This window comes from Poecilia mexicana, unplaced genomic scaffold (assembly GCF_051168715.1).
Source record: "Poecilia mexicana isolate PSO_F unplaced genomic scaffold, ASM5116871v1 scaffold_18, whole genome shotgun sequence".
Taxonomy (NCBI): domain Eukaryota; kingdom Metazoa; phylum Chordata; class Actinopteri; order Cyprinodontiformes; family Poeciliidae; genus Poecilia; species Poecilia mexicana.
This window is the reverse complement of record NW_028263387.1, coordinates 10,947,522-11,085,211: the sequence shown is the minus strand read 5'-3', so window position 1 is coordinate 11,085,211 and position 137,690 is coordinate 10,947,522. Positions and strand designations below refer to the sequence as shown.

Below are 137,690 nucleotides of genomic sequence, written 5' to 3'. Positions count from 1 at the left end.
TCTGAAATATGTCCGGTCTTTCAGGCAAACAGGTTAATTTTCTTGGGTCTACAACTTTCGGTTCTCAGGATCTGTTCTCGTTTTTCGACCGTAAGTAAATCTCTTTCTCATTATATATAAATGTATGCATCATGTTTAATAACAATGTCTGTTTGTTTAGATGGATTCTCTGAGGACATGTCTGTCCTCAAGCATGAGAAACCTGCAGGATACATCTGATTTGGTATCGGACTATAGATAAGTGCTGCATCATGATCTTTAACAGGACATGAGAAAAAACTTAGAGCATGGCAGACAGGGGTGACCTCTGACATCACAGCCTGTGATGTCCTCAACTATACGAAGTCCTAGATAGAACTGATCTTTGGTCCTACAGCCTCTGATGTCGTAAAGTATGCGAAATCCCTAGAATATGTGAGACATTCCTTCTGACAATAGCTTACACTGCATTATTTGGTGTTAGACAACAGACTTATAGCTAGTTAAGAGGGGCTGACCTCTGACCCTGCAACCGTTGATGACTGTCTCAGGCAATTGTTCTGAAGGAAAACAACAGTTTAACTGTTTTACTGCAATATTTATGTGTAACACCTGCTAGTGTGATATATTTCAGTAAAAGTTCCTCATCTGTAACTGTATTTCTTAAGGATATGTGTCAGGTAGTAAACAGGTCTATGTGAGGCTATTCAAATTTTACTTTTAGCTTTTCTACAGTTAAAGTGAAAGACAAACTAACATCGATCCCTTTCCAGAATTTGTCCTCACATCATTGTGAATGCTACTTTGCTTCAGTCTTTTTCCTGTTGTTGAATCAACACTAATCTTCTCAGTGCTTCTTGGTTTCTCCAAAATAGTAAAGGTTGGTTTAAGTACATTTGAAACTCATAGATTTTTTTTTCTTCAACAATCGCTAGTGTGTTGCATTTCAGTAAAAGTTCCTCATCTGTAAATTTTATTTTTTGAGAACATGTGACAGCGACTAAACAGGCCCAGGTGAGGCTACTGCTCATATTTATTTTTCAGTTTTCCCCAAAGTTTAAAGTTTTTTTTTTTACACTGCACAACCACACTCGAAGAGTTGCTCCAACATGGTAAATTGTTTTGTTACCTTTAAAATTATCTACAGCTTTTGTCTCTGACTTATACGTTGTTTGCTTTTATTGGCCCTAATGATTATTTTACTCCACGCGTTATCTTACATGCTTAAGTGCTCTAACAAAATATAGTTCACCTGTAGTTGTTAAGGTTCCATTACTAAAAAATTATAAATGATCAATGTGAACCATCAGTCTTAAAATATTTAGTACGATTTCTATTTATTTAGATTTGATGTTTTGATGTGAGCACTTGGATTTCTATCGATTTATTGAATGATGCTCTATGTAAATATTTATCAAACTGAATGGTCATTCAGGATTTATATAGTTTTTTGCTTTCCTTTCAATGTTTGTTGCACAAATTCAAATATATGCAGGCTAGGCTATCGACCAACAATTCAATCAGTGAATCTTTCCTTTTTTTTCTCAAGTAGCCCTTCTCACAGAGACTTACTCACATCTTCTGACACCTGGCCCAGCTTATAATAACATTAGCCAAGTTTGCTGTTGGTACACTTACCTAAAGAATAAAACATCCTCGCTACACAGCCAAGCTCCAAGAGTTGGTCACAATGTGGTAAATTGTTTTGTTACCTTTAAAATTATCTACAACTTTATTTTTTCCTTGGTCCTAATGATGCTACCTGTTCATTATTGTTCACTAACAGACAGTACACCTCTTGTAACTGATAAGTGTATAAATGTGAAGCATCAGTATGCGTTCAGGAAGATCACATCAGTCAGATTTCGTAAAATATCATGAAACTCCAAGGAATCAAAATTATAGTTCACAGAAGGTAATCTATCCCTTTTAGGGAGCTTTGACTGTGAAAAGAATGAATGAAATATACTATGAAAAAATTCAATTTGCAGAATCCTGATTATAAAACTTCAATTGTGAACTGAATGATCAGATTGTATCTAGACACAAAAGAATCAACTGTTAATTAGTAACAATACTATGGAAATGACCACCAAGATCTGAACAAACAAGAAACTTGACTACCTCAAGAGATTTCACTCGTTGGAGAATGAACCGTCTGCCTTTCTTTAGTCGACTAAATTTAATCTTACCAAATTTTTGCCGTAGAGCAAACAGGTACTGAGTTTTGAAGCGTGGATCAGATGGCTCCAGCCGTCTGCTAAAGCTCCGGCCTTCCTCACTGTAAAATAAAATATTCTGCTTAATTAAAGAGTTCAAGTGAACATCACTTCATTCTCAACAACTTGTTGTTTGTTCTCATCTTAAACAAGCGGCAGGAACTTTTGGATTTAAAAAAGAAAAAAAAAGATGCTTTATAAGTTAATCCATTTAAGTTGAGTCTGCAACAACTAGAATAAAATACAAAGTGAACTATTTGAAAGTAGTGAGGATTTTGGGTGGTAAATGTTTAACATTTTAACATTCACAGACATTACTGCATTTCTACTCAAGCAAACCAAAAGGTTTGGAACAGAACCACTATGTCAAGTAACGACATGCAGTAAACACATGCTGCTGATGCTGCTGCTGCTGCTGCAGCTGCTGCTGCTGGCAGAAAGTAAAATAAATTTTGCATTGAATAATATTTTGGATGAGTTTAAGAATATCATTTGCCAAAATCACACAATGTAATTACACTTGTCTTTTACATGTTGCAGTAATTGAATCTTTTGGGGCAATTGGTTTGCATAAATTTAAGTAACTACAACCTATTTTCCTGCTCCACATACTTGGCTAGCAATTTTCCAGTTAGCTTCCCAGTCTGAACTTCTGGACAACGTCTCGATTCAGTCAAATCTTCTATCCTGTGTCTCCTGTACTTTGATATTCTACTACATCCACTCTGTGAATGCTTTGCTTGCTGGTCTTCTTCATGCTTTGAATGCAGCATCAGCTTTCTCTTACTTTAACCCGCCCAACATGCAGCTGATTGGCTTGTTAGCCTTTCCATTCCCTCCCAGTGAGGCGGTGCTTCACAAAGCAAACTGTTTGTCAAACTGTCGATCTCCCTCAGAAGATGAGAAGACACGGTGACTGAGTTTTAGACACTAGTAGCCAGCAGCTCATGCAGCTTTTTACTAAACGGCAGTCCTAAAAGTATATATCTTTAAATTATGAATAAATATGTACAATTTCATAATTATTCAATCCAGCGGTTATAGAAGTTTGGTAATATTGTTGTTTCTTAATGTCAGTGTTTCTGCTACTGGAGTGAGACAGTAAGAAGATAAGGAATAGGGTTAAACGAGGATTTAGAAATAAAACTACAAAGATGATAGTTGTATTTACTGGGAGAAAGACTATGACTAGTTATCAGGACAGAATGAGACCCATAAAACTGTTGGGTCCATATGATCCAAGGAGCGAACCGGTCATCTGCTCCAACAATTTATTACCCTTTAGGAACTATGTTTCGACACAAGGAGCAGGAACATCACAACATCCTTATATCAAACATTTTTCGTCCTTATATCAGTGATTTAAAATCATTTCTAATTTCTGATACCATACGGCAGGCTGCAAAGTTGTGCATGAATGTAAAAGTCAGTTATTTTCTTCACCGATAGAAAAGTGTAATGTGTTTATTATGAGTAGGATTAACCGAGCTGAAGGAAAACAAAGGAGAAATAAATATTCAACGATACAGAACCGAATCAGCAAATATGAACTTATGAAACTATTGAAAACCTTCAAGACACATGAATTTCTTTATTTGACTGTTATCTCTAAACTATGTTACTTTTTATGTTGAACACCAGACATCTCACCTCTTTCCCACAGTTTTTCGTTTAGTTCTACAACTGCAGTGGATTTTATAGTCAGTGTTAAAAGCAGCACAGAGTCTGAACCGATGGAGGAAATTTACGTCAACATGGAACCTGTTGGACAAACTGCATCTAAACACACAGGTAAGAATAAAGTTACAGATAAATCTAATATGTATTTAATTACATTTTGGTAAAGTTCAGGTTTTCGTTAAGGTTCGAACGGCTCCAAAGAGAGGCTCTGCCTCTGTGTGGCTTTGGGAATCCTGAATGTTTTACTTTTGGCTGAACTCATCGCCATCAGTGTACGCAGTGAGTCTTCTTCAAGATGAGTAAATTTTAATACAGTAAATTTTATGTTTCTGTGATAAAAATGTCATTGGCTCTTCTGAAATCAAACTGACCAAATAACAAGGGTTTGAAAAGTATAAAGCTTGGTGACTCAAAGTGTTGCAGAGAGGTGAATCTGTGTTACGTGAGTTTGATTCTTTTTGAGCAATGGATGCATTTGCAGCCATTTAGGTTAGCATGTCTTTAATATCTCCTCTTTTTCCACTATTTACCCAACAATTTATTGTTCAGTGTTACCTCAGTTTAAATTCTACAGCCATAACCAAAATCATAAAACTATTTTATAAGTCTTAAGTGAAAATACGATGCGACTTCTATTTTTGCAAACATGCTTGTTGATTTTTTTTCCAGCTCATGACATGACAGCAGATTTTTCTGACATTAGTAACTTTCTGACTGAGCAGAACAGCGACAGCAAGTTTCCCTCCACGAACGAAAACTTCACTGAAACGACTCCACGAGATGAAGAGACTTCAAGGTTTGTCAAAACTTTAAAAAAATTTGGATCTCATTAAAATGTCTAAAACCTTTTCCCCTCTGAATTGTAGAGTATAGCTAATAACTTTCCTTTTGTGGCTAAATGAATATAATGTAAATGAACAACTTTTATTTTAATTTATTAAGTACTGTATAATTTGTGTGTTCTAAAAACAATGGAAAATAAATAAAACTTTTTTTTTTCTTACAGAACGGACAAACATCAGTTGTTCCTCTTAATTCAGGGGCTGCAGAAGAAAAAAGGAGCAGATCCAGTAGAGATTTATGATTAGGATTTGTGTTCGGTGTGATATTATTTACCAACAATCATGTAGCTTATTAGTATGGTGTTACATAAAACCTAAAGATAAAATGTACACTTGTTGTGACTTATAAAGCAACAATTTTACCGGTTGTACTCTTTCTTGTTAAAAACTCTGACTTGATAAACAAACGTTGGAGGATGGTTGGTTGTGGGGAGAATCGGTTCAGCATGAGGCTTTCTGATTGTGTCTTAATGTGACTTTTACTACGAGACTTTATGGAACTCCATTGGTGCCCAGTAATAAAGAAACAAAGAAAGAAGGTAGCATACGTACATGTTGGTTTCCCTGAAAATATGGATAAAATCAGTCATTACAGGGTAAAAGTAATTTGAAGAGGGGGACACATATAAACAAGTCAAGTCAATAACATGATGCAATCCACATTTTTAACTCGGATAACTTTTTTTTTTACTGTCTTAAATAATACATTTAAATTGCTGCACTGTTAAGTAGAATGGAAATGACTTTTTTGTAAATTGTCTTAAGATTACCTATTGTAAATTAGTGTTATATAAATCAAATTAATTGTATTATGAAAGGTTTTAATTTGCCCAACGGACTGGACTGAAGAAAAATGATGAGCAATGTTTTATAGGATGATGAAAGCAAAAATTTGTATTTTTTTTGGTAACATCAAAAGTTCATTTTTGAGGTCAAACTAAAAATATGTACATTTCTTTCCAATACATTTTTCCACATACCATGGCCTGGTGTCTGAGCAGATGAAGGTCATCCCTATTGTCAGAAACCGTGATGTTAAGTTTGACTTACGAACCAGTTTTCAAAAACACTAGTCATAATATCCTGTTCGGCATAATTCACAGTACACAAAGTCTAAACAGTCTAAAAACAAGCGTAAGAATCACCATAAAGTCATGACCTAAAAAAGCTTGTGAAAACATTCTTGCTCCTGAATCTGGCTCAGGAAAATAAAGCTAGAGGAGCAAACTCTTCCTCAATTTAAATTTACATTTTAATAAATAAAACAATGTATACATAACCATTGTATTTCATTTGCCTGGTGTTCTTTGTTGGATCATTTTTGTAGCTTGATGTACTAGTACTAGTAATATCATGTAGTGCGATCATCATGTAGCAACATCAAAGTTTGCAATAAGTTTTGCATTAAATCAATGGCGGGAAACTGAGTTGTCATTATGGTACTTTTATTTGAAGAACTTTTATTCCTTAGATAATAGTGCTGCAGGAGGAGGTTCTATATTTAGAACCTTGTAAATATATAATGTATTTACCCCCATATTCCACCCTCATTTGTTTATTTTACATCAATGGGATGTTAAATGGGCCACAGCCGATTCTGAGGGGTAGACACGAGACAAACAATTATTTCCAATATAGAAGAAGATTTAAGGATATATGTCACAGTTATGTATCCACAGTTGTTCCTACAAACCGGGGTATTGATATCCTATTGACACCATTTTGTAAGCAGTGAGACTTCATGTCTTCCAGACTCTGTCTCAGGCTGTCATATGTGGGTTTCTGGATGGCTTTTTTCTTTGTGATCTGAGACACATAATAGGAAAGATACAGTTACCAGATTGAATAATGAACCAACTCTGGTCCTATGCAGTATAATTAACCATGGTATGTTTACCAGATAGTAGATGAAACGTTGATCATGTGCCAGTACAGCACACTGCCCTGGCAGCTTCTCTGTTAGGACATACATAATAAAATTTTTTTTAAATAAAATTAAAAAAAAAGGATATGATTTAGTACCTACTGTTGAAATCAGACATTTCAACGAAGTGCATAAACATGAAACACTTTTTTCCCAAACAAAGACTTGAGTAACTAGTCTGACTCACTCTGATCCTTTAACTCTGAGACTCGGCCAAACTTCTTCTTGAACATCACCGCTATGCCTGCTCCCATGCGACAGTCTTCACTGATGCAGTGGGCCAAGGATTCATCCCTCGGGCAGGAGAACAAATCTCCAGTGATATACTTCAATGTCCAGCTGGTTGATTGGTAGAGTTTCTCAGTTTTGCACATGTTGATACTCTCTTCAAGCAGGACTTGGTGAAAACTATAACAATAAAGTACCGAGTTCGTAACAGCGCTTACTAAAGCCTTGGGTAACTCCTCTCCATCTACCCCAACACTTGGCTGTGTCACTCTGTACCTTAAAGCACCACCCACTTTAGCTGATTTTTTATATATAGAACCTCCTCCTGCAGCACTATTATCTAAGGAATAAAAGTTCTTCAAATAAAAGTACCATAATGACAACTCAGTTTCCCGCCATTGATTTAATGCAAAACTTATTGCAAACTTTGATGTTGCTACATGATGATCGCACTACATGATATTACTAGTACTAGTACATCAAGCTACAAAAATGATCCAACAAAGAACACCAGGCAAATGAAATACAATGGTTATGTATACATTGTTTTATTTATTAAAATGTAAATTTAAATTGAGGAAGAGTTTGCTCCTCTAGCTTTATTTTCCTGAGCCAGATTCAGGAGCAAGAATGTTTTCACAAGCTTTTTTAGGTCATGACTTTATGGTGATTCTTACGCTTGTTTTTAGACTGTTTAGACTTTGTGTACTGTGAATTATGCCGAACAGGATATTATGACTAGTGTTTTTGAAAACTGGTTCGTAAGTCAAACTTAACATCACGGTTTCTGACAATAGGGATGACCTTCATCTGCTCAGACACCAGGCCATGGTATGTGGAAAAATGTATTGGAAAGAAATGTACATATTTTTAGTTTGACCTCAAAAATGAACTTTTGATGTTACCAAAAAAAATACAAATTTTTGCTTTCATCATCCTATAAAACATTGCTCATCATTTTTCTTCAGTCCAGTCCGTTGGGCAAATTAAAACCTTTCATAATACAATTAATTTGATTTATATAACACTAATTTACAATAGGTAATCTTAAGACAATTTACAAAAAAGTCATTTCCATTCTACTTAACAGTGCAGCAATTTAAATGTATTATTTAAGACAGTAAAAAAAAAAGTTATCCGAGTTAAAAATGTGGATTGCATCATGTTATTGACTTGACTTGTTTATATGTGTCCCCCTCTTCAAATTACTTTTACCCTGTAATGACTGATTTTATCCATATTTTCAGGGAAACCAACATGTACGTATGCTACCTTCTTTCTTTGTTTCTTTATTACTGGGCACCAATGGAGTTCCATAAAGTCTCGTAGTAAAAGTCACATTAAGACACAATCAGAAAGCCTCATGCTGAACCGATTCTCCCCACAACCAACCATCCTCCAACGTTTGTTTATCAAGTCAGAGTTTTTAACAAGAAAGAGTACAACCGGTAAAATTGTTGCTTTATAAGTCACAACAAGTGTACATTTTATCTTTAGGTTTTATGTAACACCATACTAATAAGCTACATGATTGTTGGTAAATAATATCACACCGAACACAAATCCTAATCATAAATCTCTACTGGATCTGCTCCTTTTTTCTTCTGCAGCCCCTGAATTAAGAGGAACAACTGATGTTTGTCCGTTCTGTAAGAAAAAAAAAAGTTTTATTTATTTTCCATTGTTTTTAGAACACACAAATTATACAGTACTTAATAAATTAAAATAAAAGTTGTTCATTTACATTATATTCATTTAGCCACAAAAGGAAAGTTATTAGCTATACTCTACAATTCAGAGGGGAAAAGGTTTTAGACATTTTAATGAGATCCAAATTTTTTTAAAGTTTTGACAAACCTTGAAGTCTCTTCATCTCGTGGAGTCGTTTCAGTGAAGTTTTCGTTCGTGGAGGGAAACTTGCTGTCGCTGTTCTGCTCAGTCAGAAAGTTACTAATGTCAGAAAAATCTGCTGTCATGTCATGAGCTGGAAAAAAAATCAACAAGCATGTTTGCAAAAATAGAAGTCGCATCGTATTTTCACTTAAGACTTATAAAATAGTTTTATGATTTTGGTTATGGCTGTAGAATTTAAACTGAGGTAACACTGAACAATAAATTGTTGGGTAAATAGTGGAAAACGAGGAGATATTAAAGACATGCTAACCTAAATGGCTGCAAATGCATCCATTGCTCAAAAAGAATCAAACTCACGTAACACAGATTCACCTCTCTGCAACACTTTGAGTCACCAAGCTTTATACTTTTCAAACCCTTGTTATTTGGTCAGTTTGATTTCAGAAGAGCCAATGACATTTTTATCACAGAAACATAAAATTTACTGTATTAAAATTTACTCATCTTGAAGAAGACTCACTGCGTACACTGATGGCGATGAGTTCAGCCAAAAGTAAAACATTCAGGATTCCCAAAGCCACACAGAGGCAGAGCCTCTCTTTGGAGCCGTTCGAACCTTAACGAAAACCTGAACTTTACCAAAATGTAATTAAATACATATTAGATTTATCTGTAACTTTATTCTTACCTGTGTGTTTAGATGCAGTTTGTCCAACAGGTTCCATGTTGACGTAAATTTCCTCCATCGGTTCAGACTCTGTGCTGCTTTTAACACTGACTATAAAATCCACTGCAGTTGTAGAACTAAACGAAAAACTGTGGGAAAGAGGTGAGATGTCTGGTGTTCAACATAAAAAGTAACATAGTTTAGAGATAACAGTCAAATAAAGAAATTCATGTGTCTTGAAGGTTTTCAATAGTTTCATAAGTTCATATTTGCTGATTCGGTTCTGTATCGTTGAATATTTATTTCTCCTTTGTTTTCCTTCAGCTCGGTTAATCCTACTCATAATAAACACATTACACTTTTCTATCGGTGAAGAAAATAACTGACTTTTACATTCATGCACAACTTTGCAGCCTGCCGTATGGTATCAGAAATTAGAAATGATTTTAAATCACTGATATAAGGACGAAAAATGTTTGATATAAGGATGTTGTGATGTTCCTGCTCCTTGTGTCGAAACATAGTTCCTAAAGGGTAATAAATTGTTGGAGCAGATGACCGGTTCGCTCCTTGGATCATATGGACCCAACAGTTTTATGGGTCTCATTCTGTCCTGATAACTAGTCATAGTCTTTCTCCCAGTAAATACAACTATCATCTTTGTAGTTTTATTTCTAAATCCTCGTTTAACCCTATTCCTTATCTTCTTACTGTCTCACTCCAGTAGCAGAAACACTGACATTAAGAAACAACAATATTACCAAACTTCTATAACCGCTGGATTGAATAATTATGAAATTGTACATATTTATTCATAATTTAAAGATATATACTTTTAGGACTGCCGTTTAGTAAAAAGCTGCATGAGCTGCTGGCTACTAGTGTCTAAAACTCAGTCACCGTGTCTTCTCATCTTCTGAGGGAGATCGACAGTTTGACAAACAGTTTGCTTTGTGAAGCACCGCCTCACTGGGAGGGAATGGAAAGGCTAACAAGCCAATCAGCTGCATGTTGGGCGGGTTAAAGTAAGAGAAAGCTGATGCTGCATTCAAAGCATGAAGAAGACCAGCAAGCAAAGCATTCACAGAGTGGATGTAGTAGAATATCAAAGTACAGGAGACACAGGATAGAAGATTTGACTGAATCGAGACGTTGTCCAGAAGTTCAGACTGGGAAGCTAACTGGAAAATTGCTAGCCAAGTATGTGGAGCAGGAAAATAGGTTGTAGTTACTTAAATTTATGCAAACCAATTGCCCCAAAAGATTCAATTACTGCAACATGTAAAAGACAAGTGTAATTACATTGTGTGATTTTGGCAAATGATATTCTTAAACTCATCCAAAATATTATTCAATGCAAAATTTATTTTACTTTCTGCCAGCAGCAGCAGCTGCAGCAGCAGCAGCAGCATCAGCAGCATGTGTTTACTGCATGTCGTTACTTGACATAGTGGTTCTGTTCCAAACCTTTTGGTTTGCTTGAGTAGAAATGCAGTAATGTCTGTGAATGTTAAAATGTTAAACATTTACCACCCAAAATCCTCACTACTTTCAAATAGTTCACTTTGTATTTTATTCTAGTTGTTGCAGACTCAACTTAAATGGATTAACTTATAAAGCATCTTTTTTTTTCTTTTTTAAATCCAAAAGTTCCTGCCGCTTGTTTAAGATGAGAACAAACAACAAGTTGTTGAGAATGAAGTGATGTTCACTTGAACTCTTTAATTAAGCAGAATATTTTATTTTACAGTGAGGAAGGCCGGAGCTTTAGCAGACGGCTGGAGCCATCTGATCCACGCTTCAAAACTCAGTACCTGTTTGCTCTACGGCAAAAATTTGGTAAGATTAAATTTAGTCGACTAAAGAAAGGCAGACGGTTCATTCTCCAACGAGTGAAATCTCTTGAGGTAGTCAAGTTTCTTGTTTGTTCAGATCTTGGTGGTCATTTCCATAGTATTGTTACTAATTAACAGTTGATTCTTTTGTGTCTAGATACAATCTGATCATTCAGTTCACAATTGAAGTTTTATAATCAGGATTCTGCAAATTGAATTTTTTCATAGTATATTTCATTCATTCTTTTCACAGTCAAAGCTCCCTAAAAGGGATAGATTACCTTCTGTGAACTATAATTTTGATTCCTTGGAGTTTCATGATATTTTACGAAATCTGACTGATGTGATCTTCCTGAACGCATACTGATGCTTCACATTTATACACTTATCAGTTACAAGAGGTGTACTGTCTGTTAGTGAACAATAATGAACAGGTAGCATCATTAGGACCAAGGAAAAAATAAAGTTGTAGATAATTTTAAAGGTAACAAAACAATTTACCACATTGTGACCAACTCTTGGAGCTTGGCTGTGTAGCGAGGATGTTTTATTCTTTAGGTAAGTGTACCAACAGCAAACTTGGCTAATGTTATTATAAGCTGGGCCAGGTGTCAGAAGATGTGAGTAAGTCTCTGTGAGAAGGGCTACTTGAGAAAAAAAAGGAAAGATTCACTGATTGAATTGTTGGTCGATAGCCTAGCCTGCATATATTTGAATTTGTGCAACAAACATTGAAAGGAAAGCAAAAAACTATATAAATCCTGAATGACCATTCAGTTTGATAAATATTTACATAGAGCATCATTCAATAAATCGATAGAAATCCAAGTGCTCACATCAAAACATCAAATCTAAATAAATAGAAATCGTACTAAATATTTTAAGACTGATGGTTCACATTGATCATTTATAATTTTTTAGTAATGGAACCTTAACAACTACAGGTGAACTATATTTTGTTAGAGCACTTAAGCATGTAAGATAACGCGTGGAGTAAAATAATCATTAGGGCCAATAAAAGCAAACAACGTATAAGTCAGAGACAAAAGCTGTAGATAATTTTAAAGGTAACAAAACAATTTACCATGTTGGAGCAACTCTTCGAGTGTGGTTGTGCAGTGTAAAAAAAAAAACTTTAAACTTTGGGGAAAACTGAAAAATAAATATGAGCAGTAGCCTCACCTGGGCCTGTTTAGTCGCTGTCACATGTTCTCAAAAAATAAAATTTACAGATGAGGAACTTTTACTGAAATGCAACACACTAGCGATTGTTGAAGAAAAAAAAATCTATGAGTTTCAAATGTACTTAAACCAACCTTTACTATTTTGGAGAAACCAAGAAGCACTGAGAAGATTAGTGTTGATTCAACAACAGGAAAAAGACTGAAGCAAAGTAGCATTCACAATGATGTGAGGACAAATTCTGGAAAGGGATCGATGTTAGTTTGTCTTTCACTTTAACTGTAGAAAAGCTAAAAGTAAAATTTGAATAGCCTCACATAGACCTGTTTACTACCTGACACATATCCTTAAGAAATACAGTTACAGATGAGGAACTTTTACTGAAATATATCACACTAGCAGGTGTTACACATAAATATTGCAGTAAAACAGTTAAACTGTTGTTTTCCTTCAGAACAATTGCCTGAGACAGTCATCAACGGTTGCAGGGTCAGAGGTCAGCCCCTCTTAACTAGCTATAAGTCTGTTGTCTAACACCAAATAATGCAGTGTAAGCTATTGTCAGAAGGAATGTCTCACATATTCTAGGGATTTCGCATACTTTACGACATCAGAGGCTGTAGGACCAAAGATCAGTTCTATCTAGGACTTCGTATAGTTGAGGACATCACAGGCTGTGATGTCAGAGGTCACCCCTGTCTGCCATGCTCTAAGTTTTTTCTCATGTCCTGTTAAAGATCATGATGCAGCACTTATCTATAGTCCGATACCAAATCAGATGTATCCTGCAGGTTTCTCATGCTTGAGGACAGACATGTCCTCAGAGAATCCATCTAAACAAACAGACATTGTTATTAAACATGATGCATACATTTATATATAATGAGAAAGAGATTTACTTACGGTCGAAAAACGAGAACAGATCCTGAGAACCGAAAGTTGTAGACCCAAGAAAATTAACCTGTTTGCCTGAAAGACCGGACATATTTCAGAATAATGCTGGTTTAAAGATGAAGCAAAATTAAAAGTTTACAACTCCTGTTGTACCGGAGATGGGAGAAGTTCTGTGAAGTTGCGATCTTTCCAAGATGATGCTTCCCATTAAGCAGTTGTCCTTTTAAAGACGATCATGCAGCACTGGATCTATTGTTTCTCCTTCTGAAGGATCGTGTGACGTATTCTGTGCCGTACATCATAGGCTGCGGGGGTCAGAGGTCAACCCTGTCTGCCCTGCTCTAAGTTTTCTCTCACGCGCTGTTAAGAGTTTGATGCAGCATTTATTATATTGTCCAACACCAAATAATGCACCGTAAGCTTTTGACATCATCCTGAGGTATTGTTTGGAGGAATGTTTGATGTATTCTATGGATTACTCTATTCTATGGTGGACATCGTAGGCTGTGGGTCAGAGGTCAGCCATGTCTGCCATGCTCTAAGTTTTCTCTCATGCGCTGTTAATAGTTTAGCTTTTGACATCATCCTGAGGAATTGTTTGGAGGAATGTTTGATGTATTCTTTGGATTACTCTATTCCGTGGCAGACATCATAGGCTGCGGGTCAGAGGTCAACCCTGTCTGCCCTGCTCTAAGTGTTCTCTCACGCGCTGTTAAGAGTTTGATGCAGCATTTATTATATTGTCCAAAATAATGCACCGTAAGCTTTTGACATCATCCTGAGGTATTGTTTGGAGGAATGTTTGATGTATTCTAAGGATTTCTCATGCTTGAGGACAGACATGCATGCGCACACACGCAGCAATAAGACTCTCCTCGGTCCCCCCTCCTCCTTTAGGACAGATACACACGCAGGCACACGCAGCAGTAAGACTTTCTCCCTGGCCCCTTCCTCTCTGTCAGCCTGTGTCTCTCTTTTGGAACAAGAGTTAAAGGCACTTAATTCCAGCACTTTGTATCAAGAAGACAATCTGTTTAAAACCAGAGGTAGTTACAAAATTCCTAATCTAATTCAACATTGCTTAGAATATATTTATTAATTCAATATTCACTTTTATTTATTTATTTTTATATTTATTTATTTATTTATTTATTTTTTTATTTTTTTTTTGGGGGGGGGGGGTCACAAGGTCACATAGTTCCCATGGGGGGGGGGGGGGGGGTCAAGAGGTCACATAGTTCCCATGGGGGGAGGGGGGTTTGATATCAATTAATTAAGGCCATCAATCAATCATCCGATTAAAATTTGACAGAAGGGTGTCCATATATCTCTCTCACAAGTCTGAGATCCAGGCGGTGGTTCGCTGTGACGGAGGCCTGGACCTGATCGTTTCTGCTCCACTCTGATCCACTCAAACCGGACATCTGCCTCTACTGCATACATTTCCTTCTGTTTCTTGAAAAGATAATGCGTCATTATAATACATAAGTGAAGTATGGTCATGAAGATTATAATAATTATCAAAATCTTCCACCAGGTTGAAGTGTTTTGATGTTTCTCTGTTAAACCCGTTTAGAAAGCTGCTGTCTAAAACCACATCTGTTGTTCAATCTGAAAAAGACACGAGCAATTTAGAGACAAGAAGATCACAGATAAAGATAATATATCTCTATTTGTGAAAAATGTAAAAAAATAAATTATCTGTAAAATGGAAACAAAAATGAATACGCCCAGTCATTCTTATACATTATTGTTGTTTTTCACCCTAAAGCCCTAAACCCTAAAATCTCATAAAGAGAAGTCTGATCTCCACATTCCCGTAACAAACAACCATTTGTCCCCTTATTTTTATTTATTCGTAATCATCTGTCATTATTAAATTATTTCTTATTGTTCTTGGTTATGTGTGTATGTGCGTGTTTGTAAAGCTGTTTGAAATAAATTATTTAATCGTAATGATATTTGGTCGAAAATGTGAATAATTACTGAGGTTTGTTTTTCACACGTGTTTATTGTAGATAAAACTTTAATCAATTCAATGGAAAATAAAAAGTGATGAGACATGGAAACTGTAAATTAATTTGAATGCTTTTGCGCTTGCTTTTGTCTGCATATGCTTGATGCTAAAAAAATAAATGAAGTACCAAATATTACGATCTTTGCCAGAATATTCATTCTTCTTCATAAACTGTAGATTATTCATGCCAGTTAGTTTTTATGAAGTAAGGCACGATCAATAAAAGTTATTACCTAATATTTACCCTTTTTATGGTCGTGATTTTTCGCTGTTGTTCATTAAATGTCATCCATCCATCCATCCATCCATCCATCCATCCATCCATCCACCTGCTCTTCTTTCCATGTGGGCGTATCTTCAGCTATCAGCTGCAAAGCGAAAGTCACGTGACTCGTAAAGAATAACTGGACTCGAAATCGAAAGAGTTTCCTTCTATTAGACCAAATACAATATAAAGTTGATTGTTTTCTGCATCGCAGGAGAAGTAAAAAAAATCTTCCATGATGAACTCTAAAACGAAGCGCTACAACCTGAGCGACTCTACAATCCGACTTGTGGAAGAAGAGGATCAGTTTGACTGTGAGTGGCTCGTTTCGTTTCATCAGCGCTGTAGCTGTAAAAGTTTTCACTGAATTTGTAATCTTGTTTACAGTATGCATCGTTTGTATTTAAATATGCCGGAGGATCTCATTGGATGTTTCTGCAGTTCTGTGTGAAGGTTTTGATTCCCCGAGAGCCCGGATGTCCTGCGGACATGTGGTGACCCCGATGTCTCTCACAAAGTGGTGCCAGCAATTGCTCAAACAGGTGGGATATGAGGGTGACCTCACATTCAACCCGGAAAAAAAAAAAAAAAAAAAAAAAAATATATATATATATATATATATATATATATATATATATATATATATATATATATATATATATATATATATATATATATATCAAAGGACAGTTGTAAGATAGCTTTTGATACAGATGAAAAGTAATAAGGTGTTTTCTTGTGGTGTTTATTTTTTTAGATTATTTCCGCAACAGAATGATGCAGACAGCTATTTTTCAGATCTAGTTTGCTGGTCATTAAATGCTTTTTTAATCCAATTTTTAACAAATATTAAATTCTTAAAATGTATCTATCCTCTCTTTTGTTTTTTTCAACATTTTGTTTCCTTTATTTGAGTTGTAGATACCCGACTTCCAATATACAGAAACAGAGAATAACCAAAAACAAAACCTGCGCAAATCTTTTAATTATAATACTCTGATATATATTTAGGACTGTAGTTCTAATAAAATTCATAATTTTTGCTTTTGTTATGAAGGTAAAATTTGAAATATTTTACTCTGATGTGTAAATCAGTCAAAATCTGTTGTTTAGTTTATTTATCTACAACAGATTCACTGTTAAAAAAATGAAAGCTAACTTTCCAAAAACAAGTTATCATTTGTGAAATTTAAAGCACCGTGTCATTTATTATCACAGTATTTTCTGTGTTGACATAAAACATTTTAACAGTGTGTTTTGATGGTGTAACATTGGCAGAATATTGACAACTGGTTAGAAGGAAGTGAGGAACCTTCCTATCAGATTGTTAAACATATAAATGTCTTTTTTATTTTTAATCCTGATTATTTTTGTGATTGTTTAAATAAAGGGAAAATCCAGGTTTGTGTGCGGTCAGTCTGGCTGTAATGCTGAGTGGCCTTATCAGGAGGTTTGTAAAATGGCCCTGCTGACCCCTGAAGAAATGAAGAACTTTGAGACGACGATGGCCCTGAATGCTGCTGCCAGAGATCCTAACACAAAGTTTGTAAGTATCTTATTAATGACGTAATGATAACTGCACACAGGCTTGAGTCTGACTCAAGTCCCTCTGTCCCCTCTCTCTCCTCCCAAACACACATACAATGTCAATCACCTGACAGTGTCCAGGCTGCATGACTCCTGTGACCAGAGGCAGCAGCTCAAACCTCTATGTCTGCTGCCAAGTGTGTTCAGCAAAGACCGGACGCAGCTTTGGGTTCTGCTGGCAGTGTCTGAGGGAGTGGAAAGGTCCACAGCCTCGATCCGACCGCTGTGAAAACGACGACTGCCACAATTCTGCCCTGAAGACGCTGAGAGAGTGTCCAGAAGTTAAAATTAACACTGTGAAGGGACTCAAAGGCTGTCCGTCGGTCCGTGCCTGTCCCACCTGTGGCTCACTGATCCAGCACACTGGGAAAGGATGCAAAAACATTACATGTCCAAGATGTAAGATATCGTTTTGTTTTGGCTGCCTAAAGACGGTTAATGAATGCAGGACCACAGGAAACCACAATGTTTATGGAGTGTGCTCCACTGACATTGTTCCCAGACAGACGTCTATACCTGTGTGGCAGAGGAAATGATGTGAATTATGTAAACCACCACTGCTTTTTGATTACCTGCTTCTTCTTTGCTACTCATTTATGATCCTTCAAATCCAACAACAATTATGACAATTCCAACAATATTTGTACTCTACTCATTATAAACTAGCTACCAGATAAATGTTTTGATGATCATTATTATAGTAATGAGACTTTCAGTTTCCCTTGAACATGTTCAACACCCATCGATGTGTTAAAGATTTTCACATCATTATATAACTATCTTGTGTTATTTCATAGTATATGCATCATGCAATTCTGTGATATTAGAATACTTTTTTTGCTCTCCATAATGTAACCTTTGTCATTTTGATCTCATTTTGTAGGTGAGGTTGTGGAAACTAAATATCAGACGTTGCTGAACAAATAAAAATGCTGCTGTTGTTCTGGTTATATAAAGATCCACACAAAATGAAATAGTAGTCAGTTTGAAAAATACAAAGTGAAGGTTTAAAATTAAGTTTCTTTAAACTTTTTAAATGTACATAGGACTACAAAAAGGTGTTTTAATAGAGAAATATTATGGTCATGTTATTACACTATATTATAGGGACGAAGTCTGAGTCGGCAGTCACTGACAGCCTCTGCAAAGATGTTCAGGCACAAAACATATTTGTAAAAGAGTCTGGTTGCTCACAGAGTGCTGTATTCTAGTATTTAATGGAAAGTTTAGTGGACAGAAAAAGTGTGCGAGGGAAAGAAGCACAACCAACACACCTTCAGGTCTGTCTTACAAGGGCTAAAGAGAAAGACGGCCACAATGTTACTGAGTGACCTAACGTCCTCTTTTCACATGAAAGAGGATTTCATTTAGGAAACCAGGGTTCCACAGTAAAGAAGCAGACTAAAGAGGCCGAGTGTCTTGATGCCAAGTGGGAAGTTTCCACTGTGATCTGCTGGTGTTTGTTCTCTAGTTCAAATTCAGTGCAGTCCTCTACCAGGAAATTTTAGAGGACTCTCGGCTGATGAACTTTAAGGAAATGCTGATTATTTAATTTCCCAAAAGGACTTGACACCTGCCCTCACTGTAACACCCACTGGCTTTAATTACAATCTCTCTGTTCTGGCCTAAACCTGGTAGAGAAATTATGGTAGTCAAGAAACAACGTCACCAGATCCAACAACTTCAAAGGATGCCGCTATCAAAGCAACCTATCGGTCTGATAAATTGTAACAGTAACTGTGATCTCAAAAATAATTGTCTTTAGACACAAATTAATCCTACCTTATTTAATTACAAGTGATTATAGAGGCTTCTTTTCAAGGTAGACAGTGGCATTTTATTTTTTAGGTTTTATTGGCTTAAGTGACTTTTATTTAATAGTGCACTGACAGGAAAGTGGGTAATGAGAGAAGGGGAAGACATGAGGCAAAGATCACCAGGCTGGGAATCAAACCTGTGACTGCCACGTCGAGGACTAAGGCCTCCATATGTGGGTTTTGTTTAACCCCTGCACCACCACAGCACACCCATTCCTATTATATTTTGAGAAGCTTGTTTAAAATCATTTATGCCAAACCAGACAAAAAAGTCCCAGAAGCAGCCACATAACTGGATGGTGCTGCTCCACATTGAAATAATAGCACCAAACTGTTGCCTTAGATTTGTTAATCTCCAATTGTACCATCTTCAAAGGACCCGGTAATGGTGGAAACCGTTGAAGTACAATACATTTTGTACTTTAAGATCCCCTGTGAGATTATTTTAGTTTTGTGAAAGATTGTTCAGATCTGTCAATGTTTGATTTTGGAGAACCTGTGCACAGCCTCAGCTTCCTGTTTGTAGCTGAATCTCTGTGTGGCCTTCTGCTCCTGTAGCCCACCTGGTTCAACATCTAACGCGCATTCAGACAGTTTCTGCAGGAATTTGCAAAGAGATGCTGTTGACTTTACTTTACTCAATCTAACTCCAGTCGGTGCATTCTCTTCTGACAATGTGTCATTTTATCCACACAACCTCTGTTTTCTTTTATTTGGACCATTCTCTCTAAACAGAGAGGAAAGTGTGCGTGACAACCTCAGTAGTTTCTGAAAAACTCATTCCAGTCAGTCTGTCTTTAAGAAGTCATGTCCAAGATCACTTAGATAAACTCTTCCTCATTGTGATGCTGACTTTGAGCTTCATCATTTCACCTTCGCTGCACCCAAATGACTTTGAGTTGCTGCAGCATTATTGATTGATTGATTGGCTCTTCTATTGTCTACAGTCATAATCAATAAACTACAGTATGGTTTGAGATAACAACCTGAATTGGTCTGATGCAACACTCTGACTTTAAATGTCATGTTTTATTAGCTGTAAGTGGAAAATTAAATAACAGTAATAATGACTTTCAAACAGACTTCTGTCATTACTTTATCTGATCTGTGGTAAAGTTCCTGAAATAAATTGACTTTTCTGTAGTATTGTAATTTATTGAATTGGTTTGTATGTTAAGACATGATTGTTAAAATAAACTCTCACCATCTACAACAACTCTTTAAAGAACTTTGAAATAAAATGAGTAACGACAATGTCTAATTTCCTTTTGGGACTAATAAAATATTTTTGATTTGACCTGATTTGAGCTGATGTAAAAAAGTGGTAAATGAGTGGCCTGTGTTCCATATGTCAAATTTTAGACTTTAGCAACAAACTCTCCAAAGACTTGTACTAAACCTACCGGTTAGAATGGTATTTCTTTCAGTAGGAAGCTGATAGAAAATAAAAATCATGAGCCAAATATTTATTAGGTGCTTTCCAGATCGTCACTCAGTTTTTGTTTCATTTTCTTTGTTTGTTGGAAAACTGAAGTTTGCCATTTGGCATTCCTTTGTGCCATGAAAAAGCAACAGGAACTTTTTTTGTTTGTTTGTTTTTTTTGGTTTCATATTTTCCTGTTGGCCTCAGTGTCAGATCTCTTTTAGTCATGATGGTATTTACCATCAGTCTCTGTAATTCCTGTTCTAAAGTGCATTTTAGTTTCAGCTTTTGCAGCTGCGTTTATTTAGATTCTAATTCTATTGAATTTATTTGATACAATATTTTTATAGAAAAGGACAGCAAATGTTTATCCCAGTTTGGTGGATGTCAGTATTATTTTTACGGATTTGCACTTTGCAATTTGTTAAATAAAAAATGTGTCTGTTCACTAATTGTTCTGAAAAAGTGGCATCCCCCAAACTTGCAGCTGTCAGAGCTGATTTAATAGAATTGATACAGCATTGCTATCTGTGAGCATTCATGACTTGTTTATCAGCTGAATGAAATGCTGTAGTTGCAAAGTGAAAGAGAAAGCTGCTGTTTTCTGACTCTCTCTCTCTCTGCGGTCATGGGAGTGCCTCTTACTGTTTGTTCATTTCAACGGTGGCTCAGCAGCAGAAATCGTTTCTGTGACGGCAAAGTGAAGAAGAGCCGTATCAGTCGTTAGTGATTCAGCATGAAGGAAGGTAAGGCCTCCATGCTGAGCTGCTAATAATTATTTGTTTAAATGTCTTTTATTAATGTTGTTCCATAACAAATCGTCCCACAGACATGAAGTACCATGGGTTGAGAAACCAAGGAGCAACATGTTACCTGAACAGCATTCTGCAGGCTCTGTTCATGACCAGAGAGTTCAGAAAGGCTGTTAAAAGGTTAGTGAGTAAATCATGCAGCACGTTTTGTGTAGGAAGAAATATTTGGAGGGTTTTTTGTTTTTCTATATATATTCTGTATCTCTGACAATATCCTATAAACAGTTGCTCAAAACACCATAAAGACGACATCAATGTTCGGCTCAATACTTTGTTTGAGAGTTTAAAGGAAAAAACATCAGAAACCACAGAAGTTACAAAGACACTGAGAATTGAAAAAGGTACGTAATCAGATGCATTTATCCACTGTTGACTTGTTTCTGAATAAAGGAAGATGTTGTTAATGCTTTATCTTCAACATAAGTATTGACAAGCTTTAGAAGAAACATGGATGAACATGAAATGTGAGTTAAAGCATTAAATGTAAACATAAAAATACATCATTTTATGTATCATTCTTTCTTCATTCTTCCAGTGTATGAACAGCAGGATGCTGGTCAGTACCTGGAGAAGATTTTATCTGATGTCAGTGATGAAGCGTCAAAGGTAAATTATTCATGAAATCACTTTGGGATCGGTATGGAGAGGGAGCTACAAAGTGTGAATGAAAAATAAAAGCTGTTAGATTTTAAATCAAATTGTATTTTCAGATATTCAAAGGAGAGCTGATTCACAGGACTGTTTGTGATCAATGTGGCTCACATACTGATGACGAAGTGCCATTTTACTTTCTTTCTCTCCCACTGATGGATTCTAGTAATGGAAGCTTCAGTGTGGTAAGAAACAACCTGCAGAATGGAAACCATTTTATGTGCCAGACAAAACTCATAAAAGTAATCTGGATTAGTCAATGATTTATGATTATTACTTAGTAGAAACTGTGTTGGTAAACACAAAGTACCTGGTGAAGGTTTGTGCAGTAACACAAAGTGTGTTTCCAGGAGGACGGGATTCAGGAGTTTTTAAAGGATGTAGAGTTTTATGGAGAAGACCAGATGTACTGTGATGAGTGTAAATACAAATGTGACACTACTGTTGTAAGTAAAGGGAAACTTGTTTTACAAAAGATTGCATTTATGTGCAGTAAACATTCTTGGTTCATTTATGGAAAACAGACAATTTGACAACATTATGAAATATTTTAACAATGCATCAATCTGTACATATTTAAATATGCATTATAAAAGGACACACCGCCATCTTTTTCTTACCGACTAATCAGAATAAATATTAACTAAAGTATGTGCATTAGCTAAACACCCTAATAAGAGAGACTTTTTAGAGATTTCTATAATTTCATTCAAGTTCTGAAGTTCACACACATTTTATAAGTAGTTAGTAGCATTGTCTTTAAAACTTCATGACCTGAGTCAAATGTCTTGGCTCCATAAACTCTCACTACAGCAAAGCTAAAGTTTTGGTCCATTTTTCCTGTCACAACTGTTTTAACTGCTTCATGTTTGTTGACAGCCTTGTTCAGGAGTTTGTCATGAACTCTCCAAAACACTTTATTGTTCTCAGTTCCTTCTCTAACTAAATTGGCAGTATAATTATGGTCGTTGTCCAGTTGGATGACCAATGTGTACCCATGCTTTAACTTCCTGGTTGATGTCTTTAGATGTTGCTTCAATATTTCCAGTTCATGTTCTTTTCTTATTCCATCTATTTTGCAAAGTGCACCACTTCCTCCTGCAACAAAACGCTTTGCAAAAGTGGAAAAAAAATCATAGTAAATCAATAAATTGTTGGTCCAGCTAACATAAAACAGAAAAGATTTAGTTTGTTCAGAAGTTTGTGAAAAATGTTGTGCATATATCGTTACTGTAAATATCAGCTTTTAACCATATTGATAATGTTGTGTTTCATATAGAAATATAAACTAAAGCTTCATCCAGAGATTTTGATTTTGCTGCTGAAGAGGTTTGAATACAACTATCACCGCATGTCGTACAGTAAAGACAGCCGTGCTGTGGATGTTTGTTACACCATCGACTTACCTGAGGTATATTTCAGTATATTGTGATTATTGTCCATTTTCTTTCCACTTTCCAGATTAATGTGTGTTTTGTTGATCAGAACCAGACATATGAACTGTACGCCTTGGTGGAGCACTTTGGGTCTCTGACAGGTGGGCATTACACAGCAACAATCAAACCTGAGGATGAAGACAGATGGTACGAGTTCAACGACTCCAGTGTGACACTGGTGAGATGATTATGCCATAGCAGGGCTTTTAAAGATGTTTTTAGGTTTAATATTCCACTTTGTAATAATAACACAATGCTAGTTTGATATTGTTTTGTTTATAACAGCTTAGTGACCACTGGATCCAGAGAAAGTTTGAGAAGTAAGTGCCGTCCAGTTTTGTTCATTTTCACTGTTTATCATAAACTAACTTCACATTCTTTTTATACCAGATCTCGAAGTGCCCACCTCCTCTTTTACAGGAAGAAAAGTAAGAAGAAATCAGACTTTTTAATCATTTATGCTGGGTCCATTTTGCCAATACTTTCTAATGTAAATTTCAGGAATTGGTTCACAAGATGAAGAACAAAATGGAGAAAGACGGGCTGAAGAAGAAGGACAGGCTGTAGAAGAGAGATGGGCTCAAGAAGAAAGGCGGGCTATAGCAGAAATATGGGCTGAAGAAGAAAGAAAGGCTGAAGAAGAGAGAAAGACTGAGGAAGAGAGATGGGCTGAAGAAGAAAGATGGGCTGAAGAAGAAAGAAAGGCTGTAGAAGAGAGATGGGCTGAAGAAGAAAGAAAGGCTGAAGAAGAGAGAAAGGATGAAGAAGAGAGAAAGGATGAAGAAGAGAGAAAGACTGAAGAAGAGAGAAAGGAAGAAGAAAGAAAGGCTGAAGAAGAGAGATGGGCTGAAGAAGAAAGAAAGGATGAAGAAGAAAGAGAGGCTGAAGAAGAGAGAAAGACTGAAGAAGAGAGAAAGGATGAAGAAGAGAGAAAGGCTGAAGAAGAAAGAAAGGATGAAGAAGAAAGAGAGGCTGAAGAAGAAAGAAAGGATGAAGAAGAAAGAAAGGATGAAGAAGAAAGAGAGGCTGAAGAAGAGAGAAAGGCTGAAGAAGAAAGAAAGGATGAAGAAGAAAGAGAGGCTGAAGAAGAGAGAAAGACTGAAGAAGAGAGAAAGGATGAAGAAGAAAGAAAGGATGAAGAAGAAAGAGAGGCTGAAGAAGAAAGAGAGGCTGAAGAAGAGAGAAAGGATGAAGAAAGAAAGGCTGAAGAAGAGAGAAAGGCTGAAGAAGAGAGAAAGGAAGAAGAAGAAAGAAAGGCTGAAGAAGAGAGAAAGGGTGAAGAAGAAAGAGAGGCTGAAGAAGAGAGAAAGGATGAAGAAGAAAGAGAGGCTGAAGAAGAGAGAAAGGCTGAAGAAGAGAGAAAGACTGAAGAAGAGAGAAAGACTGAAGAAGAGAGAAAGACTGAAGAAGAGAGAAAGGATGAAGAAGAAAGAAAGGGTGAGGAAGAGAGAAAGGCTGAAGAAGAGAGAAAGACTGAAGAAGAGAGAAAGGCTGAAGAAGAGAGAAAGGGTGAAGAAGAGAGAAAGACTGAAGAAGAGAGAAAGACTGAAGAAGAGAGAAAGGGTGAAGAAGAGAGAAAGACTGAAGAAGAGAGAAAGACTGAAGAAGAGAGAAAGACTGAAGAAGAGAGAAAGGGTGAGGAAGAGAGAAAGGCTGAAGAAGAGAGAAAGACTGAAGAAGAGAGAAAGACTGAAGAAGAGAGAAAGGGTGAAGAAGAGAGAAAGACTGAAGAAGAGAGAAAGACTGAAGAAGAGAGAAAGGGTGAGGAAGAGAGAAAGGCTGAAGAAGAGAGAAAGACTGAAGAAGAGAGAAAGACTGAAGAAGAGAGAAAGGGTGAAGAAGAGAGAAAGACTGAAGAAGAGAGAAAGGGTGAAGAAGAGAGAAAGGCTGAAGAAGAGAGAAAGACTGAAGAAGAAAGAGAGGCTGAAGAAGAGAGAAAGACTGAAGAAGAGAGAAAGGATGAAGAAGAAAGAAAGGGTGAGGAAGAGAGAAAGGCTGAAGAAGAGAGAAAGGCTGAAGAAGGAAGAAAAGCTGAAGAAGAGAGAAAGGGTGAAGAAGAGAGAAAGACTGAAGAAGAGAGAAAGGCTGAAGAAGAGAGAAAGGATGAAGAAGAAAGAAAGGGTGAGGAAGAGAGAAAGGCTGAAGAAGAGAGAAAGGCTGAAGAAGGAAGAAAAGCTGAAGAAGAGAGAAAGGGTGAAGAAGAGAGAAAGACTGAAGAAGAAAGAGAGGCTGAAGAAGAGAGAAAGGATGAAGAAGAAAGAAAGGGTGAGGAAGAGAGAAAGGCTGAAGAAGAGAGAAAGGCTGAAGAAGAGAGAAAGGCTGAAGAAGGAAGAAAAGCTGAAGAAGAGAGAAAGGGTGAAGAAGAGAGAAAGGATGAAGAAGAAAGAAAGGGTGAGGAAGAGAGAAAGGCTGAAGAAGAGAGAAAGGCTGAAGAAGGAAGAAAAGCTGAAGAAGAGAGAAAGGGTGAAGAAGAGAGAAAGGCTGAAGAAGAGAGAAAGGCTGAAGAAGAAAGAGAGGCTGAAGAAGAGAGAAAGACTGAAGAAGAGAGAAAGGATGAAGAAGAAAGAAAGGGTGAGGAAGAGAGAAAGGCTGAAGAAGAGAGAAAGGCTGAAGAAGAGAGAAAGGCTGAAGAAGAGAGAAAGGCTGAAGAAGGAAGAAAAGCTGAAGAAGAGAGAAAGGGTGAAGAAGAGAGAAAGACTGAAGAAGAGAGAAAGGCTGAAGAAGAGAGAAAGGATGAAGAAGAAAGAAAGGGTGAGGAAGAGAGAAAGGCTGAAGAAGAGAGAAAGGCTGAAGAAGGAAGAAAAGCTGAAGAAGAGAGAAAGGGTGAAGAAGAGAGAAAGGCTGAAGAAGAGAGAAAGGCTGAAGAAGAGAGAAAGGCTGAAGAAGAGAGAAAGGCTGAAGAAGAGAGAAAGGCTGAAGAAGAGAGAAAGGCTGAAGAAGAGAGAAAGGCTGAAGAAGAGAGAAAGGCTGAAGAAGGAAGAAAAGCTGAAGAAGAGAGAAAGGGTGAAGAAGAGAGAAAGACTGAAGAAGAGAGAAAGGCTGAAGAAGAGAGAAAGGATGAAGAAGAAAGAAAGGGTGAGGAAGAGAGAAAGGCTGAAGAAGAGAGAAAGGCTGAAGAAGGAAGAAAAGCTGAAGAAGAGAGAAAGGGTGAAGAAGAGAGAAAGGCTGAAGAAGAGAGAAAGGCTGAAGAAGAAAGAGAGGCTGAAGAAGAGAGAAAGACTGAAGAAGAGAGAAAGGATGAAGAAGAAAGAAAGGGTGAGGAAGAGAGAAAGGCTGAAGAAGAGAGAAAGGCTGAAGAAGGAAGAAAAGCTGAAGAAGAGAGAAAGGGTGAAGAAGAGAGAAAGACTGAAGAAGAGAGAAAGGCTGAAGAAGAAAGAAAGGATGAAGAAGAAAGAGAGGCTGAAGAAGAGAGAAAGACTGAAGAAGAGAGAAAGGATGAAGAAGAGAGAAAGGATGAAGAAGAGAGAAAGACTGAAGAAGAGAGAAAGGATGAAGAAGAAAGAGAGGATGAAGAAGAAAGAGAGGCTGAAGAAGAGAGAAAGACTGAAGAAGAGAGAAAGGATGAAGAAGAGAGAAAGGATGAAGAAGAGAGAGAGGCTGAAGAAGCGAGAAAGGCTGAAGAAGAAAGAAAGGATGAAGAAGAAAGAGAGGCTGAAGAAGAGAGAAAGGCTGAAGAAGGAAGAAAAGCTGAAGAAGAGAGAAAGGCTGAAGAAGAGAGAAAGGCTGAAGAAGAAAGGTTGTGCCCTGGTCCTCTTGTTCAAGAGGACCAGAGCACTGAGAGTACCGGTTGTAATCTGTGGTCACGTGTTCGATCGTGTTTCACTCGCCATGACCAAGTTAAAAAACGGGATACTTCTGTGGTTTAAAAAAATGTACAGTAAAATTATCTCCACAGCCATTCCTCTGCCCCCAAAATTTTCAAAAATACTTTCCGCATCGACCTTTCTCCATCACAAAGGTATCAGATTTCACCCATGCTCTACACAAAACAGAAAGTCGGCCATCTTAGATTGAATTTTATCTGTCTCTTTGTTGATGTTTACATGTTTTGTTGTTGTACTTTTTTTTTTTTTACCAAAAAAAGTAAAAAATAAAAAAAACAGAAAAGAAAAGAAAAAATGAAATAAAATCCGGAGAAGGGGAGACGACCACTAGCATAAGTATAACCGAGATAAAGAACAGTGTATTGCCAGGTGAAGCATTGATTTAAATACTTTACATGCAGCCTAGAGATTAGTTTTTTTTGCGTATTCCAGGTATTTATTTCAAACTCCTCATTTAAGGCATTAATGACCTTAATTCACCTGTCAGATTCCCTCTTTGGTTTAATGTTGATCAGTTTGTTTTCTTTCACTAAGAGTCTGTCCCTCTGTCTCCATCCATCCACTAGGCGGCGCTGTTCATTGTAGCAAGGGAATAGCAGTTTAAAGATTAATTTTCAGAATGGACAGGAAATGTTTGTAATGTAAGTCTGAACCATGGTTAACATGTATTTTTGTATTATTATGGAGTTTATAAGGTGATCAAACAGCTGAGACGTTTTGCTTAATAATAGAAACGCTCAATTGAAGCAGCACTTCTTCTTATTCTGCAGCATCTGTAAAAAACCTGTCAAAACTGTTTGATGTTCAAGATTGTAATTATATTGAATTAACTTATTTGAACGTCTGTGATGTTTTATTAATGCATTATAACAGTGTTTGTTGTCTAAGAACATATCGCCTGTGTACAATACATTCCTTAAATGGTAGTTGTTTTAGTCACTAGTTTTTCAGTTCAGTTCAGTTCATTTATTTGTGTTCAGGTTTTCAGTTTAGTATAAATAAATAGTGTTTTTATTAGTATGCATTACTGTTGGCTGGATGGAAATTGTTAAGGTTTCCTACATAAATACATGTTATTAACACCACAGAACAACGTCTGCTGGGTTTGAAGTTATAAAACCTGTAGATGTGAAAGAACAGGAGTCATAAACCGGCACTGACAGAAAAACGTCATGGCCGCAGTGACTCATTTTCCTGTTTACTCCACTAATAAAGAATCCAAGTGAATCCAAGAACAAGGAGGTGACTTAATGAATCATGACTCAATAATTTCTTCTGTTGTTCACAATCAACTCTGAGATAATAAACTTAATTGTTAGAATTGTTTCTGAGGTATTTCACTCACTATAAATGATGCTACGGTTTGACTCAGATCTGTAAAGCCACTGCAGGAACCAGAATCTGGTCAGAAACTTCTCTAGTCCATGTTGAGTTGCTGCCATCAGAAAACACGGCAGCGATGCATCAAAAACAGAACCAACAAACTGCATCTTTTAACCTCTAAATGTTAAAATGCTGATTTAATGGTTTTATCTGTGTAATAATTTTCACTGCAAAAAGTAAAAATAAAAAAAAGAGAAAAACTCAAAACTTGCCTGGATAAACCACTTCAACGTCAACACAAAGTGGCAGAATAATCAGACCTATTCCAACACAAGAACTGGAGCTGAGAGAAGATCCTGTAATATCAACACTTTCTGCTCTTAATCTAGAAATTGGTCAGAATTTGACATCTGTAGTTTTCGCTTGAGGTTCCTCTTGAGGTTTGCAGCAAATTGTCTTACATTATGTGATGTATTTAATTGTTTTCATTGTTTAAAATGTATAGAGGGCAAAGAGCAGTTTTAAAATCCCACATTTTACCTATTAATTTAAAACCAGAGACGCAAAAAGGGGGTATGCAGCGTATGCAACGCATAGGGGCGCAGCACCAGAGGGGGCGCCAAAACCCTGTCTGGAGGGGGCTACGCGCCGATTATGTTTTCCCATACAGTTCAGCGCCCTTCACGCTCCTTCACCTCTCGCACATAAAGAGGTAAATGTAGCGAGTTTTACACTCCACGCAGCTTCGCCTCGGGGGGGGCTGAGCGTCGGACTTTCACCCTGAAGTTCCTTCCGTCGGGGGGGGCCGATTTATGTTTTCGCATCCACCTGAATAATGTGCAGTTGCGCCACTGTTTAAAACACAAGTTTGTTGAAGCTGCTCCACAGTTGTTCTCTCTGTTTGACTCACTGAAAATAACAGGAAACAGACAATATCTCTGCTGATCATACAGAGAGTTGTGATAATATTCAATACATTCAGAATGTGGCAGAATATTTTATTTATTGTTACGTCCATCAATAAGTGGGGTAACATTAAAGGACACAAGGATTTTCTGATTTAATGAAAATTGAATTTATTAAATTATACTAAAGAAATAAAACCTGAAAAAGAAACACCTGAAATGAGAAACCAAGACAGATTAATGCAAAACCTATAGCTAACCAGAAATAAGTAAACGCAAAACAAACCTAACTGCAGCCGTAACATTGTTTAAAACAGTTTAACTGAGAAGGAGGAGCGACGTGATTCCAGTTAATGTTTGAAACGAAGCATTTTTGTTTGCGTTTTAATCATCAGGCATAAGACATTCTTTACTTCTCCGAGTTTCTCCCTTCTTGTCTCCCAGCCCGTCGTCAGTAAAACCCGGTTCAGGTCCTGCTCCACCGTCTAAAACAGTGGTGTCCAAAGTGGGTCCTCGAGTGCTGGCATCCTGCGTGTTTTAGTTTTCTCCCTGGTTTAATGCACCTGGATCAAATGATGACTTGTTAGAAGCTAATGAAGAACATTGACTTGCTGAGAAGGTTGTTACTACCACCAGGGAGAGAACTAACACATGTACGATGCCGGCCCTCGAGGACCGACTTTGGACACCCATGCTCTAAACTTAAAACCATCTGTATGTAGGACTTGTGTGTGATTCTATAGTCGCAGCCTTCTGGATCAGGTACTTTCCAACAGTTAAAAGTTTACTTTTGTTTTCTCACTAGCACATGTATTGTCGAAGAGAAGACTCCATGCACATATCCAGCATCATGTCCAATATGACACATGCAGTCCAGTTTTATGTGGAGCTGAACTTCACCTTGATGGTTTCCTGTCAAAATAATCATTTTTATTTAGGCACTTCCTTTTTTTTTTTTTTTCAACTATAATCAGTTAAAATAGCCCAAAATTGATCAAAATATGACCAATTCAAGACACACTAAGTATACTGATATTTAATGTTAAAAAGCTAAGAAAGATGCATTGCAAGTGCAGTGTACACTGAAATTATCCAGCAACTTTAGTACTGTGCTGTATCTTAATTTACTTTAATACAGTTTTCTTCTGAACCTTCATATTAACAAATTTTATGGTTTAATATGAGAAACAATACAAAAGAAAACATTTCAAACAGGACTGTGAACTCTTCACTCATCAAATTCATCTTTCAGGATGTTGTGCTGTGCGAAGTGTATGTAAATGATGCTTGATATCAAGAATATAATCCAAGTTAATGATATCGTTCTCTAAATATTACAAATTTCAGGGCCAGTATAAATTTAAGTGCCCAGCTCTGAAGGACGGCACCCTGCACAAGTGTGACGCTCTGTGGTCGTATCAAGAGGTCCGCCGCCTGGCCGTCCTGACCACTGAAGAAATGCAGCATTTTGAAGAGAACATGGCCCGTCTGGCTGCTACAGAGTACTGCGATTTTAAAACCGTAAGCATCATGCTAACTCAAGACAAATTCATGAAACATTGTTCTGCAATGTGGTAACTTCTTTCCTTTTGTTTTCTCTTCTTTTTCGCCCTGCAGTGTCCTGGCTGCAGCTCCTACATTGAGAGAGAGGACCTGACTAACCTCTGCGTTCAGTGCTTAGTTTGCACAGCAGATAAGAATGCAGAGGTCCAGTTCTGCTGGCAGTGCTTGAAGCCATGGAAAGGTCCGGCTCCACGCTCTGATCGCTGTGACAACAACGGATGTATCAACCATGACCTGCAGCTGCTCAGGACCTGCAAGACCACATCCTTCCCTGAGGTGGATGGGGTCGAGAACTGTCCCTCCATCAGGGCCTGTCCCACCTGCGGACATAAGGTGGAGCACGACAAGACGGGCTGCAAGAACATCATCTGTCCTCGCTGCCAGGTGGAGTTCTGCTTCGTGTGTCTGAAGCTGACTCCTGAGTGTCTGAAGACCAGCTCCTACTTCATCCCCTGCAGTGATGGTGTGGCTCCCAGACAGACAGCCATACCTGTGTGGCACAGAAACTAAAAGTTGTTGTTTCTTGACAAAGTTAATTTTGTAACATTAAAAATGTTCCAGGTCTTCTTGTTTCTGTTCATCATCTTTAAGAGCAATCCACATATGGAGGCCTTAGTCCTCAACGTGGCTGTCGCAGGTTCGATTCCTGGTCTGGTGACCTTTGCTGCATGTCTTCCCCCTTCTTCATTACCCACTTTCCTGTCAATTCACAATCAAACTAGAATCTATAAAAAAAAATCATCAACTGTGAATCCTCTTTATTCTATTTAGCAACCTTTTTATTCTCATGTTATATTTTACTTAAGAATAATTTCTTCTTTGACCTCCAATTAACTTATTAAATGTCATTTTGTACTAAAAATGTTTGTGTAATGATTTGAGTTTTTCTGTGTGTTTAATCGCACTTCATGACAGTTTGTCTCTGTCTCAAAGTAGGGCGTCCACCTTAAATGGAGATTCATTCTTTTTAGCTACTTAATGCGTAATTTGCTTTTCTAAAATCATTTTGTTAAAATGTTTTGGAAAATTATAATCTGTTATATTTGAAACTGGAAGTTAAGAGGATTTTCATTGTTTTAAAGTCAATTGTAAATACACAGAAATGTAAAACAGTGAAATTTGGCAGATAAAACACCATCTTTCCCAGCTGCATACTTTATTTATACCAATTAAGGAAGGAGTCCAAAAGCTTTCCTTAAAAATTCACTAAGCGATGATTAGCTGCTAAATACTATTAGCCCACTAGGTGGCGCACTGACTCACGATGCTGAATTACTGTAAACACTGTAATTCTAAGAAGAGAAGCAATGTTTTTGGTCTCAACATCATTCACATCATGTGAAAGTACAATTAGTTTTCAGAAATTGTTTACAGGCTCTGTATGCAGTAATACTGCCCATTTGGGTTAATTGTTTTGTGTGCTGACAGATGAGGAATATGCATTCATTTGTATTCATCAACCTGATTTAATAATAAAAAAGTACAAAGTAATTTATTTGGATTAAACCATTAATGATCGTGTCTGATGACTTGGAGGCTCCTTCCAAAAGGTCAATATTGTATCTTAATGCACATTGTAGATGTTGGAGAGTGAAAGTGAAAGTTACATCACAGAACCTTTTACCAGGTTTATAATAAACCAGATCGGCTCTCTGAGAGGTTGGGCCTGGTGAATCTGGAAAGTACCTGGAAGTTTTTTCAAGTCATTTACGGCCAAATGATCTTGACAAAGACTTTAACAATGTATCTATTTAAACTGGAGAACATTTGGGGAAAACTCACTTTACTGCCAAGTGATCTTGACAAAGACCTTATCAATGTATTTATATAAACAGGGGGGGGCATTTAGGAGAAAACACTATTTATGAGGAAAGATGAAATTCATTTCATTTTAATTATTCCAGATCGTATTTCCTGAAATATTGACAGGATTATATAAAGGAATCTTATTATCTCATTAGCTGCCCCAAACCTGAATTAAATGTTTTAAAAGATTTACTTAATATTTTATGTTATCACCTCTCATAGAAAGAAATGTTGTCCTTTTCTACCAGAAAGGACATGATTTTGGCAGCATGTTCCAAAGTATCAACACACACTAATAAAACTGATGATACTCTCATGCTTTTACATGATAAAATATTTACATTCTTGTGTAAATTTAGATTCAAGATATGTGACCTTTCACAAACTTTCTACACCTTCTTCATTTATTTAGAGTTTTATTTGATGTTGTGAAATGTGTTATCTTGTAAAAAGTGGGTAACTGCATATTCCAAATAAAAATAATAAAAAAATGGATCAAAGTCAGGCAGGCAAAATGCAACATTTTGCAATCACTGATTATATCATTATCAGAAAATATAAAGTTATAAACCAGGTAATTATAAATTACCATGTTGGATCTGGTCAGAACCACTAACTTTTGTTGCATTTTAAGCCACGCCTTTAACAAAAATGAAAGCAAAAGTCATCATGTATAAAAAAAGCTCGTCAGTCACTTAAGTGACATTACAGCTTTAATTCCGGAGTAGAGTTTGCCTTCATCGAAAGAGGAAAACATGGTGTGCGAGGTCATCGTCTGTTTTGAACAGAACAGGAAAATACCGTTCGGTGTGTGTCAACAAGAAAAGGATCTGGCTATCACTCCTGTGCAGCGTCTGAAGGACCAAATACAGGAGCGACGCCCTGAGATAGGTAAAGACACCTGCTGAGAAATTATCCTTTCAAATTTATTGAGACATGCAGATGAAATGACGAGATTTAATTTAAAAAGTCGATTTACATTTTTTTAAATCCATAATTATCACTTGTGAGACATGTAGATGCTATTTGTTCTAAACCATTTAAAACAATAGGGGTTTGTCTGATGGGATCACTGGCTGTATGAGTAACTGGAGCTGTTATTACGTTATATATGAGCGATTTTATTTATCTCAGGTTTCATAGGGCATTTTAATAGGAAACAAAATCCACTCTTGTTTGTTTTGGACATTGTTTTACTGTGTCTTTCGGTTTTGTTTTGCGCAAAGGTCTGTCTTTAAAATGATTTATTTCATTTAAAATTTTCACTAATGATTCCTTGCAGAAAAGGCCAAGATGGGTCTGATCTACAAAGCCCAAACCATGGAAGAAACCCGCCCGTTGGCTGATTACGGGATCAAGCACAAGTCTGAGGTCCACGCGGTGATGCGCTGTGACGGAGGCCTGGAGCTGATCGTCCTCGACTCTGCTCCACTCTGATCCACTCAACTCAAAACTGGACATATGCTTTTGTTTTCTATATAACCTCAAAAACGTCATAAATTCAAATATGATCTAAGCAAATTTGATCTAAGCTCTCCCGCAGCAACCATCTGTCCCTTTGTTTTTATTTATTTATAATCATTTGTAATGATTGAATTCTTTGTTATTGTTCTTGGTTATGTGTGTTTGTTTTTATCTGCCCAACTGAATCCTTGTTCTCTTGTTTTTCAAAAGCTGTTTGAAATAAAATATTTTATCATACTGATATTTGATCTGATATAATTCTCTTATTCCCTTAAGTCAATAATTGCTGAGATTTTGTAATTTTTTTTCACTCCTATTTATTGAAGGTATGCCAATTTAATCAATTAATCAATTGTCAATTAATTTGACAACATAAATACTGACACATGCAAAATAAAAAGTGATGAGAGGATATGAAAATAACTGTAAATTGCTCTTAAGTTGAATAATTGCTGTTTGCACTTTTAGTTTGTCTGCATGTTTGATGGTAAAAAAATGAAATAAAGTACCAAATATTTCGATCTGTGTGTGAATTTAGTTTCTTTGTTTGCCTGTCATTCTGCTGCTGTTGCACAGAAATATCCCTATTATAGGACAGTAAAGGATATTTTTTATTCTGTACTAATTGTAGTCAGATTATTCATTCTTCTTAATAATCTGTAAATTATTCACACCAGTTAGTTTTTATTAAGTTAAGGTGCGAACAATGAAAACTAGAACCTAACCTTTATTCTTTATATGGTCGTGATTTTTCACCGTCGTTCATTAAGCATCCATCCATCCATCCATCCATCCATCCATCCATCCACCTGCTCTTCTTTCCATGTGGGCGTATCTTCAGCGATCAGCTGCAAACGAAAGTCGCAGAACTCGTAAAGAATAACCGGGGTTGAAATCGAAAGAGTTTTCTTCTATTAGACCAAATACAATTTAAAGCTGACTGTGTTCTGCATCGCAGCAGAAATCAAGATACCTTTCAAGATGAACTCTAAAACGAAGCGCTACAACCTGAGCGACTCTACAATCCGACTTGTGGAAGAAGAGGATCAGTTTGACTGTGAGTGGCTCGTTTCGTTTCATCAGCGCTTTAATTATATGTTTTAGTTTTCTCTGTATTTGTATTTAAAGCATGCAAACTTGGTATTTAAACATACCGGAGGATCTCATGTGTTTCTGCAGTTCTGTGTGAAGGTTTTGATTCCCCGAGAGCCCGGATGTCCTGCGGACATGTGGTGACCCCGATGTCTCTCACGAAGTGGTGCGAACAACTGCTCAAACAGGTGGGATATGATTCAAATATAATCTTATTCAAAATAGAAAATAGAACAAAAAAGAGAATTGCAAAATAGTTTTGTGGAAGTACTCTTATTCTGATTCAGGTGAAAAGTAATGAGGTGATCGGTTTCATGTGGTGTTTATTTTTCCAGCTATAGTTTTATGGTCATTAAAAGCTGTTTTTAAAAAATAAAACAACAACAACAAAAAAACGCTGTTTTCCACAAATATTAAAATCCTGAACAAAATTTATCTATTTTCTTTTTGTTCTATTTCTTTTATTTGAGTTGTAGATACCTGACTTCAAATGTTCAGAAACAGAGACTCATCAAAAACAAAACCTGTGCAAATCCTTTAACTCTTTTAACCACACTATACTCACTTGTTTAAGAGTAAGTCTGTAATTTCAATGGAATGCATTTTTGCTTTTAAATGTAAAATATAAAATATTTTATTCCATTTCTTTTACTCTTAATTTTTAAACTAAAAGAATGTTTGTTGTTTTTGCTGCTTTTAGTTGATTTACCTTCAACAGATTCACTGTATATTTTTAAAACTAACTTATCAAAAACAAGTTGTCAACTGTGAAATTTTGAGTTAGATATATTTCTGTGTTGACATAGCTCATTTTTAACAGTGTATAATGTTGGCAGAATATTGGTTAAAAGGAAGTGAGGAACCTTCCTATCAGATTGTTAAACGTGTCTATTTTTTTTATCTTTAATCCTGATCATTTCTGTGATTATTTAAATAAAGGGAAAATCCAGGTTTGTGTGCGGTCAGTCTGGCTGTGATGCTGAGTGGTCTTATCAAGAGGTTTGTAAAATGGCCCTGCTGACCCCTGAAGAAAGGAAGAACTTTGAGACGACGATGGCCCTGAATGCTGCTGCCAAAGATCCTAACACAAAGTTTGTAAGTATCTTATTAATGACATAATGATAACTGCACACAGGCTTGAGTCTGACTCAAATCCCTCTGTTCCCCGTCTCTCATCACACTCCTGACAGTGTCCAGGCTGCATGACTCCTGTGACCAGAGGGAGCAGCTCAGACCTCTATGTCTGCTGCCATGTGTGCTCAGCAAAGACCGGACGCAGCTTTGGGTTCTGCTGGCAGTGTCTGAGGGAGTGGAAAGGTCAACAGCCTCGATCCGACCGCTGTGAAAACGACGACTGCCACAATTCTGCCCTGAAGACGCTGAGAGAGTGTCCAGAAGTTCAAATTCAGCTAACGGGAGGAGTCAAAGGGTGTCCGTCAGTCCGTGCCTGTCCCACCTGTGGCTCACTGATCCAGCACACTGGGATAGGATGCACAGAAGTTTCATGTCCCCGATGTAAGATGTCGTTTTGTTTTGGCTGCCTAAAGACTGGTAGCTGTTTTGGACTTTGCCCCGGTGGCATTGCTCCTAGGCAGACGTCTATTCCTGTGTGGGATGGACGTCTGTTCCACATGGGAATAGACAACTATTCCTGTGTCTATAGTAATAGAAAGAGGAATGCCTGTGTGCTATGTTAAGAGATGTCTATTTTATTCTATGTCCATGATGTGATGTATTCATGACGATGTGATACATGAGCTCCTACTGTTTGCTATTTACATGCTTGTTCTTGCAATCCAACTTTTGCAACAATTTGAACAATCTTTGTACTCTGCTTATCACAAAGTAGTTTCCAAATAAATCTTGTCATGTTGTGAAATGTATGATTATGAAACTACAATAGATTAAACACCTATTAAAGAATGTCCACAAGAATACGTAGCTTTTTGTGCTGTTTGATGCCTTTATTATTGTATTTGCATCAAGTAATCCTTTCATATTGTGTGAGAGTTTGAATAATTAGACAGTGTTTAAAGAACCAGAACACATAATGTATCCAGGACATCAGCCACAAATGTTGTTTCTCTTGTGACCTTTGAACCAAAGAAAACTTCAGACATGTCTTACATGGGTGAAGGGGAAAGACAACTGGAATATTATTCAGTGGCTTAATGTCTTGTTTTCACATGAAGCAAATTTTGCATTTCATTTGAAAATCAAAGTGCCCGAGTGAGGAACTCGACAAGTTTCTTGACCTAAACCTGATAGAGATTTTATTGTAGTCGAGAAAAAACGTCACTAGATACAACAATTTAAAAGATCAGAATACCGCTGTAAAAAACAACAACTTGATAATCAGTTTGATAAATTGTGACAATCAATATATTTAACATTAATTGTCCTTGGTACAGTTGTTATAAGTTACACCAAACCAGTCAAAAAGGTTCTAGAAACAGCCACATCACTGAGCAGGGAAAGAGATTTTAACAAGGTGGAGTGAGATTATATTTTCTTTACTCAGATTAATTAAACTAATCAGTGAATAAGCACTGACTCCACCATCTCCCCTACACCTGCTTTTCTTCTTTCTACTGGCAATAGCTAATGATGTGGAAGAAAACATAATCATCACCCAACATTTAGTTTGAACCACTGAAGAAGACATGATGCCTCCATGCTTTTAATATTATTCATGTCAAACTGACTCTTCTGATGTGAAGGTCACTTGAAGAAACAGGAAACATTCTTCAGATCTGTCAATGTTTAATTTTTGAGAACCAAAACTGAAAACTGTAGTCAAAACTTCCTGGTTGTAGCAAAACCTCAATGCGGTTTTCTGTTGCTGTAGCTCATCTGCTTCAACATCTAGTGCATTCTGAGACAATGTTCTACACAAATGTTATGTGAGCTACTGTTTCCTTTTTTAAATCTGAAACCAGTCTATGCACTCTCTCCTGACATCATTGAGGCTTTTTTATCCACAGCTGCTGTTCTCTTATTTGAACTCATTTTCTCTAAACACAGAGGAAACTGTGCATGAAAACCTCAGTAGTTTCTGAAAAACTCTTTCCAGTCATTCTGGCATCAAGAAGCCATGATCCAAGGAATAATAACTTAAAATAACTCTTCCTCATTCTGATGCCCACTTTGAACTTTATCAGTTCACCTTAAATGCACCCAAGTCACTGTTTCATAGAAAACTGCTGCTGCCACAATACTGATTGACTCTTCAGTAGGAAAATAACAGAAACTAAACATCATGTGCCAAGTATTTTAGGTACTTTCCAGCTCCTCATTCAGTTTTTGTTTCATTTTGTTTGTTGAAAACCTGAAGCCAACATTGTTTTCATTAGTGACACCTGGATTCCCCTAAGCTCACATTTTGATCTTTCTGTTATGGTACCCCAAGCATAAGTAAAACTTTTGCATCTCATTCTTTTTCTTTCTGTTGCCCTCACTGTTACAGAGGACAGGGGTTGTAAATGTCTTTGGTATTTAAAATCTCTTATTGGTCTGTGTCATTGCAGTTTAAAGTGCATTTTAGTTTGGATTTTCGCAGCTACATTTATGACGATTCCTGTCAGATTGTTTTTGAAATAATATTGTAAAGGGAAAGAAAAGACAGCAGTTGTTTATCCCAGTTGTATTAAGAACAGATTTTGACCATTTCTTTATGTAAGAAAAAATTGTCTGGGCATTGGTCCCTCTGAAATCCCAACATCACCCAAAACTTGCAGCTGTCAGAACTGATTTCAGAGAATTGATATAAACTGAATTCTAACTTGTGAACAATCATAGCTTTATGCAGTGTTATCAGCTGAATGAAATGTTCTAGTAGTTGCAAAGTGAAAGAGAAAGCTGCTGTTTTCTGACTCCCTCTCTCTGCAGTCATGGGAGTGCCTCTTACTGTCTGTTTATTTCAGCGGTGGCTCAGCAACATAAATCGTTTCTACGACAGTGCTGTGAAGAAGAGCCGTATCAGTGGAATCGTTAGTGATTCAGGATGAACCGAGGTAAGGGCTAAATCCTGAGTTTCCAATAATTACATAATTGAGCTTCTTCTGTTATTATTGTAAGATGTTCTGTAACAAAACGTCCCACAGATATTAAGTACCATGGGTTGAGAAACCAAGGAGCAACAGATTCTCTGAACAGCATTCTGCAGGCTCTGTTCATGACCAGAGAGTTCAGAGAGGCTCTAGAAAGGTTAGTGTATTTAATTTATTAACCTTTGTTTTCCAAAGAGAAATAATATTTAGATTAAAAACTTCATTGGCAGCAGTACAGAGAAGTTACAGAACATTCACAGCCAAAATAGGAAAAGTTAATGTCATAAAGAAAATAATTAAAACATTCTTCAGTTAAAACATTTACAGACAGACGATTCCTTCCCAAGATCAGTAAGAAGAATCTTAAAACCATTAAGAGACAACAGCACCTTTGGGTTCATGTATTTCTGCAACCAGTTCCAAGTTGGAGCAGAAAACTGAAAATATTTATTTCCAAGTTCAGTTTGGAGTTTAGGTACTGAAAGTAAAGTATGCTTCAGTGGACCTTCTATTTCATATAGTGGCAATAAATATGATGGAAGAAGTCATAGTATGCTCTGTAGCAATAACTGAAAGATCCTTACTTACAGATAAATCAAATGTTTGTTGTAAGAAATGTTTGATGTTTTGTTCAATATAACATCTGAATCTCTGACAATTTCCCGTTAACAGATGTCCAAAAGAAAAAGGAGACATTAGTGTTGAACTTAATGCGTTGGTTGAAGATTTAAAAAGAAACACTGCAGAAAGCACAAAAGTTACAGAGAAGCTGGAAATTAAAAAAGGTATAAATTTAACAACATTTTTTTAATTATAAAGTGGGGACTTTCCTTTGCAATTGGGATGTCAAGATGGCAGCTTCAGCATAAATCTTGACAGGTTGTAGACCAGGCATGTCCAAAGTCCAGCCCGGGGGCCAAATGCGGCCCGTGGTCAAATTTCATCCGGCCCGCAGACTCTGTCATAAAATCAATAACGTCTGGCCCGCACGTAGAATTAATACATTGGGCAGCAGTAACGTTACCTGCATTAAGGCGTAGCTTACACACTAAATGCTGTTCCTCATTTACCCACTAGAGGGCAGGAGCCCGTGTGACTCAGACCATTTGCAGCTGGAGCTCATTGCGCTGCAGAGTGACGCAGAGAGCCGCGGTCGGCACCAACAGCTTTCTCTCGCGAACTTTTACCGACAGGTTTCGAGAGATTCGAGCATTTGGAAAGAAAATGCTAATCTTGTTTGGGTCGACGTATTTGTGTGAGAAGACACACAAATACGTCGTATGTGTCTTCTCGGTTATGAACTTGAATAAGAGCCGTGTGAGGACACGTCTAACGGACTCTCACGAGATATCTTGTGCATCAATACCCAGCCCCGACTCCAGACGAGTTTAACAGGGGAGACAACGACTTATTTTGGGGGGGAGGGAGGGGGCAAAATGAATCTACGTAGCTTAACATGGACAACATCAGTAGCCTACAGGCTACTTGTTAACAAGCTTTAGTATTGATATTAGCTAGTCATCTTTTAGCTAACATTACCTGCATCCAACAGCTTTACTCAACTCAGTCGGTTAGTTTGGAGGGAAAAACTGAAAAGTTCTTTGCGTTTTGCTGGTTTGCTGCCGTGATTCTAACACAAACCTACGTAGCTCCGCCCAGCAGCAGCAGGTCTCCTTCACAGGTGGAAACCCAGCGCAGCGTCTCAGCGTTCATGTTGCGTGTGAAGGCGGCTCCGAAAAACAGGTTGCGACTTGTTAACAGATTAAACTGTTTTAACTTCTGAAAAAGGTGACAGAGGACACGGATATGGGAAGTACGGAAGCTCCTATTGTATCAAATTTATAGAAAAATAACAAACTGTTGGCCATTCTAAGGTAAAAACAATAAACAGCTTCCAGTCCAGGAGGGAGGGGCGGGGGGAGAGGGGGGGCAAGGCTGACTCTGGGCGGGCAATGTCCCCCAATGCCCGCCCATGCCACCGGGCCTGCCAGGACCACTGCCTTTGAGCCAGACCTGGCCTATGTGCTGCAGTCCAGATCTGAGTATCTCCCATCACTTTAATGCAGACAAGTCATTTGTCATTTACAATAAGTCTCAGAATAAATTTTGTTTTTTAAAGATCAAAATCAGTCAAAAATTCAGACAAGTTTTGAGTTTTCACTCCAGAATAATGAACTTTTAAAAATATAACATTTGTAGTTATATGTCATATTTCAAATGAGCCCTGGTCTTGTTGATATGACTATTACTTGCTCATTTCTCTGTTATTGTATTTAAAAATTCTGTAAATATTGAACTGCCATGGTGAGATATTTTTTTATGTTTCAAATGTAATTTGCACTCAAGAGTACAATTACTTCTGTTTAACCATTAGAAAAAAGTTAGTGTTAAAAAAGTGAAGTTAAGTAAATATTCAATTACATATTATATGCATGTTTCAAATGAACCAAAAGACATGCTTAAGATCGCTGAAATTAAAATAAAAAAGCAAATGTAAGACAGAATGGCTTGCTGAAATTTGTTTAAATATATTGCTGTTCTATGTAAAGGACATCCGCCAAAGTCGGCCCCCCTACATCTCTAATACACCAAATCTGGGCCCCATTGCAAAACGTTTGGACAGACGAAACATGTATGAACAATTCTATTAAATATAGACAATATAAAAACACATAATATATGTATCATTCTTTCTTCATTCTTCTAGTGTCTGAACAGCAGGATGCTGGTCAGTACCTGGAGAAGATTTTATCTGATGTCAGTGATGAAGCGTCAGAGGTAAATTATTCATGAAATTATTTTGGGATCGTAAGGAGAGGGAGCTACAGAGTGTGAATGAAAAATAAAATCTGTTAGATTTTAAATAAAATTTTATTTTCAGATATTCAAAGGAGAGCTGATTCACAGGACTGTTTGTGATCAATGTGGCTCACATACTAAAGACGTTGTGACATTTTTCTTTCTTCCTCTCCCACTGATGGATTCTAGTAATGGAAACTACAGTGTGGTAAGAAACAACCTGCAAAATGGAAACCATTTTATGTGCCAGACAAAACTCATAAAAGTAATCTGGAATAGTCAATGATTTACTTATTACTTAGTAGAAAGAAACCATGTTGGTAGAATAGTGGAAAGTACCTGGTGAAGGTTTGTGCAAGTAACACAAAGTGTGTTTCCAGGAGGACGGGATTCAGGCATTTTTAAAGGATGTAGAGTTTTGTGGAGAAGACCAGATGTACTGTGATGACTGTGACAACAAACGTGACACTACTGTTGTAAGTAAAGGGAAACTTGTTTTCCTTAATATTGTATTTACGTGCAGTAAACATGCTTGGTTCATTTATGGAAAACAGATAATTTGACAACATTGTGAAATATTTTAAGAATGTATCAATCTGTAAATATTTAAATACACATTATAAAAGGACACACTGCCATCTTTTTCTTACCGACTAATCAAACTAAACTTTCCCTGTTGTTGTTTTAGGTCAATAAGGACTAAAAAAGTATTTGTATTAGCGAAACACCCAAATAAGAGAGACTTTTTAGAGATTTCTATAATTTCATTCAAGTTCTGAAGTTTACATACATTTTATTAGTAGCATTGTCTTTAAAACTTCATGACCTGAGTCAAATGTCTTGGCTCCATAAACTCTCACTACAGCAAAGCTAAAGTTTTGGTCTATTTTTCCTGTCACAACTGTTTTAACTGCTTCATGTTTGTTGACAGCCTTGTTCAGGAGTTTGTCATGAACTCTCCAAAACTCTTTATTGTTCTCAGTTCCTTCTCTAACTAAATTGGCAGTATAATTATGGTCGTTGTCCAGTTGGATGACCAATGTGTACCCATGCTTTAACTTCCTGGTTGATGTCTTTAGATGTTGCTTCAATATTTCCACTTCATGTTCTTTTCTTATTCCATCTATTTTGCAAAGTGCACCACTTCCTCCTGCAACAAAACGCTTTGCAAAAGTGGAAAAAATCATAGTAAATCAATAAATTGGTGGTCCTAGCTAACATAAAACAGAAAATATTTAGTTTATTCAGAAGCTTTAATATAAATATCAGCTTTTAATTGTTTTAATGTTGTGTTTCATATAGAAATATAAACTAAAGCTTCATCCAGAGATTTTGATTTTGCTGCTGAAGAGGTTTGAATACAACTATCACCGCATGTCGTACAGTAAAGACAGCCGTGCTGTGGATGTTTGTTACACCATCGACTTACCTGAGGTATATTTCAGTATATTGTGATTATTGTCCATTTTCTTTCCACTTTCCAGATTAATGTGTGTTTTGTTGATCAGAACCAGACATATGAACTGTACGCTTTGGTGGAGCACTTTGGGTCTCTGACAGGTGGGCATTACACAGCAACAATCAAACCTGAGGATGAAGACAGATGGTACGAGTTCAATGACTCCAGTGTGACACTGGTGAGATGATTATGCCATAGCAGGGCTTTTAAAGATGTTTTTAGGTTTAATATTTCATTTTGTCATAATAACACAATGTAAGTTTGATATGTAGTTATTTTGTTTATAACAGCTTGGTGACCACAGGATCCAGAGAAAGTTTGAGAAGTAAGTGCCGTCCAGTTTTGTTCATTTTCACTGTTTATCATAAACTAACTTCACATTCTTTTTATACCAGATCTCGAAGTGCCCACCTCCTCTTTTACAGGAAGAAAAGTAAGAAGAAATCAGACTTTTTAATCATTTATGCTGGGTCCATTTTGCCAATACTTTCTAATGTAAATTTCAGGAATTGGTTCACAAGATGAAGAACAAAATGGAGAAAGACGGGCTGAAGAAGAAGGACAGGCTGTAGAAGAGAGATGGGCTCAAGAAGAAAGGCGGGCTATAGCAGAAATATGGGCTGAAGAAGAGAGATGGGCTATAGCAGAAATATGGGCTGAAGAAGAAAGAAAGGCTGAAGAAGAGAGATGGGCTGAAGAAGAGAGATGGGCTGAAGAAGAGAGATGGGCTGAAGAAGAGAGATGGGCTGAAGAAGAAAGATGGGCTGAAGAAGAAAGGAAGGCTGAAAAAGAAAGAAAGGCTGAAGAAGAAAGAAATGCTGTAGAAGAGAGATGGGCTGAAGAAGTGAGATGGGCTGAAGCAGAGAGATGGGCTGAAGAAGAAAGAAAGGCTGTAGAAGAGTGACGGGCTGAAGAAGAGAGACGGGCTGAAGAAGAGAGACGGGCTGAAGAAGAGAGATGAGCTGAAGAAGAGAGATGAGCTGAAGAAGAAAGATGAGCTGAAGAAGAGAGATGGGCTGAAGAAGAGAGATAAGCTGAAGAAGAAAGATGGGCTGAAGAAGAGAGATGGGCTGAAGAATAAAGATGGGCTGAAGAAGAGAGATGGGCTGAAGAATACTGGGTCCATTTTGACAATACTTTCTAATGTGAATTTCAGGTATTGGTTCAGAAGATGAAGAACAGAATGAAGAAAGAAAGGCTGAAGAAGAAGGACAGACAAACCTGAGAGATGATGACCTGGATGTAAACCACAGTCTGATTATTAACCAGAGCACTGAGAGGACTGGTTGTAATCTGTGGTCCCATTTGCAATCGTCTTTCAAATGCCATCACCAAGCTGAAGAACAGGATATTTTCATGGTTTAAAAAAATGTACAGTAAAATTATCTCCACAGCCATTCCTCTGCCCCCAAAATTTTCAAAAATACTTTCTGCATCGACCTTTCTCCATCACAAAGGTATCAGATTTCACCCATGCTCTACACAAAACAGAAAGTCGGCCATCTTAGATTGAATTTTATCTCTGTCTCTTTGTTGATGTTTACATGTTTTGTTGTTGTTGTTGAACTTAATTCACCTGTCAGATTCCCTCTTTGGTTTAATGTTGATCAGTCTGTTTTCTTTCACTAAGAGTCTGTCACTCTGTCTCATCCATCCACTAGGCGGCGCTGTTTATTGTAGCAAGGTAATAGTTGAAGGATACATTTTCAGAATGGACGGGAAATGTTTGTAATGCAAGTCTGAACCATGGATTATGGAGTTTAAAGGTGATCAAACAGCTGAGTGGTTTTGCTTAATAATTTAAGCACTGAATATAAACAGCACTTCTTATCTTATCTTTTATTTGTGTTTAGGTTTTCAGTTTAATATAAATGATAACCTACATAAATACATGTTATTAACACCACAGAACAACGTCTGCTGGGTTTGAAGTTAAAAAAACCTGTAGATGTGAAAGAACAGGAGTCATAAATCAGCACTGACAGAAAAACTTCAGCTAATAGTTACATTTAACTATTGAAGTTAAACGAAAATAATCACAAAAGGAAGGTGATAATTTGACTCACTTTATGTAATCCCTATTGGTCTAATTCAGTGGTGCCCAAAGTGGGTCCTGGAGAGCTGGCATCCTGCATGTTTTAATTCTCTCCCTGGTGGTAGTAACAACCTTTTCAGCAAGTCAATGTTCTTCTTAGGGCTCTAATGAGCCATTACTAGATCCAGGTGCGTTAAACCAGAGAGAGAACTAAAACATGCAGGATGTCGGCCCTGGTCTAATTCAACAAAAAGGTCTTTAATTTACTGACAGCGGCAGAAACCCTCAGTATTACTGACCACTGGGAGGCGCTATTGTTCTTTGTGTCTGAAAATCTTCATGGCCGCAGTGACTCATTTTCCTGTTTACTCCAGTAATAAAGAATGTCAGTGAATCCAAGAGGAGGTGAATTAATGAACCATGACTCAATACTCCGTGTATTATTTCTTCTGTTGTTCACAATCTACTCTGAGATAATAAACTTAATTGTTAGAATTGTTTCTGAGGTATTTCACTCACTATAAATGATGCTACAGTTTGACTCAGACATGTAGAGCCGCTGCAGGAACCAGACTATGTTGAATTACTATCAACGCTGTAATTCCGAGAAGAGACGGCATGTTTTTGGTCTCAACATCATTCACATGTGAAATTAGTGTTTAGAAATGTTTTACAGGTTCTGTATGTAATAAAGCTGTTTAATGTTATAGAGTTACTCTGTTTATTTGTGCTGACAGATGAGAAATATTTATTAATCTGCATTCATCAATCAAACTGGTTTAATAAACAGAAAAGTACAGAATTATTTACTTGGACTAAACCATTAATTATCATGTCTGATGGCTTAAAGGCTCCTTCCAAAAGGGCGATCTTGTATCTTAATGCACATTGGAAATGTTGCAGAGTGAAAATGAAAGTTTCATCACAAATCCTTCTATCTGGTTTATAATAAACCAGATTGGCACTCTGCCAGGTTAGGCCTGGTGAATCTGGAAAGTACCTGGAAGTTCTTTCAGGTCATTTACTGCCAACTGATCTTGACAAAGACCTTAACAATGTATCTATTTGAACTGGGGAACATTTATGGAAAACCCTATATATGAGGAAAGATAAAATTAGTTTTACTTTAATTATTCCTGGTCTTATTTCCTGAAATGTTGACAGGATTATCTGGAGGAATATGCTGCCTGCCTCTAAAAACCCCAGGCCTGAATTAAATAACGTTTTAAAGAATTTACTTAATATTTGTTCCTACGATTTTGGCAGCATATTCCAGTATATCAATACACACTGACTGATGATACTTTCGTACTTTTATGTAATAAATATTATTTATATTCTTGGGTAAATTTAGGTCCAGATTTATTCAATTACATATGTGACCCTTGACATGACTTTTGTAACGTTGTCTATTTATTTAGGGTTTTATTTGACATTATGAGATTAATTTTATCTTGTAATAAGTAAATACTGTTAGCCCACTGGGTGGCACTATGTTGAATTACTATAAACGCTGTAATTCCGAGAATGTATTATTATTATTATTATTATTATTATTATTATTATTATTATTATTATTATTATTATTATTATTATTATTATTATAAACTGATAAAGGCAGGCACAGTTCATATCCATAACATCCAACATTTTGTAATCACTGATTACGTCGACTTTAGAAAATATAAGCTTATCCACCCAACCAAAGACTTATATAATTTTAATCATACTCTGCTCAGATCCATCCATTTTTTTCTTTCATTTTTAAACCACGCCTTTAACAGAAATGAAAGCAAATAGGTTCCTCTCTAATAAGTATAAATCCCTCGCTGCTCCTCAGTCACTTCACATTACAGCTTTAATCCCAGAGCAGAGTTTAAAGGCATCAAAAGAAGAAGCCATGGCTTGCCAGGTCCAGGTCATCGTCTGTTTTGAACAGAACTTTAAAAAGCCGATCGACGTGTGTAAACAAGAAGAGGAGCTTAAGTACATTCCTGTAAAGTTTCTGATGGACATAATACAGCAGCTACGCCGTGACATAGGTAAATGCACCTGCTGAGTAATTTCAAATGCACTGAGACATAGAGCAGATGAAAAGATGAAATGTAGTTTAAAAAGCCGATTTTCAGTTTTAAAATCCATAATTGCCATGTATGTGAGACTTTACATGCGCGGCTATTTGTTCTAAACCGTTTTAAACAATTTAAGATATTGTGTGCAATTTGTCTGATGGGATCATGAGGACTGTATAAGTAACTTGAGATATGAATTCATCATATATAAAGGATTTTATTTATTTTAGGTTTCATGGGGCATTTTCTTCATAAACAAAATCCACTCTTGTTTGTTTTGGACGTCGTCTTACTGTGTCTTTCAGTTTTGTTTTGTGCAAAGGTCGGTCTTTAAGATGATTTATTTCATTTTAAATTTTCAGCTGTTGCAGCAATGATGATGGCTCTGATCTACAAAGGCAAAACCCTGCAAGAGACCCAAACGTTGGCTGAGTGCGGGATCAAGCACAAGTCTGAGATCCACGCGGTGATGCGCTGTGACGGAGGAGTGGACCTGATCGTCCACGACCCTGCTCCACTCTGATCCACTCAACTCAAAACTGAACATTTGCTTTTACTACATAAATGTCCTCCTGTTTGTTGGAAAGATAGTGCATCATTGTAATGTCTTAGTGAAGTATGATCACGAAGCTTATAATAATTGTGAAAGATGTAAAAATGATCTCTATGTAAAGTGAAAACAAAAACGAAATCGCCCAGTCATTCTCGTGTATTGTTGTTGGTTTTCACCCCAAAGACATTAGTAAAAAAAAAAAAAAAAACTCAAAAATCTCATGAATGAAAATTTGATCTCAGCATTCCCATGTTTTTATTTATTTATAGCTATTTGTCAATATTGATTATTGTTCTTGGTTATGTATGGTTTTCGCTGTCCCACTGAATAATTGTTCTCGTTTTAAAAATAAAACCTGTTTGAAATAAATGAATGATATTTGATCGAATAGTTATCTCTCATAATTGCTGAGTTTTTGTGATTTTTTTCCCCTCACACGTTTAAGTAAACCTTTAATCAATTCAGTTTCTTTGAAAACATAAATTCTGTGAGACATGCAAAATAACTGTAAATTAATTTGAATAATTGCTGATTGCACTTTTAATTTGTATGCATGTTTGATGCTAAAAATAAAGTACTAAATATTTAGATCTGTGTGTGAATTTAGTTCCATTGTTTGCCTGTCAGTTTACTGCTGTTACACAGAAATATCCCTATTATAGGACAGTAAAGAATATTTTTTTATTCTGTACTAATTGTAGTCAGATTATTCATTCTTCTTAATAAACTGTAAATTATTCACACCCGCTAGTTTTTATTAAATTAAGGCGTCAACAATAAAAACTATAATATTTATTCTTTATATGGTCGAGATTTTTCACTGTCGTTCATTCAGTTCCATCCATCCATCCATCCATCTATCCATCCATCCATCCATCCATCCATCCATCCATCCATCCATCCATCCATCCATCCATACCCGGCTCCATAAGAGTTTAACGGGGGACAAACGTTACAGTACGGTAAAACTACTCTTATAAGAGCGCCATGAGCGCAACATGAGCGTCGTACCGTTCATGTTGCGTTTAAAGGCGGCACGGAAAAGCAGGTTTCGACCTGTTGACAACGGATTAAACAGTTTTGACAGCTGAAAAAAGTGACAGAAGGCACAGATATGGTGAGTGCGGAAGCCCCTACTGTATCGAATTGACATAGGAATAACAGAGAGTTGGCCACTTTATTTTTCAATGTATTTGTGATGTTTAAAGGCAAAAACAACAAACAGCTTCCATTCCAGAAGGGGCACAGCTGACTCTGTGGGTGGGTAATGCCCCCCAATGCCCGCCCACGCCACCGGCCTGCGCCCCCCATGCATCTGCTCTTCTTTCCATGTGGGCGTATCTTCAGCGATCAGCTGTAAAGTGAAAGTCACAGAACTCGTAAAGAATAACCGGGGCCGAAATCGAAAGAGTTTCCTTCTATTAGACCTAAAATAATATAAAGTTGATTATTTTCTGCATCGCAGCAGAAATCAAGAGACCTTTCAAGATGAACGACAGAACTAAGCGCTACAACCTGAGCGACTCTACAATCCGATTCACGGCTGAAGAGGATCAGTTTGACTGTGAGTGGCTCGTTTCAGTTCATCAGCTCTGTAGCTACAAGTTTTCAATGTATTTGTGATGTGTAGTGTGTATTTAAAAATACCGGAGGATATCATTGGATGTTTCTGCAGTTCTGTGTGAAGGTTTTGATTCCTTAAGAGCCCGGATGTCCTGCGGACATGTGGTGACCCCGATGTCTCTCACAAAGTGGTGCGAACAACTGCTCAAACAGGTGGGATATGACAGTGACCTCACATTCAGCCCGAAAATACAACAAAAAAGAGAATTGTAAGCTAGTTTCGTGGAACTATTTTTATTCTGATTAAGATGAAAAGTGATGATGTGATCGGGTCCGTGTTGTTTATTTTCAACATGTATTTACCGCTACAGAACCTTCCTATCAGATTGTTAAACATATAAGTGTCTTTTTTATCTTTAATCCTGATTATTTCTGTGATTATTTAAATAAAGGGAGAAGCCAGGTTTGTGTGCGGTCAGTCTGGCTGTGATGCTGAATGGTCTTATCAGGAGGTTTGTAAAATGGCCCTGCTGACCCCTGAAGAAATGAAGAACTTTGAGACGACGATGGCCCTGAATGCTGCTGCCAGAGATCCTAACACAAAGTTTGTAAGTATCTTATTAATGACGTAATGATAACTGCACACAGGCTTGAGTCTGACTCAAGTCCCTCTGTCCCCCCCCCCCCTCTCATCACACTCCTGACAGTGTCCAGGCTGCATGACTCCTGTGACCAGAGGGAGCAGCTCAAACCTCTATGTCTGCTGCCATGTGTGCTCAGCAAAGACCGGACGCAGCTTTGGGTTCTGCTGGCAGTGTCTGAGGGAGTGGAAAGGTCAACAGCCTCGATCCGACCGCTGTGAAAACGACGACTGCCACAATTCTGCCCTGAAGACGCTGAGAGAGTGTCCAGAAGTCCAAATTGAGCTAGCGGGAGGAGTCATAGGGTGTCCATCGGTCCGTGCCTGTCCCACCTGCGGCTCGCTGATCCAGCACACTGGGATAGGATGCACAGAAGTTTCATGTCCCCGATGTAAGATGTCGTTTTGTTTTGGCTGCCTAAAGAATGCTAATGAATGTATAATAGATGACTTTGATATTTGCCTCAGTGGTATTGCCCCCAGACAGACGTCTATTCCTGTGTGGGATGGACGTATATTCCACACAGGAATCTACTCTATTCTATGTCCATAATGTGATGTATTCATGATGATACATTACATTATGTGATGTATCACATCATGGTAGTTCATGATGTGATACATGAGTTATCACTGTTTTTTTTTTATTATTTACCTGCTTGTTCTTGCTAGTCAAATCTTTAAAATCCAACTTTTGCAACAAATTGAACAATCTTTGTACTCTGCTTCAAAGTAGCTTCCAAATAAATGTTGTTATGTTGTGACATTTATTATGAAACTACACAGCTGAAACACCCATTACAGCAGTGGTCCCCAAAGAGTGGGGCGCGCCCCCTTGGGGATCATTGTGCCATTGCAGGGGGCACGGGGAGCAGTCTGGATGAATGAAAAAAAGAAAACAGTTACACAAAAGTGTTTAACTGTAAACATGGTTTGTAGTTTGTTTTGTTGCAACCTGAAGTGTGAAATAAACTTCAGTGTAGATTTATGTCTGGTTGAATAATATGTGTGCCCAGTTGATTTTTTTTTTCTTTTTTGGGGGGGATTTTATTGTGAACCAGAGGGAGGCCCAGAAGAAAATCTTTGGGAACCACTGGATTAAAGGATGTCCACACAAATATGTAGCTTTTATGCTGTTAATGCCTCTATTATTGTATTTGCATCAAGTAATCCTATCACATTGAATGACTCTTTTTATTTTTCATTAACCACTCTTTGTCATTTGATTGCATTTTTGTGATAGTGCAAACCGAAAATCAGGAATTGCTGAACAAATAAAAATGTTGCTATTGTTTTTGTTAAATAAAGAGTGAAACTTAATCCGAATCATTCAGTTTGAATAATTAGACGATGTTTAAAGAACCAGAACACAAAATGTATCCAGAAAATGGGCCACAACACTGTTGTGTTCCTTGTGACTTCTGAACAAAAAGAAAGTAGACGATTGGAATATTATTCAGTGGCTTAAGTCTTGTTCTCACATGAAGCAAATTTAGCATTTCATTTGGAAATCAAGGTACATGAGTGAGGAAGTCGTCAAGTTTCTTGACGTGAATTGTGACGTTTCCACAGTCAGTGATAGTGACCTGCTGGTGTTTGTTATCTGTGTTATATCAAGTTCAAATTCAGTTCAGTCTTCTACCAGGAAAACTCAGAGGACTCTCTGCTGATAAACTTTATGGAGATGCTGATTATTTAATTTCCCAGCAGGACCTGGCACCTTCCCCCACTGTCAAAATAAAACCTGCTGGTTTTAATTACTGTAGTATAACTGTTCTGGAGAGGTTATGTAACTGACCTGACCTAAACCTGATAGTGAATTTATTGTAGTCGAGAAAAAAACGTCACCAGATCCAACAATTTAAAAGATCAGAATGCCGCTATAAAAAACTTGGTAATCAGTTTGATAAATTGTGACAATCAATGAGTTCAAAAATTACACCAAACCAGTCAAACAAGCCCCAGAAACAACCACATCACTGAGCAGGGAAAAAGATTTTAACAAGGTGGAGTGAGAATATATTTTATTTACATTACGCAGATTAATTAAAGTAATCAGATTAATAAGCACTGACTCAATAGTCTCTCCTAAACCTACTTTCCTTCATTCTACTGGCAATAGAATTAGCTACATCGCCCAACATTTAGTTTGAACCACTGAAAAAGACAAAGATGCCTCCATGTTTTTAATATTATTTATGTCAAACTCTGACTCTTCTGATGTGAAGGTCACTTGAGGAAACAGGTAACATTCTTCAGATCTGTCAGTGTTTAATTTTGGAGAACCAAAACTGTAAACTGTGGTCAAACCTTCCTGATTGTAACAAAACCTTCCATGTGATTTTTTGCTGCTGTAGCTCATCTGCTTCAACATCTAGTCCATTCTGAGACGATGTTCTGCACAAATTTGACATGAGCTACTGCTTCCTTTTTAAAATCTAAAACCAGTCTGTGCACTTTCTTCTAACATCATTGAGGTATTTTTATCCACAGCTGCTGTTCTCTTATTTGAACTCATTCTCTCTAAACAGAGGAAAGTGTGCGTGAAAACCTCAATAGTTTTTGAAATACTCGTTCCAGTCAGTCTGGAATCAAGAAGCCATGATCTAAGGTCGCTTAAAATAACTCTTCCTTATTCTGATGCCGACTTTCAACTTTATCAGTTCACCTTAAATGCACCCAGGTCACTGTTTCATACAGAGCTGCTGCCATGTTATTGAATGACTCTTCAGTAGGTAAATAACAGAAACTAAACGTCATGAGTCACGTATTTTAGGTACTTTCCAGCTCTTCACTCAGTTTTTGTTTCATTTTTGTTGTTTGTTGAAAGTCTGAACCCAACATTGTTTTCTTTAGTGACACCTAAATTTCCCTGAACTCGCATTTTGACCTTTCTCCCTGTCATGGGACACCAAGCATAAGTAAAACATTTGTATCTCGTTCTTTTTCTTTCTGTTGTCCTCACTGTTAGAGAGGACAGGGTTGTAAATCTCTTAGCATTTGAAATCTCTATCAATGTGTTTCATTGCAGTTTAGTGCATTTTAGATTTGTGAAAGAGATATTATTGAATATGATATTCTTGACAGACTCTTCTTGAAACACTAATGTAAAAAAAAGAAGAGAAAAGAAAGAACAATAGATGTTTATCTCTGTTTTGTTAACAACATGCATCCATCCATCCATTTTCTTTACACCCTTGTCCCTCAGTGGGTCAGGAGGGTTGCTGGTGCTTATCTCCAGCTAACGTTCCAGGCGAGAGGTGGGGTTCACCCTGGACAGGTCGCCAGTCTGTCGCAGTTTGTTAACAACAGATTTTGACAATTTCTTTATGGAAGAAAAAATTGTCTGGTCACTAGTCCCCCTGAAATCCCAACATCCCCAAAACTTGCAGCTGTCATAACTGATTTAAGAGAATTGATATTAGATTAATTTTAAATTGTGAACATTCATAACTTTATGCAGTGTTATCAGCTGAATGAAAAGTTCTAGTAGTTGCAAAGTGAAAGAGAAAGCTGCTGTTTTCTGACTCCCTCTCTCTGTGGTCATGGGAGTGCCTCTTACTGTCTGTTTATTTCAGCGGTGGCTCAGTGAAGAAGAGCCGTATCAGTCGTTAGTGATTCAGGATGAAGGAAGGTAAGGCCTCCATGCTGAGCTGCCAATATTTATTTGTTTGAATGTCTTTTATTAATGTTGTTCCATAACAAATCGTCCCACAGACATGAAGTACCATGGGTTGAGAAACCAAGGAGCAACATGTTACCTGAACAGCATTCTGCAGGCTCTGTTCATGACCAGAGAGTTCAGAGAGGCTGTAGAAAGGTTAGTGAGTAAATCAAAAAGCATTTTTTGTGTTGGAAGAAATATTCAGTGTTTTTTTTTTTTTTTTGTTTGTTTTCAATATGTATAGTTTGTATCTCTGACAATATCCTCTAAACAGTTGTTCCAAAAACCATGATGACGACATCAATGTTCGACTCCATACTTTGAGAGTTTAAAGGAAAAAACATCAGAAACCACAGAAGTTACAAAGACACTAAGAATTGAAAAAGGTACGTAATCAGATGCATTTATCAACTGTTAGCTTGTTTCTGAATAAAAGACGACACTTTCATAATGGGGATGTGTGAATGCATTAGCTTCAACTTAAATCTTGACAAGCGTTAGAAGAAACATGGATGAACATGAAATGTGAGCTTAAGCATTAAATGTAAACATAAAAATACATCATTTTATGTATCATTCTTTTTTCATTCTTCCAGTGTATGAACAGCAGGATGCTGGTCAGTACCTGGAGAAGATTTTATCTGATGTCAGTGATGAAGCGTCAAAGGTAAATTATTCATGAAATCACTTTGGGATCGTAAGGAGAGAAAATAAAAGTAAAAGCTGTTAGATTTTAAATCAAATTGTATTTTCAGATATTCAAAGGAGAGCTGATTCACAGGACTGTTTGTGATCAATGTGGCTCACATACTGATGACGAAGTGCCATTTTTCTTTCTTTCTCTCCCACTGATGGATTCTAGTAATGGAAGCTTCAGTGTGGTAAGAAACAACCTGCAAAATGGAAACCATTTTATGTGTCAGACAAAACTCTGCTTATTAAAGTCATCTTGAATATAGTCAATGATTTTTAATTTTTACTTAGTTTCTACTAAGTAAAAATTAGTGTTGGTACAATGCTGGAAAGTACCTGGTGAAGGTTTGTGCAAGTAACACAAAGTGTGTTTCCAGGAGGACGGGATTCAGGAGTTTTTGAAGGATGTAGAGTTTTGTGGAGAAGACCAGATGTACTGTGATAAGTGTAAATACAAATGTGACACTACTGTTGTAAGTAAAATGAAACCTATTTTGTTTAAGTGTGTGATTAAACAACAACAAAAAACTGCCAAACCTTTGAAATTATTTTGAAATGTATAAAAAATGCACTGATTAGCTATTAGCTAAACACCCAAATAATGAAAGAGAAGATAAAATATTTGTCAAGTTCTGAAGTTTAAATATATTTTTACTAGAGTTTGCTAGCATAGCCTTTAAGATGTCATGACCTGTGTCAAATGTTTTGGATCCACAAGATTCTCATAATTTATTGACTTTTTGACCCTTTCCTCTTGAAAGAACTGTTCTTTTGAATCAGTTTTTTTTACAGGCTGCCTTGCTCAAGGATTTGTGATGACCCCTCAAAAACACTGACTTTGTTATTCCTAATTAATTGGACAGGATAATTAGCCATCAGTTCTGTAAAGTGCAACAATAAGTACTGTAAATAAATATTGGTGATCCCTGCAGACCTGGAACAGGAAAGGCTTATTTTGAGTTAATGTCAGCCAGTAAAAAGGTTGTGTGTCTTTATATACGGTTAATGTAAATATAAGTTTTTAACTGTGTTAATAACTCTGTGTTTCATGCAGAAATATAAACTAAGGCATCATCCGAAGATTTTGATTTTGCTGCTGAAGAGGTTTGAATACAACTATCACCGCATGTCGTACAGTAAAGACAGCCGTACTGTGGATGTTTGTTACACCATCAACTTACCTGAGGTATATTCAGATTATTGTGATTATTGTCCATTTTCTTTCCAGTTTCCAGATTAATGTGTGTTTTGTTGATCAGAACCAGACATATGAACTGTACGCCTTGGTGGAGCACGTTGGGTCTCTGACAGGTGGGCATTACACAGCAACAATCAAACCTGAGGTTGAAGACAGATGGTACGAGTTCAATGACTCCAGTGTGACACTGGTGAGATGATTATCCTACAACCATGGATGGTTTTGACATTAACAATCATCACATTATTGTTATAGCGCAGTGCAAGTTTGATATTGTTCCTTTTCATAACAGGTTGGTAACCAGACATCCCAGGAAAAGTTTGAGAGGTAAATAAAAGTCCTTTGTTTTGTTTTTATGTTTGTATTTACCGTCTATCATAACAGAAATTTATGTTCTTTATTTACCAGATCCCGAAGCGCCCATCTTTTGTTTTACAGGAAGAGAAGTGAGATGAAAACACACTTTACAATAATTTACATTTTGTTCAATTCGTCTTAAATTTCTAATATAAATTTCAGATACTAAAGAGGAAGATGAAGGAACAAAGGTAGAAGAAGACCAGAGAATACTGATTGACGATGACAAGAGTGAAAACGACAATACGGGGAAAATTACTTCAGACTGTGATAAAAATCACAATTGTTTTTATTCTTCTTTGTTAGCTATGTTACTTTTTGTATTTGCAGTTCTCTCCATGAAGGCCCTTGTCTTTGGTTTATTCTTTCTTTCAGTGTTTGCCTTCTTATTTTGGAAGAAGGCTAACTTTGGAAATTTATTTAGAAAGACAAAAGGTTGTCTTTTGTTTCTGATCAACAAGATTTCCCTCTTATTATTCAGAATTTGGGGCGCTGCCAGGAATCTTGGGCACCCTGAGAAAAAATCAAGTTGGGCCCCCACACCCCCGCAGCTGGTGTAACAATTTCTTGAGTCTATCTGATTCGTAAAAAGTGTCACAATTTTAAAGGCTTGCAACTGCTTTGCTTTCTTTGGTTCAGTACTGATAACTTGCACAGTGTTTACTGCTCATGAATTTCACATGAAACATTCCGCATACAGTATGCAAGTACGTTGCTTAATTTCTTCTATTAGTTTTAGATTTCTGAAATGTCTCTCCCCACGAGCAACGTGCAAAATATACATGAAGCAATCCAGACTTCTCAAAAAATTCTATGTAGTTGCATTTTATTCAAGCTGCAGTACATAACTTTAATAAAAAATATGTTTTCTCCATATTAGTTAATGTTGTCACCATGTTGTGTCAGTTTATGAGACAGATAATCTGTGAAAACAATCAATCTCCTCCATCTTCTTCCTGAACTACTATTACTGGCTAAAGTACTGCACCCCAAGTGAAAAATTAGTGTACTATGTTAAATTTTAACATACTTAAGCATACTTTTAGTAGGACTAATCATGAGTATATTTCAAGTGTTGTTAGAATCAGTATACTTAAAGTGTGACTTTTTTGAAATACTAATTTGGTGCCTAGTGTATTTAAGTAGTATTTAAGTAGTACGTAAGCACTATTTAAAGTGTACTAAGCATACTTCAACATACTTTTTGGGACAAACTTAAGAAGTACTTAGTGTACTTTAAGTGTACTGTTTTAAATGTACTAACAACATGTTTGATTAGTATATTTGGAGTGTACTATTTTAGTGATTGAATTAGATTTAACATATACTTAGAATGTATTTAAGTATATTGTAAATACATATTTAATATATTAGTAGTGTGATTATTACAGTATGCTGCAATTACACTTTTGGTTTGTTATAATTGCTAATGAAGTAACTTTTTAGTTACTTAATGCCTTTAATTATTCTGCTTTGCCACTTTCTACATTAATGCTTCATACACACATCAGGTACCAGAACACAGACGGATCAATTACAACACATTTTACAGGTGAAACTAATTACATTGTGCTTTCAATATATTACCATTTTGGTAACACTTTATTTGATAGGGTGTGCATAAGACTGACATGATACTGTCATAAACACACCTGTCATCCAACTTTTAAAGCAAATCATCATTAAAATTGTCATTATTTACTGAATGACACTTCATTACACTGTTGGTATGTTCCTAGCAGGTGTTATGTCATGTTTATGACAGTATCATGTCAGTCTTATGCACACCCCATCAAATAAAGTCTTACCCACATTTTTTCAAGACCCAATATACTATAACAAAATTGTACAAATTGTCAATACATTAAAAGTTTACTGACAACATGATTATGAAAATCAGCACAATAAAACAATAGGTACACTTTAGAGGAAATGTGAAAAATGTTTCCACCAAGGACAGAGTATTGTTTTAATTCAATGTCACAGTATTCCAGTATTACTGCAGACAAACTGACATTTCTCCTTCCTAAGAACAGTGAGGATCAACGACAGGACATTCCCATTCACTGCACCACTGCACCGTTGAAAAACCTACAAAAAAGAACAATAGAGCAATTAAACAGAGAAAGCATTTGTATTTTAAAGAGTACAGAAAAATGGCAAATTAAAAAAATAATACTTACAATTTAAAGATGTTGTAGATTTGCTGTGTATGTGACATCATCAGAACTATCAAGGCTTTCTCTACTCTTAAGGTGATATTATGCGAGTAAAAATGGCGAATTTGAACAGCGTTCAAGAATTCAAGGCTTTTCTTCTTTTTATGGCATTTTTCAAAAAAGACGAAAGTTCACCATTTGGTCTGGAGTGTGAACTGGAACTAATGCCGTTTGCTTATAGATCTTACATCATATATCTGAAAATGGATTGAGTACTTTGATAAACAACATTACATCATGATTATCATGTTTTTATTCTTTGCAATTTTAACAAAAATAGTAAAAGATTATTAAGGTAAACATTTTAGGTGCTTAAAAAGTATGCCTAAAATTTACATGAAAAGTACTTTAAAGGTGCCTAAAAGACATACTTCTGCATGTATTAATTAGTTTTATTTTGTAATTAGGTTGCTGCGTGTTGCAGACTTCTGTGCAGGTCCCTCTTGAATATGAGATCTGGATCTGAACGGGGTTCACCTGGTTAAATAAAGAAAGTTTAAAAAAGGCATACTTTACTAGCCTAAAATGTACACTGAGATGTAATTTAAAACATAGTGAAATTAATAATTTAAAGTAGTGTTAAGTCCATTTTTAAAAATTCTATTTGGAGCATATATTTTACACAAAATATCTTTGACAGATATTTTAAATATCTTTTAAATGTACTTGAGCAAGTGTATATTTACACTTGGGCAAATACATATTTTGTTCACTTAAAGTATACTTTTATTTAATAAACTTATTAAAAGTGTATTTTGGAACAATTATAATTAAGTATGTTTAAAGTTCTAATTTAGAAATTGGTACAAGTATACTTTTAGTATACTTCATATATATTTATAGTACACTTAATACTTACTATACTTAAAGTGTGCTTTCACAAATGTAAGTATATTTGAAATAGCCTATACTAAAGTATACTTTTTTTTCACTTGGGCACTGACAGCGGCAGAAACCCTCAGTTTTACTGACCACTAGGGAGCGCTGTTGTTCTTTGTGTCTGAAAATCTTCATGGCCGCAGTGACTCATTTTCCTGTTTACTCAAGTAATAAAGAATGTCAGTGAATCCAAGAGGAGGTGAATTAATGAATCATGACTCAATACTCCGTATATTATTTCTTCTGTTGTTCACAATCTACTCTGAGATAATAAACTTAATTGTTAGGATTGTTTCTGATGCATTTCACTCACTAGAAATGATGCTACAGTTTGACTCAGACGTGTAGAGCTACTGCAGGAACCAGACTCTGGTCAGAAACTTCTCATAGTTTATAGAAGAACATGTTGAGTTTCTGCTATCAGAAAACACAAACGCATCAAAAACAGAACCAACAAACTGCTACTCATTTTTTCACCTTGAAATGTTAAAATGTGTATTTAATGTTTTTATCTGTGTAATAATTTTCACTACAAAAAGTAAATTAAAAATTAAAAAATGAAAGAGAAAGAGACTCAAAACTTGCCTGGATAAACCGCTTTAATGTCAACACATAGTGGCAGAATAATCAGACCTATTCCAACACAAGAACTGGAGCTGAGAGAAGATCCTGTAATATCAACACTTTCTGCTCTTAATCTAGAATTTAGTCAGAATTTGACATCTGTAGTTTTCACTTGCGATTCCTCTTGAGGTTTGCAGCAAAATGTCTTACATTATGTGATGCATTTCATTGTTTTCATTGTTTAAATTGTATAGAGGGCAAAGAGCAGTTTTAAAATCCCACATTTTACCTATTAATTTAAAACACAAGTTTGTTGAAGCTGCTCCACAGTTGTTCTCTCTGTTTGACTCACTGAAAATAACAGGAAACAGACAATATCTCTGCTGATCATACAGAGAGTTGTGATAATATTCAACACATTCAGAATGTGGCAGAATATTTTACTTATTCTTATGTCCATCAATAAGTGGGGTAACATTAAAGGACACAAGGATTTTCTGATTTAATGAAAATTGAATTTATTAAATGATACTAAAGAAATAAAACCTGAAAAAGGAAAACCTGAAATGAGAAACCAAAACAGATTAATGCAAAACCCATAGCTAACCAGAAATAAGTAAACGCAAAACAAACCTAACAAACCCCAACCATAAGACACAAACCAAACCAAATGAGGTTCTGAAGAGGGAGAGGGAAAAGCCTCCTGTCTGCTGCATGCATGGCAGCTTTTAAAGCAGCAGAACACCAATCAGGGCAAAACATAACACGTGCAGCAGGCCCGTCTCCAGACCTCTACAAGGAAAAAGGGCAGAGACCCACTGCAGCCGTAACATTGTTTTAAACAGTTTAACTGAGAAGGAGGAGCGAATTGATTCCAGTTAATGTTTGAAACGAAGTATTTTTGTTTGAGTTTTAAACATCAGGCATAAGACATTCTTTACTTCTCCGAGTTTCTCCCTCCTTGTCTCCCAGCCCGTCGTCAGTAAAACCCGGTTCAGGTCCTCCTCCACCGTCTAAACTTAAAACCATCTGAATGTAGGACTTGTGTGTGATTCCATAGTCAATCAGCCTCCTTATGTCGTCATTCAGTCTGTTGCTCCCAAAGATCAGTCGCAGGTCCTTTTTTGCACGTTCTGCAAATATGCAGATACAGAATCATAATTCAATAAATAAAAACAGACCAAAAACATATTTTTAAACTGCAGAACTATTTTAGTCTAAACAGGATGATATAAATATATTATTCTGACTTAAACTTGTTCTCACCATAAACCAAAACAAACTCCACTGGAGAGATTTCAAAAGGATCTCGTTTTGCATTTTGTTTTATTAAAACGGTTATTCCTGATTTTTTAACAATTATGTTTTACATAAAACAGAGAAAGGTGAAGTAAATGATTGCTGCACTCAGCGAATTTACCTGAGAACCAAGACAACTTCTCAAATATCTTTTCTTTCAGCTGATCCACTGTTATTTCCTTCATTTCCTGCTCTGTGTCGCAGAGGTCAATCGTGGTTTTCTCTCCATCTATCCCACTGACCACAACCTGGTAGATCATTTTCAGATATTTAAAGATCTCCAGCAGCTGGTGAAGTCAGACCAAAAGAAGGAAAAACTCCTTGGCATTGGTGTTTTGTTTTGTTTGCACGTTTCAGCAACCTGAATGAGAAAACATAATTACAAAAAAAAAAAGTTTATAATATTTTCTTCATATGATAGCAAAAATAAAGGGTGAAGGATGCATACTTTACTAATACATGTTTTAAAGGATGTTAAACTTTTCTGTAAGAGATGCTAAATATCGCTGACCAGCACATGTGGTTTGTCTTGACTAACTGTTTTTTATATGTAATCATGATTACATTAAAGACTCTTAAACAAAAGACAAATGGCACAAAAACTGAAGCAGAAAGGAGAGGAGAGGAAATCTATTAACCTACCCTCAGCTGTTACATTAAGTACAGTTTAAGGGTGTTTCCAGGACATATTTAATTGACGCTCTCTAGGCTTATGTTGCTATTCGAGTGAAGTAAAATGTCTGAATACTTTCTCTTTCTGTTTTGGTTACGCCCAGCCAGCTGCTGCATTCAAGACGTGTTGAAAATATCACTTTCAAAAGGTTAAATGTGGATTGGTTGGGAGGTTTAATTCCTTTTAAATCTTTCTATCAAACTTTTAAAAGAAGATAATTAAAATGCTGTATAAGAAGTTATTCTTCGACTGTACTCAGTAAAGAAAGATAGATAAACTTATTCTGGCAAAAGGAATCAATGCAACCTTTTTTTCTTAATAGTTTGTTGGCACAAAGTACATTTTGTTATTGGTTAATAGTATAAAATAACTCTGAGGTTTTCTCACCTCTTGGCAAAAAAAACACACAAATTAAGGTCATTAGGATGATATTTGAACTGATTAATGTGATTTCAGATTCACAAAGACTCATCATTCATTTCTACTGATGTTTTTATTTCTTGTGACGTCTAGAAAACATGATTGATCGTGTCTTTGAAACTTCATTTTAAGGACTCTGTCACTTTAAGGTGTGTCAACCTTTGGATCATGAAATTTGCACCAATAGTTACACATGATAGTTTGAGACTTGTTTTGCCATCACTCCAGAGGAACCAGAGATGAAAATACTAACTTCAACTGAAAATAGTAACTTCAGTTAACATATTTAACTTTGTTAATATATTAAAATTAAATAGAAAAAATCTCACAGCAAGATAATAACTTTACTTATTTTCTGTAATTCTCATCGGTCTCATTCAACAATGGTCCAAAAAAGGTCTTTACAACTACAGAAACCCTTCGTTTTTCTGACCACTGGGAGGCGCTGTTGTTCTTTATGTCTAAAACTCTTCATGTCATCAGTGACTCGTTTTCCTGTTTAATCCAGTAATACAGAATGTCAGTGAATCCAAGAACAAGGAGGTGAATTAATGAACCATGTCTGAACACTCAGCACCTCTATGATTTATTCTATTGTTCAGAATCTAGTTTGAGATGATAAATGTAATTGTTAGATTTATTTCTGACTTATTTCACTCTCTATATTATGAATATAAATCAATCAATCAAGTTTATTTGTATAGCACATTTCAACAACAAGGCGGTTCAAAGTGTTTTACAATATAAAAACAACAATGCAAAGTCAAAGAAGACAAAGCCGATTATGAACTTGTTATTGCACTTATTTTATTATTTTACCTGTGTAATAATTTTTATTGTGAAAATATAAAGAAAACAAACAAGAGACTCAAAACACATCTGGATAAACCGCTTCAATATCAACAAAAAGTGGCAGAATAATCAGACCCATTCGAACAAATCAAAGTGATAAGTCAGTCACGTTGTGCGATACAAATTTTATTTATATCACACATTTCAGCAACAAGGCAATTCAAAGTGCTCTACATAAAAAAAAATCAACAACTTAAACATTACATTTTTCAATGTATTGAGAAATGATAATTATTACATAATGATTGTTATGTAATCAAGTATCTAATCAAATATCCCCCAATTAAAATGAATTGGGGGAATGGCAGTAGCCTCACTGCTTTATTGTTTTTATGAATTAAAAGGTTTTACGCCATCATTTTTCATCATTTGCTGCAGATTATGGATTTGGTCTTAAAAGTTTATCTTTTGAGAAAATAAGCCTTATTGATGTTATTGTGTCTCAATGTCATTCAGGACTGAAGTTAAAACAAGATCCTGTCGATTATTCTAATCTCAAGGCTTTGATTCTGCTCTTAATCTAGACTTTGGTCAGAATTTGAAACATTTTCACTTGAGTTTCCTCTTGAGGTTCATTACAAATGATCTTACACTGTGTTTAATAAAATATTTATTGTTTAAATTGTATAGAGAACAAAGATCAGTTTTAAAATCCCACATTTAGTTTATTAATACAAAACACAAGCTTGTTAAAGTTGCTCCACAATTGTTTTATCTGTTAAAATAACCATAATCAAATAATATTTCGCTGATCTTACAGACAGTTTTGATAAAATACTGCACATACAGAATGTGTCAGGAAGTGAGAAATATTTTACTTACTTAAAAGAGTTTAAATGACAATGAAGAGGGATGTGATTCCAGTTAATGCTTGAAATATTTCAATATGTGAAATGAAGCACTTTGGACACCCAAAAATGTATTTTGAGTTTTAAAGATTAAGCATAAGCTGTTCTTTACTTCTACGAGTTACACCCTCCTTATCTCCCATCCCATCACCTGTAGGACCCGGTTCAGGCTCATCTCCACAGTAAAGCGGTACATTCATGTGTATCCTGGACATGTGCTTGACTCCATAGTCAACCAGCCTCTTTGTGTCGTTTTCCAATCTCTTGTTCCCAAAGATCAATTCTACGTCCTCTTTTGCATATCCTGCAAACATACAGAACCAGAATCATAATTAATTACATACAAACACACAAAAAATATATTTATAAACAGCAGAACGTTTCTAGTCTGAACAGGAGCATCAGGGGTCTGTGATGCTGCTGTCCTGGTAGCTTTATAATTTGTTTGTGATTTCTCATTATGTTGAGCTCCATCTGTTGCTTAATTATACAACATTTTGTGTTTTTTTTAAGTCAAATCAATACTTTAAAAAAAAACAAAAAACTATCAGACATCCTTAAAATAAATTTCTCTAATCTATAACAGTGAAAAACAGGAACTCTGCAGTAAACAGGAATGAATGTTATTGGTAAAGTCAACAACATTTACTGACTGTTCAATAATGAAGCAGAATTAAATCCAGCAGTTTTTAAAATGAAAGTTAATGTCACTGAAACAGTGAAGGTAACAGTTAGAATAATAGAAATTATTAGCTACTTAGCTACTTATTTAGCTACTTCACCAGATTTGATTCTTACCATTTATTGACACACATTATATAATTATATAATTTTGTTCTTCTGACTTGAACTTTGTTTTTGTCCTAAGCCTAAACAAACTCCACAGCAGAGAATTCAACAGGATCTGTGTCCCATTTTATCCATAAATGTATATTTTGGTAAATGTCTGTTCCTCATTTTTTAACAGGTTTTAGGATTTTTCTTCTGAAATGGAGACAGATGAAGTAAATGAGTTTACTTGGGATTCCAGGGATCTTCTTTATCTTGTCCTTCAGCTCTCCCACCGTTATTCTCTGCATTGCCTCTTCATTGTCACAGAGGTCAATCATGAACTTCTGTCCATCTGGTCCTGTGACCTCAACCTTGTAGATCATCTCAGATGTTTGCAGATCTCCAGCAGCAGCTTCAGACAGAAAGAAGAAATTCTTTTGTCTTACAATCCTTCACACCTTTCAGCAACCTGAATAAGAAAACAGAGTTCTATCACTTTTACACACATTAAATTCTTATTTAAAAATAAGAGTATATTTTGTTCAGATCATAGCAGAGATCAAAAACAGAAGGTGAAGAACACATGTTTTAGGCTTAACGTCCCCGACTAGCTGGACCGATGCAGCTGGCTACATTACAGCTTCGTAAAGAAAAGACAAGCGGCACAAAAACTAAAACAAGAAAAGGAAAGGAAACCTACCCTCAGCTGTTGCATTAAGGATTGTGTCAGGATGTTCCCAGGATATTTGCAGCTTCTTTGATGCTCTCTAATCTTACTTTGCTGTGTTTGAGTGATTCAAAATGTCTAAATAATTTCTCTTTCTGTTTTGGTTACGCCCAGTTGCTGCGTTCATGATGTGTCTTGCTGTCAAAATGATAAAAGAAGATAACACACAGAGCTGTATATGAAGTTAAAGCAGGATCTCAGTTAAATGCAGAATTTATAGCCAATATGAAATTATAAATACTGAAGAAACTTTAGCAGGAGGAAGCAATGCAACCTTTCTTTACTAGTTAATTTTTGATAGCAAACAGAACATTTATTTTGTTAGTGTAAAATAACTGTGAGGTTTCCTCACCTCTAGGCAAACAAACACAAATGAAGGTCATTATGATGATATTTAAACTGGTTAATGTGATTTCAGATTCACAAAGACTCATCGTTCATTTCTACTGATGTTTTTATTTCCTGTAGCATCTAGAAAACATAATTAATCATGTCTTTGAAACTTCATTTTAAGGACTCTGTCACTTTAAGGTGTGTCAACCTGGTGGATCATCAACTTTGGACTGACAATTTCACAATGGTTTGAGACATTGTTTAACCGTCACTCTGACTTTTTACTCTCAGGATATTTTGCTGCTTTTCTCATTTCAGTGTTAGAGCAGAATCCCACTTTCATCATCAATAATAAAAGAAACGATTTCATCACTTTAGTGATGAAAGAGCACAGAGGGATGTTTCTAAATGTTTCCTTCATAACATAATATAACCTGCACTGTGTTGGTTATGGTGGTTCAGGAGGGAGGAGTTCTTCAGGTACCCAGTGGGTTTTGTCCTTCACTACGTCAAACAACAAACTCACTCAAAAATATTTACTTGTTTTGGTCTGTCAAGGAAAATGGAGAACAATAACAATAAAATATATTGAAATTTGAAGTTTTAACATGAATGTAATGTGGAAAATGTATAGTCTGAATAGTTATGGAAGTCACTGTTCATCAGAGGAGATCTGGGAGGATCAATTAGCTCCATCAAAAGTCAATCAGACAGTAATGAGATGAAGTTAACTTTGGAAGCAAAATCATTTTTATAAATTTATTGAATCCACCTTATTTCTACAACCCATAATGCTTTGTGTGGATTATGGATGTGACTTTTGATCAATGAACCAGAACAACACTTTTACATAAAATAAAATTAACTCTGCAGCAAATTAGTTTTATGAATATGGTAAATAACATAAGCAATGCTTCAACATAGAAAAAAATAAATATGTACATAATTATTTGCTTTAATACACATTCTCAAGAATAGGCAACTTTATAGTTAGAAAAAACCCTAAACATTTAATTAGAATCAAAGTTTTGAGTGTGAAGAGCACAGATTACTAGTTCAAGTTGTAGGTAAATAGTCAAGTTATTTTCTTTGCTTTGTGATTATTTCTGTTTAATATCTTAAGTTACATAAATCAGCTTCATCTCTGACTCAAGACTCCATTTCTTTCACATCTCCAGGTTCTCTAACTTCAAACACAGCTGATCTTTTTACACGGTGTTGATGGCTTGTATTCATATACGTTTTTCATTTACACTAAAGTGAAAACCAGAACACAAATAAAAGGCAAGCAAAATGTTTATTTTAATGCAACTGACAGTTTGGGAGAAACAAGAGAGAACTCATGTATGAACATTCTCCCTATGAACAGGGAGGAAATGCAAAGTCCATGCAGAAAAACCCAAAGCTGGGATTTGAACCCAAAACCTTCTTGTTGCAAGGTAACAAGCTACCATCTGATCCACTGTGCAGTCTGCTTTATGTAATAAAAAACAAAATTACAAAGTTATACAGAAAACACTACACAGTCAACCGAACAAACTTTACATTTTGATTACCAAAATTATACACATCAAATATTTTGGTAAATGTTTCATTTATTATGGTTCAACAGTAACATTAAACAGCTGGGTTATTAGTATTAATTAAAAGAATTGAAAGGTGTTTCAGCTGTTTTACAGTTTTCTGAAAGTTTGATCTATCTGGTTTGTCTAGATATAAAGTCTATCTGGACAAACCCATATATGGTCACCATGGAAACCATGGACAAAACCATGAGGGAGCCATATTGTTGCCCACATTCACCCCATATGGGGCCCACCTGATGGTATTTTACACAAAACATTCAGACCAGATTGTTGCTGCAGAGAGCAGCTTCTGCTAGTGAAGTGACCTGTAAATAATGTTTTTAAATTCATGTTGATCAACTCAAAGCCCTTAAAACTGAAACCTATATGAACTTATTTCTACTCAAAGTTCAGCTGCTCAGCTCAGCAGGGGGTTTATTGATCTCTGACAGGACTAACTAATAAAGATCAACTCAAATTCAAAGAAAGAAACAGAGTTTGATTTACTAACTTAAGTAATCTTATTCCAGACCAAAAGAAAAAAAAAACATCAGTGAATCCAACACTTTCAGTTTTCAGTTTATTCTCATTTTCCACACGTTTCTGCTTTACTTTAACATCTTGAGTAAAAGTAGATTTCTGGAATAATGGCATGACTTTAAACACAAACATATTAATCAGACTAATTATTCAGTTGACTTAATTATTATTGCATAATAATTATTGAGCCTAAATAGAGCAAACATTAACTTATGCATTTTGTTTTACTTCTTTAATTAAAATGTTTTCCATCATCTTGTCCTTCACTTACTGCAGATTAGCAAATTCTCTTACAGTTTGTGAAAATCTTCACAAGCTGATTTCAGAAAATCTTCATATTTAAATTATTTAGTGGATAAAGAGCAGTTTTAAAACCTCATTTAGCCATTTAAAACAAAACACAAGACTGATATTAAAAACATGTATTTTCTCTAGATGACTGAAAAAAACATGAAACAATATTTCAATGTATGAAATGATTTATTTTGGACCCACAGAAAATTTATTTTCAGTTTTAGACATCGATATAGCTAGACATTCTTTACTTCTTCGAGTTTCACCCTCCTTGTCACCCAGACCATCATCTGTGTGAGGGTGAGGGGGTTGAGGGCATCCTCCACCAGGTACTTTAATAACCAGCTGTATGACGGACTTGTTTTGGATTCCATATTCAGACAGCAGTGATGTGTCTCCTTCCAACACCTTGTCTGTAAAGATCAAGCGTATCTCATCTCCTGTAAACAAACACACCCAGAATCATAGTTAATATCACAGAAACAAACCAAAACAATCCTTTTCTGAAGCAGCAGGACTATTCTAGTATCAGAGCTGTGATGCTGCTGTGTTTGTAAATTTATTGTTTCTTCATTTGTGACTAATGTTTATTTTGAAAGGAGCTCCTTATGTAGTTTTATTATGCAACATTTTTGACTGTATTTTAAGTTAAATCAAGTCTTTATTCCTGAAACGATCATAAAACCCTGAAGAGCATTTCTATAATAATTGTTGCAGCAAAGAACAGGAACTCTGCAGCAGACAGGAAGTTAAGTTATTGGTAAAGTCAACAACATTTACTGATTGTCCACCATCTATAACGAAGCAGAAAATCTAACAGTGTTTTAAATTAAACTTAAGATCAATGAAACAGTGCAGATAAAACAATTAAAATTAGATTTTCTCATTGATTTTTTTTTTCTTTTCAATTTATCTACTTTACCAAATTTTATCTACACAATACAGGAAGTTCAACAATCTAAATAAAACACACTGAAGAATATTATAAATTTCTTCCTCTGACTTGAACTTTGCTCTCTTGCTATTTTTGATAAAATCTTCTTCAGTTTTTAATGTGTATTATTTATTTCAGAATACCAGAGAAGTAAGTAAGATAAATGGTTATTGGAGAGTTTAATCTAAAGCTTCTCAGTGAGTTTACCTGCTGCCCATAGCTCAGCTGCCCCAGGGAGCTTCTCAGCTATCTTCTCCTTCAGCTGACCTACAGTGAATCTCTGCATCTCCTCCTCTGTGTGGCAGAGGTCAATCCAGATCTTCTCCCCTATGTCCCCTGTAACCACAACCCCGTAGATTTTCCCCATTCTCTGATGTTCCAGATCTCCAGCAGCAGCTGAAGTGAGACAGACAGCAAATTCTCTCCTCTATATTGGCGTTCTTTTGTTTTTGTTTTGTTTTGATAATCCTTCACACCTTTCAGCAACCTGAATGAGAAAACATAATTGTATCACATTTATACTTATTAAATTGATATTTAAAAATAATCTCTTTTGTCCAGAATACAGCAAAGGTCAAAATTAAAAGTTGAACAATACATACTTTCTTATAAATACAAGTTTTCTGGGATGCTAAACTTCTCTGTAACAGACGCTAAACATCTCTGACTACCTGAACTGGTTTGACTGGTTACATGAAAGATTATTAAAGAAAAGGAAAACAACACAAAAACGACAGAAAATAAAACATCAAATAATATTTTAATGCTTCTGGTGATTTGTTTAAAAGAAAAGGAGAAACATGAACATACCCTCAGCTGAGATTCAACACCTGAAGTAATTTGTAAAGACTTTCTCAGTATTTTTGTCGCTCTCTAAACTTACTGCTGGTTGACTGACACAAAATGTCTGAATAGTTTCACTTTCTGTTTTGGTGCAGCCCAGCCAGATGCTGCATTCATGTGTTGAAAATATCGCTTTCAAAAGATTAAATATGGATTGTTGGCAAGTTTTATATGTATAGTCAGTAGAAAATATATAAATAAACTTATTCTATTAAAAGGAAGCAATGCAAACTTTTTTTTCTGATAGTTAATTTATGTTGGCACAACATACATTTATTTAGCTCCTGGTCAATAATGTGAAATAACCGGTAGGTTTCTTCACCTGCAGGGAAACAAAGATCAATATCATCATAGTTGAACTGGTTAATGTGATTTTAGAGTCACAAAGTCTCTGTTCATTTCTGCTAATATGATTTTATTTCTGTGGCGTCTAGAAAAAACCTTTCTAATATTATTGAACACGTCTTTGGACTTTTGGACTCTGTCACTTTAAGGTGTGTCAACGTTGGATCATGAACTTTGCACCAATAATTTCGTGATAGTTTGAGGCTTGTTTTGCCATCACTCTGACTTATTAGTCCCAGGATATTTAGCTGCTATTGATCAATAATGAAAAAAAATATATTTTCTGCACTTTGGTTTGCAAAAACAAAGTGTCACTGAGTAGATAAGAGGTTAAATGCTTAAACATTCAATATATGGGATTATAGTGGATCAGGAGTTAGGAGTTTGTCCCATAACCAGTGGGTTGTGTCCTACAATGCATTAAAATGTGTAGTTGTAACATGAAGCAATGTGGAATTGTATAAAATATGAATACTTATATAATTGCCTTCTGAAGGAACTATTGGAGAAAGTAACACTGAAGACCTGGAGATCATTTTGGAAGCAACATATTTTTTAGAAATTGATTGAATCCACCTTATTTTACAACCAGTAACACGTTGTGTGATTTGCAACTAGGCCTGTCGTGATAAACAATAAATCAATTAATCACATGATAAATGAAAATTATCAATCCAATTTTAATTTATCGGCTTTTTGTTTCTTCCTGCATTTTTCTCTTTCCATTGATGACACTGGATGAAAAAAGGCTCAAGTCTGGTTCTCTCCACTGACCGTCCCTTCCTCATTTCCTCAGCATAAGGGAGGACAAACTACTGCATCAGGTAGTTGGATATGCCCATCTTCTCTATCTAAGTCTAATGATTATTGATATAGTATACAGACTTCATAATCTGTAATCCTTTGATTGAATGTAGTTTTTATTTCCACTTTGGTTTTATTTTGTGTTTAGTTTTTATTCAAGTGCATTTTTTGTCAACGGAGACTGAGAGTCCATTTTATTTTTGTTTTTGGTTGTTTTGTTTATTTCGTTAAATGTTCTTTTGAAAATAAAGTGTATTTATTTTTGGCAGGATGTGCTTGTATTATGTCTTTACCATTACATCAGTGTAAAAAAAGTTTTCAAATAATATTATCATTTATCCCAATAATTTTTTAGACAATTAATCGCTCAGATAAATTTTGATGTGACTTTTGATCAATGAACCAGAACAACGCTCTTATATTAAATAAAATTAACTCTGCAGCAATGTGGTTTTATAGACATGTTATACAACACAAGTAATGCTTCATCATAGGAAAATATAAAATATGTACTAATAGACAGTCAGAAGAACAGGCAACTTTAAAGTTTAGAAAAGACATAAAATTTTTACTAAAGTCAAAGAGTTGAGTGTGTAGAGCACAGATACTATTTCTAAGCATTACAGCTTCAGCATCATCAGACTAAACTCAGAAAAATTAAACCTTGACCTGAAAGGAGACGGTAAAGAAATCAGTAAGAAGCAAAGCCTTTTATTTAAAACATGTATATTTTTATAGTTCTTTTATGTTCAATATTTACATAAAACAACACTACATTGATAAAAGTGTATGTCCATTGTCTTCACATGCATATAAACTTGAGTGGCATCTAATTGTTGATCTATGGTTAATATAATGTCAGCCCATCCTTTACAGCTACATCACCACTTGATATCTTCTGCGAAAGCTTTCCATAAGCTTTTTTTTTTTTACCCGTCTTGCAGAAGAACATTTATGAGATCAGACACTGATGTTGGACATCAATGTCTTGCTCACAGCCTCAGCTCTAATAAATCAACCTGCTCTGTCAGGTTGAAGCCAGGACTCTGTGCAGGTCAGACAACTTGTTCCAGACCAAACCTGCTCATCCATTTTTGTTCATTTTGCTCTGATAAAGAATCATGTTGGACAGGAATGGAAACGTCTCTCTAACCTGTTCCTACTAACTTGGGAGGATGAAATGATCCAAAAGTTCTTACTATTATGAAGCACTGAAACTTTTTTTTTGCAGGCTTTAAGAGGCTGATCACAACTCATGAAAAAGAGCAACACACCATAGACATCCCTCTTTACACTTTACAAAATATTAATTTTTTTTCCTTTGGATTTCATTAATAAAGGTTTATGATGCTCTCTGCCATGTTGTTGAGTTAATCTAAAAAAACCACATGAGGATTTGAGGTCTGGAGCTTCAGACCTCAAATCAGCAGGGCTTCTGTTGCAGTTGCTCTATTTCTTCCTTTTGTGGTTAAGTTACTGTCATTCACTTACACTTTATTCTAATAACACTGAGATAATTAGGTATAATTAATGGGAAGGACATTTCATCAGTGGAACTGGATTGTAAACACTTGTTACCATGACAGTGACTGCAATACCTGACGCTGATTAGTGATTCAATCCCTTTAGCCATAATGTAAATTTTTTAAGTTTCAGTCGACAAAATAATCAAATAATGTCAGAATAAAAACACTGTAAGACATGTTGAGTTTTACACAGCTTTTTTGTGAAAATTGATTTACATTCAGCATAAATAGATTAAAAGGTTTCACTTCTGAAAACAGTTTTCAGTAATCAAGGAAAATCAACATGCAGACAAAACATCGTCATGATTGTCAGAAAGGTGTGAAACAAATATATGTTCATAGCACCTTATGCATCATTTTGTAATTTTAAAAGTGCTTCATAAACCCCTCAAGAATACCAAGCAATGATCCAAATTTACACATTCATACATTACAAAATGAACACATTATATTTCACTACATATTTTCTCTCCTGACCTCAGATGTAGCAGCTATCACAATCAAAAGGTTTCATGACTGCACAGGCCAAGTTGTATTCACACACTGGGAATATAAATTTTTTACTGCTAAAAGCAAACTTAAAAAATACACTATGATTAATTTTGTAATTGACAGAGCCCCAATTTTTTTATTTTTTTATTTATATGAACAAAAAATAAATAAATAAATTGTGGAGGACCCCCTGTCATTCAGGGGTCCTTAAAATTGTCATAACTTCCCTCCCCACCCCCATACGGCGCCCCTGCACACAAATCAATACATTAAAAAAACTAATTATAAATTATCAAGTTAACTAAAACTTTCAATATAACAAAAACTGAGATTAAGGAAACAATACATACATATCTATAATTTTAATGTTTATTAATCTATTTATTAGTCATTCAAACTGAGGTGAAATTGATTCCCAACACACACAAACAAGCAGTTTATGTCAGCTTCCCCCAAATTACTCCACTCCATTTTGCTCCTGGCGAAATTTACGCTTGTCCGCAAAATGAAGACAGCAAGAGTTGGGAGAAAACACCAGAGTCACTTGGTTATTCAAAAACAATTGAATATATATTTAACAATATTTTACCAATTAAAAACCAGAAAACCCACTCTAGAAAGTGACTAAAACCAAATGAATTAGACAAACAAAAAATTAACAAAATAAAATTAAACTGTAACAAAAAAAAATTATTATAACCTTCTTCTTATATTAGGGCTCCTCAGTTCCTGGGCTCAAGTAACTTTAGATGTGTCCCTGGTGTACACCATCTGTCCTACTTTAATTTTTTTTTAGAATGAAACATTTTCCCATATTCCTCTAAGATATATCCATGAGACAGTGCCACTGTATTGCTTTGACAAATGCTTTCTAGTGCTTGGGTGATAATTATTTGGTGGCTGAATAGCCTGTGGTATTCAGGGGTGTTGAATATCACTGCTTCTATGCTAACATACGATGATATTAAGTTATTATGTACTGTATTATGTGATTGTGGTTCTCTGGAAAGTAAACCATGATCTACCTTTGCTTTCTTGGTATTATTTTGTTTAAGTATTTCACTGCTTTCATTTATAAATCATTGAAGCATCAATTGATCTGTATTCTTGTTAGTGCTATAGCGCAAAAACAAGTCTGTCTAAGATAAACAGCAACCTTTAGAAAAACTGTGCCTCTCTTGTTCCGTAGGAGAATGTAATGGTTGTTCCATATCAAAAAAAATATCTTTGCTACTGCGTCTTATATTTGAACTATTGTCCAAAAGTGAATCCATTCCATCATGTATTTGTTGGAGCTTATCTACCAAAGCACTGATTGGCGAACTAGAAATTTTCACTTCGACCATCGACATGTGCTGTATTCCATGATCGGACAGAAAGGAGTCTTCCTCCAGCTTTTGTTCTTTAAAGTGCACTTCATAGGCCGATCCAGCATAAAAACCTGCAGAGAAGGATAAAGAGTAAACTGTGTCAAATATAATGTCAGCATTAAATATAAAAACAGGATGGTGATAAAAGAATCTAGAAAAAACAAACATGAACCTGTGTGTTTGTTTTTGTGTCCTGATTTTCATAATTAAACTGTAGTTTTTCATTATATCCTACAATTTTTCAGTATTTCCCCTGAAGTAAACTTTGTCACTGGCAGCGGTTTATAATTAAATATCAAATTTTATCACCTTTGAGTTTATATAATGCTTTTAAATCAATCATTTTCTATGTGCAAAAACCAGATGATGAAACAGGTATAATGTCTTCTTTTGCAGTAATATTTAGTTGTGTTGGAGTGGAAAAAGCTGTTAAAAAAATGTGACACAAGATTTTTGCAAATTGGAAAACAATTTGCAGAGAAGAAGCACATACTTCTTCTCTGCACCTTTACATCTTTATTTTAATTAGGGAAACTAGCTTTTTGGAGAGTCATTAAAGGGGGGATATTGTGCAAAATCGTTTTATTTTAGCTTTACATCATGTTATAAATCATGTTATAATATTACTTTCTCATCAAAAACATGCCTGGAGTGTTGCTTTGATTATTTCAAGAAAGTTTGAAAAATCCTTTAATCTCTGTTGGCAACCATTCAGGGGTTCCTAAGTGCTTGCTCTCACAAGGTGCTGTATGTGGAGCTGCAGTGTCAAGGAGTAAGCTATGACGATGATATGAAGACAAGTTTTTTTATTTAAGTTATTTTGATATAAACAGCATTTTCATTGCAGGCATATAAAATGACAAAATGGATCACACTCAATTTTGTTTACCGTGTACTTTTGTACTTGTAGAATTGAATAGAATATTTAGTTTTGTCTTGTAAAGATCCTTGATACATTATTAGATGTGAACTGGCACAATAGAAAACTGAATTGAATTTGTTGTTTCATAGGAACTATTAGTTATTTAATTAAATAAGCACAAAAGCCATTAAGGAATCATTTCTTTTTGAATTAAAGACTACTTTTCCTTTGAACTCTGTGAAGTGTTAATGCACAGTACTCAGCCACGCCCCTAACTCCTCCTAACCTTCAGCGGACTGACTACTGACCAGCTCTCCATCTCACGGGTCCGAAAACCCTCTAATTCCTGGGTATTACCGCAAATAAGAATGTAGAGAACTTTTGTATAAGCTGGGCATGGGAAAGACGCGTCTAAGCTCTAACTACCTTCATCCAAGACGTTATGACCCGCTTCAGTCTATGATCCAGACATGGGAGTAGTCCCGCCGGTGTCCGAGCTCATAAACCACGTCTGTTCATGGTAGCTCTTTCCCTGATATTAACGTGCACTTGTTATAACTTAGATAATTTTAGAGACTAGGAATAAGTCCCAGGGTCATTATTTATCTGAACTAAAGAACGTACGAAGCCACCATAATTTACTAACACCATTAACATTGATTTTACATTAATCAGAAGAATTAAATCTAGTTGACTCAATTAATTTAACTGTCCACAACGTCAAATTAGACTTTAGTATCTTTATTAGCAAGCTTTAGCACGGGAAAAAGACATACAGCATTTCAATAAAAGATTATGAAAACAATACTCTACGTATTTTTTGAATTTTACTCCTAATTCTAACCCTACACTGTGTCTAAATCTAAATAGAGGCTTTGGGGGAGGCAGTTTTACTCGAACCCAGATCCAGAGACGATCTTTGGCAGCAGAAACTTTAACGTCCATGGATGAAGCCCTGTCTTTGTCTTGGCAGAATCCTTTTAGAATAAATCCAAAGTTGAACTGGTGAGAATCCTCATAAACTCAGTCCTTAATCCATATGAGATCTTTGTCTATTCCCCATGTCCCTTCACCTACCATCTACCTCCAACACAACATCAGTGACCTTTAGTTACAGTTACACACTTTTACCATTTCAAGTTCAATGTTAAAATCACATTTACAACCTTTTAGTTTCTCTGATTTAGCATTCATTTATAAGTTTATAACCATTACGTGTTAGTTACTCTTATTAAAATCATGATGTGAGTTATTACAGACATTTCTGAAAATCTAATTATTTGACACCATATTACAGTTACTTCTTTCACCTGTAAGTACTTCCATAAGTTTAAGAGTAAGTGTAAATATTCTTATAATCAAACCAACATCAACCACTGGTTAAACCAATATTAATTATTGTTTTAATCATAAGTTATCATTATTAATTTAAGTATTTTACTCTGGGTTTTATCCAATTACTCAAAATGTTTAGATTTTATTCTTTAAACCTTTAATGCCCTGAAATGTGCACACTGAACTATTTTTATTCACTGCAGGCTGGAAACTTCCTCTTTCTTCAGGAAACCTGTTCTTCCTGTGCCATGACTTTCTTTCTGCTAACTATGATTATTTTTTATGATTAAATAGAAAGAAGTAGAATTAAAGCAAAGTATGCAGGACACCATAACAACACACACAACCAGATTAATTTTATTACCGTCTGACTCTACTGTTGGGTCTTGATGTCACCTGTGTAATCAGTTTTAAAGATAACTTTATTTATTGTTATTATTAACTAAAATCTCCAGCATGGGGAAGTGGGCTGAGCTCAACTTTTCTCGACAGAAGTAATAACATGGATATATTTATGTTCAGATATCAGAATAGTGGTATGACTTTAAACTGTCTCTGCACTCTTAAGTAGCCCAACATGGCTGTTCTCAGGTTCAGGTTGACGTTACCTGGGTTTGGTGGAAACTCCTGTAACAGCTTGTTGTTAATCCTCTCCTTGAGCTCCTTCACAGTCATGTTCCCCAGCTGCTCCTCGGTGTCACACAGGTTGACAAACAACTCCTTTCCTTCATAAAATGTGTCATTTTTATTAGAACTGACAACAACAACTCCAACAGCCATCTTCACTTCTGTTTGTCGTTGAACAGGAATGCGTGGCTCTTCCACTTCCTTGTCTTCCCCTGAGCATAAGTGACGTATTGTTTACCAATGAGTCAATTCTTTTTAACGAACAAGAAGGGCCGGGCTTAAGCTCTGCTGAAAATCCATGTGAGTAAGACTTTATTTTGATGAGAGTACCTTGAAGCCAGTCACAAGCAAAAGCACAGTTTCTCTTTACCAGTTATGTGAAATAAAGAACGAATACAAAGAGCAATAGAGAGTTGGATTTACGTATTTTAAATTAGGCTCAAGTAAAAGTGACAATGAAAACCACAAGACTTGTTTCTTGTAAGGGAGCTCCGCTAAAAAAACTCCTTTTAGATATATTATAGAATGGAAAAGTAGAAGTCCACAAACTCATTGATATATTTTTAAGAATACCACAGCATTTTTACGATCGTACTTATTTTCCCCTTCTGGGCTTTTGAAAATCTACAGGTAGATATGATCAGTGCTAAACTGTTTCATGATGTAGAGATAGGATCTAAGTAAACAAACATAAAAATATCAAAAGAAGAAAACAGAAAAAAATGAAGCCCAAACACCTGCAGATCATAACAGTTATTGATCTCTTTTCTACATTTTTGTGCTATAGTTTATTAATTTCTTTTATTGTCAATATTTTTTCAATCATCTTTTTGGTGATTGTGTAATGTTTTTCTTAGTTTATGTCTTTCACATGCATGTTCTTGGTTCTTGTTTTATTTGTAAAGTTTATTCTGGATTGCTTGTGCTCAGCAATGTCAATATACTGACCTCACGTGTCTGCCTTTTAGTCTGTATTGGGTTTTCTCCACAAAACAATGATTGTCCTTGATGTCTTTTTCTAAGTTGCTATTAGCAGTTATTCCACTGGGTGACACTCTTACTCAGAATATTGAGTTACAGTAAAAAACATAAATCCAGAAAGTTCTGCTGGATAAATTACAAAAGTAGATGTTGTTGGTCCAAACATTCAGGACGCTGTACACACCTGCACTAATAGTGTTTAGTATGGGCAGATATGTATTATAACAGGAAAAACATTGCATTGCTATTTGTTTTTGTAAGTTTTCTTTCTTTTAGTCTCTAGAGACACTGTTGCATTTTCACCGGAGTAAGTTACATAAACGCATACAGGGAATAATCTCAATACTATGTCGATTTCTAGTTTGACAGGAATCTAGAAAGCTTTTCACATGAATGTTTGAAACACGCTTCATCTTTTGAGGTCAGTTTTTCAGACACCTCGTGAATGCAGCATCAAGTTTAACCAGGAAACAGAAACTATTACGACATAATATATCTCAGTGGAACAGCAAAGTTTAGGGATTATCAGAGAAACTGGAAACGTCCCAGCGATACTTACGGGTGTTTAATCTAACAGCTGAGGTAAGTTAATGTGTGTATTTTTGCTATTATAGATATTTTTGCTTTCTGAAATCGCTCTGTGACCGACTTGCTTTAGCCCAGCTTTCTTTAACATGGGTAATATAGTGCTACAGTAGAAACTGTGTTATAAAGAAGCTGCCAAATAACCAGTGAAACCAGTTCAGCTGGTCAGCGATGTTTATTATCTAGATAAATTGCCACACATATATTAATAATTATGTATTTTTCCACACCTGCGTTTGTGATCTCTGCTAAATTTTGAAATAAGTGTTTTTAACGTTTTCTTTTTAATCAAGAATTTTATGTGTGTAAAACTGATATAAATGTTTATTTATTCAGGTTGCTGAAAGGTAAAGAGGATTATTTAAAAGAAAAAGAAAAAACACCAATAACGAGGACAGTATTTACTTTCTGTCTGACATCTGCTGCCGCAGGAGATTGAAAGCATCAGAGAATGGTCTACCAGATTTTTATTAGGGATGAAAAGGGGATTAATCGGAGGATGAACCTCGGCAACACAGAGCTGGAGATGCAGAGAATAACTTTGGGTCAGCTGAGGAAAAGGATATCAAAGGTCTGTGGAATCACAGGTAAACTCACTGATATGAGACAAATAAGCCCAATAACTAATCTCTATACTAAATAAAACAGTGTTAAAAGATGTGGAGGAGATATTTAACCAAAAACACACACATATTAATAAAATGCAAAGCAAACTCAGTGTTTCAGGTGTTCTGTAGTTTTCTGGAAGTTTGTTCCAGATTAGTGGATCACAAAAACTGAATGCTGCTTCTTGATGTTTGTTTCTGGTTCTGGATGCTAAACTGTTCAGTGATTTATAAACTAACAGCAGTATTTTAAAGTGTATTCTCTGAGCTACAGGGAGCCAGTGTAGGGACTTTAAAACTGGGTTTATGTGCTCTAACTTCCTTGTTTTGGTCAGAACACTAGCAGCAGCGTTCTGGATCAGCTGTAGCTGTCTGATTAATTTCTTTTATTAATATTGCAGTAATCAGTGGCAACTGAAGATAAACACATGGAGGAGTTTCTCTAAATCTTGCTAAGACATGAGTCCTCTAATTCTGGAAATGTTCTTCAGGTGATAGAAGGCCGACTTTGTAAATGTATACCTAGGTCTCTTTAAGAGTCCGTTTTTTGATTAATTTTACCTAAAAAAAAGAATCTGAATAATAATTATACCCACTTTGAGTGTTGACCTCTTTATGTCAAACCCTTCTTCATTTATACAGTTACACATCTCTTACTGTGCTTAAATCCATTAAAAGTTTATCCACCTTAGAATTACTAAATATTCCTATTGATGATGATGTGGCCAAAATACTTGGCTAGTAATTGTGCATTTTGTTTAGAATAGTTCTGTTGTTTAAAAATGTTTATTTTGGTCTATTTGTATGATATTAACTATGATTCTAAGTTGTTTGTTTGTTGTGTGTGCAGAAAACGAGCAACGATTAATCTTTGAAGGCAGAGAGCTGATGGGCAACGAGAAACCGCTGTTTGAATATGGGATCAGGCACATGTCCTGCATATGTCTGACTTTAAGACTACGTGGTGGAGGGCAGCCTCCTCTGCATGACAGAGGACTGGGTGATAAGGAGGGTGAAACTCGAAGAAGTAAAGAATGTGTGATGCCTGATGTTTGAATGTCCATTTTTGTGGTTCCAAGTTTGATCTTTTCCCTCATCAAAATGCCTGTATTAACTGGAACCACATCCCTCCCCATCCTCATTTAGACATGTAAAATATTCCGCACTTCCTGTTACATACTATACTCACTTTATAAAAACTGTCAATATATGGTCAAATGTAGAAGTACAATTATATGCAGATGTCACAGTATTATATGTTCATGCAAAGAAAGAATCTGCAGCTATGATACCAGGTTACATATACAGAATTAATGTTTACATCTCAACACAAAGAAAACCTTCCAGTTTTAATTGTGTTGAGATGTAAACATTAATCATTAAACATTTACCCATCAGCCAACAGAAGGCCAGGAACCAAGTATTATTGATAATGGAGAGATACTTGAAGTGGTAAAAAATGTAAATATCTAGGAATATTTTTGCCTCAAATCTGACTTTTAAAAATTATGTTAAGAAAATGTCAAATGTCATAAAATTTAATTTAGCAAACCTCCCTTATATAAGAACTTTTCTCAACCCACAGTCCTCTAGGATTATATGCATGCAATGATTTTTTTTTTCTCATAATCTACTGCTATACAGTTTATCCAGAAGGTGGTGTCGATTAGAGGCTCACATTCATGGGACAGAATATATCAAGAGTGAAAACAAAAAGCAAACCAGTTATGTACTCATTCATAATGTCTTCCACTGTTTATAACGGAGGGTTTTGTGTCCTGTTTTTATAATGTTTCATTTTTATAATGTTTTAGTTATTTCCTTGTGTGGCCACAAAGAAATAACAATGCGTGTTGACGTCACAGAATAACAGTTTAATCCATGAATTTACACAGAAACTGCAGAACAACGGAGACATACATTCATTTACCTGACAGACTTGGAAAAGAAGGAAAGAAAGAAAAGCGTATATATATATATATATATATATATATATATATATATATATATAGGGGTCTCACTCCCAGAAGGAACAATAGCAGACATAGAGCACAGCTACAAGTACCTGGGAATACAGCAAGCAAATGGCAACCTCGATGAGGTCACAAGGACAGGAGCCACAGCCAAATACCTCCAACGAATAAGGCAAGTCCTGAGAAGCCAGCTCAATGGCAAGAACAAGATCCGTGCAATAAACAGCTATGCCTTGCCAGTAATCAGATACCCTGCCGGAATAATTAGCTGGCCAATGGAAGAGATGAAGGCCACGGACGTTAAGACTCGGAAGCTACTAACCATGCATGGAGGGTTCCACCCCAAATCCAGCACCCTGAGACTGTACACAAGCCGTAAGGAAGGAGGCAGAGGACTAGTGAGTGTGAGAGCCACTGTCCAGGATGAAACATCCAAGATCCATAAATACATCAAGGACAAAGCCTCAACGGACGATGTGCTCAGCGAATGTCTCAGACAATGGGGAATAGAGGATGAGGTGCTGGAGGAACCATCATGGGAGGACAAGCCCCTACATGGGATGTACCACCGACAAATAACTGAAGTGGCTGATATCAGGAAATCCTACCAATGGCTGGAGAAAGCTGGACTCAAGGACAGCACAGAGGCCCTCATCCTGGCCGCCCAGGAACAGGCCCTAAACACCAGAGCAATAGAGGCTCAGATCTACCACACCAGACAAGACCCAAGGTGTAGGTTGTGCAAGGAGGCCTCTGAGACAGTCCAGCACATAACAGCAGGGTGCAAGATGCTGGCAGGGAAAGCGTACATGGAACGACATAACCAAGTGGCGGGCATAGTGTACAGGAACATCTGTGCCGAATATGGACTGGAAGCCCCGAGGTCAAAGTGGGGGGAATGGTGGTGGAGAATGACCGAGCTAAGATCCTGTGGGACTTCCAGATCCAGACAGACAAGATGGTAATGGCGAACCAACCAGACATTGTGGTGGTGGATAAAGAACAGAGGAAAGCCGTTGTGGTGGATGTAGCAATACCAAGTGACCACAACATCAGGAAAAAGGAGCATGAGAAACTGGAGAAATACCAGGGCCTCAGAGAGGAACTGGAGAAGGCCTGGAAGGTGAAGACCACAGTGGTGCCTGTGGTCATCGGGGCCCTCGGGGCAGTCACCCCCAAACTGGAGCAGTGGCTCAAACAGATCCCAGGAACAACATCAGGCATCTCAGTCCAGAAATGTGCAGTTCTAGGCACAGCCAAGATACTGCGCAGAACCCTCAAGCTCCCAGGCCTCTGGTAGAGGACCCGAGCTCAGAGGATGAAAGAGACCACCCACGGAGGGTGAGAGGGGAAATTTTTATATATATATATATATATATATATATATATATATATATATATATATATATATATATATATACATATATATATATATATATATATATATATATATATATATATACATATATATATATATTTAAAAAAATTCACACATCTTGAATTGCTTCTACTTTCTGTGTTATCCACACAGACAGCTTATATATGTACAGTAAAATATTTATGATTTTATTTGTTTTGGTTTGCACAATGAGCCACTGACGATTTTTGTCATCGTACCAGGAAGAATTTAAAACTAGTTTCACCCCTGGACACAACTGGGCCGAACTCCTCCCTCCTGAGCCACCATAACCGTACAATGTATGTTTAAACATTTAACCTCTTATCTACTCGATGTCATTCTGTGCTTGTAGAACAAAGTACAGAAATTTTTTTTTTTTTTTTTTTTTTCATTAGTAGCAACAAAATATCCTGGGACTAACAAGTCAGAGTGATGGTAAAACAATTCTCAAACTATCATGTGAAATCATTGGTGGATGTTAGTGAGGCAACAGCTTGACACAGATTCCTTAAAGTGAAGTTCCAAAGACAAGATCAATAATGTTAGAAAGTTTTACTGTTTTCTAGACGCCACAGGAAACAAAACATGTTGGTAGAAACGAACAGTGAGACTTTGTGAATCTGAAATCGCATGAACCAGTTCAACTATGATAATATTGATCTTTGTTTGTTTCCCTGCAGTAAAGCAACCTACCAGTTATTTTACACCGTCAGTCAGGAACAAAATAAAAGTATCTTGTGTCAACAAAAATTAACTATCAGAAAAAAGATTGCATTGCTTCCTTTTGCTTTATTTTTCTTTTTTCTACTGGCTGTAAATATAAATTTTGTCAACAATCCACATTAATCTTTTGAAAGCGATATTTTCAACATATCATGAATGCAGCATCTGGCTGGGCGTAACTACAACAGAAAGTGAAACTTTTCAGAAATTTTAGCTCACTCGAATAGCAACCTAAGTTTAGAGAAGATGCTGTGAAAGTCTTTACAAATTACCTTCAAGTGTTGAATCTCAGCTGAGGGTAAGTTCATGTTTCTCCTTTTAGACAACTCACCAGAAACATTAGAATATTATTGATGTTTTGTTTTTTTGTGATTTTTGTGTTTTTCTTTAAGAATCCTTCATGTAAACAGTCAAACGAGTTCAGGTAGTCGGGGATGTTTAGCGTCTGTTACATAAAGTTTAGCATCCAGAAAACGTGTGGTTGTAAGGAAGTAGGAAGTATGTATTCTTCAACTTCTGTTTTTGACCTGTATTGTATTCTGGAGAAAACAGCCCAGATAGCAAAATATGAGTGAAACAACGCTGAAACAACGTTAGGCAGAAACATTGAATCCATGTTGAAACCTGATATTGGTCGGTGACTCGCATGTTGAATCAACGTGTAACTGACACTATATCAATGTTGATTCAACCATTATCTGAAAGTGGGTCTTCATGCACTTTTGTGTTGATTTTATATTGAATCAATGTTAAGGAGTCAATATTGATTAATGTAAATTTTTTGGTCTGATGGGTCTACATCATAACATACCATGGTAACACTTTATTTGAAGGGGGTGAATAAGACTGACATAACACCAGTCATGAACATGAATAAGCCTTCATGAATATTTATGACTGTTGTCATAAAGCGTCATTCAGTAAATTATGACACTTTTAATACAAAGTTGACATTATTCAAAATGTCTTTGTTATGACAACTTGACATTAACCAAGAAATCATTACTGTTTAAACTTTACCTTTAATAACATAAAGATACCTAATTTTTAAAGTGCAATCAGTAATACTTTTATAAAAAAAATTATATCCGATGCTGATATCTGCTAAGTTTTGAAGAACATTTTAAACCTCTTTTATTAAGAATTTAATGTGTGTAAAACTGTTATCATATAATTGTTTTATTTATTCAGGTTGCTGAAAAGTATAAAGGATTATATTAGAATAAAAATAAGCACCAACACTGAGCATAGATTTTACTTTCTGTCTCATATCTGCTGCTGCAGGAGATCTGGAAACGTCAGAATGGGTTACCAGATTTTTGTTAAGACATTAACGGGGAGGACTTTCACGATAAACCTCGGCAACACAGAGGAGGAGATGCAGAGCGTAACCGTGGGTCAGCTGAAGACAAAGATATTTCAGAAGGAAGGAATCCCAGGTAAACTCACTGTGACTTTTCAGGCAAAACAGCCCAATGATCATTTACCACACACACACGTACACACTTAGGTGTGCGTGTGTGTGTGTGTGTGTGTGTGTGTAGGTGTGTGTGTGTGTGTGTGTGACATTTAATTAAAACTCTGAAGCAAAGCATAGAGGAAGAGGCTGGTTTTTTAACAGATTATCAAAATGTTAATATTCCTCAAAAATGAATGTTTTAGAAAGTAACATGAGGTTTTAGCTTTTTGTGCGGAGTGTCTATGTCTGCACAATTATTAGAATTATTACAGATTTAGATGAAAAACATTTCTCCTTCTCTCACTTAATTATTTTCATCTAAGTAGAGAATTATAAACAAACAACTCAAAACGTTGTAAAAAATATTTTTGAAAAAAAAAAAAACAATAAAGACACCCTTCTTTTAAAACCCAGCAATAAACCAGTTTCTGAATCTGTTAACGATTAACTTTTTGTTCAGCGTCTCAGATGATGTTCATAGAGCTGGACTGTTTTCTTCCACTAAACCTTCTGTATGAACTGCCTACAAGTTCTCAAGTAGGTTCAGGTCAGGTGAAGAAAAGACCAAATCACCAGTTTTTTATTTTTATAAAACTGACCTGGTGGGCCGGTGTTCTAACTATCTGGGCTACCCATAAATCCGTCCTACCTTGTGGTAATGCACATTGATGCTACGTCACATACTGCTTACTCAGCAGATTTCTTATCATCCTGGAATTTATCTGGAAGTTTCGTTTAATCTGTCTTATTTCATCCAAGATTACACTAAGCTTTATTTAATTTATTTAATAACTGGCTTCCATTAAGCTGCTGTATTACTTCATGGTTTAATGTTACATGACAGGCAGCTTGGGAGCATATTTATGGCTTTAGTTTGCCGTCTGCAACGTCGTTACTATACTGTAAACAAGAATTGGTGTCAATCATGTTAACCAGGACAAAATACTTTGCATTGTGGGCTATTTTGTCCCTATAGGCTTAAAATATTTTACTTTGATAACTCTTTTTTATTAAACCATGCTAAATGGAGGATGTTGGTGTTAATATTATGTGAGATATTGAAGCTGTGTAATAGCAGTGTAATATTAGTGTATATTAAACACATCCTGTCATTTCTGGTGCACTGTGACCTGTGCAGTTCAGTGGACACATTGTGGATGCATTTGATAACAGACATACAATGTATTAATGTGCAAAGACGAGTTTGCTGTGACCTGTAGTTGCAGATGTCTGTGTTGAATTAAATTTAAATAAAAACCTGTTTCCCCTGTCTGATGCTGTTTCATTCTTACAAACACCTCTATAGCTTTTCATTTTAAACAGGTAGGATATTCAGATGAAGGAAGTTCTTGTTGTTTCGTTGTGATCTTGTTGTTTTGTCGTGTATATAAATTGTTCCAATGCTAAGCTAAGCATAACTACTAAGCTTCCACTTTAGTCCCATCACTCAAATAACGTTATCAGGTGATATTTAACATTAAAACAACCCGCTATAGTTTTCAGTTTGTAAACATTACGGTAGCAGTTTTGGACACATAGCACTGACAGATGAACATAGACATCTATCCGTGCTACTGTAGGAAAATCTGATGAGGTAGCACAGATAGTCAGGACATCGGTTTATGAAACCCCTTTCACAGAAGAGGATTGTGGCTGATTTTTAGACCTTTGCTGAGGAAGAAAAGGTGTGGAGTTTCTGACTGCATACAGAATTCTTGTTCACATCTCAAAATCATAATCGGCAGGTTTGTCTCTTTAAAAAAGAACCTGACATGGCCACGGTAAGGAAGGCTGAAACCTGAGACCACTACTGAACACGAAGCGTCTAGACTGGGCCAAGAAATATCTGGGGATCAGATCAGCTTCACCTGCAAGTATTGACCAATGACTGGTCTCCCAAAATTAATAGAATCAGTGCAGCCTTCAAAATAATGGATTCCTGGTTGCTTCACGCTCGGTTCTCCCTGGAAGGTGATGTGCATCTTGTTTTATTGACACATTTCTTGTTGACTGTCTGCAACAAAACGTTGGTCTTTGATCACAACTTGATGTCTGAACAATTTCAGGACTGCTGCCTCCCTCAGACAGGTGGTCATTTTTGATTATTAAGAGCCAATTATATCTCTTTTCTGTCTAAGAAACAAAACTGCCTAATAATTATACACACCAAGACACAGATTGTTGACCTATTTATCCTCCCTCACTATATACATATATCTTGCTATGCTTAAATTCATTAAGCATTTAAGTTGATCCAACTTGGAGTTACAAAATATCACTAAAGAAAATGATTTGGTCAAAATATTTACTGGCCTAATAATTGTGTATATTATGATAGTTGTTTAAAATGTTTATTTTGGTGTATTTGTATGATATTAACTATGATTCTAAGTGTGTTTGTTTGTCGTGTGTGCAGAAGACCAGCAACGATTGATCTTTGATGGCAAGGAGCTGGAGGACACAAAACGGCTGATTGAATATGGAATCCAACACGAGTCCGAATTACATTTGGTTTTAAGAATGCCTGGTGGAGAGCCGCCTCCTGAGACTGACTCAGATGATGAACTGAGTAATAGGGAGGGTGAAACTCAAGCTCAAAGAAGAAGTAGAGAAAATTTGGCTGATTTTAGTTGTTGTTTATGCTGATTTATTTTTACTTATTTTAACAGAACTATGTATTGTATTTAGTCCTGTGAATTATACAGAAAGATGTCTTGTTTTTTTATGTTTACTTGTGTCAGACAAAGGATGAAATTTAGTTATTGTAATAATTCACTTCCATTAATTGTGATAAAACTGATTAATGGGCAGTGTACAAATCAAATAAATATGATCAGCAGAAATATTCAAGGTTTCTTGTTTTTTCATTGAGTCAACTGTAAGAACATTTGTAGACCGATTTTTAAGAATCTTGTGTTTTGTATTTATAAAGCATCTTATTTTTTATCTACTTTACAATTTAAACAAAGGAAATTTGCTAAAATGCAACACAATGCAAGATAATTTGTGAACATCAACAGGAAATTTGTCAATACTACAAATTTTATATTTGAAGTTTGAGATTAAGAGCAGAGTCAAAGCATTAATATTAGTGATCTACATGATCTTCCTTACAAACTGATAAAGGTGAAGAGAGACAAATTAAAACTGAAACATAGAAGCACAACATGTAAATAAGGTTTTCAGCTTAAAAGATGATCACAACCTGCAACAAGAGAAGGAAAAAAATAACGTAAAACATTTTATCTCCAGAAACTAAAGAACTGATGCCTTCACATAGCAATAAGAGTTGAAATGTCACTTTTATTGGAGAATGTTTTTCCTCTCTAAATGAAATAGTTATCATTTCAGAATTGAAAGTCCTTCTCTGTCGATTTGAGGATTAGTCAGATTTTTACGTCTTATATGTAAACTGTCTGCATGTTCTAGATTGAAGCTTTAAAAACAAGTTGCTAGAATAAAGCCTGTGGAGTAAAGATGGAAATGGAAATGGAAAACTTAAAAAGGTAGGATTATCTGGAAGGCTTAGGAAGGGGAAAAGATTAGATTTATGTTTCTCGTCTGCAGTTTAGTGAAACTGAACAGAAGTAGCTGCAGACGGTGTGACTTATCTGGTGATTATGTGTTCCTTCTGTCGGTCTGGGTGGGTTTATATTCAGAAGGGGGGGTACTTTCACAGTTTTCCCTACAAACATTTCCCATTTAATCCAAGAGATGCTTCATTCGTGAACATTCGGGGTCTTTCAGCCACTTTAAATTTATATGCAGGGGAGAAGAGAATAAGAATGGCATCTTAATGTAAAGAAATAAATAATCTCTAGTAATTATTGGTTTATCAATTGCTGAAGATCATCAGTCCATCGCAGGGTAACACAGACACAATGGACAATCATACACACATTCACACTTAAGGACCATTTAGAGACTTAACCAAACAAATTAGTTGTTTTTTGTACTGTGAATCACTTTTTATTAGTTTAATTTACCAATTTTTTATATTAGAAGCTATGAGTTTACAATTTACACAACATTTTTAAGACTTAAGCCTATTAAAAGTAGCTTTATGAATAGACAAATACGCTGAGATGGATGCGAGTGATTGGCTCACACAGCCCCTTCTCATCAGTATTTTGAAATAACACCAACGTGCACCTGAAATCCGAGACGTGCTACACATTTCTCCCGTTAGTGCATTTTTAAATGAAAGTATGTGTGACCATGTCTGAACTTGTCTCGTGAATTGACAGGTTGTTATTCAGGACCTGTGTTTTTATGTCCGAATGCAAGTTGTAGCAGGTATGGAGTGTTAAACTGTGAAAGTCATGCTGTCGCATCTCAAACTCTAAAGCTCGTGGCTATGCAATCACTCCAGTTACTGCTCTCTGATCATCTCAGGACTAATATTTTAACACAGGTTCTTGGCCCTGCACTGTAACCAGACTCAAACTCATGGAAAATCTGAGAGAATTAATTAGTTTTAACAATGAGTATTTACCAGCTTAAATTGAGAACCATTAACAGATATACATAGGTAATTTGACGACAACCCAAATTCTCAAAGAGAAAGATGATAGATGGATTTGGGTGAATAACTGTGTGGCAGAGTGATTTTAAGTCCAGCAGATCTGAGGGAGAGAATATTTTATGCAGAATATATAAAAGCTCCATGTAATAAACTTATAATTCAGGCAAAAGACGTTAAAGGGCGATTCCAGTTTAATTTGGTTGTGCTCATGTTTTTCCATCATTTGGAACAGCTAGACTGTAATAGTCCTACAGTGAACATGTGTTGTGTACTAAGATCACACAGAATGGAGCTTGTCCAACATATTTTTCTTTAAAGTACTCTGACTGATAATCTGCAATCTAAACAGAAGACAGGAAAATAGTTAAGCAGTAAAACAAAACTGAAATAGCCTGGCCATTGTATTATTGCGCTGTTCTGCTCGAATAAAAACTCACTTCACAGAGAGTCTGGAATTTCTCCCATTTACTTTGATTCCCCTGGTAGAATTTCAATCAGGCCAACAGAAGGAGATGTTGTGAAGAATGACATTGATTTTCTGCACCATTTTAGATTGTAGTCTGTTGGTAGTTTTAGCAAAGGCAGAAGTGGAAGTGAAAAAAGCTGTTGAGTCCATATTAGCCACACTTCTAGATACTGAAGCAACATTAACAGCCATCTCATACAGCCAAGTACTTCTCTCTTCACAATGGAGGATGGTTGTTTACAGTGCACGCTGTTTCATGTAAGCTTCATAGCATTAAACTGGCGTATTGCATATGTCACTGTCAATTTTTAGCAGTTGGGTAAAATTTAAAACCTCAACACAGCCCACACCTCCAGGAAGCAATCGTTTATTGACAGCCGAGAGCACAGACCCTCCGTACAAAGCAAATAGTACAAGGGGTTGGTTTTTACTAGGCTAAAACTGAACGTGTGTTATGACTGGTGTATAAGGGGAGGGCAAGGGTGAGAATAATATTAAATTTAATGTGTAGATTTGACTTTGGAGGCACCCGTTATTAATTCAATGACTGGAGAAGATGGATTGGTGGCCCATTGGTAGTGCCTCATGTGAAGGAAACCTTTCTACTTGTTCTGTCTGTTAGATGGAGCTTTGCAAGGTTGAACTGCTGTTTCTTTTCATGTTCAGTTTCTGTAATTTTACATTTGTTTTACAATAAATTCGATACAATATAAAATATTGTTTCTTGTGGCTGCTTGAGGTCTGATGAGGTTGGATCTTTCATGTTGCAATCTGGTTAACATGAAGAAAATACAGCATGTTTTCTAGGTTATTCTTTACCGACATTTTTAAACTGAATAACTCTAAAAGATACCCGATTAGTAGCAGGCAGTGATTTTTATTAAAATATCAAAATAATGTATGGTAGATATTTACAGTACTAATTTAAGAGATGTTTTATATTCTCCTTATTGTCTAGTAGCGTGTTATCCTGCTTTTCAGTTAGCTCTAATCCATAAACATTAAAGAAACACTGCAGGTCTGTAGCTTTCATAGTCCTGATGTCTTAACCTCAAGTTTATTCAGCTATTTATTTTATAGTGCACTGATCAAAAAGAAGTGAGAAAAATCAAGTTAGGTTTTATCATGAGAGTTAGTGGTTCATTGAAAAAATAAGGTGTTTTCATGTCTCTTGATTAGAAAAGACAATCTGTCAGCATACAACCAGAAAAAATTTTATCTAAACACTTTCAGATCTCTTCCTCTGATCCTACAACAAGCATAACTTTAAATTGGGTCTTCATTCTCAAATCAACATCTAAAGGAGTAGTGATGTTTTTACCTGGGAACTGGGCTTGAAACCTAAGAAGTGATCTCAATTGAAAGCGAAGATGTGCGTGGCATTTGTCCCGTAACCGTCGGTGTATATGTTTATGTAAGAACTTGTCTTCTGCATTGACGAGGTGTGGTTCAAGATCTACACATTCATTTACTTTACTGTCTTCTACTCAGTCTGCAAGTTGTAGCAGGTAGGGGTGTTTAAAGTGTGGGATCTGAGGGAAAGCATGCAGGAGTACAGAAAAGCTGCAGCCAACAGACATATATGGTTCAGGCATAAGGAACAAGGAAACAGAGAAAGAAAGAACTAATTCAAAAGGACATTCATAATGTGGCAAAGAAACATCTGTAAAATACAAGACATTTACTAGAACAAATAATTAATAGTTTAATGCAGATTTCTGTTTTAATAGCTCAATCACCCCCTGAGTGAATATTAACTTCAGAGAAAATCGTTGATAATTCAAAGAGTAAATCTATGAGACATAGTGTTGTCAGAAATTGACAACACTAAATGAAATATTTCAAACCTTACTTTAAAATAAACATGGGTTCTTTCATTTCCGGTGTTGTTTTTTTGCTTTATTCCTTTTGCCTGCGCTACAAAAGTGTTTCCTTTCCAGGGTTTTAGGTCTCAAGCTGCCATCTGTCGTACCAGTTCTCTCTTTTCCCTGCTAGCTTTTTTTTGACGTCCTAAAATGTTGCAAACCACTGGATCCAGTTTCTGTTCTGAGAGACTGTGAGGCTCCTATATGTGATAAAACTGAAGAGTAAACACCATTGTTATAAGTCTTTCTAGAAACTCTCAGGTCATTTCTTTGTGTTGATGCCACAGATGGATCCTCCCCGTAATAAAGCACATCTGTGGTTCCTCCAGACTCAACTCTTCCTTTTGTAGGGCTGTGATAATAAAGATGTTTGTTTGTCTGATAGTTACCCAGTTTGTCTCTGGACTCATTCACTCCTCCACCTTTAAAAGGAGAGGTGGAGCTTTGATGAAACATCCAGTCTGAGGATTTATCTGTGTTATTATAACATATTTCCTCATTTGAATCCTTTGCTTCAGTATCTGCTGGTAGCCACATGAATCCCTGTGTTTTCCTTGGTGCGGCTCTTTGGTTTGATTGTTCATTTGCTCCTCTGGAGGAGTTTGAACGTTTCTTCTTAAACTCATCATCTCTGGTCATATCACTGTTTAAACGCTGCATGTTTTCTCCTGTATGGCTTCCAGTTTTCAGGAAATCTTCAAAGACGAAATTGTCTCTTGGTTCTCCCTCATTATATCTGTCTCCAGTTTCAGGTGAACGACCACGACCTCCCAAAGCGCTCCCATCAGTCTCCTTGGGCCGTCCGCTCACTTTGAACAGAAACACAGTTTTTAATAAAAACAAACAGTAGAGGGCGTCTTATTCCAACAAAAAAAAAAAAGCTTTGGTAGGATTAAAACAAAAATGGAAGTAGGGTTTGATAAGAAATGCTCATTCTTTTGTTTAGGTAACACAAGCTTATCATATGCTGTAGTTTCTGCATGTGGCCTATTTAAACAATAGAAACAAAGAGAAGGGAAACATCTTAAAATGCTCTGTTATCCATCTACACATGTGCAGCAGGATAATTGTTCTCATACCAGCGAGTTTAGATCAAGTTCATGCCAGAAGCGCCTGCATTCTACAGAGTGGCCAGAAGGGGGAGTCCTCCCACTTGACTTTTTTAAACGCCGTGTTTTCAATATCATCAATATTATTCCTATTTCGTATAAAAGAAATCAAGTCAAGCCCAATAATTCCGACTCTGGGACAAACAGGTTTTGCCCATTTGGGTCAATAAAACCTTTTTAGTACTTATTTTAAAATTAATTAATTTTATTGAGACCTCTAATAAGCATCAAAGCAATCATGCAATTCTGACCACCAGACCTACAACACTGATGATAAAATAGTACAAATAATATTTATCATTGTTGCAATGTAATAATGTCAAATCTTCAAGTGGAAATCTAAAAAAAGGGGAAATCTAAAACCTCAAGGATTATTGGGGGTTAAATACAAACTAAATAATTTCAAACTTACCCATTTTGTACATCAGGAGATAAGCTGTTGATGATCTGTTTCAATGGATAGAAGTGAAAGAAAAACAAAAACAGAAATCAGAACAAGGACAGATTTTCAAAGAAAATATCCATCATTGTTGTGTTAAAGTTATTTTACCTTATTTGGTTTTGTCCAGATTTAACATAAACTTCATTGATCTGCAAGATTTTAAACACATTATTTAACCTTCACATTGTTAAAAATTAAACTATTTATGAACAAAAACCAGACTTACAGATTTAACAGTGTTGTCATTGAAGCAGTACCAGTTTCCAGTTTCAAAGGATTTGACGTCTGCAGTGTAATGACCTCCCATCAGATCACCGAAGTGATGAACCACGGCGTAGAGGTCGTACCTGCAGTTCTGGAGAGTAGAAACGCATCAAGTTAAAATAAAAAGAAGCTGAAACTGAATATGTGTGAATATACTGGTAAATACCTTGACTTCTAAAGTCTGGGCCACATCGACTCTGCAGTGCAGCTTGACGTAACGGTTCTGCTGATAATCGAAGGAGAACCTCTTCAGCAGCAGCGTCAGAACATCTGGACAGTGGATCATCTCGTACTCCTGTACGATCAAAACAGCAGCATGTAGCGGAGACGGCTGCCATTTGCAGTGAAAACACTGAAAAACAAAACCTGACTTACAATGTCGGCGTCGTGCTTTTGATTGCAGCCACTGCAGAACATCTGGTTGTCCTTGCTGACTCTTTGTGCCTGAAAAAAACTCCTCCAGCCTTTCAGCTGGAAACAGAGAAGCCTGGTTAATCCTGCAGATTATTTTGCTCCAGAAAGTGAGAAAAACATGAAAACAATAATACCACACTGTAGCTTCTGGACTTTGAGTCTCCCATTGACAGCGGTAAAACCCAGAAGAAGTTTGATGAATCGGTTGTCATCTTGCAGTTTAGACACGTGGTTTTATGATTCAGCTCACCTTTGAATATCTAAACAGAAGAAGGAAGTTACTGGTGTGTTAGTGACACTTTAAAAATTAAAAAGAACACAGTATTAATGGATTCTACTTTAAGATACAAAACTATCAAATGCTAAAAAGCTACCACTTTTTATGTAAATAAGGAAAAATAAGAAGATGATAGGAAAATCTAACCAAGTCCATAAAAATTATTTACAGTTAAACAGATTCAGTAAAACTAATAGGATGGATAATAAAATAAAATCAAAACTTCTAAGGATCAGCCTAAAGGTGTGCGCATCCATGCAACAAGGTAACTGCAGCTTTGTCATTATTTCTTTCAAATAAATGACTTCATATTTTTACATCACAAAAATGTAAATTTGTATAAAATGTATATTTGTGACAAATCAATTTAGTTTTTTAGTTTATATTATTCATCTGCAATATATTACTGTTAATATATGAAGTAAATACCATCTTGTATTTTTGATAATAATTATAAATATCGTGTATTTTCTACCTCAGAGGCGTTTGGATTGGTACGACAGAGGATCTTCTCAAAATACTCAGCAGCGTCACGTTGTTCAAAAACTTAAAACACAAATGAGCAAAATAATTTAAAAAATGTTTCAATATTTCTCAGGACTTTACTTCTGGATCCAAACTCACCGTCTTTGATGCCCAATGCTTTTATGATGTTGTGTGTTTTGGCCACGTCTCCCTCTAAAGCATGGAACAGCTCCCCCAGGTGGAAATCAATGGTTGCTGTTGGACTTTTACTCCAATCTCTACAATTAGGAGAAAAGCAAACACAGAATATTATCACTTAAAGTTACAATCTGCAAGTGTCACCTGTTTTGACTTTGAATCAACATCTTTATTCTTAACTTGTCATCCATTAACCTTTTGCTTATGACTTTGTAAACTTCATATGGTTCATAAATGCATTTTTTCTAACCCATGAAAAAATTATAAGTGACATTTATTGTAAAAACAGCCATAATCTGCTTCCTCTAAACAGAGTGTGGATCGGAAGAACACATGACCTGCTGTAAACAGGCACTAAAGACATAATTATCATCACTATAAGGTTTTGATTTGGCTTCTTTTAAAATGTAAGACAGTGATGAGGTCCCAAACCTTTTCACGGCTTCCCGAAACTCTTCAGTCATGAATAAAACCTGCAGGACGCTGTTCAGGTAGCAGGTGAGACCAGGACTGCTCAGGCCCTGGTAATCTACAGACACACCAGAAACAAAACCACTTTCACAATATTATAAACAAACTGAATCTGAATGGTTGTGACTTACTGAGCCTCACCCACCTGAGATGGACAAGTTATCGAGTTTATCTCTGAATTTCATTACAGTGTAATGATTTAGTTTTGATGTTGAATCGGGGTTTGGACATCGTGGCATTTGAATGTTTTGTTGGGTTTTTTTTTATTTTTTTTACATACAATGATTCATCCTATCAAGACAAAAAGAAGGTAAAACAGGTATTACTATAAAACAATTTCAGAGATCAGGAAAAATAATTTAGAAAACCAGTAAAAAATGTAGCACGGAATGTCATGGTTTTCCCTCTTGAAGGAAAAACCCCACAACATGATGCTGCCTCTCCCGTACCCTATAGCTGGTTACCAGGTTAAAAATCATAAAAATAGCCCAACACTTAAATTTGAGGTTCATCAGACTACAGGACATGTCTCCAATAATTAAGGTGAGGTATGTGAAAATTACAGGAGTAATTTTATGGATGGCCTTTTATTTTTACTTGAGTAAAAATATGTTACAGCAGTTCCACTTCATGTTTGGGTAGCCTACTCTTACCAACCTTTCCCAAAAGTTTATCTTTATAGTTAACTTTTATAAAAGCGCATGAAGTTAGTTTTTGAAATATCTGGAAACACTGGAGGTGATGAAAAACAAGAATGTGCAAACAAATGCTCATTTAAACTTTTAGATAGTTGTTTTTTATAAACTGATTTTTAAAAGTCGGCCTCTGAAAAATAACGATCAGCCAACCAGTCGGCTAACAACCATAAGCATTATCCCGCCTAAAATGATAACGGCGTCATAAAATGCGATTTATGCGCTCATATTACAACCACGGTCAAATATTTAGTACATTTTTGGTGTAAATTAACCCGATATGAATGAGAGCACAGATTGGAGGTCAGTGAAAGCAGCTGCTGTGTTTTGGGGGTGTCGTTGAAACTCACGCAGCTTCTCCTCCGTTATTTCAACAAGTTGACTGTATACACAAATATAAAGCAGAAAAAAATATATAAACTTTATCACAAAGCGACTGCAGCAAACTAGACCTGATTGCTCAGATAACAGCTGTGATAACTGTAACCGTGTGTAAAGCGAAGGGAGGTAAATACGAGGATACTCACCGAGCGGGCAGACTGAATGTTAAAACGCTGCTGTCTTTCACTTTCACTATCAGTCCAAACAGGAAGAAAGAGGAGAAGAAAGCCGAAACCAACAGAACCACCTGCTGCTGGACAGACTTTTAAAAACTTCACAGAAAACCTGGGTGAAATACTTCTCCAGAACTACGTTTTTAAGGGTCGCTGATCTACTTCCGGGTTTTAACAAAGAGTTAAAGGGGAAGTTAGAGCTACAAACTGAGCACAAGGTAAGTAAAACAGCTAAACGCATTTATAGTTATTAATATATTAAATGTATGGACAGCATTGTATAAACCTAAATTATAGCTGCTCAGCTCTGAATAAATGTATTCATCTCATTTTTAGCAGCTACCTTCACATAAGAGCTTTATTTTGGTCTTTTTAAGGTTGTTTTCTCATTTCTTCAAATCTTTAACCAGTTCTGTTAATGACATTTGTTTTGTTTATTACCAAATTAAGATAACTCAAATTATGTGCCTGTTTAGGAAATTATCTCTATAATTCAATGTCAGTGTGGAGGAGTTAGGTATTTCCCTGAGTGAATAAGTTTTGTTTACAGTTAATCAGCTCAGAAAGTTTCAAAACTAAGCACAGCAGCGTAAAAGACTCTATTTTTGCATTTTGTGTAGTTTATTTGAGTCAAGCTGTCCCCTTTAGAATATACTGAGATTTAAACAAATACCAAAAACTGTTTTATTTTTATTTCTAGTGGTAAATGATCACAGTTCCACTATAAAAGCTGTATTCAAATCATGTCAGCTTTGTGTGTGTTCTGAAAGTCATTGTCTCAATGTAGGGAGATTACAGACCATTTTAAACTTGTTTTAAACACATAACGTCTTGCGGGTGTTAAAACATAGGCACTGCTGACATTTGGTTTTGTAATGCGTATATTAAAAAGCACTCTGAATGTGTTTTTGCATTTAAAAACACATTCAGAGTCTTAAATCTAAGAGAATACATTTTAAGTATGTGGAGTGCTATTAAGTTGATTCCTTAAATAGATTTTTCCCAATTTTTCATCTCATAACTACTGGGGTGTCTTAAAACTTTTGAACTAGTTCATTTTGTACAAATCAACTGTTACAGTAACAAATCTGTTTGGAGCTCTAAGTCAGTCTGTTTTGTATTTATTATGTGCAACAGCATCAATTATGTTTGATTTTTTTTTTTCTTAGGATCAACATGAGCATTCAAGAGCAGGACGCACCGGAGAAGAAATACGACCCACTTGACAAAACTCTGAAGTTTGTGAACAGGGGAGATGATTTGGATCCAGTGTGTAAGAAACGTCTTTCTTTTTCTGTGATTCAGCTGTAAAACAACATGACATGCAGAACAACCTCAAGGCAAACTAAGCAGCAGCTTATGGCCCCAAACCCAACAGTGTTAGCTGTTTTCCATTCCTGTAACTTGAAAGAGCCCCAAACAGCCTCATTTTCTATTTAAATTGGTAACAACCATCACTGATGTACAACTTTTTAATCTCCACAGCTTCTGATTTTAATTCTCTCAGAGCTGAAATGTCCTGCGGCCATGCAGTCACTCCTGATTCCCTGACCCAGTGGTGTCGCAGCCAGCTGGACGAGGTACGTTCAAGACTCTTCATGCAAACTTAGAAAACTGTCTGTTCGATCAGAGACGAACCAAAGCATGAGGCAAAGATAAATACCAGACATCACTAAAAATACCAAATCAAAGATATGATCAAAACAGCTATGTTTTATATTAGAAATTTTGAAAAACAAACTACTCTCTCCATATTTTCATATAATTCTGAATATCCTAATCAAATTATTGGGTTAAAAAATTTATTTGATGTGCAGTTCTCAAATTATGACATCTCCTGTAGAGATAAGCATCTGCAAAAAAAGAAAAGAAAAAAGAAGCATTTATCTGCAGACATTTGGAACCGAAAGTTTAGTTCACATAAATGTGAAAAGTCACATCAACCGTTGTAGTAAGAATAAGTTTAAAGGACGTCTGAAAACTTTGTGACAATGTAGAAACTATTGACAAGCTGGAGTAGATATACAGTTTACAGATATTCAACACTTAAAGACTAAATATTTATCAGCTTCTCTCAACTCCCTCAGAGATGGAGATTTCACACTATATATTTTTAAAGAAAAAAATTTCAATATACATCTTTAAATGTGTTGCTTTTAATTCATGTGTTTTATTTCCACCCATCAATCAGTCACAGTTAGACTTCAGTTAAATAAAGGTTGAGAAGCAACAAAATTATTGGCGGCCCCATACCTGGGGTTTCCCCTCAGCCGAGGGACATTACAAAGTCTGGTTTTTAATAAAGTTTTGTCCTGTTGTTCCAAATGAACCATGTTTTATTCTTTAAGGGGAATCATAAATTCAGATGTCCTGCAGTGCTGGAGGGAACCAAGCTGTGCAACAAGCCCTGGTCATACCAGGAGGTGCGCAGACTGGCTGACCTGAGCGTTGATGAAATGGAGTATTTTGAGCAGAAGATGGCCTCCCTGTCTGTGTCAGAGTACTGCGAGGTTCAGTCGGTGAGTCGACAAATGGTCCACACATCTTTTTAAACTAAATAAAACACTGAAACTCAGCGGTTGAGCCTTTTCTCCTTTCATCGTCAGTGTCCAAAATGTAAAACCACCGTGGAGAGGGAGGATCTGTCCAACCTGTGTGTCCAGTGTGTCATTTGTACCGCCGACCAGAAGAAGACCTACCAGTTCTGCTGGCAGTGTCAGAAGGAGTGGAAAGGCTCGGGGCCTCGGTCGGATCGCTGCAGCAATGACGGCTGCATCAACAGGGACCTGCAGCTGCTGAAGAAGTGCAAAGACGTCAGCCTGCCCCAAGTGAAGGGCGTCACCAGCTGCCCCTCCATCCGGGCCTGTCCCGTGTGCGGCATGAAGGTGGAGCACAACCGGATGTACTGCAAAAATGTGACGTGTCCTCGCTGTCGCTTGACGTTCTGCTTCGTTTGCCTGAAACCAAAGAGTGAGTGCTGCAAGAGCAGCTCGCCGTACAGGATCTGTCCCGGCGGTGTGGCGCCGAGGCAGACCTGCATCCCCGTGTGGAGGAAGTGATGGAGGACAGTTTGTCTGATGGGAAGATTCACCAGAAACATACAGGAGGATTTCTGGAGTTTAGGACATGTTAAAAAGGATTTCATGTACAGAAAATGTTTGCGTCATTTGTGAATATTCCAGCTTTAAAACTTTAGTTATGATACGTTTACAGTATGTCAGTCACATTTGAAAGATTACATAATGAAGCATTAAAGGGAGATTTATTATCTGATAGGACACTAAAACTCTTTCTATAGCTTGTTTGGCTACATGTAAAATATGTTTAGTAATATATTGTATTGACTTTGTTCTTAATCACATTTCTAACATTTAATGACTCAAATTTGTTGAGCTCACAAAATATTCACATACGTATTAATAGTTTTTTGCTCAGAATGTTGTTTTCATGCTTATGTGATTCTTTTATTTAGCACCTTATGAAAGAAAGTAGCATTTTGCAGAGAAGAAACCAAAATAGACAAACACATTAAGGCAGATGCTACCAACAGTGATTCCATCTTCATCTGTGAGTTATTGTGCTCATTTTTTGTTAAAAAAAAAGTGATATATTAGCTTGAAGTCTTCTCTTCCCTCTAAATGTTGTTTAACTACTATCATTTATCACTGCACTGTCAGGTTCACAGTGTGTTTATTGAACTGTCACTAACTGCCACTGAAATGAGAAATAAACAACCTATTAAAATCATCCAGTCATTTTTTAAAAATATCTCAGATTCTGGTTCTGTTTTTTTGGGGGGTTTTTTAAGTCGGGTTTTCTACAGGTGATCCTCTGGAGCCACAGAGCTGCTCCTGAACATGCAGGTCCTACACTTCCAGTACGAAACCAGCAGAGCGACCGAGACGCAGACAGCAGCACCGAACCAGAGCGACATGGTCTGTACAGTTGACCTGAGAGGAGACCAGGTCACATCCTGGGGTGAAATGACGGTCCCATCAGGACCACTGTTGAACAGAAACCATATAAATTCATTTAGTAGAGGCAGCATCATGCTGAAGAGCAGAACAGTCTCTGTTTGAAGTCATACTTACCATGTGAGGAAACCAGAGGATGAGTTTCTGTCTAAAGGAGGAGAAACGTCAGAGTAGAGACACAACCGTCTGTCAGGACAAAACACTTCCCCTCCATACCCTTTAACCTGAGAGGACAGGAACACATCATGTTTAGGTTTTTATTCTAAACTTTATACTTATGTGGAGTTATAGCCAAAAGTCTCAGTGGTGACACACATTTCTTATGTTTCCATAATGAACTAAAGACCAATAAAAACATGTAATACTTTATAAAAGTTTTATTTGCACATATATGGAATTTATATGAACATCTTTCATCCCCAGTTGATGTCTGGGGTGAAACTAAGAACCGCTAAGACCCAGACTGAGTCCTAAAGCTTTTTCACTGCAGATAAAAACCTCTCACCTGTTTTGACAAAAACATTATTTGAGGAAAAGCGGCACTTTACTGCATGTGAGTTTATCTTGGAACAAAAATGGTATTTGCATGTTTTGTTCTTTGCTTTTTTATTATTATTACTTTGGAGATACTCATTAGTAAAATAAGACAATGTTTTCAAAAATATATAAAAAATATATATATTAAATGTGATATTTAAAATAAAAGGAGAGGAAAAATTGTAAAACACATCTGTTAGTGTTAAACTATTTGATCACACATGTACAATGCTGGCACAACTTTTAAATTACAGATAAAATTTCATAAAATGATAGTGTAGAAGTTTAACTCTATTGAGACCAAAAATACCTTCCTTTACTTGAAGAGATTATGTTTGTTTCATAGTTAGATTCATTTATTTGACAAAAGAATCATTTTTAGAAAAACCCACAGAAGCTGCATTTGCGGTCATCTTACCTGAACGGCGCCCCCTGCTGGGCAGTCCACCCATTCAGAGCCAGACACCTGGATCTGGTACCTGTTGGGTCCAGAACATCTGTGTCTGTAGCAGCGACCCTCTGCAGAGCTGCTGGTCCAAACGTCACCGACCTGGTTCAGATGAAAGACGGGAAGAGAAAATGATGTTAAAGCAAAAGAAGAATTGAGTGTTTCTCTTTTTCAGTCAGAGTATTTGGAACGATATTTAAAATACTACCAGATCTATTCCTTTATATGCTCAAAAACATAAACTGAAGACAAGGTGTTACTTTTTAATTAATAGAAACCATTAGATTTGTTGTGCGTGCGAATGTCAATCTCTTGTCTGATTTTATGTTTTAATTTCACTCTTCTTTTTCCATATCTTACAAGGTCAGAGACTATTGATTGAATGAAGATCTAATAGAGGATGTAATAAAAATATTTAATTAAGCACCTAAAACCAAGTTTGGACTTCTGGGAATTGCATTTTGATTTTCCTCTGACATTATCATCCTGTAAGGTTTTAATGTTTTATCGCAGAAACACACACACACACACACACACACACACACACACACACACGCACACACACACACACACTCACACACGCACACACACACACACCTGTCTGCTGAGGCTGGAGAAGAAGCAGCGGCTGTCAAAGCCAAACATCTCTCCGCTCCAGTTTTCTGCAGGACACCATCTCGTGTTTTCTTTCCTCCAGCATTCACTCTGAGGAAGAAGAAAATTATACGAAACAAAAAGAAAAGAACTTTAACGGGTGTAACAGGACCAACCGCGACAGTTCAGCAACTTAAAAACACATATGTGGATAGAAGGAAAAAGGAAAGTATAATAAAAGTAAACAGAAGGGAAATAAGTAATGATTTCCTTTTTGCTAAAGATGACGACTTACTCCGTTCTCCAGCGGCTTATAGACCCGACAGCCTTCCAGGTACGGATCCGTCTGACATTTCCCTTTGTGGAGGTGAAGGAAGTGACATCCAACTCCACTAAGAGCAATCAGGAAAAACATGTGTGAAAATAATTGATGTTCCTGCTGCAATCAGATGCAAAGCTCCAACTTTACCTTCCAGAGCAGAAAAAGGTGGAGGAGTTGTCCTTGCAGGTCGACAGAGAACCAAATTTGGCTCCTTCACCTGATAAAATTAAATAAAATTCAACCTGAATCCTGCAGATTAGTCAGTTCATGTCGTTTCTTACCGTCTCCCCAGACCAGACTCTGAGCCCGGCTCAGGTTCACAGAGTACCAGCCCATGTCCTGCAGTGCCGCCAACGTGACCGGGTCGATCCGGACCGTGGTCGGGTCTCCCAGCGCCGCCGCCATGATGGATCCCTGCAGGACCCGTGACTCCCAGTGGGAGGAAGCTTTGCCTGCAGACGCATCCTGAGGAGCGAAGGTTAAAGTCAGGGAGGTGTTAAAATGTGATGCTGACCTTTGACCTTCTCAGCACCAGGTTCTCCAGCGGCCCGCCCAGCTCAGGGTCAGAGGACATCAGGTGTCTCTGCAGGGCCGAGACGATGGCTGGAGTGTAAATCCTCGTCTGTCCTGATCCGTCTGAGTGAATCACTTTATTTCGAGGAGAACATGAAGCTCCTGCATAAGAAAAGAAACACAAAAGTGAATGTGATTTTATCTAAAATTAAATTAAAGCAGCTAATTTTAAAGAGGCAGTATGATGTGCTTTCCAAGTAATCAAGTGACTATGTTAACTTCAGCTGCTATAAAAATGCTGTATACTTTGCATATCAAGTATGACTTAAAAGAAACCTGATTTTGTAATTTAACGCCTTGAAATTGGGTCTCTGTCTCTTTAAGAAGCTCCTGCATTCTTAAACGCCACCTTCAGGAAGTAATCGCTACTTTGCTCCGCTATTAATATCTTTGCAACATTTTTACCAGCATTGCAGTTCCAACAGGTGTTTGCTAATTGCTCCTGGCTAGTCTGAAGGAGCCGAGTGGGGCAGGACTGAAGCTGAGACGCACCTCGAAGGCGTTTTACACAGCTGAGTGGTTGCCATGGAGATTAATTATTTCTCAAACATGCATTAAAGAATCAAGGCAACACTCCCAGTATGTTTTTTGACGAGGAAATAACTTTATAACATGATGTAAAGCTCAAAGAAGTCAACTTTAGATAATATTGCCCCTTTAAAATAGATTGTGCTTTTCAAGCCTCCAAGAAAATAAAAGACACATGAAGAGAAACGGATGTTTTCTAAAAACCTTGATCTGATGAACAGTCTTGCCAGGAGCTGAAGAGATCTCTGGAGAACCCGAGTGTATGAAACATCTCATGGATCAGAGTCTGGAAAGCAGATAATCACAGACACCACAACCACAGTTACCTAATTTCTGCTTTACCGGCTCAGACACATCACCTCAGGAGATTACAAGTGAAATTATACATAATTGTGCTTAAACCTGAACTGTAGCCTGGTGGCTGTAGGCGGCGCCGCTCAGCCTGTCCCTGCAGAGGACCACCACACCGGCCACAGGACGTCCCCCGGCGTCCGTCTGGCAGTGGACGGCGTAGGCGAGGACGCCAGGCTGAGTGAGCAGGACAACACTGAATTTACCAAAACATTGATTATGAGCCTCAGCATTTCACACACTACAAATATATACCAGGTGAGGGTTTTTGGAGTCCATTTATCTGGTTATTATTGACAACAAGAGTTTGACTGGATGTAGCTTGAAATATAAAATCCTGCCAAATATTACATCCAAGCTTTCCTTTGCAGTTGAGGTACTGATACTGTAATCTGATACATTCTGCAGCTTTAGGCAAAAAATCTATTGTGTGATTTAAAGTGGCATCACATTCTTTTAGAGACACAACAAAAACATAGAAAGAAGAACGTTTCCAATATACAATCAAACTCTGATCAGATGTAGTGAAGTGGATGTTTACCTCTGCTCTACATTTGTCAGTGGTTTGTACATGGATGTAAATCAGGAAGTCGGTGTCAGGAAGTCCGACTCCCTCTGGCCTGAGGACGGTCCTGCGAGGAGAGTCAGCCTCTGGGTAAACGTAGCATCCAGACAGATGATCTTCTGGGATCTGTTCACGCAGAGGGAAGGTAGAAACACGATGGATATTCAGTTTGATAACATCTGGAGAGAAACAGCAGAGCGACTGGACTGACTGCTTACTGTGACGTCCAGACACGTTTCAGTTCTGTAGCTTCTGTTTGCTCTTCCACACCTGGAATCAGAAAATTATTACTGCTAAATTCAATACAAAAATCTGGAGTAATGATATTTGTCCCCTGGAATTGTGCATCTTTGGAGCATTTCTTAGTGAATTTTAAATACTTTGCATGTAAACGCACTAAGTAAGCACTAACTTGTTGTAGTTCAGCAGGCTTGAATTCCTCCAGACAAACTTGCAGTATTTGTTGACGTCTCTGCTCAGCAGTAACGGTCCCACGGTTCTGTTCACTATCAGACAGATTGAGTTAGTTTCCTTTAAGTATGCGTTAGTGTGTTTGTTGTCTGTTTTTTTTACCTGAAAGTAAAGATGACACCAGCCTCTCAGCCTCTCCCAGAGCCTTCTCCAGCCTCTCGCTCTCCGGTTCAGACAGTTTGCAGCTTTCTCTGACTCTCCAGGTTTTTATCCTGATTGGCTGGAAAACGCTGAAGGGAGGAGGACGGGATGCGTTTTCCAGAAACATCCTCCTCTGTTTGACTTCAGGTCTCGAATGTCTGGTTTGGTGTCCAGAGCTGGGCTGGGTTCTTGGCTGCATGGATGCTGCTCTAGTCTCTCTGACCCGAGCTTCATCAGAAACACGGCTCTGTTTGGCTGCAGCCTCCAACATGGCTACCAGCAGCAGCATCCATGCACAGATCTTCTGAGATGGAGAATAAGATGAGGCTAAAGATGCTAGCTTGACTTTGACTTTTAGTTTTGATCAGGATGCAGCTGAACACCTGTCAACGGTGACAAACTAAACATCCAATCAATAAAGATTTATAAATAAAATACAGCTCACTGCAATCTGAACGTCGTTACACATTTACATTTACCTTCTGAGCATCTTTGTTTCTTGAATTCATTTAGCCAAAGATTGATTTTTCATTACATTTTTATTTCTTAGCATTTTATTTGATTTTATTTGCATTTTATGCTCCCCCCTCCCCCTTTTGATGTTCAAGTTTTTAATGTGTTTAATCTATTTTTCTTTCTTTAAAGCACTTTGAATTCAGTGCATGAATGATGGTGATGAAAATTAACAATGAACACCACATTGAACAGTAAAACACAGCAGCAGAGTCCTGTGGGAACGTTTTTCAAAATACAGAGAAACAGTGGAAGAAAAATTGTTACAGCAACACAAAAATCTTGATAATTCAAAGATCTGCGAGAACATAGGGCTTCGTATCATGATGAAACGCTGGAAGTGCACTGTGGGAAAAATATAAAACTAAAAAGTACCACAGAATCTGCAATATTTAGTTCTAGAAAAATGAAAACAAACGAGATTTTGAAATACATGCTAAAAATGTAGCAAATCATCTATCAACTTATATTCCTGCGAATACATTAGCATAGTTTACTTGTAAGAGCCTTTGTGTACAGTACTGGAGTGAAAATAAGTCCAGGATTAAAAGCTGAAACATTTATACAAAAGCCTTCCTTCACTTCAGCTCAGAGGTTTCTACAAATAAATAAATGAAGGCAGTTTTTAGCTTCAAATACAATCAACCAGTTAGCTCCCACATGCTTTGAAGGAGACGGACAGAGATCATCACTTACCTGGATTTTTACATCTGCAGCTCCAGATGTTTCCATTACTCAGCTGGAAAACAGATGTGACTCCATCTATCCTGAAAAGCTTCTGTCTTCCTTCCAACGTTTCCAAACAGAGTTAACTCACCCGTATGCGTTTGTTTTCGCAGGATTCCCGAATACAAAGCACAATGCAGCATGAGAACAAACTCCTCTTCCCCCCAGCTTAAAAAACAAACAATACACGACATAAAAGTGCAAATTGTTTAATCTCAGCCACATTTTTACTTATATACAGTGAAGTTGACCTTATTAAATCATAAAACCACTTTCTCTTTTATTTACCTAAATACATTGCAAATTTGAAAACTTCTGGCTACTCCACATCGACCCTAATACATTCAACAAAGCAAAGATTAAAACACAAGAAGAACTTAAAGGAGGCGGGGAGAAAAACAACAACAAAAAAACAACAACAACAACAACAAAGATCTGGAGCTTTCTGAAATTAAAACACCTTTAAAATGTCCGATAAGAACACGGATGGCACGCCACAAGTCTCCTGTGTCAGAAAGCAATCGAGTCCTGTAAGATGCTGAGGTCGTCTAGAGGATTCGGGGCCCTCTTCGTCACTTACACACACACACCTGCCACTACGTCAGGCACCGAAGAGATTGTCGATGAAATCGTTTACTTTTCGTCGGTTACATTCATCCACGCGGGAAGGGTTCACTTCGACGGGTTTGCACTAAAAACAACATTTTGAAAAGTTATTGCCAGCTTGCAGAGTAGTACACATGCAATTTTTTTTCTTCTTCTTCTCTAGGTTACAATAAAGCCGCTAAAGTGTCGATGATAACGTGCATCCACGTGAAGCAAATACGAGCCTGCGCGCGTGTTTCTGTGTGCGGTGCGAAAATCCAGGACGTCTTGATTCGCTTCAGCTGTCTACAGGAAACTCCTCAAAAGGCACTTAGACGGAGGGGGAAACGACTGTTTTCTGCTAATATTTCCTCGGCTAACAGACTGGATGCAAGCGGCAGAAGTTCACGCAGTCACCCCGTCTACCGCAAGACTAAAATGCAACATCATTCACGCAGCTGCAGTCACACAGACGCCATCATTCAGTCTGACAGTAGCCTGCCTCAGTAGCTGGATAAGGGGGGGAAAATCCTTCTGTGCAAAAGTCTCCCTTCTCTCTGCAGGCCAAGCTTCGTTTAACTAAGTGCGCAAACGAAACTAACTCGTCTCCACGTACGCAAGCTATGGCCGTCGTTTTTATTTTTCATTTTTGAGGGAGGGTCCTCGAAAACAGTCCAATATTGGGTTTAAAGTGTCAACAAGTGGGAACATTTTAAAAAGGCACCGGACGTGCACAGGGAGGAAGAGTCTCGCTAGGGGGCGCTCCTGTGCTCAGAGTCAAACAGACGTGGAAAGACTGGGTTGTAGTTAAGAGGAGGAAAAGACGAGGCGCGAGGAGGAAGCCATGTTAGGTGAGCATGGGAACGTCGTCCTCTGAGGTGTTGTCCTCGGACAGCGGGATGAGCAACACCTCGTCGTCTGAGGAGGAGGAGGAGGAAGAGGAGAAGGAAGGGGAGGCCGAAAGAGGCATGTAGTTGGTGGAGGAGGACGAGGTGGAGGAGGAGGAAGGGGGCGAGGCTCTGAAGAGGGAGATACTCAGGCCTATTGTTTGGAAGATGGAGGCCAGGGAGGGGCTGCTGGGCGGGACGGTAACCGGAGGGGTCTGCGGGGGAGCCGGGGGGGCGTATGGCGGGGGAGGGGCGCAGAAGACGGGCGGAGGAGGGAGAGGAAGCAGGGGAGCAGACGCCTCTTCCTCCTGAAGCTGCTGCTGCTGCTCAGTCTGAGCCAGCAGGCCGAGTTTCTGAGGCACCGGCTGGTTGACGGCCTCCACGGCCAGCGACGACCGCGCCAGGACAGACTGGCTCGCTTCCTGGCCGGGGGCGGCAGAGTTCGCCTCCTGCTGGTTGGAGCCGGAGGTCTGGTTCTGTCTGCTGGAAGTCCTGGGGATGAGGCCCCACCTCCTCATGCGGCGAACGATGCGGCGGACGAAGCGCGGCCGGCGCCTGCGGTGCGGCGAGCTGGAGGCGTCCTGGCGGAGGAGCTGCAGGATTCCCCTCAAAGACAGAGACGAGGTCTGATGGGAGGAGCAAACGGAGACGAGGACAGTGGTCAGACATGACATCATCACAACCACCTGCGTTTTCACTTCAAATGTGTGTTTTAGCACAACATAAAACTAAAGACCAGCAACATTTGATGTGAGAATCTTTATCAGACGTAAAGCTGATGTCATGTCTTGCCCTCTGACCTCATTAGGACTCTCTGTGGGGAAGTCGTCCACCGGGGGGATGATGCCCTGGGCGATCAGCTGGCCGTAGGACGGAGGAGCCTGCTGCTGGATCATCTCTGCTTCCAAGCGGCTTATTGGAGCAAACATGCTGCCACAAGAAACGCAGACATTTTAAGAGGCGTTCACACAAAGTCAGGAAATGTCAGCACACATCTTTGATTCATCTGTGTTCCACAGGAAAATGCAACTCAAGAAATCACAAAGTCCTCATGTGGTTAACCTTGTTTCATAACCTAATTTCATGCTTGTGTGTTTTGGAGGGTTGCATAAGCCTTAAGGACTGTAAAAAGTGCTGTTCATTTCTATGAGCACACTCATCGTGACTCAAGGGTCCGAGACGAGCCAGAACATGACAAACTTCTCCTGTTTTCCTCAGGTGACTGACTGCAGAGTGAGCAGACACCACTGTGAGGATTAATCTGCAGGTCTGATGGGAAACTAAATGTTTGCTGATTCAAACTAGCAACCCAATCATAAGGTGGTTCAGGAACTGCAGTTTTAATAAGAAACATTCTGAATTTCTGATTCATGCTAACAAGATCAATCAAAGAAGACTCTGACATATTTTAATTAAACTTTTCTGTGTTTTTCCAGATATTTCAGTCATCAGAATTTGTTTAAATGTTAGTCAACAAACTTAAAAATGGCCTTTTCTTCAGCAGTGGAGTTTTGTGTAGTGAATATGCATACAAGTTGTTCTGATTGAGTGAAATCTTTACCAAGTCTTTCTGGAAGTCTTCATTAGTCATTATTGGCCTTTTTAGGGATCTTAGTATAATTCTACAATAATATAATAGTACAACTCTATTGGAATTCAGCATTAAGGCCTGTAAACATGATAACTGGAGTCTTCATGAGTTTAGAAATTCTTTCAAGAAAAAAGCAAGGAAATAAATTACAGTAATGAAAGAAAAATAAGGGCACATCGAAAGGAAAATAGAAGGAAGTAAGGAAACAAAGGAATAATATGAAGGAGGAAGGAAAGAAGGACGCAAGCAAAGAAAGGAAGGAGGTAAAACAGTCAAGATAGAAGAAAGGAAGGAAGGGCAACAAAAATAAACAGAATGGAGGCAGAACAGACACAAAGAAAGAATGAAGAACACAAAGAAATGACAAAACATTTATGGAATAACAAAGAAGTCTGGAAACTTTTTTTTCCCCATTTTTCCAAACTTGAAACACTAAAATCAAATTCCAAAAGCTGAACCGGTTTTCTTTCGCCAAGCTGGGATGAAAGCGGATCACAGGTCAAAGGTTACCTGTACTCTCTGGTCCGGAGCGAGTACAGTTTGCACGTGCAGCCCATGGCGATGACCAGCAGGAGTCCGCAGATGAGGCTGCCCACCGTTGCCGCGGTGATGACCTTCCGGGGCAGCGTGACGGTGCAGTCGAGCTCGTCCGTGCCGTCCTTACAGTCCACCTGGCCGTCGCAGCGCCAGCTCTCAAACACACACCTGCAGGGGGAACGCAGGGCCGAGTGTTACCGGAGTACGAGGAAATTCATCCGCCGACTTGTTCGCTGCAAGACTCAACAGGAAACCATGAAGAGATGCTGAACGACCGATTTCAACACTGCGCTACGTTAGAGGCTGTAATTACATGACTGATTTGAACAACCGGTTTGAAACTTCAATTCAAAGAGTGAAGAGAAAATCTCGACAAAAAGTACAGCTTTACGGGATTTTAAACATCATTAATTGGGACTTAACGAGGCAATAAATCCAAAATTTTTATAAGGAATTTGTAACGATAAATGATAGACGATTCTATAAATGACCTTGTTCCAACATGTCATATGAGTTTATAAAGATCTCTGTGTCCAGTGTGAACTCTGACCTGTTGCTGTCGCAATGAAAGGTCCCGGGCTGACAGACGCTGCAGTCCTTCTCGTCGCTGCCGTCGGTGCAGTACAGCTGGTAGTTGCACCTCTCCGTCACCGGGTAGCACACCGGCGTTCCCGGGTAGCGGCTGGGCGGCAGCGCTCTCTGCCCCGCCAGGCCGCAGGCGAACTGGTTCTCGCTGCAGCCCCTGCAGCCCTGCTCGTCCTTGCCGGTCTCGGGGCAGTCCCACTTCCCGTCGCAGCGCTGCTCCTTGGTGAAGCAGCCGCCCGCCGCGCCGCCACACCGGCTCTCCCACGGCGGGCAGTAGCTGCCCACGTGGAACGTGGCTTTGAAGCCGGTCCCCGCGGAGCCGGCCGCCTTCTCGAACACCAGCGACATGAGGCCGGTGTGGGACTCCACTTTGACAGATTTGTAATTCAACGCACTGGTGATCTGTTCGAATGCAGAGACACATCAAAATATGTGTGATTTTTGCATATGTTGTCAATATTGTGTTTTATTATTTTACATTATTATTACTATTTCACTTGTTAATAGATTTTAGACCATCTGGGGATACGTGCTGCGTTTTAACTTACACTATGCTGATTTATTCAGTTTGTCTATGTTATTGTTTGTCACAAGGACAAATTATGCTGAATGAAAAATTGTCCCAGAAGTCATTGCAATAAATATTGCATATAATATTGATATTTTGAGACCATCTTCAAGTAATACAATGGTAATGAAATACATTCTCAATAATCAATACACTTTAAAGTATAAAGAACATTTAACTCTGGAACTGGAAGACATTTTAAATATCCCAAATAAATTAAAACAACAGAAACAACAAATAAAATGAATTATGAAGTCTGTGTAAACAAAACTGTCCTTTAAAAATGGACCAAAGCAGCAAACTGAAGACTTTATCATCCAGTTTTTAGTAGAAAGAGAGAAAAGAGAAAAACAACCAATCATGCAGATGGAAATGATTGACTTTGTTTTAAGTTATTATGTGACTCATTGATTTATTGTTTATTGCAACAGCTCCAGTCCCTAGCAAAGCAACATAACAAATAAACAAAGATATTAAAAACAAACACAGTGTGGTTTATTACAAACATCTGGTTGCAGTTTTTCCGTGACATAAACTCACGTTTTTGATGATGTCTCCTTTGCCCCCCTCTCGGTTGTAGACGGTGAGTGTGTCCCAGGAGCCCAGCACGATCTGCTGCAGGTCCAGCCTGAGCGGCCGCGAGTCCTGCGGGTCCAGTGTCCAGACGCACAGCATCCTGCCGCCCTCAGACGACGGAGAGGAAAAGGTGCCATAGAAGGTCTGAAGCACCCCCCCGCAGGGCCACTCGATGGGGGTGGGAGTGGCGACCAGCTCCTTCTGGGTGGGCTGCTCCGGACTGGTCCGGCCCGAATCACCCAGCAGCGACCAGTCGTCGGGGAAGATGTAACGCTCCGTCGACCTCACCCAGCCTTTGTCGACGGTCCTGCCTTTCTCGGGGTCCCGGCCCGTGTTCCTGTCTGTGTAGGTCAAAGGTCTCTGCTCCGGGTAGTCGACATAATCCTCGCAGTCCTCCTCGTCTGAATGGAGGTCGTCATCGAGACACTCCACCTGCCCGTTGCAGCGCCAGGACAGAGGCAGGCAGCGGCCGCTGGGACATTGGAACGACGTCTCCGACGGACAGTAACCCGAGTCTGGACAGCAGCGAACGGGAGTTTCAGGCAAAACAACAGATTTCAGCAAGAAAACAAAAACAAAAAAAAAAGAAAAACTAAATTCATACCTCTGGCGAAGTTTAGCATAAATGACGACACGGGGTAGGAGTGGGGATAAAACTGGTGCACCAGGGTAATGTTTCCCCCCGGGAACTCCATCGGCTGAGGCAGCTTGTCGCCACAGAGGACATGCTGCTCTCCTCCGGACGAGGATCTGATGGACAGCCGCTCTTTCTCACACTGAGCAGAGAACTGAGTAAAGCTGAGGGAGAAGGTGGAAACGGCAAATTAGCAAAAACTAAGCCATAGAGTCTGATCTGTCGGCTCAACTCGCTGAACCGGCAGGACAGAAACATTTCATGAACAAAATGAAACACGGCTTTGTTTGTGGTGCTCATAAATGTGACTGGAATAGATTAGAAACATTTCAACAAGTCCTACAGATGCAATTTAAAAAAAAATACAAACAAAAAAGCAACTTATAAGACTGTCTCTTGTTTTTCTTTAACAAATATATTCTTATTGAGTCATGAGGACAAAAATTGCTTTAAATAATCCCAATATCAGTAACAATGACTTTTGTTTTGTTTTTGCCTTAATAAAGCAGCCATATACAAGGTAGAAATTTTGAGCTCTGCTGGAGTTTTTCATTAATGGAGAGAAAACTGAGCCTTGTCAGCATCCGTACCTGAGAACAATGGGCTCATCCTCCGAGCCCTTGATGACCCAGCAGTCAAAGATGACTCCAAAGTGGTAGGACCAGCTGTGGTACGCAGAACTCCGGATCTCTCCCACTTTACTGTCGATGACCTGAGCGCCGCGGCCGCACTGGGCTGCCAAACGGGAAAAAAACAGAATATTAAATGAATGCACTCATCAATTTTCAGGAAGCAACATTACCAGAATGAAATTTAGTTATATTTATGCTCAGGATAGTAACCATGAAATATTATTAAAATAATAGCAAACGTTTCGTGTTTAATACAAGTTATTGCTAATGTTAAAAATAGAGACTTAGTTCAATCAGAAAAAAACTAAATCACTAAAAACATTTTTAACAATCTGGTCAAAACCATGAATTTCTTGTAGGCAGTTCATGTACTTACTAGAGCAGGCAGCAGGCTCAAAATGGCTGCAAGCTGAGAGGTGGGGGGAAAAAAAGCAAAAACAGAACCAGTCAAACAAACACAGGGCAAACAGACACCAGAGCATTAAATGAGGAAGTTGTAATAAGCATTAAATTAACTTTTATAGCATCACTCACCTGCTATGAAAATTATAACAAGCGCAGAGAAGGTGTGACTGACTGTCATTGCTGCAGATCTGCTCTTTGTCTTTAAAATGAGTTAAAACTGTGAAGACTTGGAAGGTTTAAAAGAAAATGTAAAAAATGTCAGAGAAGTTCCATTTTAGAGGAGGGGGAGGTTCAGGAAGACTTCACCTGCAAAGAGGAAAAAAACAAGAGAGCGCACATGAGAAGTATGTTGGAGGGATACAAATTTACCTGATTTACAAAAAAACAGAAGTGACATTTTCCATTGCTGCAACATAATTAACTAAATCGATGGTTGAACGATTACAGATATGAGTTTTACAAATAGATGTGGGCGATGTGCCAGAAATGTCCAGATTTTTACAATTAAATCATTTCCTTTTTCATAAACAAACTGTTTTCAAAGAATAGTTTGGAAAACAACTTTATCAGCCTTTACAAGTTTGCCAACTTGTTCCAATTACAATTTAAAGTGAACGCCCGACGGTTCAGCCAGACTGGAAAACTGCTTTAATTTAAAAAGGTAAACAAAAACATTCGATGAAAATCTACTCTTCCCACAAAAGCTGCAATTTATGAAGCTAGAGGAAAGGGAGGGGAAAACACTGACGTATTTCTGATGAACAGTAATTGACAGAATATGCTATGGCATCATTAACATGATCTACTACCATCATATCGCTCACTTCTTATTACAAATATTCCAAAATATTAACGCAGAGCACAAAACTAGGGAGTGTGATGCAACCAAGGTGCTTGCAGAAAACACTGCATTGTTTGCACATTAAACTATTTTAAAGAAATACAGATAAAACAGGAGGAATGACCGGGTTTTATCTTTATGACGTAAAGTAGACAATTAATTAAATACGTGTATCATATAAACACCGCAGAGCTGGAAAATAATTCAGGCAGCCTCCAAGGAGTAATTGCAGAAAAAAAAGCTAACTCTAGAGTACAATTCTTGTATTATTCTGAAAAAAATATTATTTAATGTATTCAAATTATATTATTGTTAAGTATTGCAGCAATGTCAACTGTGACTAACCCACCATGTCCTAAATAGTCTACCATTTTCATCATAACAAATGCAACAATGGTCTCCCTGAATACTTGGATTATTATAAGTATGATCTATATTAGCTGCTGGGCCAGGTATTATTGTGACACAGAGTTTCTTCCAATGGAAAGTGAAATGTTGATTTCCAGAACTGGGTTTTATGGGAGAAAGCAATTTTTTTTTTTTTTTTTGCTTCATAAAAATCAAAACGGCTGATTATTTAGTTATAGTACTTCTAGTTTAGTTCCTTATAAGTACATCTTATAAGCAGTTTCTTACATAGTGAACCTCCCGTTTTAATAATAATAATATATATGTAGTCTACATGTGTCAAATCTTCAATTAATACTGTTCTTGGTATAAATCAATATGATGACCAACAGATATTGGAAATATAAGGAGCGTAAAATGATCGGTAACTTAACAGCATTAGGCAATAAATCAATATGGGACGATATTTTCTCCACGCCCATGACATAAACAGGTTATTTTGGTCTGGTTAGCACGCCAGACACAGAAACTTCCGTCCTATAATCTACTCAACAACGTCGGTAAAAAAAAAAAAAAAAAGACAAATGCTACCATTCCCGTGAACAAATCCTCCCATAACAATCATCCCCCACGACTATTTCTAAAATATAACTAATTTCTGTCTCGTTTGAGTCATTTCCTACCGACATTTGTGTTGTTTGATGAGACTCTGTCCCGTGAGACGAGATTAACAAAACAGTTTCGGATTCAAGGATTAACAGCGAGCTAGCTTCTAGCTGCTTACATCCTCTGCTTTGTTACAGCTCGTTCAGTCGCGTTAATAAAACACAAAACAACAAGACAGGTCTTTAAAACACGACACGAAACCTTCTAGTACCCACAGAAACCCCAACATGTTGCTCACAAGCGGCTGCGACGAAGTAAAACCATCGAAAACAAGGAACCAAAGCGTTACCGTGCTGCGGGCCTCTCTTGTTGTCAAGTTCTCAGCTACTTCCGTGTGATGCGGCTCATGACAGGATGGGCGGGGCTTGTGACGCACACAAACTGGCTCTCTTTTCATTCATAAAAAATGCACATGTGGCTCATTTTAATGAGAGTTAAATGGTAATTCTTCGTTTTTTACATATTTGTAACCGTTGATAGTTCATCCGTTAATTTAAGGGGACGGTATTGATTGATTAAATCGGATGTGAAAGGTGAAATGTTGAATTTTCACCACCAGGTGTCAGTGTCAGCTCGGATAAACGTCCTCTTATCTTCATTCACAGAAATTATTATAAACAACATAATACAATCAGCAAAGTATTGAAGTGGTATTCACTCTTTTCTGTGCTTCTTAACGACCTTTTGTCTTTTTCTATTATGTGTCACAGTGAAGTAGAAATCTTCAGGTAGATTCTGTAGAGAAAAGTTGAAAAGGTATTTATGTGAATAATGTTTCTGCATGTTTTGGTAATTGTTCTTTCCTATCAGAAACCCTCAATGACAACAAAACAAACAAAATAAGGAGTTATTTGGTTTTCCTTTTTGAAATGCAGAATATTAAATTGAAATACGAGCTGTTTTGCGGTGAAAACAGAAAATGGATTTTGTCGTTGTTGTTTCATCTTCTTCTTTTTAGCTTTAGGCTAACAATAACATAAAACCGTCAAAGAGAAACAAAGTCCTGGTCAGTTTTCCCATGTTTTGATACCCTCATGATGTCACTGTTCATGTATTAGAGGGAAGTACTGACTGGTCACATCCATCTCACACTGTTATTTATCATCAAAATGTTAGATACAACTTTATGCAGATGCTTATACTGAATAAAACATACAAAAAATGTTAAACACTATATTCTGCGTGAGATATGAAATCTATCAAGATGTCAGGAACAGATCTGAGGACTTCCATGGATCTACTTCATCCTTTGGAATGATAACCTCATACCTGAATGTGCTCGAAAGTGCCATGTTTACCTGTTCAAACAAGTCCACACAAGCATTAAAAAGAAGAAGAAATCAAACCACTCGACTGTTAAGGTAACAGGAATCCCAGTGTTTTGGAGTTAAACGTGTCAAACAGTCCAAGACTTTGTGAAGTTACAGTCTGAAGCTGGCGAGAAAGCTTCAAGATCCAAACTGGCTCTCTTTTCATTCATAAAAAATACACATGTGGCTCATTTTAATGAGAGTTAAATGGTAATTCTTCGTTTTTTTCATATTTGTAACCGCTCATATAAGTTCTAGACTTATATGAGCTGAAACACCACTCAGAGAGGAAGAGGCCATTACTCTGAAATCAGCACAAAAAGCCAGATTACAGTCTGCAAATGAAAAAAGCATCTTAATCTTCGCATTTGTGTGCTGTGCTGTGATGAAGCTAAATTTGAAGTGTGAAATCAGAATGACTAAAAGCTTATTTAGAGGAAATGGGGGGGGAAGTTAGCAGGTTTTAAAACACCACTCAGACTGTGAGGCGCTCTTCACAAAATAAATGATATCATGAGGAAATAATAAAGCAACATTTCAAGACATCAGGCAAAGGCTGAGCACAACTGGCTCTTCTAGGTCTGGTCTAATAAATAAAATGGCTAAAGACACATAATGACTTTGAGAAAGTGTGAAATTAAAAAGTTTCTTCGTGTTTTTACATTGTTTCCCGTACTACTTCATCACATCATTGCTAGTAAATCAATGAGAAAATTGTTAAAAAAAATAAATAAAAAAAAAAACTGCTAAATAATAGTAAATGTATTTTTGTCTTTTCACAGCTGACCTAATTATGCACCACTGATTAAAGTATGAGTGAAAACACCTCACTCGGGCTATTAATAATGAATGAATTTGCTCACGTGTATATATATATATATATATATATATATATATATATATATTTTTTTTTTTTTTTTTTTTTTTTTTAAATTCCCCTCTCACCCTCCGTGGGTGGTCTCTTTTCATCCTCTGAGCTCGGGTCCTCTACCAGAGGCCTGGGAGCTTGAGGGTTCCTCCAGTGTCTTGGCTGTGCCTAGAACTGCACATTTCTGGACTGAGATGTCTGATGTTGTTCCTGGGATCTGTTTGAGCCACTGCTCCAGTTTGGGGGTGACTGCCCCGAGGGCCCCGATGACCACAGGCACCACTGTGGTCTTCACCTTCCAGGCCTTTTCCAGTTCCTCTCTGAGGCCCTGGTATTTCTCCAGTTTCTCATGCTCCTTCTTCCTGATGTTGTGGTCACTTGGTATTGCTACATCCACCACAACGGCTTTCCTCTGTTCTTTGTCCACCACCACAATGTCCGGTTGGTTCACCATTACCATCTTGTCTGTCTGGATCTGGAAGTCCCACAGGACTCCAGCACCTCATCCTCTGTTCCCCATTGTCTGAAACATTCGCTGAGCACATCGTCCATCAAGGCTTTGTCCTTGATGTATGTATGGATCTTAGATGTTTCATCCTGGACAGTGGCTCTCACACTCACTAGTCCTCTGCCTCCTTCCTTACGGCTTGTGTACAGTCTCAGGGTGCTGGATTTGGGGTGGAACCCTCCATGCATGGTTAGTAGCTTCCGAGTCTTAACATCCGTGGCCTTCATCTCTTCCATTGGCCAGCTAATTATTCCGGCAGGGTATCTGATTGCTGGTAAGGCATAGCTGGTTATTGCACAGATCTTGTTCTTGCCATTGAGCTGGCTTCTCAGGACTTGCCTTATTCGTTGGGGGTATTTGGCTGTGGCTCCTTTCCTTGTGACCTCATCGAGGTTGCCATTTGCTTGTGGTATTCCAAGGTACTTGTAGCTGTGCTCTATGTCTGCTATTGTTCCCTCCGGGAGTGAGACCCCTTCTGTGCAGACGACCTTCCCTCTCTTTGTAACCATCCGGCCACACTTCTCTAGTCCGAATGACATCCCAATGTCAGTGCTGTAGATCCTGGTGGTGTGGATCAGTGAGTCGATGTCTCGCTCGCTCTTGGCGTACAGCTTGATCTCATCCATGTAGAGGAGGTGAGTGATTGTGGCCCCATTCTTGAGTCGGTATCCGTAGCCAGTCTTGTTGATGATTTGGCTAAGGGGGTTCAGGCCTATGCAGAACAGCAGTGGGGACAGAGCATCTCCTTGGTATATGCCACATTTGATGGACACTTGTGCAAGTGGTTTGCAGTTGGCTTCAAGGGTGGTTTTCCACAGTCCCATCGAGTTTGCAATATACATATATATATATATATATATATATATATATATATATATATATATATATATATATATATATATATATATGTTTTTTTAATGCATGTTTTACTCAGCATTTCATTACTGGGTGTTATATACCCAGTGACACTTTTAATATATATATATATATATATATATATTTTTTTTTTTTTTTTTTTTTTTTTTATTTATTTATTTATTTTTTTTAATCCATGTTTTACTCAGCATTTCATTGCTGGGTGTTTTATGAAGTAAAACAGAGATTTTCCGTAAAAACGTGCAATGCGCAAACGACGCGCGCACATCTGGAGGAGGACCTTCAGGGAAAATGCATCTCTCGGTCTTCTCTCTGTGGACGGACGACGTCCACACAAGCTGCGGGCAGCCTTAGAGAGCAGAGCTGAGACCGAAGTGCGAAGCTTCAGTTCACGCAGCACTTCCAGCATCTTAGTTTACGCTTTTAGATCGCTTCGTGAGTCGTTTTTTTTTCCAGCTTTTGACTCCAGCGGAGCGGCTTTTGGCGCAGGGAAGCTGTGCAGTGTTGCTTCAAGTGTCCATCCGGAGTCGACAAAAGTTTCCTGCCACGTTTTGAAGCAACGTCGGTCCTTTTTTTTCCCCCCCTCCAATAATTTTATCCTCTTTTGCAACTATCGTCGTTGTGTTTTGAGGGGAGTTCGGCGTTACTTTCCAGAACTTTGAATCTCTGGGAGTAGTTTGCAGTCTCCAGAATGCTGCCGCAGCTGCTCAGCCTGGCCTGCTGTCTCTTCTGCTTGCACTCTGTCAACGCAAATGTACTAAAAGCTGAGGTAAGCGAAGCGGGAAAAAGGTGATATATTCTCTTTAAACAGTGAATTGTTATATTTACAGGTACTGAGTTTTACTTTGGGAAATTGCACTCAGTGAGATTCATGGTTTTGAATTTCTCTTAGGAAGTCTGCTGAGCTGCTTTGTTCTGGGGGTGGGGGGGGAGTGTGTGTGTGTGTATGTGTGTGAGGAGGGGTATAATGGGTTTCATCTGCCAGACTGTATAAACTGGAGGCCTGGAAGTTGCTCTGAATTCACAACAAAGTGAACATGATACTGTCAAAATGGAAATCTCAAACTCAGGTTTAAGACTCTAGGCTGCAGTTTGGTTCCCCTTCAATAAACCTAAATCTGCACCAATCAGGCTCTCCAGGTTTATAACGTCAACAAGTAGAAATAAAGTTTAAAAATACATTATATTGTTGTGATTGTATGTATTTTTTCAGACTCAAACATCCAAATTTTTCAGTTAGTTGTTTTTTTGGTTTTTTTGTTTTTGTAACACTTTATTTGAAGGGATATGCATAAGACTGACACTTTTAATGCAAAGTTGTACTTAAACATACATTAAAAGTCAATTTAAAAAGTCAACTTTGCACTGAACGTGTCATTACTTACAAAATAATGCAAAGTTGGCCATTTAAATGTACTTTTAATGCAACATTTAGTACAACTTTGCATTAAAAGTGTCATTATTTATCGAATGACACCTCATGACAACAGTCATAGCCATTCATAAAGACTTCTTTATGTTCATATCTGGGGTTATGTCAGTATTATGCACACCCCTTCAAATAAAGTTTTACCTTTTTGCACATTTTAATGCATAAATACAAAAGTTCACTGTAAATGTGCAGCTTACATGTAACTGTAGTGGCCACAAAACGGATGGATGGATGGATGGATGGATGGATGGATGGATGGATGGATGGATGGATGGATGGATGGATGGATGGATGGATGGATGGATGGATTGGGAAATGTGAAACTGGGTCAGCATCAGTGGAGGAGTATTTGGCAGCTGTTTCTGCAAAAATATGCAGCATTCAGCACAAATTAGACATAACATGTCATAACAATTTATCTCACAAACTAAACACTTCATTTGCTGGATATCCCCCCAATCCCTCCCCCCCCCCAAAAAAAAAAAAACCAAACAAAAAAAAAACACTTAATCAGTGTTACTGGACGTATTTACAAGAGGACGTGTTCCAGTTCCCGCTGGACACAGGATGCATGAAAAAGCCAACGGAGACTTTAGTCACTGACCGCAAGGTGCTGGCGTGAGTCAAGCCAGACGAGGCGGATAAGTCAGCCGGTTTACAAGAGGCCTGCAGCACGCACACTGACACACTGATGAATATCTGTAAACACAGCAGGGGGAAAACAGCGCGGCGCAGGTGCCCTGCACCAACGCAGCTCCTCTGAGGGACGATAACGCCTGAGGGAATGTGTTTTTTTTTTTTTCCTTTTCTTTTTCAAGCACCTATCAGATGAAAATGGAGTTTGTTGTTTGCAGATGCTGCTTCACTCGGTGTTGATGCAGAATGAAGACAAGCTTTAATTATGGCTTTTAGGATTACGTCATTGCACAAAACCCCTAATCAAAAGTTAGATGCGTTCCTGTTTGGGTTGGACCGAACGACGACGACGGCGTAAAAATTCAGCTAAAATAAATGTTCATCTGAAGGGAAGTGATGCTCTCTTTTTTTTTTTTTTTTTTTTTTACTGTTTTTGAAGGAACACATTTCTTAATTTAGACTTAAGGAGGAAAAAAATGCTGAAGCGGCAGAAAAGATGCGTGATTTATCTGTGTTTCTCAACATCAGACGTTCCCTCTTCCCACTTCATTATGACGAGCAGACGAGCTTAATCCATGCCGAGTGAAAGGAGGAGCCCCACCACGAGAGAGAGCAGGCTTTTAAGATTCTCAGAAAATAAAAAAAAGGCTTCTCCAGCCAGCATCTGTTTTCATTCACCCTTTTTGCCTTTGTAAGCTTTCTCAACTTAAATAAAATGCTTAGTTGGAGCTGGTGAGCAAAGGAAGTGGTCAGTCGTGAAAACAACACATCTTACACGGCAGGAACTTTACTTTCTTTCTAAGAAAAAGAGATTTGAGATTTCTTATTAGCATTTGGAGACACGTGTTACGACCTCAGCTTGGGATCAGAGATTTGTTTAAACCACATCTGGACCGGGTTGCTTTTATCACAACTGGTGATGTAGCATGAAAGGAAAGCTTTGCTCAGGGCCTGATGCCTGCTGATTTGACAGGCAGCTGCTGTCGCTTTGTGAAAATAATCATCTGGAGCTGGCCTAATTGGAAACCGATGCACTTCAAGGAAGAGACGTCTATCTTGGAGCTGCTAATAGGGGAACAAAACAAAAAAAAAAAAAGGTCCAGCTTGGTGTTACAGGAAACATGAAAGAAATCTCTAGAAGTTCGTTTTTGGATGATTTTTGAGCAAAAGCTGCATTCAGGGGGGGTTTTGGGGTTTAGGTTCTCAGCTGGTTAGATTTGCATCAGATGTGCTGACGCAGCGTCTGGCCTAAATGAACACAAATATAATTTAATGCACAAGACGTTTATGCACAAGTGAGTCCTAATTGGAGAATAAAAAAATATCCATCAGTTGCTTCAGTTCCTAGAATAACACAATGCTTGACAAGGACAGAGAGATAAATAACATGTCAAAAAGTGAGTTCACTTGTTTAACGATAAGTGTCTGTTAACACAGCTTTTAAATGTATCTCTTAATAATCCTAGAAATTTAATTAGCAACATATTAATTTCCAGTCTTTATATTGCCTCTTCTTTCCACAGATTGTGGTTCTGAATCATAGTATTTAAATTAACTCAGAGCAAACTTGTTTATTGCAGAAATATAACCGTGTTTACTTACAGTAGACCTGAGTAAATTATAGAAAATCACTTTAAATCACAGCTTGTAGAAGCAGATTGGATGGTTTCTGTTAGGAAGGTTTTCCCTTTGCTAAATAATAATTAAGTCAACTGAACACGTTTATGTCATGATTTCACTCACTTCTTCTTTCTGTTCCTTTGTTAAGATTTTACTGACGAAAAGAAATGGCTGACGTATCAGAAAGTTCTATTTTTGGCATTTTTCATATGACAACATAAAAACAGCCTAGAAATAAAACATAGATCATTTCAAATGAAGTTTTATGAAACCAGTACTGACATGTAAATACTCACTTCCATGTGTTTAAATACATATTGGCAGCATTTTTTAGCGAAAAGCTTATTAAACATTCTAGCTGTCAGTAATGCAGTATAAGTTATTTGTATTTATTCTGTGATGATGAAATGCCATAAAGCACCTAGAGGTGAATCACACTGAGGGGAAACTGCTAAGAGCTCACATCTTGTTTTTATTTCTCCTTATTGTGTCTTTTTTTTTTATTTAACCACGAAAGACAGAGAGAAATTCAAAATCGAATTTACAAAGGAATCATGATCGAAAAAGAACCACTCACACAGCAACACACACACACACAAAGTTACACATCGTCAAATGGTGTTAAACTGCAAGCAAAACTTTAAAAGTCCAGCAGTTTGTTTACAGAACAATCAAATGAATCAGCAGTCAAATCTAAGGCTATTTGAATCACTTTGAATCTGCTTTAAATACTGTTGATTTTGGAATATTTTTGAATATTTGTCAGTAGGAAGAGTTTTTGCGATGGAATATGGTGAGACTGAAGAATGTCGGATATTAGAAAGGAGGATATGCCAATTACTGGCACCAACAAAGCAGACCATCCAATGCTAGCATACAAAATACCGACATTTTAGGCTTGTGATGAATCCCAAACCTTTAACGTTATGAAGACGTATTCATAAAAACTACATCATTGTAAAAGAGTAAAGACATGATAATTGCAGACAGAAATCTTTTCTGTGCCTCAAAAGAAAGGCGAGACTTAATTTGGGGTGAACAAAAAACTCTAAATGTAGTTTAAGTGAAAACATTTCAAACGGTGAAAACTGTTGGTAGATGTAATATTCAAAGAGTTTGAGTTGTTTTCATTTCTCCATCCATACGTCATCACTGCTCTCTACCTCCAGTAATCATTGGTTTTCCATCACATGGCAACACAGAGACACGTAAACATGCAGGCAAACCTGGGAACAACTTAGAGTATTCAATTACAGTCTTTGTTGGAGGAAACCAGAGAACCCAGACATGCACAGGGAGAACATGCTACCTCCATTAATCATAGCTTAAAAAGTAAATTAAAAAACAGTAATTGCATTTCTTTTAAAAAAAAAAATGTATTCCATAAAGTGAATTAAAGGGTAAATCTCTTTATGTTTAAATGCAGTATTTGTGTGAAAAGGTCAGAAACCGTTTTCTGGATGCAGCTCATTAAAACGACCTTTTGTGGTATTTTTAATGTTTCCAGTTGCGCATTATGTGGAACGAATCATCAAGCAGACCGAACTATTGGACCAGCTTGTCCAGGATATATATATATAAATATATATATGTGTGTGTGTGTGTGTGTGTGTGCGTGTGTGTGTGTGTGTGTGTGTGTGTGTGTGTGTGTGTGTATACATATAAACTGGAAACCATGTTGGATGGTGTTGATGTGAGTGCTAACTAGCCGAACGATGCCAAGAAACGAGGGTAATATAAAAGTCGGGCACTCATGAGCTGAATTCTGTGGTTTTTTTCCACTGGCACGGAGAGAGAGGAACAACTGACTCAGTTTAAACACTAATCCCGACTCCTCCGTCTCTGTCCACTCTTCCTTAAAAAATACTTTTACTTCTGCTTCTTTCCGCTTTTAATCTGTTTTTTTTTTCAATCAGCTTCTCCTTGTCTGTGCATGTTTTCTCGGCGGCATTTAGAAAAAAAACAAAAAAACGAAAGAAAGCTTAGAAGCCTTTAACTTATCTCTTTCTCATCTCCAGTCGTATTCTTATGGTTCCTGTTCCACAAATGGCGACCTCCCACGTGTCGCTGTTTTCAGCAATACCTATTAAAGTGCTTGGGATTTTTTTTATTCATCACGTCCATAGAGCCTGCAGGAACTTGTGGTTGACTTGGTTTTATTTTGATTCAGGAAAACAAACCGTTCTCATAAGAATGTGAGAAATTTTGTAGAGCGGCGTAGCGCCCGCCTACAGGTCCTGTGATGGGTGACAGCCACCTGGGGAATAACGTTTGTCATGCACGACATCATGGTCACAACACCACTTTGGTGGTTCAGGGTTGATTTTTTTTTTTTACTTTTTTCTTGTTTAATTGTAGACCTGTTGGAAACATCCAGCTTGTTTGTGTGAGATGTTACTGCAGTGGAGTGACGTTGGTTTATTGCACTGATAAATGCTTCTTCACATGGGGCAAATTTTTGTTGGTACTTTTGTGACAAAAACGTTTTTTGTTTTTTTGTTTTTTTGTCATAAAATGTTGCTGAAGTACTTAATAGCAGATAAATAGAGAACTTGCAGTAAAGGAGACCCCAGTGGAAGTTAGCCTGTTAGCGGCTAACGTAGCATCATAACCAAAATAACGAAGGCAGTAGTCAGTATCAGTTTTCCACTGAATTATTACTTTGAGTAACAGAATCACAATGATATATAGTAAAGTTCAAAAGTCTGTAACATAATTGATTTTATGTAGAACAGAAAAGCAACAGTTGCTCTCTGTTTACACTGATTATTATGTTTATTACAATTCTTTCCAGCTTATCATTTGTTACTTAGGCTAAAGCAAAACCATTCAAAAAATTTAATTTAAATTTGATACATTTTTAGAGGACTCACAACAAATGCCTAAAGGTACTACACAAAAAAAAGCAAACAAAAAATCTAATTTATGTACATAAATATGTATTTCATTCAGATCAATCATGCAGAAAAAGTCAATTTCTTAGATTCGAGAGCTGATTGTTATAAAACAATCTGGTTACACTAAGTTCAGTCGAGTCGCTGATCAGCATGTGGTGACAATCAAAGTATGCTTTCACTAACTTTGTAACAAACCCTAACACTAAACTCCTAAATTTAGTAATAATTTTTAAGTGGCTATTGAATAAAATCTTGGACATATTTTATATGCAGCATAACAAACTAATATTCTCCTGCTTATCGCTCTCTTAGGTTGTAGATTAAAAACTATTTTACCTTGGTTAGTGTGATGCTTTGCTTTGCTCTCCTTTAGTTTCCAAGCAATGACTGATTGTTATATCTGAGTCCGGAAGTATTTTCAAACAACCAAATTTGACCTTTTTTGGCAAACAAACTAAAAACCTTTCACCAACCAATTGTTGGGAAGTGTGTGTGGACAGGTGGGAGGAGCGACTTCTCTTTCTGCATCATCATTTGCTCTGAAACCTGAACTTTATGAAACCGTGGAGCGCCTTGATAGTGGACACCAGCCAACACCTGCTTATGGTTGGTCGTGATATATTTAGGCAAGGGGGAAACATGGTGATTTAAATAATAAACCACCTGTATTGAATTTATAACTGAGACAAATATAAATATACTGTTTGACCAACAAGCGTTGGGTGTCTGAATCCAGTTCTCAAAGGTTTTAGAAATGATTCTGCTCCAATCCAGCTGGTTCTCCCAACTGAACTACCTCCTTCCCACATCAACAAGTTCTTCAAAGGCCTGGTAATAAACCATTGGATTGATTTAGTTCTGCTACACCAAATAAACATATAAAACATGCAGGACACCGACATGGTGGACTGGTATTGGACACCACTTTCTAAAACAGACAAACAGTTTTGCCGTTGTCGGTCCACACCCAAGAGTTACTCATCTTGCAAAAGCGTAAGGAAGCAAACATAGCATGTTTTGCATGAAACAGATCAAAAATAGACTTTTTTTTAATTATTAAAAACAACCTGTAAAAGGCACCAGATTTTATTTTCTTACAGCTTGTATTTTGTGTTCTGTCTTACAAGAAAATATGCACAAATTCCTTAACAATTTAATCCAAATTACATTTTCTACCTTTCCATCGATTCTTTCCTATCTTCTATTTCGTACATTAGTTTTTTTGTGCATTGTTGCTGCTGTGATTCAGCAGATTCTGAATTATTCTTCCTAGAATGCGGCTACGGCGGTTTTACAGGATCTATACATAACGTGGCTGTTTGACATTTAGCATCTGCTCATCAGACTGGTCTTCTTTCGCCGCTGGTGCATTATATATATCTAGACCACACGTCAGAGTAAGACCCGGCGTTGTGTTTACCAAACTAGCAGCCAGCCCTTTGACCACACACACATGGTCGTGTAGTAAGCTATCTGGCCATGTAGAAGCTTGGATAAATAGGAGCTTTGATGGAGGCTGCTGGGAGTTCCAGAGCAGGCGAGAGGGGGGCATGCTGGGATACCTGGAAGGCCAGCCGGAGGTGGCGGCGGTGTGCAGAGTAGTTTGGGAGCAGTGGAGAGAAGTGGAGGTCTTGATGGTTTGTGGGAAGGGTGTTTTTATAGAAGCAGACACGTCATCAGACTGGAGCCACAGGGCACACTAGGTGCAGTCAGCCTGGAGACAGAGAAAGTAAACTTGCAAGAGTCAGTGGATGAAATAAATTCACTAGGTGCTTAAATAATCCCGAGAAATCCTGGAGAACTTGTTAGACTGAGTGAGGAGAGATGGAGAGAAGGGGGATTAGGTGCCCCTCTGCAGCCTGTCATAAATGAACCTTGTTCTCTGGTTCACCACAGGACTAACAGTGGCTGTGTGTGCACAGGTTGTGTACTCTACGGCCTGGTAGTCCGAGTCGGCTTCTACATTTCCATCCTCCTGCTTCGCCTTCCTTGTTTTCTGGAGATGGGCCTGAAGAGAAAAGCAGCACATCTGGTGGAAAAAGAGAGATAGCTGAGGTTTAGAGGACGCTAAAGAAGGAATCCGTTGGAGTAGCACCAGATAATTTGTGGTAGAGACGCAAATGTGTGTCAACTCTTCGGAAAAAATCTGACTACACTGGAAGAGTGGCCTAGTCAGAATCAAAGTGTTGATTACACTTATGCCTTACAGATGCTCTCCATCCAATCTGACTAAGATTGCAATATTTTTCAAAGTAGAACGAGCAAAACAGTTCTGTCTCTTGACGTTCAAAACCGATAGAGTTACCCCAGCAGACTTGGAGCTGTAACTAGAGCAAAAGATAGTTCTACATCTATATGTGTCTATCTATATTTACACAAATATTAAAATATAGATCTTATATTGACAGACATTTTCTTTCCCTGCACCAGTAATATGCGAGTGTATGTAGTCACTTGTAGTTTTTCAGTATTTTTCTGAATGGCTGCTCTGTTAGCCAAGCAGCTACATTTTGTTGCCAAATTCACTGCTGTCTTTGTGCAATAACAATAAAGTGTAAGTCTCTAAGTCTGCTGTTTGTAGCTGGTGGATGTCGAAAGAGCTTGCATTGTCGTTAGCATCTTTAGCCTACTGACATATTTAGCTGAAATATGTCCTACTGACATATTTCCCTCAACAAACCCTCTTTAAACCCTTTGTTCTACTTTTAGGAGAAAGTTAGATACAATATATCACTCTGAGACTTTAACATTTGACAAAAGAAAAGGATAAATTAGCCTAGCTGTCCATGACCTGCCCTCATGCTAAGCTAACTGTGTCCTGACTGATCCAGGACTTGGATAAATTACATGTCTTTGAATGTTAAACTCTCTTCTTCTTTGACAGTGTGTTGGTAGACCACCAGCTGTAAACGATGGAAAGAGAGGGCTAACCATTTAATGTGCTAACACAAATAATTGTGGTTTTGGCTGACACGTCAACAGAGGACAGCAGACAAAGATGGTAGCTGGTAGAGCTGCAGGTCAAGCTTTGAGGAACCCAAATGTTGCTGAAATGTTACTTTTTCCATCATCGGAGCGGCCAGTTGTCTTTGGCAACGATTGTCTAGACAGGTTTCTGGGTCATCGTGACTAAAATGACATCAGTGTTTACAGAGTGTGTGTCTAATTTGGCCCTAGTTCTTCTGTCTCGCTCTAACCCACAATAAAGTTTCCCTCAACGAGTTCAGCATCCATCACAGGGACATTTTAGGGGCTGGTTTCGCTTTAAAGAGTTTGTAAACGGCGTAATGAATCACAAGAAAGGAGTAAGATTGCGAATTTAGCATAGTTAATATGCTGGCGTTGGTTAACCAGTTATTTCAACACAGAGACACAAACACTTTGTTTCCCAGCATCTTCATAATGTTCGTCTGAGCCGAGAGAAGCAGGTCCAGACAAACTCTGAGAACCGAGGGAGATCAGACAGATGCCCACGCTTCTCACTTATGAGGCCCAGCCCGTCTGTTTTCCGCAAAATCACATAATTGCTGCATTTCATGGGTTTCATTTAAGAGACGATTAATTTAAAAAAGTGACAAAAAATTTTCCAAAAACACTATAGCTTGGTGTTGTGCTTGTATCGATGTTATCAGGTTATTTCGAGCACTTTTTGACTTCAGTTTCCAAATGTTATATTGTGTTTGTTTTATGTAAACAGTCACAGTGGCGCGCGCCAGTGTACGTTTTGCTTTTACACTTTGAAATAATTAAAACTCTGCAGATTCGACTGTGTCTAAAGGACTGGAGTATGCCTGCTTTCTCTGTTATTATCTGTGTTTTGAAGTTGTTTAAAGTTAAAAGTCGACTCATAATATTCAAAAATCACACTGTTGCTACATGTATGGCAACATTAACCATTTATCATGTTAAATACCCAACAAGAGGAAACAAGCAACGACTTCTCCAAGTTGGGAACATCAATATTTTGTAAAAGAAGTCATGTTAAATTGGATCCTCAATGTGTTATATTTCAGGTTTACTGTTCTCTGTGTGTTATCACTTTAAGATGTTTTCATATTTAATTGTCAAAGTCCCTGTGAAACGATCTGTGAGACATTTCCACAGCCACATAAAATATTCGTAGAATGAATAAAGAGTTGCCTTTAAATAAATGTGCAAATTTAATTTTTTTCCTCCTTTTTTCTTCATTGATGTTGCACTTAAATGTTTCAGATTGTAAAACTCAGCCTCGTTTATGTGTGAACAGCCCTTTCAACGTCATGCCACATCATCTCAATCAGATTTAAATCCAGACTTTGACTAGGTCACTACTAAAAGTTGCTCTATTTCCTAAAGCAGACTCGCTGGTTGGCTTTGGATAATCTTCTCTATAAAAAAACGGCAATTGAGTTTAAGGTCATAAACTGATGTTTATCCTTCGGGATTCTCCGACCAAAAGCAGAATTTGTTGTTCAAATAGTTGCAGAAAGTCCTTCAGATCCCGAAGCAGCAAACAGAATACAGACCATCACCTCTGCTCTGTTTCATGAAATTCTGTCACTTTTTCTTGAGACGTGAGAAGAAACAAACCTTTCAAAAAGACCCACATGCGTCCTGCATGTTTGTTTTGGTCAGCAGAGGCTTTGGCCTCAGAAATCTCCCATGTTTGCTCAGTTTCTCTTTCTTATTGTTGAAACATGAACACTGACTGTAACTGAGGCGACGGGGCTTCAGATGTTGTTTTGGTACGTTTTCAACCTTCTGGACTCTCATAGAGTTTTTCCTGTCTGGCCGGTCGCTCACATCGACGTCTCACATGTTTCCATGTGTTCACGGTGGCGTCACAAAACTGTAGAAATGACATCATAACCCCTGATAGACGGGCCAATGATTATTTATAGGTCGAATATAATGTGTTGCCTTTTAAGGCTTTTTGGTCTCCTTCGTTTTGTCAGACAAATTTTATTTAAGTGATTTCTTGAGTCATGTCCGGTGTGACTCTGTGTTGCTCTGTGATGGACTGGTGACCTTTAACCCTGCCAGTGGTCACTGCAGACAGGCAGCTACCTCAGATGGATGGATGGTTTCTTAATTTTGGGTGTAGCTAGTAAAATTTAATAAAATAAAAAAAGTTAATTCATGATTTAACAAGGGACTCAAACACAAGTTGAGGTATTTATGTTCAGCCAACAGGAAAGGGAATTTATTTTCTGCTCATGTGTGTCATTCACTTCCACCTCCTTCTTTTGTGTACGCTGCCACCACAAGTGAATTCCCCCACTGTGGGATCAATAAGATAAGTTTGCATTTGTAACGTGAGGAGATGCACAGGATTTTGTCTCATCAGTGTTGATGTCTCACTTTCTCAGGCGTGGCTGCAGAAGTATGGCTACCTGCCTCCAGGTGACGTCAGAGCCCAGGCCATCCGCTCGCCGCAGTCGATTGAGACGGCGATCTCAGCCATGCAGAGGTTTTACGGACTGACCGTCACTGGAACCATAGATACCAACACGCTAGAGTGAGTTCTGAGTCTGAACATTTAGTCATTCAGAGAAATATTGAGGGGTTTTTTAAAGTCCTATTATACTTTATACTATAGGGGTTTTTGTTTTTTGTTTCGAAATGATAAATAGCTATTTTCTGCATTTCAAATAGCAAGAAATGTAACTATAAAGAGGTTTTTTTCTTCTTCTTTTTAGTTAAAGAGATATTGCTCCTGTTTTTAAACCCAGATGTAACATTTTTCACGCTGTTTCCAGAGCAATGAGTCGGCCGCGGTGTGGCGTCCCGGACAAGTTCGGCCCAGAGCTGAAAACCAACCTGAGGAGGAAGAGATACGCCAGGCAAGGTCTGAAGTGGGACAAGTCTGAGGTCACCTTCAGGTCAGAATTCACCCTCATTATCGTCTCCTTAGTTAACTGTCTTTGGTGCAAATTAAGACCATCTAACAGCTTTCGTTAGAGATTTTCAGGTCTGTGATCTGTTAGTTGTGCCTGGTTTGTTCTTAAACGGTCTCTCCTCGTTCTCCCCCGGCAGCATAGAGAACTACACCCCCAAAGTGGGCGAGAGAGCCACGCAGGACGCCATCCGAAAGGCCTTCAAGGTTTGGGAGAGCGCCATCCCGCTCACCTTCAGAGAGATTCCCTTCAGCCAGATCAGAGGGAAGGTCGACAAGTACGCCGACATCATGCTGTCCTTCGCCGACGGCTTTCACGGCGACAGCACCCCGTTCGACGGGGAGGGCGGCTTCCTGGCACACGCTTACTTCCCCGGTAACGGCATCGGGGGGGACACGCACTTTGACCTGGCCGAGCCGTGGACCACCGGCACCGTGGATCAGGGAGGTAAGACGAAAACGACGATCTGCTGCTGTAAAAACTCAGTCTACCCATGCATTTCTGACCTTTTGTCTCTCTGTCTCTCTGCAGGAAATGATGTTTTCCTGGTGGCTGTCCACGAACTGGGCCACGCTCTGGGTCTGGAGCACTCCGACGACCCTTCAGCCATCATGGCCCCCTTCTACCAGTGGTTCGAAACAGAAAACTTCCAGCTGCCGGACGATGACCGCCGCGGCATCCAGGCTATTTATGGTTGGTGGTTTACTTCCAGGATGATCTGCTGATGAGTTAATGATGAGGATATTAAAATAAAACACTTTCCGGGTTCAGCCCGGGATTTGATTTAAATATTTTCCTGGTCTGGAGAAAGGGAGAAAAAAAAAAGGAGTATGGAAAATATTTGTGTTTGCAGACTGCATTCCAAAGACAGCTTTCTAACTTCCCTGAGTCATTTCTTCCTCATTTTCTAATTTGTTAGTTATTTATTGAACTTCTTCTTTCCTTGTTTTCATCTTCACTAGTGTTATTAACAATTTGTAAACAGTCTGCTCGGGTCCCGTCTTGTGTTTGACATTTCTTCCTTCATTCCTTGTGTGATTCTCCCCTTAAATTGATCCAACCTTCTGTCGCTGTCCTTTCTTTCTTTTCCCTTATTTTCCCTTCATTTGCTCCTTCCACATCTCCTTTCTTACTTTACTTCATTCCTTAAGTTCTTCCTGTCGGTCGTGTTTCACATAAAACCAGCCTTGTGCATAAATATCTTGCCGTCAAACCAACCATTTCTCATTTCTCTCTAAATCTCCCCTTCAGGTTCCAAATCCGGCGTTCCCCCTCCTCCTCCTCGCCCCACAAAGCAGTCCAAGCCTGACAAGCCCGACGAAGGCCCCGACATATGCGAGGGACACTTTGACACCATCGCCATCCTGAGAGGGGAAAAGTTTGTCTTCAAGGTACAGGAAGTGAAGTCATTTCCTTGCAACTTCAAAGTGCATCAGCTCGTTTTATTTTTAGGCTTTAATCGTCATCGAAGCAACAGTATTATCATCCTGTTTGATGATGGAAGAGGTGAGAAATTAACCTTCGTGTCTTTACTTGCAGGACAAGTGGTTTTGGCGTCTGCGTAACGACAAGGTCTTACCCGGCTACCCCAGGCCAGCCGGTCAGTTCTGGAAGGGACTTCCATCAAACATCAACGCCGCGTACGAGAGGAATGATGGGAAGTTTGTCTTCTTTAAGGGTACGTTCCTCCTGGGATTGGGAATAAGTTTACCTCTGCTGCTGTCACTGCGAGTTTATTAATTGTGTCGTCGTTATTTTTGTGTCCAGGTGAAAGATACTGGGTTTACAGCGAGTCCACCTTGGAGAAGGGTTATCCGAAGAGCATCAAAGACCTGGGCGCCGGCCTCCCCAAAGACAAGATCGACGCCGCTCTCTTCTACACGCCAACAGGACAGACGTACTTCTTCAAGGGGACTCAGTGAGTTTTGCTTCTGTTGAACTTAAGATGAAGTTTCACTAAACTCAGGATCCCTCATTTCCTCTTTTTGAACATATTTTTTGTACATTGGTTCAGATGTGTCGCCCTCCCTGATTAAGTTGTTAATGAATTGATCTTTTTTTTACAGCTGCTTAAGTGCTGAAAAATGCCTGAAATTAACATTTTCAACAAAATCCCTCCACACATTATTGACACACCCAACAATCCCTTTAAAATGAAATGTAGCTAAATAATGCTGACCTTTCTTTAGGTAGGAGCATTGACTGGGTATTCTATGTTTTAGGTTAGATTAAGTAATAAAATGGTTACTAGAAAGCTGCAGCAATGAAAGGCATGTTGGAGTTAGCAAGTATTCGTATTGACCATCAGCTTTTCTACCATCACAAACATAAATGACTAACTCCTAATGTAATGAAAACTTCCCTTTTTGAGCTTTTCATGGTGGATTGAAAAAGCTGTGAGTCTGTTTCCTTCCCAAAGACCCAATCAGGGCAAAACTCTTCAAGAACTTTTTGAAACACAAAGTTATTTTCAAAAAAAAAAAAAAAATCACCTGGTTTTCCATTAAAATGTGTTGGTCATTTCGCATGATAAAGATCAAAAACACTTGGCTAAATCAAGACAGAAATAGTTCATCAGACTCAAAGTTAACCTTTGGGATCATATTTAGTTGACTGCAATATACATTTTTGCCACTAGAGGTCCCATTACTCCTTTAAAACTCATATAACCTTAAAAACAACTGTTGTTTTCTTCAGTGTGTTATTTCTTTACATCATAGCTGTTGTTTCTGTTGACGTTGATAACATGTTGTTTCCATCACATGTAGGTACTACCGGTTCAACGAACAGACTCGCAAAGTGCACAGCGACTATCCAAAGCCCATCAGCAAGTGGAGCGGAGCCCCAGACAACATTAAAGCTACGTTCATGAGCGAAGATGGATGTGAGTTCTCCTTTTTACTGTCCAGGCATGAGCAAAATATGACAACACTGTAATTCATTTGACCAATTTCCTTCTTTTCACAACTGAGTAAATGTATGGAAATTAAGATGTGTCCTCTTCTGTGTCGTCTGTTCCTCCAGCTTACACTTACTTCTACAAGGCCAACAAGTACTGGAAGTTCAACAACCAGCACATGAAGGTGGAGTCCGGCTACCCCAAGTCGGTGCTGCGCGACTGGATGGGCTGCGACAGCGAGGAGCCCAAGAAGGGCCGGACGGTGATCATCATCGAGGAGACGGAGGGCGGCTCCTGGGTGGCGGGCGTGGTCATCCCCCTCCTCCTGCTGGTGCTGGTGCTGCTCACGCTGGGAGCGCTTTTGTTCTTCAGGAAGTACGGCACGCCCCGACGCCTCCTCTACTGTCAGAGATCGCTGCTGGACAAGGTGTAGGCGGCGCGGCGGGGGGGCTGACAGACAGACAGACTGCACAAAGAGGGACAGAGCGACGGAACGGGAGGAGTCCGGAGGAACCGAGAGCGCAGCGAGGATCGGGGAGGAGAACGATGCAACTGTGGGGAAAGAAAGACCGACTGGGGGCGTTGAAGGGGAGACGACATGTTGGGAGGTTTGTAAGTGCCACAAAAAAAAAAAGAAAAAAGAAAAAAAAACGCCCATGAAACTGAAATCAGGAAAAGGTATATTTGTATTTTAACTATTTACATGTTCTGTTTGTGTTGAGAAACTCAGACCTGCATTCATAAGGGAAACAATCAAAGACCCATTCCTTCATTTTTATCTCGACGACTCCAGCTGAACTGCTGCCTGATTCTTCTAACTTTCAATTTACTTTTGTTTCTGTTCAACTTTCCTCAGAGATTAAACATCCGGACATTGTTTACCTTTAGGTTCTGCAACGAAACATTTTACCTTCACACTGTTGCTTTAAAGTTAATGCTAAAAGGCTTAAGATGAGACAGTTAGTACAAAATCAGCACAAAAAATACTTTAGTTAGTAAATATTCTTCATGCAGTTAGATTCAGAAGTACAGCTGAAACCAGATATTTCCAAACACTATATCAACCAAAAGTGGGAAATTTTTTGTTTCTTTAAGGTTTTTTGTTGTTAACTTGTTACATTTCAGGAGATGAAATATATTTTCTTAGGATTTGGTTGGACTGTCGTTCGAAATGTATGACTTACTTCTCACAATAGTTTGCTATAATTTTGTCCCATTCCTCCTGACTGAACCAGTTCAGCTGAATCAGGTGGATCACATCTCCAAAAACTAACTTTACTTTCCTTAAAGCCACTTTGAAGCTAAATTAGCACTAAGACTTGAAGCCAGAAACTTTCATCAAACTTTAAATTCCTGACTGATGTGTCTAGAGATATTTCTTCAATCTCCTTCAACACTCAGTGGACTTTCATGCTACTGGATTAACGGCCAAGATTTCTCTTTATTCTATAAATATTATCTGACTTAAGACAGGAAAGTTTTTATTTCAGGCATTAAAAATTATATGTTTTCAAGGCTGTTATAAATATCTGGCTTCAACTGTATCTGATCCGAAATTTAAGTGTAAGTTTTCCAACAATTAATGTTTTAAAGAAGAAGCTTTGCTAAAAAAAAAAATAAGGTACTAAAATAGTTTTTGTTTTAGTTTTTTGGTACTGATGTGGTTTTTTTTATTACTCTGTTCTCTTTTTACTGAATAAAAATGCTCTTTTATTATTATCATTGTGATAAATATTATTATTTGTAAAGATTGGTGGGTTTGATGGAGTTGTGTGCAGCAGCTTATCACTTATGGACGTTGGTATTAACTTATGCAGACTTGAACTTTTGTAATCAGTCGGTCAGATTTCATACGAGATGCTGGAGAAAATGGAACGAATCCAGAAAACAAAATGTCTTAAAAAAAAAATAATAATAATAATAATAAAACAGTTCAGGAATCCTTTTTTACTTCTGTAAATTGTAAAATCATTTTCAAACTTTAGGCATTAAAATGTGCATCAAAACAGACTCAGTGCAAGCAGTCAGACGGAAAATTGATTTTCAAATGTGATGCTTTAACTTGAAAATCCAGTGCTTTATTCTTAAACATGAGCTGATAATGGTTTCCACGATACGGTGCAATTTTTTATTTTTTTCATTTTAAATTGTCATTATAAATATGATTATTATTGTTATTATTGTTGTGTTGGGAAAGTCCGGTTTGTTTTATGTGTTGTCATTAGGAGTCCTGCTGGACAGAGGCGTTACCATGACAATGAGGGAAATGAAGCCCAGCTTCCAATCAGATCGGAGAAATGAGAGTTCAGGCAGATTTCAAAGACGATCCTGGTTACGAACTTCAACTCCGACGGTGCTCAGTGATCAATGACGATGATAATGGTAATGATATTTATAGTGATGATCTTATAAATAAAACGGAATGAGATTTTTCACTTGTCTGTTTTTGTGTTGTTTTTTTTGTTAGATAAAAATAAACAACTTTTTATAACACAAAACAAATTAAAAAAAACAAATTTTGGAGAAAGTTATCTCTGGTTTGTCTGCGTTTTTTTTTTTTTGTTAGATAAAAATAAGCTACTTTCTAAAAGCACAAAACAAATAAAAAGCAAACTTTGGAGAATGACATCATGCCTGGTTCACTTCCCTCCTCACTGTGAGATCAACATCTGCTGTTTTTCTCAGCTGCTTTCCCAGCTGGATCATTTATCTGCTTCAGACTGCTGCGGTCAGAGAAATAATGGACAGCTTAAAGAAAGGGAAACTGCACGGGAAAGGTCAATTTTGTTTTTATTCAGCTTCCTTTTTTTAATTCCAAGAGAACGAAGCCAATGAAAGGACTGGGGAATAAAAGAGCAGATTTCCAGAAAACCAGCAGATTTCACTTTCATTGTGAATGGATCCACTTAAAAAAATTAACCTCATTGAAAACCTCCTGGTTATTCCAAACAATACTGGTTTCTGAACTCTTCCCGAGTTAAAACATTAGTATTGTTGTTTCTAAATGAATATGAATGTGTTTTTTTTTTTTTTGCATTATTTGAGATATGAAAGCTCTGCATCTTTTTTTTATTTCAACCATTCCTCATTTTCAGAGACATGTCAGTAGTTCATAGAATAAAAGAACAAAGTTCAATTTGCTCAAACTTAAAGAGTAAAATCAGAGAAACTGAACATTTTCCAGAGCTGTAAATACCCATGAAAACT

The 137,690-nt window shown here is 37.5% G+C and overlaps 15 protein-coding genes, 4 long non-coding RNA genes and 1 pseudogene across 27 annotated transcripts in view; 14 read left to right on the top strand and 6 right to left on the bottom strand.

Annotated features, from left to right (window-relative positions):
- LOC148154054 (uncharacterized) overlaps nt 1–15,454 on the top strand; it is a 17,426-nt gene extending 1,972 nt beyond the window's left edge. The window contains exon 3 of the long non-coding RNA XR_015766062.1: nt 14,645–15,454. This is a non-coding gene — a long non-coding RNA (uncharacterized LOC148154054). The remainder of the gene's footprint in view (nt 1–14,644) is intronic.
- Nucleotides 15,455–15,736: 282 nt separating this feature from the next.
- LOC106924018 (putative E3 ubiquitin-protein ligase RNF144A-A) lies at nt 15,737–17,871 on the top strand. Of its 2 annotated transcripts, none has more exons than XM_014997487.2 (4): nt 15,737–15,900; nt 16,028–16,128; nt 16,977–17,132; nt 17,248–17,871. In XM_014997487.2, exons 1-4 carry the CDS (start codon nt 15,822–15,824, stop codon nt 17,707–17,709), a joined length of 798 nt encoding a protein of 265 aa, XP_014852973.2. In that variant the 5' UTR covers nt 15,737–15,821; the 3' UTR covers nt 17,710–17,871. The 2 variants fall into 2 exon arrangements, with proteins under 2 accessions (XP_014852973.2, XP_014852974.2); XM_014997488.2 differs by having other exon boundaries at nt 15,974–16,128.
- Nucleotides 17,872–21,015: 3,144 nt separating this feature from the next.
- Nucleotides 21,016–27,382, top strand: LOC106912546 (uncharacterized). 2 transcript variants are annotated; one of them, XM_088015179.1, is made up of 11 exons: nt 21,016–21,159; nt 21,243–21,345; nt 21,451–21,566; nt 21,761–21,831; nt 21,936–22,061; nt 22,227–22,322; nt 23,156–23,287; nt 23,362–23,490; nt 23,598–23,632; nt 23,703–23,740; nt 23,814–27,382. In XM_088015179.1, exons 1-11 carry the CDS (start codon nt 21,150–21,152, stop codon nt 27,176–27,178), a joined length of 4,221 nt encoding a protein of 1,406 aa, XP_087871305.1. In that variant the 5' UTR covers nt 21,016–21,149; the 3' UTR covers nt 27,179–27,382. The 2 variants fall into 2 exon arrangements, with proteins under 2 accessions (XP_087871305.1, XP_087871306.1); XM_088015180.1 differs by lacking the exons at nt 21,016–21,159; nt 21,243–21,345 and having other exon boundaries at nt 21,503–21,566; nt 22,043–22,061.
- Nucleotides 27,383–29,957: 2,575 nt separating this feature from the next.
- On the top strand, nt 29,958–31,504 carry LOC106924020 (putative E3 ubiquitin-protein ligase RNF144A-A). The gene is made up of 4 exons (XM_014997490.2): nt 29,958–29,983; nt 30,108–30,126; nt 30,712–30,885; nt 30,982–31,504. The coding sequence occupies exons 1-4, from the start codon at nt 29,958–29,960 to the stop codon at nt 31,435–31,437; spliced, it is 675 nt and encodes a 224-aa protein (XP_014852976.2). The 3' UTR covers nt 31,438–31,504.
- Nucleotides 31,505–33,415: 1,911 nt separating this feature from the next.
- Nucleotides 33,416–34,718, top strand: LOC106924019 (uncharacterized). The gene is made up of 2 exons (XR_015766225.1): nt 33,416–33,624; nt 34,016–34,718. It is a non-coding gene; the product is annotated as an uncharacterized LOC106924019 (long non-coding RNA).
- Nucleotides 34,719–35,051: 333 nt separating this feature from the next.
- On the top strand, nt 35,052–37,230 carry LOC148154053 (putative E3 ubiquitin-protein ligase RNF144A-A). The gene is made up of 4 exons (XM_088015182.1): nt 35,052–35,254; nt 35,377–35,477; nt 36,229–36,384; nt 36,480–37,230. Exons 1-4 carry the CDS (start codon nt 35,179–35,181, stop codon nt 36,984–36,986), a joined length of 840 nt encoding a protein of 279 aa, XP_087871308.1. The 5' UTR covers nt 35,052–35,178; the 3' UTR covers nt 36,987–37,230.
- A 1,963-nt stretch (nt 37,231–39,193) lies between these two features.
- LOC148154052 (ubiquitin carboxyl-terminal hydrolase 48-like) lies at nt 39,194–44,766 on the top strand. The gene is made up of 11 exons (XM_088015181.1): nt 39,194–39,302; nt 39,393–39,495; nt 40,011–40,123; nt 42,046–42,116; nt 42,220–42,345; nt 42,518–42,613; nt 43,440–43,571; nt 43,646–43,774; nt 43,887–43,921; nt 43,992–44,029; nt 44,103–44,766. The coding sequence occupies exons 1-11, from the start codon at nt 39,293–39,295 to the stop codon at nt 44,498–44,500; spliced, it is 1,251 nt and encodes a 416-aa protein (XP_087871307.1). The 5' UTR covers nt 39,194–39,292; the 3' UTR covers nt 44,501–44,766.
- A 2,693-nt stretch (nt 44,767–47,459) lies between these two features.
- LOC148154051 (uncharacterized) lies at nt 47,460–48,844 on the top strand. The gene is made up of 2 exons (XM_088015994.1): nt 47,460–47,673; nt 48,066–48,844. The coding sequence occupies exons 1-2, from the start codon at nt 47,532–47,534 to the stop codon at nt 48,224–48,226; spliced, it is 303 nt and encodes a 100-aa protein (XP_087872120.1). The 5' UTR covers nt 47,460–47,531; the 3' UTR covers nt 48,227–48,844.
- Nucleotides 48,845–49,600: 756 nt separating this feature from the next.
- Nucleotides 49,601–51,779, top strand: LOC148154050 (putative E3 ubiquitin-protein ligase RNF144A-A). The gene is made up of 4 exons (XM_088015183.1): nt 49,601–49,820; nt 49,932–50,032; nt 50,272–50,427; nt 50,527–51,779. The coding sequence occupies exons 1-4, from the start codon at nt 49,745–49,747 to the stop codon at nt 51,010–51,012; spliced, it is 819 nt and encodes a 272-aa protein (XP_087871309.1). The 5' UTR covers nt 49,601–49,744; the 3' UTR covers nt 51,013–51,779.
- Nucleotides 51,780–54,020: 2,241 nt separating this feature from the next.
- On the top strand, nt 54,021–56,615 carry LOC148154049 (ubiquitin carboxyl-terminal hydrolase 47-like; annotated as a pseudogene). The gene is made up of 10 exons (XR_015765996.1): nt 54,021–54,093; nt 54,177–54,279; nt 54,398–54,509; nt 54,720–54,790; nt 54,879–55,004; nt 55,194–55,289; nt 55,871–56,002; nt 56,076–56,204; nt 56,307–56,341; nt 56,534–56,615. The product of XR_015765996.1 is annotated as a ubiquitin carboxyl-terminal hydrolase 47-like (transcript).
- Nucleotides 56,616–60,050: 3,435 nt separating this feature from the next.
- Nucleotides 60,051–62,074, bottom strand: LOC148154048 (uncharacterized). The gene is made up of 3 exons (XM_088015184.1): nt 61,975–62,074; nt 61,454–61,693; nt 60,051–61,166 (listed from the first exon to the last, which is right to left on the bottom strand). The coding sequence occupies exons 2-3, from the start codon at nt 61,590–61,592 to the stop codon at nt 60,946–60,948; spliced, it is 360 nt and encodes a 119-aa protein (XP_087871310.1). The 5' UTR covers nt 61,593–61,693; nt 61,975–62,074; the 3' UTR covers nt 60,051–60,945.
- A 1,311-nt stretch (nt 62,075–63,385) lies between these two features.
- On the bottom strand, nt 63,386–65,426 carry LOC106911514 (uncharacterized). The gene is made up of 2 exons (XM_088016095.1): nt 65,144–65,426; nt 63,386–64,429 (listed from the first exon to the last, which is right to left on the bottom strand). Exons 1-2 carry the CDS (start codon nt 65,277–65,279, stop codon nt 64,209–64,211), a joined length of 357 nt encoding a protein of 118 aa, XP_087872221.1. The 5' UTR covers nt 65,280–65,426; the 3' UTR covers nt 63,386–64,208.
- Nucleotides 65,427–71,972: 6,546 nt separating this feature from the next.
- Nucleotides 71,973–77,705, bottom strand: LOC148154047 (uncharacterized). Its single transcript, XR_015766192.1, has 2 exons — nt 77,475–77,705; nt 71,973–74,740 (listed from the first exon to the last, which is right to left on the bottom strand). It is a non-coding gene; the product is annotated as an uncharacterized LOC148154047 (long non-coding RNA).
- Nucleotides 77,706–78,832: 1,127 nt separating this feature from the next.
- On the top strand, nt 78,833–83,005 carry LOC148154046 (uncharacterized). 3 transcript variants are annotated; one of them, XM_088015963.1, is made up of 3 exons: nt 78,833–79,056; nt 79,491–79,646; nt 80,515–83,005. In XM_088015963.1, the coding sequence occupies exon 3, from the start codon at nt 81,913–81,915 to the stop codon at nt 82,600–82,602; it is 690 nt and encodes a 229-aa protein (XP_087872089.1). In that variant the 5' UTR covers nt 78,833–79,056; nt 79,491–79,646; nt 80,515–81,912; the 3' UTR covers nt 82,603–83,005. The 3 variants fall into 3 exon arrangements, with proteins under 3 accessions (XP_087872089.1, XP_087872088.1, XP_087872090.1); XM_088015962.1 differs by having other exon boundaries at nt 78,835–79,056; nt 79,396–79,630; XM_088015964.1 differs by having other exon boundaries at nt 78,835–79,056; nt 79,396–79,646; nt 80,515–83,004.
- Nucleotides 83,006–83,400: 395 nt separating this feature from the next.
- LOC148154045 (uncharacterized) lies at nt 83,401–88,063 on the top strand. Its single transcript, XR_015766003.1, has 3 exons — nt 83,401–84,057; nt 85,044–85,198; nt 87,635–88,063. It is a non-coding gene; the product is annotated as an uncharacterized LOC148154045 (long non-coding RNA).
- Nucleotides 88,064–90,562: 2,499 nt separating this feature from the next.
- Nucleotides 90,563–97,076, bottom strand: LOC106918843 (ubiquitin carboxyl-terminal hydrolase 50-like). The gene is made up of 12 exons (XM_014988885.2): nt 96,937–97,076; nt 95,860–96,005; nt 95,676–95,772; nt 95,205–95,323; nt 95,056–95,126; nt 94,438–94,563; nt 94,265–94,360; nt 94,056–94,184; nt 93,852–93,980; nt 93,734–93,774; nt 93,596–93,630; nt 90,563–92,883 (listed from the first exon to the last, which is right to left on the bottom strand). The coding sequence occupies exons 2-12, from the start codon at nt 95,951–95,953 to the stop codon at nt 92,201–92,203; spliced, it is 1,620 nt and encodes a 539-aa protein (XP_014844371.2). The 5' UTR covers nt 95,954–96,005; nt 96,937–97,076; the 3' UTR covers nt 90,563–92,200.
- LOC106918844 (E3 ubiquitin-protein ligase RNF19A-like) lies at nt 97,050–100,729 on the top strand. Of its 2 annotated transcripts, XM_014988886.2 has the most exons (5): nt 97,050–97,181; nt 98,133–98,236; nt 98,449–98,543; nt 99,312–99,482; nt 99,570–100,729. In XM_014988886.2, exons 2-5 carry the CDS (start codon nt 98,140–98,142, stop codon nt 100,020–100,022), a joined length of 816 nt encoding a protein of 271 aa, XP_014844372.2. In that variant the 5' UTR covers nt 97,050–97,181; nt 98,133–98,139; the 3' UTR covers nt 100,023–100,729. The 2 variants fall into 2 exon arrangements, with proteins under 2 accessions (XP_014844372.2, XP_087871370.1); XM_088015244.1 differs by lacking the exon at nt 97,050–97,181 and having other exon boundaries at nt 98,160–98,236; nt 98,471–98,543.
- cirop (ciliated left-right organizer metallopeptidase) lies at nt 100,403–106,822 on the bottom strand. The gene is made up of 14 exons (XM_088015246.1): nt 105,429–106,822; nt 105,268–105,361; nt 105,074–105,125; nt 104,832–104,981; nt 104,342–104,467; nt 104,144–104,225; nt 103,371–103,513; nt 103,120–103,303; nt 102,986–103,055; nt 102,812–102,908; nt 102,520–102,627; nt 101,893–102,024; nt 101,055–101,161; nt 100,403–100,967 (listed from the first exon to the last, which is right to left on the bottom strand). The coding sequence occupies exons 1-14, from the start codon at nt 105,754–105,756 to the stop codon at nt 100,781–100,783; spliced, it is 1,860 nt and encodes a 619-aa protein (XP_087871372.1). The 5' UTR covers nt 105,757–106,822; the 3' UTR covers nt 100,403–100,780.
- A 77-nt stretch (nt 106,823–106,899) lies between these two features.
- Nucleotides 106,900–115,940, bottom strand: lrp10 (low density lipoprotein receptor-related protein 10). 3 transcript variants are annotated; one of them, XM_014988882.2, is made up of 10 exons: nt 115,851–115,940; nt 113,836–114,012; nt 113,678–113,710; nt 113,260–113,404; nt 112,640–112,833; nt 112,000–112,550; nt 110,857–111,293; nt 110,280–110,474; nt 108,979–109,108; nt 106,900–108,804 (listed from the first exon to the last, which is right to left on the bottom strand). In XM_014988882.2, exons 2-10 carry the CDS (start codon nt 113,882–113,884, stop codon nt 108,139–108,141), a joined length of 2,400 nt encoding a protein of 799 aa, XP_014844368.2. In that variant the 5' UTR covers nt 113,885–114,012; nt 115,851–115,940; the 3' UTR covers nt 106,900–108,138. The 3 variants fall into 3 exon arrangements, with proteins under 3 accessions (XP_014844368.2, XP_087871367.1, XP_087871368.1); XM_088015241.1 differs by lacking the exon at nt 115,851–115,940 and adding an exon at nt 115,800–115,818; XM_088015242.1 differs by lacking the exon at nt 115,851–115,940 and adding an exon at nt 115,579–115,775.
- A 3,445-nt stretch (nt 115,941–119,385) lies between these two features.
- Nucleotides 119,386–136,918, top strand: mmp14a (matrix metallopeptidase 14a (membrane-inserted)). Its single transcript, XM_014988880.2, has 10 exons — nt 119,386–119,892; nt 131,057–131,205; nt 131,447–131,569; nt 131,724–132,031; nt 132,116–132,277; nt 132,836–132,975; nt 133,124–133,262; nt 133,352–133,502; nt 134,353–134,468; nt 134,609–136,918. The coding sequence occupies exons 1-10, from the start codon at nt 119,815–119,817 to the stop codon at nt 134,914–134,916; spliced, it is 1,674 nt and encodes a 557-aa protein (XP_014844366.2). The 5' UTR covers nt 119,386–119,814; the 3' UTR covers nt 134,917–136,918.
- The last annotated feature ends 772 nt before the right edge of the window (nt 136,919–137,690 follow it).

Bases quoted from the DNA above. Each gene is read 5' to 3' on its own strand.
- LOC106924018 (XM_014997487.2), top strand. From the start codon at position 15,822: ATGATGAACTCTAAAACGAAGCGCTACAACCTGAGCGACTCTACAATC. The intron at 15,901-16,027 runs GTGAGTGGCTCG...ATGTTTCTGCAG, and splicing joins AGAAGAGGATCAGTTTGACT to TTCTGTGTGAAGGTTTTGAT. The intron at 17,133-17,247 runs GTAAGTATCTTA...ATCACCTGACAG, and splicing joins GAGATCCTAACACAAAGTTT to TGTCCAGGCTGCATGACTCC.
- LOC106912546 (XM_088015179.1), top strand. The intron at 21,832-21,935 runs GTAAATTATTCA...TTGTATTTTCAG, and splicing joins TCAGTGATGAAGCGTCAAAG to ATATTCAAAGGAGAGCTGAT. The intron at 23,633-23,702 runs GTAAGTGCCGTC...TTTTTATACCAG, and splicing joins ATCCAGAGAAAGTTTGAGAA to ATCTCGAAGTGCCCACCTCC.
- LOC106924020 (XM_014997490.2), top strand. From the start codon at position 29,958: ATGAAGAACATTGACTTGCTGAGAAG. The intron at 30,886-30,981 runs GTAAGCATCATG...TTCGCCCTGCAG, and splicing joins AGTACTGCGATTTTAAAACC to TGTCCTGGCTGCAGCTCCTA.
- LOC148154053 (XM_088015182.1), top strand. From the start codon at position 35,179: ATGAACTCTAAAACGAAGCGCTACAACCTGAGCGACTCTACAATCCGA. The intron at 35,255-35,376 runs GTGAGTGGCTCG...GTGTTTCTGCAG, and splicing joins AGAAGAGGATCAGTTTGACT to TTCTGTGTGAAGGTTTTGAT. The intron at 36,385-36,479 runs GTAAGTATCTTA...CACTCCTGACAG, and splicing joins AAGATCCTAACACAAAGTTT to TGTCCAGGCTGCATGACTCC.
- LOC148154052 (XM_088015181.1), top strand. The intron at 42,614-43,439 runs GTAAGTAAAGGG...TGTTTCATATAG, and splicing joins ACAAACGTGACACTACTGTT to AAATATAAACTAAAGCTTCA. The intron at 43,775-43,886 runs GTGAGATGATTA...TGTTTATAACAG, and splicing joins ATGACTCCAGTGTGACACTG to CTTGGTGACCACAGGATCCA.
- LOC148154051 (XM_088015994.1), top strand. From the start codon at position 47,532: ATGGCTTGCCAGGTCCAGGTCATCGTCTGTTTTGAACAGAACTTTAAA. The intron at 47,674-48,065 runs GTAAATGCACCT...TTAAATTTTCAG, and splicing joins GCAGCTACGCCGTGACATAG to CTGTTGCAGCAATGATGATG.
- LOC148154050 (XM_088015183.1), top strand. From the start codon at position 49,745: ATGAACGACAGAACTAAGCGCTACAACCTGAGCGACTCTACAATCCGA. The intron at 49,821-49,931 runs GTGAGTGGCTCG...ATGTTTCTGCAG, and splicing joins TGAAGAGGATCAGTTTGACT to TTCTGTGTGAAGGTTTTGAT. The intron at 50,033-50,271 runs GTGGGATATGAC...ATTTAAATAAAG, and splicing joins GCGAACAACTGCTCAAACAG to GGAGAAGCCAGGTTTGTGTG.
- LOC148154048 (XM_088015184.1), bottom strand. From the start codon at position 61,592: ATGATCTACCAGGTTGTGGTCAGTGGGATAGATGGAGAGAAAACCACG. The intron at 61,167-61,453 runs GTAAATTCGCTG...GCATATTTGCAG, and splicing joins GAAGTTGTCTTGGTTCTCAG to AACGTGCAAAAAAGGACCTG.
- LOC106911514 (XM_088016095.1), bottom strand. From the start codon at position 65,279: ATGATCTACAAGGTTGAGGTCACAGGACCAGATGGACAGAAGTTCATG. The intron at 64,430-65,143 runs GTAAACTCATTT...GTATGTTTGCAG, and splicing joins GAAGATCCCTGGAATCCCAA to GATATGCAAAAGAGGACGTA.
- LOC148154046 (XM_088015963.1), top strand. From the start codon at position 81,913: ATGGAAGAGATGAAGGCCACGGACGTTAAGACTCGGAAGCTACTAACC.
- LOC106918843 (XM_014988885.2), bottom strand. From the start codon at position 95,953: ATGCCACGATGTCCAAACCCCGATTCAACATCAAAACTAAATCATTAC. The intron at 95,324-95,675 runs GTTTGGGACCTC...TCCTAATTGTAG, and splicing joins TTTCGGGAAGCCGTGAAAAG to AGATTGGAGTAAAAGTCCAA. The intron at 93,631-93,733 runs GTAAAATAACTT...CCATTGAAACAG, and splicing joins TCTGGACAAAACCAAATAAG to ATCATCAACAGCTTATCTCC.
- LOC106918844 (XM_014988886.2), top strand. From the start codon at position 98,140: ATGAGCATTCAAGAGCAGGACGCACCGGAGAAGAAATACGACCCACTT. The intron at 98,544-99,311 runs GTACGTTCAAGA...TTATTCTTTAAG, and splicing joins GTCGCAGCCAGCTGGACGAG to GGGAATCATAAATTCAGATG. The intron at 99,483-99,569 runs GTGAGTCGACAA...TTTCATCGTCAG, and splicing joins AGTACTGCGAGGTTCAGTCG to TGTCCAAAATGTAAAACCAC.
- cirop (XM_088015246.1), bottom strand. From the start codon at position 105,756: ATGCTGCTGCTGGTAGCCATGTTGGAGGCTGCAGCCAAACAGAGCCGT. The intron at 103,514-104,143 runs GTTTTTAGAAAA...TTTCTTATGCAG, and splicing joins AGACTGTTCATCAGATCAAG to GAGCTTCATGTTCTCCTCGA. The intron at 102,909-102,985 runs GTAAAGTTGGAG...GATTGCTCTTAG, and splicing joins ACCTTTTTCTGCTCTGGAAG to TGGAGTTGGATGTCACTTCC.
- lrp10 (XM_014988882.2), bottom strand. From the start codon at position 113,884: ATGACAGTCAGTCACACCTTCTCTGCGCTTGTTATAATTTTCATAGCA. The intron at 112,834-113,259 runs GTACGGATGCTG...CTTCTCCCTCAG, and splicing joins GATGAGCCCATTGTTCTCAG to CTTTACTCAGTTCTCTGCTC. The intron at 110,475-110,856 runs GTCAGAGTTCAC...TTCCCCCTGCAG, and splicing joins TTTCATTGCGACAGCAACAG to GTGTGTGTTTGAGAGCTGGC.
- mmp14a (XM_014988880.2), top strand. From the start codon at position 119,815: ATGCTGCCGCAGCTGCTCAGCCTGGCCTGCTGTCTCTTCTGCTTGCAC. The intron at 132,976-133,123 runs GTACAGGAAGTG...CTTTACTTGCAG, and splicing joins GGGAAAAGTTTGTCTTCAAG to GACAAGTGGTTTTGGCGTCT. The intron at 133,263-133,351 runs GTACGTTCCTCC...TTTTGTGTCCAG, and splicing joins GAAGTTTGTCTTCTTTAAGG to GTGAAAGATACTGGGTTTAC.